General features: G+C 39.0%; 2 protein-coding genes and 1 long non-coding RNA gene across 11 annotated transcripts in view; 1 reads left to right on the forward strand and 2 right to left on the reverse strand.

The window, feature by feature from the left end:
* Positions 1-16,685: 16,685 nt before the first annotated feature.
* On the reverse strand, positions 16,686-65,850 carry Bbox1 (gamma-butyrobetaine hydroxylase 1). 9 transcript variants are annotated; one of them, NM_001429456.1, is given in 9 exon segments: positions 16,686-18,214; positions 21,068-21,234; positions 22,980-23,176; positions 30,070-30,175; positions 42,945-43,143; positions 55,589-55,703; positions 56,748-57,004; positions 65,446-65,475; positions 65,557-65,821. In NM_001429456.1, coding segments are annotated over 7 exon segments (1,164 nt in total). In that variant the 5' UTR covers positions 56,967-57,004; positions 65,446-65,475; positions 65,557-65,821; the 3' UTR covers positions 16,686-18,053.
* LOC120101622 (uncharacterized) lies at positions 45,166-53,809 on the forward strand. The gene is made up of 4 exons (XR_015683713.1): positions 45,166-45,370; positions 46,861-47,006; positions 47,727-47,814; positions 53,492-53,809. It is a non-coding gene; the product is annotated as an uncharacterized LOC120101622 (long non-coding RNA).
* Positions 65,851-144,074: 78,224 nt separating the features above from the next.
* The window catches only part of Fibin (fin bud initiation factor homolog), a 2,272-nt gene continuing 2,167 nt past the window's right edge, over positions 144,075-144,179 (reverse strand). Inside the window, 1 exon segment of the mRNA NM_001025042.2 lies at positions 144,075-144,179. This exon segment is cut by the window's right edge and continues 2,167 nt beyond it. The gene's annotated coding sequence lies outside the window, so the exon portion shown is untranslated.

Raw genomic sequence — 144,179 nt, forward strand, 5'->3', positions numbered from 1 at the left:
TAGAAGGCAGGAAATAATCAAACTCAGAGCTGAAATCAACCAAGTAGAAACAAAAAGGACCATAGAAAGAATCAACAGAACCAAAAGTTGGTTCTTTGAGAAAATCAACAAGATAGATAAACCCTTAGCCAGACTAACGAGAGGACACAGAGAGTGTGTCCAAATTAACAAAATCAGAAATGAAAAGGGAGACATAACTACAGATTCGGAGGAAATTCAAAAAATCATCAGATCTTACTATAAAAACCTATATTCAACAAAATTTGAAAATCTTCAGGAAATGGACAATTTCCTAGACAGATACCAGGTATCGAAGTTAAATCAGGAACAGATAAACCAGTTAAACAACCCCATAACTCCTAAGGAAATAGAAGCAGTCATTAAAGGTCTCCCAACCAAAAAGAGCCCAGGTCCAGACGGGTTTAGTGCAGAATTCTATCAAACCTTCATAGAAGACCTCATACCAATATTATCCAAACTATTCCACAAAATTGAAACAGATGGAGCACTACCGAATTCCTTCTATGAAGCCACCATTACTCTTATACCTAAACCACACAAAGACACAACAAAGAAAGAGAACTTCAGACCAATTTCCCTTATGAATATCGACGCAAAAATACTCAATAAAATTCTGGCATACCGAATTCAAGAGCACATCAAAACAATCATCCACCATGATCAAGTAGGCTTCATCCCAGGCATGCAGGGATGGTTTAATATACGGAAAACCATCAACGTGATCCATTATATAAACAAACTGAAAGAACAGAACCACATGATCATTTCATTAGATGCTGAGAAAGCATTTGACAAAATTCAACACCCCTTCATGATAAAAGTCCTGGAAAGAATAGGAATTCAAGGCCCATACCTAAACATAGTAAAAGCCATATACAGCAAACCAGTTGCTAACATTAAACTAAATGGAGAGAAACTTGAAGCAATCCCACTAAACTCAGGGACTAGACAAGGCTGCCCACTCTCTCCCTACTTATTCAATATAGTTCTTGAAGTTCTAGCCAGAGCAATCGGACAACAAAAGGAGATCAAAGGGATACAGATCGGAAAAGAAGAGGTCAAAATATCACTATTTGCAGATGACATGATAGTATATTTAAGTGATCCCAAAAGTTCCACCAGAGAACTACTAAAGCTGATAAACAACTTCAGCAAAGTGGCTGGGTATAAAATTAACTCAAATAAATCAGTTGCCTTCCTCTATACAAAAGAGAAACAAGCCGAGAAAGAAATTAGGGAAACGACACCCTTCATAATAGACCCAAATAATATAAAGTACCTCGGTGTGACTTTAACCAAGCAAGTAAAAGATCTGTACAATAAGAACTTCAAGACACTGAGGAAAGAAATTGAAGAAGACCTCAGAAGATGGAAAGATCTCCCATGCTCATGGATTGGCAGGATTAATATGGTAAAAATGGCCATTTTACCAAAAGCAATCTACAGATTCAATGCAATCCCCATCAAAATACCAATCCAATTCTTCAAAGAGTTAGACAGAACAATTTGCAAATTCATCTGGAATAACAAAAAACCCAGGATAGCTAAAGCTATCCTCAACAATAAAAGGACTTCAGGGGGAATCACTATCCCTGAACTCAAGCAGTATTACAGAGCAATAGTGATAAAAACTGCATGGTATTGGTACAGAGACAGACAGATAGACCAATGGAATAGAATTGAAGACCCAGAAATGAACCCACACACCTATGGTCACTTGATTTTTGACAAAGGAGCCAAAACCATCCAATGGAAAAAAGATAGCATTTTCAGCAAATGGTGCTGGTTCAACTGGAGGGCAACATGTAGAAGAATGCAGATCGATCCATCCTTATCACCCTGTACAAAGCTTAAGTCCAAGTGGATCAAGGACCTCCACATCAAACCAGACACGCTCAAACTAATAGAAGAACAACTAGGGAAGCATCTGGAACACATGGGCACTGGAAAAAATTTCCTGAACAAAACACCAATGGCTTATGCTCTAAGATCAAGAATCGACAAATGGGATCTCATAAAACTGCAAAGCTTCTGTAAGGCAAAGGACACTGTGGTTAGGACAAAACGGCAACCAACAGATTGGGAAAAGATCTTTACCAATCCTACAACAGATAGAGGCCTTATTTCCAAAATATACAAAGAACTCAAGAAGTTAGACCGCAGGGAAACAAATAACCCTATTAAAAAATGGGGTTCAGAGCTAAACAAAGAATTCACAGCTGAGGAATGCCGAATGGCTGAGAAACACCTAAAGAAATGTTCAACATCTTTACTCATAAGGGAAATGCAAATCAAAACAACCCTGAGATTTCACCTCACACCAGTGCGATTGGCTAAGATCAAAAACTCAGGTGACAGCAGATGCTGGCGAGGATGTGGAGAAAGAGGAACACTCCTCCATTGTTGGTGGGATTGCAGACTGGTAAAACCATTCTGGAAATCAGTCTGGAGGTTCCTCAGAAAATTGGACATTGAACTGCCTGATGATCCAGCTATACCTCTCTTGGGCATATACCCAAAAGATGCCTCAACATATAAAAGAGACACGTGCTCCACTATGTTCATCGCAGCCTTATTTATAATAGCCAGAAGCTGGAAAGAACCCAGATGCCCTTCAACAGAGGAATGGATACAGAAAATGTGGTACATCTCCACAATGGAATATTACTCAGCTATCAAAAACAACAAGTTTATGAAATTCGTAGGCAAATGGTTGGAACTGGAAAATATCATCCTGAGTGAGCTAACCCAATCACAGAAAGACATACATGGTATGCACTCATTGATAAGTGGCTATTAGCCCAAATGCTTGAATTACCCTAGATCCCTAGAACAAACGAAACTCAAGATGGATGATCAAAATGTGAATGCTTCACTCCTTCTTTAAATGAGGAAAAAGAATACCCTTGGCAGGGAAGGGAGAGGCAAAGATTAAAACAGAGACTGAAGGAACACCCATTCAGAGCCTGCCCCACATGTGGCCCATACATATACAGCCACCCAATTAGACAAGATGGATGAAGCAAAGAAGTGCAGACCGACAGGAGCCGGATGTAGATCGCTCCTGAGAGACACAGCCAGAATACAGCAAATATAGAGGCGAATGCCAGCAGCAAACCACTGAACTGAGAATAGGTCCCCTATTGAAGGAATCAGAGAAAGAACTGGAAGAGCTTGAAGGGGCTCGAGACCCCAAAAGTACAACAATGCCAAGCAACCAGAGCTTCCAGGGACTAAGCCACTACCTAAAGACTATACATGGACTGACCCTGGACTCTGACCTCATAGGTAGCAATGAATATCCTAGTAAGAGCACCAGTGGAAGGGGAAGCGCTGGGTCCTGCTAAGACTGAACCCACAGTGAACTAGTCTATGGGGGGAGGGCGGCAATGGGGGGAGGGTTGGGAGGGGAACACCCATAAGGAAGGGGAGGGGGGAGGGGGATGTTTGCCCGGAAACCGGGAAAGGGAATAACACTCGAAATGTATATAAGAAATACTCAAGTTAATAAAAAAAAAAAAAAAAAAAAAGAATCAACAGAACCAAAAGTTGGTTCTTTGAGAAAATCAACAAGATAGATAAACCCTTAGCCAGACTAACGAGAGGACACAGAGAGTGTGTCCAAATTAACAAAATCAGAAATGAAAAGGGAGACATAACTACAGATTCGGAGGAAATTCAAAAAATCATCAGATCTTACTATAAAAACCTATATTCAACAAAATTTGAAAATCTTCAGGAAATGGACAATTTCCTAGACAGATACCAGGTATCGAAGTTAAATCAGGAACAGATAAACCAGTTAAACAACCCCATAACTCCTAAGGAAATAGAAGCAGTCATTAAAGGTCTCCCAACCAAAAAGAGCCCAGGTCCAGACGGGTTTAGTGCAGAATTCTATCAAACCTTCATAGAAGACCTCATACCAATATTATCCAAACTATTCCACAAAATTGAAACAGATGGAGCACTACCGAATTCCTTCTATGAAGCCACAATTACTCTTATACCTAAACCACACAAAGACACAACAAAGAAAGAGAACTTCAGACCAATTTCCCTTATGAATATCGACGCAAAAATACTCAATAAAATTCTGGCAAACCGAATTCAAGAGCACATCAAAACAATCATCCACCATGATCAAGTAGGCTTCATCCCAGGCATGCAGGGATGGTTTAATATACGGAAAACCATCAACGTGATCCATTATATAAACAAACTGAAAGAACAGAACCACATGATCATTTCATTAGATGCTGAGAAAGCATTTGACAAAATTCAACACCCCTTCATGATAAAAGTCCTGGAAAGAATAGGAATTCAAGGCCCATACCTAAACATAGTAAAAGCCATATACAGCAAACCAGTTGCTAACATTAAACTAAATGGAGAGAAACTTGAAGCAATCCCACTAAAATCAGGGACTAGACAAGGCTGCCCACTCTCTCCCTACTTATTCAATATAGTTCTTGAAGTTCTAGCCAGAGCAATCGGACAACAAAAGGAGATCAAAGGGATACAGATCGGAAAAGAAGAGGTCAAAATATCACTATTTGCAGATGACATGATAGTATATTTAAGTGATCCCAAAAGTTCCACCAGAGAACTACTAAAGCTGATAAACAACTTCAGCAAAGTGGCTGGGTATAAAATTAACTCAAATAAATCAGTTGCCTTCCTCTATACAAAAGAGAAACAAGCCGAGAAAGAAATTAGGGAAACGACACCCTTCATAATAGACCCAAATAATATAAAGTACCTCGGTGTGACTTTAACCAAGCAAGTAAAAGATCTGTACAATAAGAACTTCAAGACACTGAGGAAAGAAATTGAAGAAGACCTCAGAAGATGGAAAGATCTCCCATGCTCATGGATTGGCAGGATTAATATGGTAAAAATGGCCATTTTACCAAAAGCAATCTACAGATTCAATGCAATCCCCATCAAAATACCAATCCAATTCTTCAAAGAGTTAGACAGAACAATTTGCAAATTCATCTGGAATAACAAAAAACCCAGGATAGCTAAAGCTATCCTCAACAATAAAAGGACTTCAGGGGGAATCACTATCCCTGAACTCAAGCAGTATTACAGAGCAATAGTGATAAAAACTGCATGGTATTGGTACAGAGACAGACAGATAGACCAATGGAATAGAATTGAAGACCCAGAAATGAACCCACACACCTATGGTCACTTGATTTTTGACAAAGGAGCCAAAACCATCCAATGGAAAAAAGATAGCATTTTCAGCAAATGGTGCTGGTTCAACTGGAGGGCAACATGTAGAAGAATGCAGATCGATCCATCCTTATCACCCTGTACAAAGCTTAAGTCCAAGTGGATCAAGGACCTCCACATCAAACCAGACACGCTCAAACTAATAGAAGAAAAACTAGGGAAGCATCTGGAACACATGGGCACTGGAAAAAATTTCCTGAACAAAACACCAATGGCTTATGCTCTAAGATCAAGAATCGACAAATGGGATCTCATAAAACTGCAAAGCTTCTGTAAGGCAAAGGACACTGTGGTTAGGACAAAACGGCAACCAACAGATTGGGAAAAGATCTTTACCAATCCTACAACAGATAGAGGCCTTATTTCCAAAATATACAAAGAACTCAAGAAGTTAGACCGCAGGGAAACAAATAACCCTATTAAAAAATGGGGTTCAGAGCTAAACAAAGAATTCACAGCTGAGGAATGCCGAATGGCTGAGAAACACCTAAAGAAATGTTCAACATCTTTACTCATAAGGGAAATGCAAATCAAAACAACCCTGAGATTTCACCTCACACCAGTGCGATTGGCTAAGATCAAAAACTCAGGTGACAGCAGATGCTGGCGAGGATGTGGAGAAAGAGGAACACTCCTCCATTGTTGGTGGGATTGCAGACTGGTAAAACCATTCTGGAAATCAGTCTGGAGGTTCCTCAGAAAATTGGACATTGAACTGCCTGATGATCCAGCTATACCTCTCTTGGGCATATACCCAAAAGATGCCTCAACATATAAAAGAGACACGTGCTCCACTATGTTCATCGCAGCCTTATTTATAATAGCCAGAAGCTGGAAAGAACCCAGATGCCCTTCAACAGAGGAATGGATACAGAAAATGTGGTACATCTCCACAATGGAATATTACTCAGCTATCAAAAACAACAAGTTTATGAAATTCGTAGGCAAATGGTTGGAACTGGAAAATATCATCCTGAGTGAGCTAACCCAATCACAGAAAGACATACATGGTATGCACTCATTGATAAGTGGCTATTAGCCCAAATGCTTGAATTACCCTAGATCCCTAGAACAAACGAAACTCAAGATGGATGATCAAAATGTGAATGCTTCACTCCTTCTTTAAATGAGGAAAAAGAATACCCTTGGCAGGGAAGGGAGAGGCAAAGATTAAAACAGAGACTGAAGGAACACCCATTCAGAGCCTGCCCCACATGTGGCCCATACATATACAGCCACCCAATTATACAAGATGGATGAAGCAAAGAAGTGCAGACTGACAGGAGCCGGATGTAGATCGCTCCTGAGAGACACAGCCAGAATACAGCAAATATAGAGGCGAATGCCAGCAGCAAACCACTGAACTGAGAATAGGTCCCCTATTGAAGGAATCAGAGAAAGAACTGGAAGAGCTTGAAGGGGCTCGAGACCCCAAAAGTACAACAATGCCAAGCAACCAGAGCTTCCAGGGACTAAGCCACTACCTAAAGACTATACATGGACTGACCCTGGACTCTGACCCCATAGGTAGCAATGAATACCCTAGTAAGAGCACCAGTGGAAGGGGAAGCCCTGGGTCCTGCTAAGACTGAACCCACAGTGAACTAGTCTATGGGGGGAGGGTGGCAATGGGGGGAGGGTTGGGAGGGGAACACCCATAAGGAAGGGGAGGGGGGAGGGGGATGTTTGCCCGGAAACCGGGAAAGGGAATAACACTCGAAATGTATATAAGAAATACTCAAGTTAATAAAAAAAAATAGGGTACAGACCTAAACAAAGAATTCTCAACTGAGGAATAGTGAATGGCTGAGAAGTACCTACAGAAATGTTCAACATCCTTAGTCATCAGGGAAATGCAAATCAAAACAACCCTGAGATTCTACCTCACACCAACCAGAATGGCTAAAATTAAAAACCCAGGTGACAGCAGATACTGGCAAGGATGTGGAGAAAGAGCAACGCTCCTCCATTGTTGGTGGGATTACAAGCTGGTACAACCACTCTGGAAATTAGTTTGGTGGTTCCTAAGAAAATTGGAAATAGTTCTACCTGAAGACTTAGCTATACCACTCCCAGACATACACCAAAAAGATGTTCTAACATATAACAAGGACACATGCTCCACTATGTTCATAGTGACCTTATTTATAATAGCCAGAAGCTGAAAAGGCCCCAGATGTTCTTAAACAGAGGAATGGATACAGAAAATGTGGTACATCTACACAATGGAGTACTACTTAGCTTTTAAAAACAATGACTACATGATATTCTTAGACAAATGGATGAAAGTAGAAAACACCATCCTGAGTGAGGTAACCCAGTCACAAAAGAACACACATGATATACACTCACTGATAAGTGGATATTAGCCCAAAAGCTTGGAATATTCAAGAAACAATTAACAGACCATATGAAGCTCAAGAAGGAAGACCAGAATGTGGATGCTTCCGTCTTTCTTAGACGGGGAAACAGGATACTCACGGGAGGAAATACAGGGACAAAGAGTGGAGAATGGATTGAAGGAAAGGTCATCCAGAGACTGCCCCACCTGGGGATCCATCCCATATGCAGCCACCAAACCCAGTCACTATTGCTGATGTCAAGAAGTGATTGCTGACAGGAGCCTGATATGGATGTTTCCTGAGAGGCTTTGTCAGAGCCTTACTGATACAAATGAGGATGCTTACAGCTAGCCATTGGACTCCAATGGAGGAGTTAGTGAAAGGAGTTGATGGGGTTTGCAACTCCATAGGAAAAACAATATCAACCATCCAGACCCCTCAGAACTCCTAGGGACTAAACCACCAACCAAAGTGTACTACATGTGTACATGAAGTCCTTGTTATATGTTGGACCCATGACTCCAGCTGCATATGTAGCTGAGGATGGCATTGTCTAACATCAATAGGAGGCGAAACCCTTGGTCCTGTGAAGGCTTATTTCCCCAGTGTAGGAGAAAGCCAGGGTGTTGAGGTGGCAGTTGGTGGGTGGGAGTGGGAGCATCTTCATAGAAGCAGGGGAAGGGATAGGGGGATGGGAAAGGAGGGGAAAGGAGATAAAATTTTAAATGTAAATACATAAAATATCCAATCCAAATAACAACAACAACAACAACAACAACAACAATAATAATAATAGAATAAAAAAGAAAATGGAAGGATCCCCCTACCATGTTCATGGATCAATAGCATTAATATTGTGTAAATGACCATCCTTCCAGAAGAACTTTATGTATTCAATACAATCTTAAAATTACCATACAGTTCTTAACAGAAATAGAAAGAAAATTCTAAAAGTCATATGGAACCAGAAATGACCTTGTATACCAAAAACAACTAACAAAATGGATAATACTGTCAAAATTACCATCCCAGATTACAAGGTATATCATGAAGCTATCATAATAAAGTCAGCATGATGCTGTTGTTACAAAGTCAGAAATGTGGACCAATGGAACAAAGTAGAAGAATGTATGTACTTGTAGTCATCTGATATTCAACAAAGATGCCAAAAACATTCACTGGAGTAAAGAAGCCATTTTCAACAAAAATGGAAAAACTTGATGTCTATACACAGAAGAATGAAAATATAACCATATCTATCACTGTGTACAAAAATTAACTCAAGGTGACACAAGGACATCAATTTGAAACCCCAAAAACTAAAACGTCTATAAGAAAGAATAGGGAGCAACCTGTAAGAAACTGTGGTATTAAAGGACTTTCAAAATAGAACTTCATTACCCAGGAATTAAGCCCAACAATTGAAAAATGGTACTTCATAAAACTAAAAAGCATCTCTGCAGTTAAGGAACAATCAATTGTGTAAAGAAGAAATGCTGGAATAATTAGAATAGAAAAATCTTTGAACCTATGATCACTACATGGAAGAAAAAAATAAATATCATGTAAGAATGAATGAATGACTTGCTGGTTAGTTTATGTCAATTTGACGTAAGCTAGAGCCATTTGAAAGAGAAAACCTAAATTGAGAAAATATTCCCATGAAATTAGCCCGTGGGCAAACAAACGTGTTGGAGGATATTTGACCACACTATGAAACCCAAAATTGTTATTTACTGGAAAAAAAAAACCTGTTTCTAGTTGTGGTGTGGCTCAGTCCTTAGTACACACCTTTAATACCTGTGTCTGGAGTATAGAGATGCTTTTTGTACACACCTTTAACTCCAAATAATTAAGGTAAAATTTGTAGAAGGAAGTACCCATTTTTGATAGTGATATCTAATTGAGAAGCAGACAAGGTTATAAATCAGAGATAGATTTGACAGAATAGGATATGTCCAACTTTCAAGAGAGAGGTAAGGGAAACTACTTGAGGGACAGTGCAGAGAGAGTTTTACAGAGACAGATTGAAAGAAAGAACAAGCTAGACACAAGTGAAAAAAGAATAAACCAGAGAATGAGAAGAAGCCAGAAGATTATATTGCAGGAGTTAGTTTGAGGCCAAGCAAAGCAATTCAGGCTAGGAGAGAAGCCAGATTGAGTCAGTCAGCTTGAAGAAGAGTTTGAGCCAGAACAACTGTGTTGACCCAGTCAGCTAGAGCTTGGAAAGAACTAGGATGGGTGAGCTGATTCAGCAGCAAGTCTCAGAGTTTAAAAACATTCTAGGCTGTTTACATTGGACTAAGGCTAGAGACTAGGTTAGCAGAGAGAGGCAGTAAGCCCCAGAGATGCAACAATTACTTAAGGTGAAGAAAAGATACGTTTACACAAACCTGTGGGCCATTTTTAAATTAGTTATTGATGTGTGAGTGTCCAGGCATTGTGGGTAGTAGTGCTCTTGAGAAGGTGGTCATGGGATGTATAAAACAGAGGCTGAGCAAGCCACGGTGGCAAGGCAGTAAGCAGCATTTCTCCATGGCCTATGCATCAGTTCCTGGCTCCAGGTTCCAACCTTGAATTTCTGCTCTGACTTCCTTGAGTGATAAAGTGTGATCTGAGAGTTTTAAGATGAATAAACCCCCTTTCATAAATTGCTTTTGGCTATGGTGTTTTATCACAGCAATAAACATAAGCAGAAAGATAGAAAGTCATGGTTAGAATCAAATAAAAAGGCAGGAGAAGAAATCTCTAAAATCATGGGATTAAATCACCAACCATGGCTATAGCTACATATATAGCAGAGGATGGCCTTATCTGGTATCAGTGGGAGGGGAGGCTCTTGGTCCTTTGGAGGCTTGTTGCTCCAGTGTAGGGGGATGCTAGAGGGGTGAGAGGAAGGAGTGGGTGGGTGGGGGAGTACCCCTTAGAGGCAAAGGAGAGGGAGGATGGGATGGGGGTTTGTGGAGAGGAGACCTGGAAGGGGGACAACATTTGAAATGTAAATAAATAAAACAGCCAATTAAAAAATCACTACATAACAGAAATCAAAAGGCTAGTGAGTGAAATGGTCATGACTGAGGAAAGGATCTCTGATGTAGAAGTAAGACAGTAGAAATCTTATAAGTGAAAATTAGATCGAGGAAAAAATACCAAACAGTACACAGGAATGTGGAACAGCCACTAGCCATGCTAGATTCCTCATATTTTGGTGCCACACAGCACCAAACAAACTGAAGCAATGGTTGATGCAATAATTACCAATTGCTCTCAAATTAATGTCAAAGATTAGGCCAAAGGTGCAGGATGCTCAGAGAATATGAAATAGGATAGATTGCAAAACTAGGATCAAACAGAAATCTAGACATAGTCTATTCAAGCTTCAGAAAAATGATGACAGTAAAAAATAGTGAGCAAATGTACCATCACTAAAAAGAAGTAAGGATAAGGTTTCCACTAGATTTCATAATCTGTGCAAGCAAATGAAGAGAGTAGTATTTTACTCTAGTAAAATATTTAAACATTGAAACAAAACCTCAAATTCCATAGTCTGAAAATTAAGAAACAAAATTCCCACCAAGCTGGAATTTCATATTAAATTTTTTTTCAAATGTGAGAGAGAAGTAGATTTTTTTCAGGCAGATAAAAACTGGAGGAATGGTATGTTAAAATATGTCACCTTTCATATGTGTACCGTGCAGTCTCCTTAGGAGATGGAGACATACAAGATTCTCATAGGTAACTGAGATCAGATCGCCTTTGAAAAGACTGTCAACTCTTTCTACAAAGATCTTCATAAGTTCTCAGGAAACAAAAGCAAACAAACCCAACCCAACCCAACCCAACCCAACCTAACCCAACCCAACCTAACCCAACCCAACCCAACCCAACCCCACCCAACCCAACCCAACCCAACCCAACCCAACCCAACCTAACCCAACCCAACCTAACCCAAACCAAACCAACCCAACCCAACCAAACCAACCCAACCAAACCAACCCAACCCAAAACAACCCAACCCAACCCAACCCAACCCAACACAAACCAACCCAACCCAAACCAACCCAACCCAACCCAACCCAACCCAACCCAAACCAAACCAACCCAACCCAAACCAAACTGTCTTAGTGTTCTATGGCTGTGAACAGACAGACACCATGATGAAGCCAAGTCTTAAAAAGGAAAATATTTAATTGGTTCTGGTTTACAGTTTTCAGAGGTTTAGTCTATTATCATCATGGTGGGAAGCAAGGCAGCATGCAGGCAGTCTTGGTGCTGGAGGATCCCAGAGTTCTGCAGCTTAATTGGAAGGCAGAAGCAAGGGACATCTGGTCCTTTACATGTGCAGGCAGAAGGGGGACTGCATTCCACGCTGGGTGGAGTCTGAGCACTAGGAGCCCTCAAAGCCTACGTACACAGTGACACACTTTTTTTTTTTTTTTATTAACTTGAGTATTTCTTATATACATTTCGAGTGTTATTCCCTTTCCCGGTTTCCGGGCAAACATCCCCCTCCTCCCTCCCCTTCTTTATGGGTGTTACCCTCCCCATCCTCCCCCCATTGCCGCCCTCCCCCCAACAATCTAGTTCACTGGGGGTTCAGTCTTAGCAGGACCCAGGGCTTCCCCTTCCACTGGTGCTCTTACTAGGATATTCATTGCTACCTATGAGGTCAGAGTCCAGGGTCAGTCCATGTATAGTCTTTAGGTAGTGGCTTAGTCCCTGGAAGCTCTGGTTGCTTGGCATTGTTGTACATATGGGGTCTCGAGCCCCTTCAAGCTCTTCCAGTTCTTTCTCAGTGACACACTTCTAACACTTTTCCAATAAGACCTCCAATAAGACTAATAGTGTTACTCCATGTGACCAAGCATCCAAACACATTCAAACCACCATACAGGCACACACGCACACACGCACACACGCACACACGCACACACGCACACACCACACACCACACACCACATGCACACCACACACACACACACCACACACCAACACCAACCCAAACAACTAATTTCATGTTTTTCTCCTTTATACAGCTTAAAAAATAAATCTTGTAATCCACTGGGTGTTGTGGTTCATGTTATTTGGTTTCAGACCCATGAGCAAGGGACTGAGATGCATATTTTACACACCAAAGCAGATATGGCCTCCAGATTCTTCCTGGATACCCTGCCCCTAACCGTTAACTTGCTAGTCCAGGAGCTGGGCTGCCCTACCTTAAAGGCTCTTTCCTTTAGAATCCAGACATTTTCTCCTGGGCTCTCCACCCCTCTATCTCTCTTCTCTCTCCATGCATTTTTTTTTTTTTGCTCTTCTCCCTTTCTTCTCTCTCCCCTCCCATGGCAACTTCCCTGGCCTCCTTTCTTGGGTCCAGTGAGCTCCCCTGAGATCACTTTCCCTGTAGTCCTGTGTTTAATACAATCTAATCTGTCTTGAATGAGCTCATTTCATCAGCAGCAGAGAAATAATTTATCACATCCCTTTAAGTCCAGCACATGGGAGGCAGATTCCAGATAATCTCTGTGAGTTCAAGGCCAACCTGGTTTACAAAGAAAGTGTCAGGACAGCTAGGACTAGGCAATGGAATGCCTGATACAAAGTAAACACAAGCAGGACCCCTTCCCCAAACCTTAAACCTTCCAAAGTTTTTTTTTTGGAAAATCTGCTTATTTTTGTAACGCATGTTTGAAAAAGCCAAAGTTTGTGCAACCAGCCGAGTCGAGGAGACATTATTTTCATTCTGTGTGGAGAACTGTATCTCAATGAGAGAGGACTTTTATTCATCTGCAATGCTCCTGGTAAATAAGGAAAAAAATCATTTACAGAGCAGGAGTTGTTTCTTACGCTAGCTAGTTTTTATACGCTCACCATGAATGAACTCATTATTTTTTTTATTCTGTACACAGAAGCTCAGCATATTCTGCTACTGATAATCACTGTGGCTAGTCTTGGCAGGGACTGTTCTCATTTTTCCTCAGAAGTAAGCCTTGTGCCTAAAACAGCCCAAGACCCAGACAGAAGCCCCAAATTAAAAAAGCTCTTCTAGGAGGTACTGCTGTGGACTTACTCTCCACACACCCACTTCCCAACATTTCTCCAACACCAATGGCCAGGAGCCAATGCACAATGTGTGTAATCTGAGCTGACGGGGAATTCCACTTGTACTAAAGTTGTAGTTATTTTTGCCTAATTCTAAATTAGTTTTAAAGGTTTGGGAAAAAGTGAGCAGATGGAACTGTCAGATATCATTAAGGGAGAAAAATATCTATTGCTTTAGACTGTCAACATAACAGAAGCATTTAACTAAACTTTTCAGTACAAATAAAGGCGAAGTCTTTTTGGGGAAGCACCTTTATTATCATTTATAATTGTTATGATGGGAGTTTTGACTGACAATCACCAAAGGCTAAGCTTTCAGAAATTTCCCTCTATATCTGGAATTTGTTTACTGTTTCTACAAACAATGAAACAGCACTCCAACTGATTTATTTCTTAAAAAGTTGTCTTAAACCACCTTTAGCTCACTTTTTCCTAGAGTATAAGTAGCAATATCATTAACATCAAATGAGATTATTTTAGAGCTTCTGAGGTAGACTTAAATGTATACTTTACATTTGTAACTTATTATGGTATGATTTTGCTCACAGGTAGTCCATGGACCACACGTTGGTATCATACCTTGGTCCAAAGGAACCATTCTCTCCTGCCTAAAACATCTCAGAAATGTTTCACACACATGCAGTGTCCACTCTTGCTTCATTCAGCCAAGATTTCTCTTGTTTTTCTGTGGTTCTCCAATAGCAAAGAGATGACCCAGAGAGTCTACCTTATTCTATATAATCAGGACTGGCAAACAGATCACTGTGCCAGTCCCATTAAACATATTTTCTTCAGCCTCTTGCCTACCACATGTTTTCCTTATAAACTAAGTCTTTCTTGGAAGCACTTGGCACAACTGTATTATTCAAAAGATTTCTGCATAATTAATTCTGTTCCCTCCTCCACCCCCGGCAAACATAGAGACATTTGAAACATCACAGTCACAGTGCATGGCGTACATGATACACAGCCCAAATTCACCAAGGAATCACCAAATAAACAAGCAGGGCACCATTTTTTAGATGCAGACCTTTTTCATGTAGGACTCATCCAAAATTTATAGTTGTGAAGTAGAAGAGAATGAATTTTCCTGACTTTCTATTCTTGAAGAATGTGATGTTTCCAAGTGTTCATTCTGTGGTGTGGCCAGAAAGACAATTGGTTGTAAATGTTCTCAGATAATTGAAATGAGTTTAGTGAGAAGACATTAGCAGTAAGGGCAAAAATGTACTCAGGGAATATTTATGTTTAGGATAAATGAAAGCCTGAGTTAAACTTTCCATTCTCAGGAAGCCACACTGAAAAAGATGTCACCACTGTCACAGATGCTTAATGAACCTAGTTATCACTCTGGTTTCCCCAAGAAAGTCAGTGTGCTGGTCCAGCTGCAGAAGATTTGTATGTTTGCACAGGTATAAATCACAAGGTTTGCCTTTCAGTAGGTTCACGTCAAGTTGTACATTTTACTGCAAGAGTTGCTATGGGATAGTGGTGCAGAGACTCACATTTGATGATGGGGCCACAGGTGCAGAAGAGTCAATAAACATGAATGTACCATTTTATTTTAGGACACCTAAGTCTTATTCCCTGTTTAACACATCTATAAAAATGGCAATTCTTGCCACCATAGCTGATTTGAAATATGTCATACATGGGAAGATCTCACACTCAGTCCACTGGTGGGGCAAAGGCAGATGAAGAAAAGAATGGATCAAAATATGCACATGATAAGAGACTATTTTCCCCATTTCTATTCTACCCCATGTACAAAATTGCTTTCATATTTCAGGTTGTGCATTTAACATGTTGGATGCACTAGAATGACATTGAAATTGCTTGGGATAGCTATCAGTTACTGATGTCTAAACAGTCGACCTTATTTCAGGTCACAATCCAAAGTATTGATGGTGGAGACTAATCCTCCTTCTTTCCAAGAATCAAAACTAGACCTGATATCCATTTTGAAGAATCCATACCCATAGTGGTAGGAATTTCCATAGCAATTAAATACCAAAGGAACAAAATCATAACCCAATCTACATTTTCTTAGGTAAGACAATATTATGTTATTTGCTTTCACTTATCAGTTACCATTGATTATGTAACTTTAAAAGAGCAGTGTAGTAGTCATGTCATAGTGAAGATAGGGTAGAAAAACTCACAAAGGACCACTGCAGATGAAGGGCCACTGGAACACTCACTTGGCAGAGGTTTGCAGATGGACAGAAAGAGCAAGAATGCCAGGCACCGCCTTCACATGCCATGTGGAGTGCCATCATGGTCACATGTAGTCTGCTCTGTGGAAGAAGGGGATTACTGCGCTTGGATCTAAATTGTTCCATAAACTACATGCATGCCTCCCTACTGTTTATAGTGTTCACCATTGTTTACTCCAAAGAAAGTACCAGGAGCTTTTTACAAGTAATCCACTTCTATAGACCTCCCCAGAGAAGGAGATGTTACTGATTCCCCTACACACAGAAATGTCCCATGATCAGAATGGCCATCAGCAACTCCACTTATGTTCCAGACAGCCATTGTGATGTCACTAGGCACATGCACTTCAGGTGGTGATTTTATAGCCACTTTGCACATGTCCACACATGGTAGGATTCTAACGCTATGCTGCATGCAAATATGAAGATCTTACACTAATTGACAGAAAGTAAAAGGATGAAATTGTAATAGCAAGTGTCCCTATGAAGATGAGCCTAGGGCTAGAAGGAGGCTCTGCTGAATTCTACCAAACCAGTGAAAGGGGCAAACACTAGTATCTCTTAGACTAGACAAATTAGAAGGGGAATACATGCTAACAAACTCTTGCTAAGCCAGTATTTTCCTAATACCAAAACAAGATACTATAAGAATAGACAAATAAGCCAAAAATAAAAAACTACAGACTAATTTTCCTGGTGAACATAGATGTGATGTATTAATAATTTTTTTGTAAACTGAATTCAAGAACTTTAAAAAAGATCATACATGAGGACAAATTGGTTTTATTGTGGGATACCACGATGCTACAACATATACAATTGATAAATGTTAACACAGCACACATATGAGTTATGGCAGAAATTACATGGTCATCTTAATATAGTTAGAAAAAGCCCATGTTTCCCCTCAGGATAAAATGTTGGAAGAATTAGGAGAAGAAAAATGTCTTTACATATTAAAGGCTAGATATGATGAACCTGGAAATGACATCATACTTAATGAAGAAAGACAGAGATTTCCCTCTAAAGTCAGAAATGAGGTGTGTGATCACTCTTGCCATTCTTAGCGTAGTGCTAAGAACCTTAAACATCAGGATAGAGATGAGACAAGACATTGAGGAAAGCAGGTAAGGATAACCATGTATTAAGATGATGTTACCACAGTGAAAGCCCCTCCTTTGCATGCTAACTGAAGTTAAGGATTTCTAGAAAAATAAAGTTTACACAGTTTCAAATGTCTACAACATGAAATATGAAGGTACTACCAGAATCTCAGCAAACTGGAATTCCAAAGCTTCTTTTCTCATTGGTATGGGAGGCTCAACAGACTACAACTTCACGTTGTGCTATGATACCTGAGTTCCATCACTAGGGGTGTGGCCATGCAGAAAGATGAGACCAGCTGGTAAGGCTGTCCAGAGGCAAGGAGACAATGTTGTCTGTTCATGTAGGTTGCCAGCATCATTTACAAATGCATGAGTTGAAGACAAGGAATGAGGAGGAGTGGTTCGTCCTTAGGTGAGAGCAATGCTGGCAGTCTATGGGAACATATTTTTTAGACAAGACAAATTTAGAAAGACTAGAGTTTTCTTTTAATTTGTCATACTTGGGTTTACTCTCATGATTTAAGGATGACAAACAATGTTGGGATTATCAACTGAATGAGGTCTCTAAGCATGTACAAAAATATCCTGCGATATAGAAAAAAACCCCCCAGATCTTCGAAAATATGAACACCTTTGAAGCGCGCTAATGATATGCAGTCATGAACAATGAGACCATGTAGGCAACTGAGGAGGAGCGTATTTTAAGATCTTCTACTTGAAACATAAGCTTTATTCATGCATAAAAAAGTTTTATTTGCCAGAAACGTTTGTTAGATAATACTCACTAATGCAAAGTCAGAGAACACATGCGGCAGAAGGGATGCTTTGAGACTGCTCCTTACCATGACGTTTAATAAGTGATATCGAATGAGATTACAAGGAAGAAGACTCTGATGAGAGAAGCTGCATGTTCAGTTTTAAAGAAATTATTATGTGAATGCTATTGATCATGATATTGGAATAGCCAGGCTATAGATAACAACATTCAGTCGTTGGACGTGCAGTACAGTTTAAGGCCAGGATATTCAGTTCCCATTCATGACTCTCTGTCTCAGAATACGAAGCCTTGACATCACTACATCCCAGTCAGCATAAGCGCCTTCCAGATGGCGGGATATCTCAGTTCCTGCTTCATAGCTGCGACGTCCATGAAGCAAGCGCCAGTTGTCAAAGGTAATCACATCACCTAGGTAGGAGAATATTTTAACATGAATAATTTGTATTTATATGATTTACAAACAAAAGTTATTATTTACAAAGTAGAAATTATGCCTTTGGTTGTAAATAACAAAATCTCCATGTTCAAATCTGCTGCCCAACATAATAATTATAATTAGTAAGAATGAACTATATTCACAAAGGAACCAAATAACAGGAAAATGCAGTATGCAAGATGTCACCATTACTCAGTTATTGTAAAAAAAAAGAATGCTTTCTTTTATAAACATAACCACACATTTAATTTTTTAACTAATTAATTTTGTTCATGAACAGTTCTATCATGACAGCACATTCTTCCCCCCCATCTTTATTAACTTGTGTATTTCTTATTTACATTTCAAATGTTATTCCCTTTCCCGGTTTCCAGGACAACATCCCCCTAACCCCTCCCCCTCCCCTTCTTCCCCCATTACTGCCCTCCCCCCAAGAATCCCATTCACTGGGGGGTCCAGTCTTGGCAGGACCCAGGGCTTCCCCTTCCACTGGTGCTCTTACTAGGATATTCATTGCTGCCTATGCAGTTGGAGCCCAGGGTCAGTCCATGTATAGTTTTTGGGTAGTGGCTTAGTCCCTGGAAGCTCTGGTTGGTTGGCATTGTTCATATGGGGTCTCAAGCCCCTTCAGCTCTTTCAGTACTTTCTCGGATTCCTTCTGGGTCCTGTTCTCAGTTCAATGGTTTGCTGCTGGCATTCGCCTATGTATTTGCCATATTCTGACTGTGTCTCTCAGGAGAGATCTATATCCAGTTCCATGACAGCACATTCTAATTACCCTCCTATCCCCACTCCACTTTATCCCATCCCTACCACTGCCTACCGCCATGACATCCAGTTCCTTTTCTAGATTCTTGACCTTTGATTTTTTTGTGACCTCTTTAGTTTTGGATTGAAACTCTCCATGGGATCTTGTCAGGGTCGTCTGTAGAACACAACCATAGGCAATGGCTCCCCACATACATCATACCATTTAAACTTTGTAGATTGGTGGACTTTTATGGACATTGTTCTATAAATGATTTTTCTCTGGGTAAGGCTTTTATGTGCTATTTTTTGCAAATTTTTCAATAATAGACATTCCGTCCCAGTTTAAGAGCTTTAAGTAACTGTGAGGATAGTGAAATATTTGGCTGATAGCCTATATTCCTCATATTTTATATACATTTTTTCAAAAGGAAATACTGAGAATTTAAGCTCCTCATATGTGAGAAAACTCAAATTGCAGCATATACCCAAAGCTACTCTGACACTAAATGGTGAAATTTGGATTCCAACTCCTGCTATTATTTTTGTATGTATTTTTCCCATGATGTTTTTATTTTATATGGTGTTAGTCCTAAAGTAAATCTGCTTTGACTGTATGCCAAAGGCTTTATGAAGTTATCTACTTCTATTTATGCACTTTATTATGTCATAGAAAATTTCTAAAAACAACTCAATTAGGTTTGGTATGTGTGTGTCTGTAGTCCAATTTTCTTAGGTGAATGAGAGAGGAAGTATTAATGAAGCCAAGCTCAGGCTCAGTTTTATGCCATAGTGAGGAGAGAAGGGGGAGAGTAGGAAGAGTTAAAGAGGTGCAGGGATTGAAGAGATGTCTTGGCAATTAAGAGTATTGCTGTCCCAGAGGATCCTTATTCAATATCCAGCACTCATACTGTGGCTCACAACTGTCTGTAACTCCACTCTCTGGAGATTGGATGTTCTTTTCTGGACTGTGAGGGCATTATATAATGATTAGTGAACAGAAATGCATCAGGCAAACAGACACATGAAAAGGTAGATAAAAATCTTAAAAATAAAACAATAAAAAAGTTCAAATTGACCAAACTAGTGGCAAAGAGCATATGCCTTTTATTGCAAATAACATGCAAATCTCTGTGTTCATATCTAGTTTTCAACATGGTGTCCATAATCAATAAAGATGTGCTGTAATCACTATGAAGGGAGATCTTATGTGTTCCCATTGTGAAAACTGATAGTTATGTAAAATAAGATACATTATTAATTAACTCAATTTCACCATAATATGTATAACATCTCAAAACATATACACAGTAAACATTCACAACTTTATTGTGAATTAAAAAACAAATAATAAGAGAAAATAGTCCAAGTTTGGTGATACTTTAATCAGTAGAGATTGTCCAGAAAAAATATCAGTATTTGCTTATTCATTGCAGTCCCTGGAATAGGCAGAGTCCTGCTTTATTTTATTATTAGCATCTTTGCTAGTTAAGTTTTATCAGTGAACATTACTCATGTATTTTGGAGTGTGACTTACAAAGATAATTTTGTTTAGCAAGAGAAACCTTAAAATAAACTTCAGTTGTACTCTATATTTTCACTATTTTGAGAACTGATGCTTTTATAGGAGTGTGAGCAATCTTCATGTTGTAATTTCTATACCATTTCTTAGAATCTAGGTTGTGCTCATGAAACTTTAATATAATATAATATTTGGGGTAAGGGAAGATAGCATTCTTTCTTAGATTTGAGACAGGGTGGCTTTAGTTAATAAAATAAGGAAAATCACACAGGTGACACAGAAGAGTTTTCAAAAAGCTATCAGAGCAGAAAATGTAAAAAAGTTTTAATATTAAGCATAGGCTTCATCTGGCCTCGCTTTGATTGAGTTTTAGATGGAAAGCTCTTAAATTCCACGTGCTAGGATTTCCATGGGAGTTTGGAAAAAGGACTATTTTTAAGTCTGGGGAATTAGCAGCCTAGAAGTGGAGTTGTCAAGAGCCTGCTATTGGGACAAATCGGATGCTCACTAGTAGTCTGCTGTAGAACCAATCTGGATGTCATTTTGCTCCACTGACCTGGATTCATCTTGAAGGTGTACTTGTATTCTTTGCTGTTCATCAGGTCAACAAACTCCTTCAGAGCAGCGTAGAAAGGCTGAACTCTTTCAATGGGGACATCGAAGACTGTATCTCTGGTTGCGTTGTTGAAGTTGATGCGAACCACTTGGCCTTTATCATCCAACCTATTTTATTTAAAAGGCAAAATTAACATCTAATAAGTGTCAATTTCCTTTGGAAGATATGTTTGAAATATAGCACACTTAAAAAGATACAAATTAAATATAATGGGTATATGTGGCTTAGATACATGTTCACAGTATGCATATTGTGTTTGCTTATATTAAGCTAAAAACCCAAATAGCATTTGCAAAAAGTAGTGTTTGAATTTAACTGTCAAGTTATAACTAAGATTCTTGATCTGCTAGGTGCAAAGGTCCATGCCTGTCAGATGGGTGAGGTGTGAGGATCTCAGGGGTGAAAACAACAGAGTTGTATAGAGATGTACATTCAAAGGGGAAAACTCCTCACCTCACAGTTTCCACAGAATAACTTAGGTTTTTTGGGGGCAGGGTTGGTTATTTTTATTGGTTATTTCATTTACTTATATTTCAAATGTTATCCCCCTTTAGAATTATGTTTATCTAAAATTTATTCCTGAAACTTATTTTTTCTTCACTTTTCCTATCCAACTTATCCAAAAACCCATCTATTTCTACACATAGATTGTATCTGTTCAGCGGTTTGCTGAATTCTCATTCAGGGAGGTTGACCCTGCAAGTTTTATCCTTAGCAAGTCTCTAGAGCTACACATCTCGTGTATCATCAACTCTGCTTTCATTTTAGAACATGCAATGTTCTTATTTATTTATTTATTTATTTATTTATTTTCATCTTTATTAACTTGGGTATTTCTTATTTACATTTTGATTGTTATTCCCTTTCCCAGTTACAATGTTCTTTTCAAACATAGATTATAATTTAGCTGAAAAAATTTAACATCCCCTTCTTCTAAATCTAAGCTCTATAAATGTAGGGTTCTTCCTTTTTTCTTTGGTGCATCCCAAATACTAAGCAGTACCTGGGTCCCCATAAACACGTGCTGACTGAAAAAATGAAGCCTATGTGTGGAAAGAGAAGTTAATTGAATATGTAAAGAAGAAAAGGAAAAAAAAGCAAATATTCTAATTAAGAATGAGGACCAACTCAGTCAAGAAACGTATGATATGTCTCATCATGTACTCTCAATAAGGTTTAAGAAAAGCAGTATCATAAAGTAGTGTTGTAGGACATAAATATGATTTCTGCTGACTTAGCACTTTATGAGAGATGTTTTATTTTTAGATCATGTGGCTAAAATGAGACAGATTCTGCTCCGGAGATGCACATGGGATCCAGCTGTGGTTAACTAGCAGCACTGTGAAATCTTCCAGTATGGTCATTGTAGTGATGTTCTAACGGACCGACCTAGACATGACTGGGCGGGGAGTCATCCAGCTGGGCCACAATTTTTACAAAACAAATGCTATCTTTGCTAGCCTGAAGGATGTTGAAAATTTTGGGACTTGTGAGAAGTATCTCTGAAAATGAGGCCAAGACAAAATGACAAAGGTAAGAAGGAAAAGCAACAGCTTCTGGCTGGCAGGACTTAACTCCTGCATCCATTTTCAAACATATTCATTCCCTTTCATCTGTAAAGGTGCTAAGACCTCTAATCACATTGATTATAACAAGGCAGAGTTCAGACTTTAAAAGTGGAGTATGCATGAATTCTTAGTTACCAGAAAAATCTAACACTGATTATGAACAAATTTTAACTTTTTTCAAAAAGCAAAACCTATTTTCTTTTCTCTTCTAGCAACTTATTAAGTCACAGCTTAACTGTTTAACCCAATTGTTCCAATGACAGGGGATTTATAAGACTGCTCACTCTATAATCTTGTGTTTAGACTGCACAGAGAAATCACAGTAATCCACTCCAATGTCTGTAAAATCCACAAAGGTGGAGGAGAGAATAGAAAAAGCCTGGGGGTTCTTCTCCTTGAGTTTTTGGCACACATTAAACCCATCTACGATTTCAGAGTCACCTCCTGTGACTGTTTGCTTGATACAGTGCAGAAGCTGAACCTGTAAGGAGAAATGAGAAGGAGTTAAAGATAATGTTGCCTAGTTTAAAAAAAATCAGTATGTCAAATATCCAAAAGACAGAAGTTAAAAATCAGCAAACTTAAAAATATCTATTCCCTTATGTCAGTACTGAGGGGAATTAGGGATTAAAGGCTGCTTACAATAACGTGATGCATTTCAAGCCTACTGCAGTTGAAGACGTGAAGACTAATGCTCAATGGTAGGGCACAGATTATAGCAGTTGTAGACAGGGAAGCCAACCGCAGAGGCAGGTTTAAACTGGGTAGTGGACTATGGATAAGACTTGGGTTACATGAAATAGGAGGATGTAAAGAGGTGACTGAGATGATAGGTCTGAGAAATGCATAGTTTACAGGATGATAAAACCTTGGCTACAGCAGATTGGTAGAGTGGGAGAGGTAGGCCAGGTTGGCAGGATAACTGACTTTTGTCATCAACAGTCTTAAATGTCAAATGAAGGATTCTTGGACTCACTGTTGTGCCGAAGGATTATTCACACTGGGGATAGTATGGTCCAAACTGAAGAAACTTGTATCGCTCTAGTGGTGCTGCACACAAACACACACACACACACACACACACACACACACACACACACACACACACACACACACACATACACACATTAATTTTAATGTGGGAACATGCCAAGCCATAGTTTCTTGAAACTTTAATGAGACAGTTCATACATGTAGATGTTGAGGCAATGAATGAGGGTGGGACTATGAGAGGAAATGGTAAATTAAGTGAGAAAAGTATTAATTGTTCCATGTATTAAGGGAATATGGTGAACATATTACAATTTGAGAGGCAAAACAAAAGTTAATTTTTATTTTTGTGAATAGGGTTTTTAATTGATTTTGTGATTCCTTGTGGTAAGTCAGTTTACATTGGTTGATTCTGTACTTATGTTTAGAGCCTGGTTTTCTGCTTGAAGGAACTAATGACATTCTCTTGGGAAAATTTTGCATTTACTCATTCCATTTTAGATCATTGTCTCACTGATTACTTATAGAATAAAAGAATAAAGTGTGATGAAATATCCATACTTGGATGGATATTAGTATTAGCGAGAAAAATATTCACTTAGATTGGTTTTCTCCACAAATGGTCTAGAACAGTGGCTATTAAGGCCTTTTGCATTGACAAACATGTCGGTTTTTTGTTGTGTAATGTAGTAGTCACCAGTTTCACGTGGTCATTGTACACTTAAGTATAGTTATTAAGTATAGTTATTTTTTGCACAAGTCTGCATGTGGTTGTGTGCATGTTTGCATGCATGTGGGTACATGTTATGTGTGAGTATATGTGAGCATGTGCACATGTGTAGCATCCTGAAGCTAGCATCGAGGTTTCTCTCCATTGCTCTCCACTCTATTTATTGAGGCAGCATTTTTTGATTGACCCTAGAACTAGCCAAAATGGTTAGTAGGTTGATTGGAGGATGTCCTGTATGTTTTATCAGTGCTGAAATTACAGGACAGATGCAATGTGGAGATTCAAACTCTGCTCTTCACATATGCCTTGTGGGTGTCTTATCCACTGGGCCACAGGTTTTATATCAATTCTTATAATTTTATGTATAAACTACTCTCAATTATTTTCTGTATGTTATTTTTTTATGATGCCACTTAGAATTTGTTAAACTTGTCTTTAGCTTGAAGATAGAGATATTGAAATACAAAGTTATAAAAGTATAAGACAAAAAATATGTGATAAAGATGATACTCGATCTTTGACTCGTTTGTTACAAATCCAAAACACAGAAAGTCCCCCTCATTTCAGGGGTCCATTTAGAGCAATCCAGTCTTAGGTGTTTATGTGCTCACATATGCAAAGGTCAATTCTTATTTCCCAGTGTTGGAAGATAACTCAAATTAGTAGTGACTGACTCTTTAAACGGAGCAACATTTATTTTTCATAAAAATTACCTAGAAGCATTCAGAATGTCAACAAAATAGTCACAAGTTATTTTTTGCATCTACAGAGTGATATTCAGCTAACGGAACAATTATCTTTGTAAAAGCTGCATCAAAGACAACTGAAGATGAAAGAAAAAAACCCAAACAAAACAAAACAAAAACCAAGCTACTGTCCCCATATATAACTAATTTGTGCTGTGCTCCAACAAGAACTTGCTTTAAATTCCATGCCAATTTACAGCCCCCAGACTATACCAGGCAAGGTTAGTGACTATTGAAAATGCCACCAGGACAGGGCTAGCTAAAGACACATTTAGTAGTGTATTAACTATACAAAAAAGACATTGTACAGTTTAAAAACAAATCATACAGACTTACATTTCATTCTTCTTTTTTTTAAGGAGTGAATTGTGTACAGAGACGCTAAATGCTTTATAAACCAGAAAAAAAAAACCCTGCTAGAATCAACTCATTCATCATCTTCTTTCTCTTTTTCTCCCCTTCCTCACCCTCTTTATCCTCCTTCTCTTTCTCTCCTTTCTTTTTCTTGTCCTTTTCAGCCTTGACCACCCCCTTTTTGACTGCATCAGGTTTTCCTTTAGCTCTGTAGGCAGCAATATCCTTCTTGTACTTCTCCTTCAGCGTGGCGGCCGTCTTCTCATAGGGCTGCTTGTCATCCACAGCAGTGTTGTTCCACATCTCTCCTAGTTTCTTTGCAACATCACCAATGGATAAGCCAGAGTGCTTGCCTTTAATTTTTGGGCGGTACTCAGAACAGAACAAGAAGGCTGAAGGAGGTCTCTTCGGTACATTGGGGTCTTTGAACTTCTTTTTGGTCTCCCCTCTGGGGGGGGGCATGTAGGTTTTCATTTCTCTTTTGTAACAAGCCTCGTCAGCCTTTGCCATATCTTCAAATCTTCCACCTCTCTGAGCACTTCTTGGAGAATTCTGAGAAGTTGACAGAAACATCCGCGTGCTTCTTGTGCTCCTCCCAGGCAGGTTTGCACAAAGAATGCATATGAGGACATTTTGCCTCTCAGCTTCTTAGGATCTCCTTTGTCCATTTTTAGTTGATTTTCCTTCGTGAGGCAGAGTTGCCCGGAACCTGTCCAGCTCTAGCTTGCCCTGGCGCTGTCTCTGTGGAGCTCAATGTACTGCTATGGCTCTGAGAATGGGAGCCGGACAGACAGCCACCTCACTATCTCTGTTCTGATGGAGCAACATTTTAACTTTGAGAAGAATGTTCCTAAACTGAACAAGTCATTTTAGAAACGTTATCTCAGCAGGTCAAGAAAGACCAGGCAACAAGGCGACCTACACAAAAGAGAAGTAGTCACTTCAGCTACAAGTTTACGAACTCCAAAAGATAGAACAAGAACACAAAGTTGTTCTCAAGAGAATAACAGTGGCTAAATTCTTTTGAATTTTGCCAAAATGAACCTACTGATTCAAATGCTAGTTTAAAAAAGTTGATATCTTTGCATATGAACATACCAAATAATATCTCCTTTTGTGTTGTTATGTTTTAATACAATCTTATAAAAGAAAATAGCTCATAGAGTCTGACAATATTTCACCACTGATCTAAAAGCTAAATATACTCCTGTCATATATAAAACCCAATTTTGTTTCACATAAATCATTCAGAATAAAAAAATTCCTTTCTAAATATTTCCTTATGGAAGCATGTGACTTCTGGCCCAGAGAAAGAAGTGAGTGAGGCCACATCTGTGTGTCATTTAAGATGTGTCTTCTCATCCTGATCAAGTTGAACCCTTACCAGGAAAGTAATTTTCCAGATCATTGCAAACATACTGAAAAGAACATTTACCTTTTCTATTTGTTAAAGAAAAGATCAAACTTTGGTATTAAAAGACTCTTCATGATTCAAAATGGAAGACTCACAATGACACAGCCTATCTGTGTTTATCTGCTAGAATGAAAACAAGTCAGGGATTCATTATTTAAAAACTACGAAAAGCCGTTGGCTTTGGATGCCTGCTTTGGCTTACTGCATACTTCATGGCTTTTCTAGAGCAGATTGCTCTTGTGTCTATCATGCACAAAGATGTCTTAAGTTTTGAGTGACAAAGAAGTTTAAAATTCAGTTACTACCTGGTCACCTGGAGGGGACTTCCTTAGCACACCTGTGTGACTGTATAGCATTAGTTGCCCTGAGTGACCCAGGGGATCTGGCATCATGAGGATTGTGGACCTTGGACTCTGTCACTCTGACAACTGGTTTCCCATTCGGAGTTTAAAGCAGGTTGAGCACCCTTAGAACTGCGCAGCCCTGTACCACACAACCTCTGTGCCACGGGTGCTGTGCACTCTGGACATCCCTCCTCTCCCTGCCCCTTGGAGTTTAAGTCAGTAAAATTTGTTTTCTATTCTCTGAGAAGATAAGTTTGTATGTTCTGAGAATAAATACATGAATATTAAAAATATTCAGTTACTGTCCTTGAAGAGTTTGTAAAATATGATAATATCTATAAATAACCTATCACTTCACGTATTGTGGACGTTAGTAACTCCAGTGTTGACTCATAATGGTGTGTTAAACATATAGGCAGAGATGTAAGTTCAAGTCCAGGTTCTTCATCCAGGAGTGGTTGTCCTCGAAAACCTTATGCTTCATGTTTCTGTCTAATGCAGCAAGGCATAATCAAGTTTGTCTACCCTAAATGATTTCTATAAGAAATCATGTAAAGAAGCCAAAAACTCTGAGAAAGCAAAAATACTGAGACGATGCAAATATTATACTTTAGGTATTTTTTGGAAGCCATTGGATCATTTTTTTTCCTTAGGATTTCAGTTTTTACTTAGAAACAAACTGAAACTCACAAAAAACCAAACATAATTTAAAAGTTCAAGTAGGACTTTCAGTTATCCAGATCCATTTTTCTAAGTTGTTCTACATTCCACATCTCCAAGCAACTGTTTGCAGACAGAATGCGCTGAGTGGTTTGGTGTCTCTGGACCACATTCAGAACAAACCTCATTGTTCCTTTCCTTCTCCAGCTCCTGTCCCAAAAGGTGATCAGAGGAGTCATTTCTCTGCTGTTGTTTGGTTCAGAGAAATCATGTGATGCTTTACAATCAATGTAATAATTTAAAACATATGAAGTCAAACACTAGCTTAGCTAACTAGTTCTGGCAAGAAAAATGGTAAGAACCCGGGCACAGGGAAAACACGTTCAGTTACGATGTTGGCCAAAAAGAATTCATTTTGATTTTGGCCCATTCATTCTTAATTAATTCAAGAATTGCCTAACTTTTTAATCTATCTCTGAAGATATGGATTTGTATGTGGTTGTTTAAGTTCAGTTCACTTTAGCTAAAAACCTAGTGTTACACTGTCTTCAGTTTTCTGACTATTTTTTGGTTTAAGAAAATAATGATTTTGTAAAAATGTGTTTGGTTTGGGAAGATGATTTGTAAAGATGTAGAGAGAAAGTCAAAATTCTCATGGATAAAACTGCTATGCACTATGCTTCCTCTTTGGCAAGCAATCTTGGTGCGCTAGGAGAGAGCACCCAAGAAGAGTGTGGCTATTCTCTTTCATATGCTGATATCCCCTTTATAATCCACTTTTCCAGCTCTTCATGAGAGCAATCCACTTTCTTATCTCCTCAGTCTGGGCTAGTCTCTTTAATTGCTTAGACAAATAAAACATCACTGAAGAGACCGTATGCTGATCACTGGCCTAGGTCCCAAGAACTCACACATGCTTTGGCTTGCTCACTGAAAATGTTGCCAGTTGTCATGTGAGAAAGACTAGGCTAGCCTGTTGGAAGAGAATAAACTAGGGGGAGCAGAGTCAAACCATCTCAGGGCCATCTGAAGTGAGCTGTTTCCTAACCAATCTAACAGCTGACAAGAGCCAGATGACTGAAAACAATAGTCGCTTAGCTGAGCACAGCTCCAATAATAAAAACACATGTGCGGAGTATCTAGCTGTTTATTATGATGTTAATATTCATCATTATTATTTATCACAGACAGGGTTTGAACAGTCTAATACATGCTGGTCAAGCACTCTTACCATTGAGCTGCATCCTCTGGTAGTATTTTGCTAAGCTTTTGATTTCACAGGAACTACTCATCAGTTCAACTTTGTGGGTTTGTGCATGTAAGGGTGAAGGTGTGCACATGTCCAGGTACACGCATGAAGGGTGTCAAGTGGTCTTCCTATACTGATTCTTCTTTTAAGCTGTTAAATTGATGAGGTCTGTGGTGTGTGTGTGTGTGTGTGTGTGTGTGTGTGTGTGTGTGTGTGTGTATGTGCGTGCATGCACATGCATATCTGTGTGTAAGCAGCAGATCAACATTTCCTCAGTTACTCTCCATGATATTTTAGGAACAGGGTCTATCATTGAACCTGGAACTCAACAATTGAGTGCACTACCTGGCTAGCATGCCTTGGAGAGCTTTTTTCTGCCCTCTCAGAGCTGGTTTTACAGACACACCCACACCCACACCCTTTTACCTGGGTGACAGGTTTCTGAACACAGCTCCTTATGTTTGTGCAGCAAAGACTTTTATCAAGTGAGCTCCAAAAAACCCAATTTGGAAAGTTAATTCATTTGCTGATACAAGGGATACCCATGTGACTGCACACCACACCTCCACATTACCTTCCTGTTTAACTCTTATGGGAGTGATACACGTGCAGAAAAATCCCAAGATATATCCCTATCTTTAAATTTGTCTTGGTGAAGCAAAATACCCAATAGTTATATCCAAGCAGATGAATAAAAATGTCCTTTTCCCTTTAAAAAGTGAGGATATTTAGAACTTAGGCCCAAGACATTTGTGATTTCAGATTGTGCTCGGAAAAGAAGATGGACATAAGACATATCCAGCAATGAGATATATTATCTAGACTAAGTCCAGGGGAACATTTTTTCTTGGCCTGGCTTGTGGAAAGTGTGTTGAAGCTCACCTTACCCCAGGTGGATGGTGGAGGGCTGGGTAATCTGTGTGGAAGCTGAGCTTCCCAGTTGTATAAGCCACATTGTTGGCATCAATCTTGTCCTGCACTTGCCAAGTGTGTCTGCAAAATACAAGAAACATGTGTTTTAAAAGGTTGACACTAAGCCAGAGGAAATGTGTTACAATGTATTTGCTATGAGAGAGGAAATGGAAACTTTCCATTTTATGAAATAATTAACATAATGACTAACAGCCAGAAAAAGTTCAACCTTTCTTTCTCTTAAGCGGCTCTTTCCGAACTGGCATTTCTGTATTTCTCCTGTCAAGTCACCGATGAATAGCACACAAGCTAGCCTCTCCCATATGATTGGTAGAGGGGTTCATATTGGGATTATTAATCCATTTGATTAACTACAAAAATTCATACATTATAAAATGAACAATTTTAAAATGTACAAGGTAGTGGCATTTAGTATATCTAAATGGTAGCAACATTTCTGAGTCTAGTTATTCTAAAAACATGAACTTATTCTTAGCTAATACCTGTAGTGGTTTGAATGAGAATGTTCCCCATAGGCACAGATATCAAAACACTTGGTCTCCAGTAGGTGATACTGTTTGGGGAGGTTTATGAGGCATGGCGTCATGAAAGGAAATGCATTACTGAGGTAGGTTGTGAGAACTTCAGGCCTCACTATACTTGCAAATTTTTCTCTTTATGATTGCAATTGAAGATGCAAGATTTCACCTTCCTGTTCCTGCCTGCATACCTGTTGATGCTGCCACAGTGAATTTTCATGCTTCTAGAACTGTATGCCCACCCAACATTTTCCTGGGTGCTGGGATCTGAACTCTTTTGTGCTTACACAGCAAGTGCTTTACATACAGAGCTGCTATCCTTGAACCATTTTAAAATTGCTAAATCTACAGGTTTTCTCTTCAAACTATTCTCTCAATTTAGTGTTTGAAGAAACACTGGATTTTAACCTAGAAAGCATGGCGGTTTGGACTTGGGATTCATACTGCCATTCAACGCATTTTGCTACCTTTTGTACCTCTAGGGAGCTAATGGATAAATGCAAAGGCTTAGTATCTAGGGCAAAAAGAATAGGTTGACCTAGGAACTGTATGTCAAGACACAATGTCCAGGTTTCTTTGGGGTACAGCTTTGTCTGCATAGATCATTGGAGGATACTCACTGTTAGTTCAGTGAGGCAGTAGGGAATGCCAATGAGATGGGATGCAGGGTCCTCATTTCAGAATATTTGAGTTTAAGAGATCCACGGTAAGGTGCGGGGTCAATAATTGAATTTTAGAAATTGACCCCACAAGTCTCCGTTCCATGACATAGCTTCTTTCTGAAGAACAGTCTCCACACTGAACTTACATCATCCACAACAAAGTACAAAAGGTTGTGCAGTCTCAGTTCAGGAGAAGAACAAGTGGCTTTAGAAAGCTATGAGTTATAGCATTGAAACTGAGGTCCAAAATCCTAATTTCAGGTTTCTAGAACAGCTTCCTTTTCATTGTTATTTTTATTTTCAAGTTTAATCTCATATGAAGCTAGTAACAGAGCACTATCAAGTTTGTTATGAAGAGAGCAACATAGGCCATAAGATAACAGAACACTGACATCCTCTTCCAGGTAGGTGTGGCCTCCCACAACCAAAAAGTGTCATATTTTCCTAATTTTTAGAAAAGCTTTATTTTAGCCAGGCATGGTGGCATACATCTTTAATCCCAGGACTTTAAGATCAAAATCTATGAGTTCAAGGCTAGCTTGTATCTTTGTGCACATGCATGTGGGTGCTCGTGTATGAGGCACAAAAAGGATGTGAGATTCTCTGGAGATGAAGTTACATGTATTAGTGAGCTATGGGAGGTAGGTGCTGGGAACTGAACGCTGATCCTTTGGAAGAGGAACAAGAGCTCTTAATCACTGAGTCATCTCCCCAGATCCACAATTTTTGATTTTGTATAATTTTACTATTTACAACCCCTTCTAATGAGTCTAGTCATCTATGAAATCGTTCCATGTGTGAATAACGTCTGTCAGAAATAGAAATCTAAATGCAGAATGTATACTTAGGAAAGAAAAAAAAATCCTTAAGTGAAGACCAAACTAGAAGCAATGAGAAACGAAATGCGTACAACCGATAATGTGTTTAAGTGGCTATGAGATAAAAAAAAGAGATGACTTTGAAATTAAGTAAAGAGGGCTAGAGAGGTAGCTCCTCAATGGGTAAGAGGACTTCCTCTTGCAGTCCAGTTCCCAACACCCACATCTGGTGGTTAACAGCTCCTGTTCCAGAAGATCCTTATTTTGTCCTCAAGGGCTTGTGCTGTACATAGAGCTAAGTAGGTGCTCACACATGTGTGCATGCACACACACTCAGTAAAAAATGAATAAATAACATTAAACACAGAGAGAATGTGTAAGGTAAGAGAAAGGAAGAGAGTCGGAAGGCAGTAAGGAAGACCGAACACATGCATAATGGGACTTCCATAAGATGGAGCCCTAGACAAGGGGACACAACAAATAGAAACATTTCCAGAAAAAAACTTGAAAATTTAAAGGAAAACTTGTACTGCTCATTGAAGAACTGACCTCAGAACAACCCATACCAAAAAATGGCATGTGAAATGACCAGACTTCAAAGAAAAAAAAACCCTTAGTGTCCAGGTAGAGAAATTACATTATTCATAAAGAAAATCAAATCTGATTACCAATAAAACTCTCCTGACTTGTTAAACGTGATGTGAACCAAGAATTCTTTATTGAGCTAGGCCAATTTTCAAGTAGAAGAGTCTTAAGCTGCTGTCAACATTCAAGAATCCAGAGAATATCGTTCCCATGGGTCTTTCCTGAGAAATTTACAAGAGGCTGAATTTCAGACAGGCAAAATAAATACAGGCTCAGGGACAGAAGACTTGGGCTAAGCAGTAAATTTATGTTTACTCAAACTAATGACAACACATAAGAAAGATAAAAACAAACAAACAAAGAAACAAAGAAATCCAGGAAATTGAGAATGTGAGTAGCCAAGGAAAGTACACAAGGGATGATGACACTAAACCAGGACAGCAAAGAAGCAAACATTGTGGTCCCAAAAGTTTGGTTTTGCTTAAGACATGTGGTTGGGGTTTGTGGTGGCTGCAGTGGTCTACTTTTTTGACATGGACCTTTGCATTTGCATGATAATAATTAATTTAGCTGTGCATTTATTTTATGTGACTTTATGTTATGTTATACCACGAGAACTCAGTAATGGGGAACAGATGGTGATTACTATGAGTTAGGGATGAACGGAAGGGGGAGACATTGCTTAAAAGTACAAAATTTCTGAGAGATGGCTCGGCAGTCAGGAGCACTGGCTGTTCCTGCAGAAGACCCAGGTTTAGTTCCCAGCATCCACATGGTACCTAGTAGATGTCTATTCTAATTCCGGAGGATCTTCTGGCCTCTAGGAATATATATAGTATACATATATACACATAGGTAAAACATTGTTCACATAAAAAATAAGCCAATAAATCTAAAAATTAAGCACAACTCTTTAGTACTTTCATTACATTTGTTCATGTATTGTACATATGAAATTTGCTGAGGCATAGGTTATCAAGTGTATCCAATTTGCATGCAAACAGACCTCTCCATATCTGAAAAATGGTAAATATGTAAATTAGTTTTTTCGTGTTAACTATTTCACAGTGTATTACATTGTATGTACTCATTATATACGTTTTCAAAATCATACTTGAATAAAGTTGTAAAAAATAAAATTTCATAGAATATTTAAAAATATTTAATGTTTAATGTGGATAGGTAGAAATAGAAAGTGCCTTATCACCTGCAAATTTTTTTTTTTGGTTCTTTTTTTCGGAGCTGGGGACCGAATCCAGGGCCTTGCGCTTCCTAGGCAAGCGCTCTACCACTGAGCTAAATCCCCAACCCCTCACCTGAAAATTTTTATTGCTCTGCAAACATGAGTGCCTTAGGGTTTTGCTGCTGTGAACAGATGCTATGGCCAAGGCAATTCTTACACAGACATCTGATATCATTTAATTGGGACCGACTTACAGGTTCACAGGCCCACTCTTTTATCATCAAGGTGCGAGAATGGCAGCAGCTAGGCAGGCATGATGCTGGAGGAGCTGAGAGATCTATATTTTCATCTGTAGGCCTCTAAGAGAAGACTGAGCTCCAGGCAGCCAGGACTAGGGACTTAAAGCCCAGGTTCACAGTGATATACCTACTCTAACAAGACTACTCCTAATAGTGCCACTTTCTGAGCCAAGCATATACAAACCTTCACATTCTACTCCCTGGCCTCCATAGGCTTGTTCAAACACATGAGTCTATGGGGGCCATACTTAGCCATGGCATAATAAAAAAGTGCATTTAGTTCAACTTCTAAAGTCCCCATAGTCCATAGCAGTTTTAACAACATTAAAAGTCCAAAGTTCAAAATCTCTTCTGAGATTTATCCAATCACTTAACTGTAATCCCCAAAGCAAGACAGGAAACCAGCTGGGCAAACTCCAAACTCTTCATCTCCATGTCTGATGTTAAAGCCGTCTAAGATCTCCACCTCCTTTTTCATCTTCGTTGACTGTAACAAAGTTCTTTTTCCTGGGCTGGTGCTACTCCTATTAGCAGCTTTCCTCAGCAGGTATCCCATGGCTCTGGCATCTTTAAGATCTTGGGGTCTCTTCGTTAACTTCAGCTTCACAGCTTCTCTCTTGTTCCAACATCAGGGATTCATACATGATCTTCTAGGCTCCTTCAAAGGGCTTGCTTCACTTCTCCAGCTCTGCCCTCTGTAGCACTCTAAGCTTAGGTTGATCCACTTCACTGCTGTGGCTGTTCTTGATGATACTGGCATCTCCAATACTCTGGTGTCTTCCACTGCAACTGTGCCTCACCAATAGCCTCTCATAGGTTCTCTTCTTGGTGCCAAGCCTCAACTTGTTTGCATAGCATTTTTAGTACTGGGTCATCAACTGTAACTCAGGCTGCACCTTCACCAATGGCCTTCCATGGCCTCTCACAGTGCCAAGCCTCAGATGCTCTTCATTGACCCCTTCATGCCTTCAAAGCCAGTATGACCTGGGTGACTCTTATCTATTACCAAGTACAACTGCAGCATGAGGTACAACCTTTGCTATCCCTAGAACACAGCTTTGTGCTCTCAGAAAATATTTCCCAGAAGATTTTACCTCAGTGATGCTGGTCTCTTCTTAATCACCACTAATCTCTTAGTTTAACCTAACCAGCATCAATTATTCCAGTAGTCTCTTCTAGAGTCTAACTCTAGAGCCACATGGCCAAAGCTGCCAAGTTCTTCTGCTTCCTGTGCCTGGAATATGTCCATCCCCCTGCAACTATCTTGCTAGCTTTCTATTTTCCAACACCCTTGCTGCCTAAGCTTGGATGTCCTGGAACTTGATCTATAGGTTGACCTTAAACTCAGAGATCTGCATGCCTCTTTTGGGATTAAAGTGTCTACTGTCTGGATTCAAGTTTTTCTTCATCTAGAACTTGATCTGTCCTATATTGGCCTTGAACTCAGAGATCTGCTTGGCTTTATCTACTGGAAGTAAAGGTGTGTATGTATCACCATGCCTGGATATAAACTTAGCTGGGTAGGATCTTGCCCCAAAGTCTCACTCCCTTAATCTGTTATCTCCTAGAACATAAGATTTAGCTCCATTCTACTTCCTGGTGCCCTTTAATATTTAAACTATGTATTTTGTTATTTTTCCGTTCTCAGCTTGATATGCTTGTTCAAAATGCAATTCATGAGACTTAACAAAAAAAATACAGTATATGCTGTGAAAATACAGTATGGGCTTTGTTGAGACATCTTTCTTTGTCAATGCAATTTAATATAAATCTCTTTACCTTAGCCTGAGGAAGATTCTTCAGACAAGGGCAAAAAGGAACCATATTCTTCACCAAAATAGCACAAAATAGACTCTAGGCCATCTACTGAATTTTTTTCTTCACTGAAGCCTCTTGGGAAGGTCTGTATAGTTCAAATCACTCTCAGCTACAAAATCTTCCATATTCCTACTAAGAAAGCCCATTCAGCTCCACTTAAAACATACTACCACTTTCCAAATGCCAAGTCCCCAAATCCACATTCTTCCAAACAAAAGCATAGTCAGGTCTATCACAGCAATACCCCATTCCTGATACCAACTTAGTTAGTTAGTTAGTTTTACTGCTGTGAACATATGCCATGACCAAGGCAACTCTTACAAGGACAACACTTAATTGGGCGTAGTTTACACATTCAGAGGTTCAGTTCATTGTCATCAAGGCAGGAACATGGCAGCATCTAGGCAGGCATGGTGTAAGAGGAGTTGAGAGTTTTACATCTTCATCTGCAGGCCTCTAAGAGAAGACTGACTTCCAGGCAGCTAGAACTTAAAGCCCATGGCCTCAATGACACACCTACTCCAACAAGGGCACACCTTCTAATTGTGCCACTCCCTGGGCCAAGCATAAACAAACCATCATAATGACTCATAAAAAATTACTCCAAAGGAATTATCAAAGGCCTTCATTATCAAAGATTAAGAATTCAAGTACAGGATAACAGAGTAGCTTTCGATAACTCCTCCAAGAATGTGATATGCATGAGTGTGTGTGAGTATATGTGAGTGTGTGTCTGTGCGTATGTAAGTGTGAGCAAGCAAGCTTCAGAGCACCTTTGTGTCTCTGCCTTCCCAATGCTAGGATTACAGTGCATGCCATCATCTTTGAGTTTTTATATGGCTTCTGGGATCTGAAGTGAGGTCTTCATGCTGTTTGGCCACAACTTTACCAAATCAGCTATCCATCAGTGTAGGTTGATGTCATTATACAGGTGAAGGCAGGTATAGGATAGAACGAGGCCTAACCTTGGTCAATAAGGAAGGATGGGTGGGAGAAAAGTTTTAGAGGAAGAAGAGACCAGAGGGAGAAGGGGAGCAACAGAGAGAACATGGAGGACGATGCTAATATTTCTCTCTGCACATTTAACAGGTTGTTATGAATATTCTTAAGGGATGGATGTGCACAAGATTTTGTGTGTCTAGATGAGCAAAATATATCTTATCTAGGTGGGCAATTATATCTTATCAATTGGATCAGAAGTTATTGTATTGTATGTTCTTTAATGTGGCGATTTAATGGAGTTCAAGAGAGTGTGTGGTGGCTGGACACACTGGGCCACCATGGGATTGGGATGTGTATATCTGGCATGGTGGCAACCTGCCTTGGGAACTAGATGGGTAGAGAGATTGTTGCCAGGCTCATAGAGTAGCCATAGGCAGTGTGATATGGGATGTAGCTTTGCAGGTAAGACACTTCGTTGACTGAGATGAAAATATCCACAGATGTCATGTGGCCCTACAGTGCCGACACAATTGCAGATTAAAAGAAACTTTTTAAAAAATATACTGTAACACCCCAGAAAGCAGACTTAACAGCCCAAAATTCCAGCATTGCAAACCATACAGGAAATAACCCAAACTAAATGGTTGCAAAAAAACCAGGGTGGGATATTGAGGCAAGTAACCCTGTTTGCCTCAGATTTGTACCTGCATTATGGGTATAATGACTATTGGATTTGTGAGGATTCACAATACTGATTGCAAAGAATTGAGTTTAATTCTTAAACCATAAATGATGCCTTATCAAAATTACTTCTTTTGTCTCAGTGACAACAGCTTGGTCCTGGCTGCATGGGAAGTCACAAAGGTAGCCATGGACACCAGAAAACTTGTGGAAAAGAAGTGACTAACTAAACAGGCTGCATCATTCATTTCTTCAAATGCTTTCTTGGTAGAATGAGGCACAATTACTTTTTCTTCCATTCATGAGATGACTTCATAAGCACATGGTTTTACTGGCAGCAGCATTAATTACTGTGAAACTTAATATCACAAAAAGAACCCCAGGGACTGGCTCTTGGCACATAACATGAACAGGGGTTACAATGGCTGTAGGAACAGAACACCATGTTACCATGCTTAAGAAACCTTAGTACCTACTAGAATACTCATTTTAAAGGCTTTCCTTCCCCTCAAACTCTATAGTCAGTGGTGCATTTAAAACAACTCATTATGAAGTTCCAGCGGTTCAGTCTTTTCAATGTAGGTTAAGATTACAACTAAATTCAGAACTCAGACAAGTTTTCTTTGTTTTTCTCTCAAGTCTGAATCACTTCTAGGTTGGTTTCCATTCCCCACAAACCATTTTTCTCCAAGACAGGCTATGTAGTCCAGTCCCCCAACCCCTCCCAAGCTGTTTCTTGGCGAGACATTTCAACAAAATGGGTTAGCTTGTTTTTTCTTTTCCCATTTTTACCCACATGTCAGCAATATTTTCTGGTCAAACCAGTAGGTGTTTCAAAGTCTGACTTCAAGGCAGTGTTAATGGTGGGAACAATTTCCAAAGGGCTGGATGCCAAGGACTGTGACTATTCAACTCATACATCCACAATCTCTAACACAACCTTGTGTGTGACATGTTGCTGGCCTGGTTTACAGACAGCTTTTGAAAGACCGTCAAAAGTCCAATGGATGATGGGAAGCTTCTTCAGTCTTAATCCCTAGATGCTATTTCAGTATTCTAGTTCTTAGCTCTCTGGCTAGTGTTCTTGACAGACAGCCCTCTAGAAACATCTATATTTTTTGTTTGATTTTATTCATCTGATGAGGTCTGCATGCAAGGCACTCATACAGATGTGAAACGGGGCAGTGTTTTATTCTCTTTCCAGCAAACTTTCATCCTAATATCTCAGAAGGCATGGTGGGGATTAAAACACTCCAGAATGGTGAGGCCAAGCCCTCAGCTAAGGAGAAACAGAGCCATGGGAAATTATACAACAGGCTTAGCTGGACTTCTCACTTACAAGTAGCTCAGAGCAAATCTATGATTAAACTGTCTGTTCTGGGGACTAATTTAATATGGATGTCCTAGAGTGTTCAGATCTCAGTCTATTTCTAAAGTTTTTAGAAAAAGTATGCCAAAGTATTTATATGTTTTAATTATGACAGGGTGTTATTTGGCAATAGATAGCATTGGATAAACATCAAGATCCTGTTTATTTTCTTTAACCACTTTTTTCTCTGTGCCTCATCTTCTTAATTTTATTCCTGAAGCTGATTTCAGAATGCTTTGGTTTTTCAGTTCACTCCTCATACAGTCTAGCCCTTATGTCATGTACCTGTGCAATACGTTTACCTCAACGAATAACACACTTTTAGAGAAACAACCCCCTCCTTCACCAAAAATATATAAAGCTGCATGTCTGGCCTTGGTCTAGAAAGAAAGTAGTCTAGGAAGATGACCTTGCAAGCCTTTGCCCCTTGTCTTTAATTGTTTAATGAAGAATTGCTATGAGTCCCTTATGAGGTTAATTTTGAAATCAAGACAGCTGTTAATAACACTGTGAAAGAAAATGTCAAGTCTTGAGTTGATGGAGGTATTTAGGCTTGGAAACTCACTTAGTGGGAACTTGTGTGCCAGGTAGTGAGTTGTTACTGATGGTCCTGATCAGGTCCTCATTTTGAACAGAAAGGTGCTCAATATGAATAGGGCAGTAATATCTACATGTTTCAAAGATTACAACAGGGTGACTAGTTAATTGCCCAAACTGGACCACTTTCCTCCTAGTTCTTCTCTCACTTTGTGACACACAAATGTATTTGCACAAATAATTCTGCCCTGGCAGAGCCAGCTGGTTTATGTAGTCACACAATTAGTAAGAAAGGAACATTTGAGGGTTTGATATTTTTCCTTATTTGAGATGATTCAGATTTCTCAGTATTGTCTTAATAAAATTAAGCAATCACAAGCTAGCAAATAAACAGTAGGGATAGCTTACAGCTGTGTTAGTTTTTTAAACATACAGAGCTAATTATAAATAAAGTCAGGCTATTCAACAAAAAAGTAGAAACCATTTTATGTTATAAGTTAGTAGGGGAGAGGAGAATTTACATTTCTTCTTTCCTCCTTGGTCACTGAGACTACAAAATTTGTTCGTGTGAGAAGTAACGAGATGTTATACTCTATCATAATTCCTAGACTTCAGAAGAAAGTACAGGTTCTAATGTCATAGAGCAGGGTTGACTGAGGGAGATTCCTTCCCAGCAGCTGAAGAGGTTTCCAGATGAAGGATCATGTACCAAGAATAGTTGTTGGAAGAGATAATCAAAAAGCTTAGTTGACTAAATTAGAAAGACAGCAATAGATAAACCAACTGACCAACTAACCCAACCCAAAGCCCCCTAAAGTAAACAAACAAATAAACAAAAAAAAACAAAAATAAAACTAGTCTTAAACAGGCTTAGCATGTAGTTGTCTTTTGTCCTGTGACCATGTGTCCTGTGAAAAAAAGGGGTTAGAAAGAAGGGAGTGAAGCAATTCTGAGCAAACAACAGAGAAAAGGACTATGTCTACCATCATCTCTTATATGCTGACTCCAGCATAGGTACTGAGCTAGACCTAAAACCATAACTTGATTACCCAACATTTTCAGCAGCCAGGACTTCTGAATGACTGTGGTAATGAAATACATATGTCTCAGTTTTACTAGTCCATGACAGGCATGAGAATGGATGGTGTATGTTTGAGCTGAATTAACATAGGCATAATGAAAAGATGCCATGTAACATAGCATGGTCAATTAAATAAATATTTATCATGTCACACACACAACATACACATTTTTTATTTAAAAAATGAAATTATCCATATTTGTGTGTCTCTGTGTGTGAGGATTTGTGTATATAAGTAGAGGTGGCTGTTGGATCTCCTGGAGCTGGAGTTACAGATGGTTGGGAGCTGCCCAACAACAAAGGCACTGAAAACTGAATTCTGGTCCTGTTCAAGAAGAGTATCTGTTCTTAAGTATTGATCCATCTTTCTGTCTCTTAATGTAGTTTTTTTAAAAGGCCATCTTGCTCGTTAGATACTGCACCATTTTGATCCTACTTTGCACTATGTTGAGGAAGAATTTGACCCCTTCAAACTTCTGTTGGCAGTGTGAACTGAAATGTTACCTCATTTGCAATGTGAAATGTTCCTGGAATGTTTGAAGTTTGACCTTTGGTTTCTGTGGAATTCTTATTTCTTTAGATTATTTAGAGAAAGCCAACTGATGTACTTATATCAACCAGCAAACTTCATTTTAGAATAAAATGCCTAGCATAGTCCCTTACACACATTAATTTTCAGAAAAAAACACTAATAAAATTCCTCAATAGTTTTCAAAGTCTCATATTATGCAAACTTCAATATCTTTTCCCCATATTTCAGAGAGGAGGATCAGAAATGACTAACTTCAAAGAAGATATTCAATTTATCCCATTCCCCTTTAACACCAACAGTAATACAAATGTCTGATATAGGAAAGCAAAACAGAACTGGCATGACAGCAAAACCCTCTGCTGGTTATGGACTGTAGAGAATTAAAAACTGTAGAAAATGTGGCAGAAACTCTGGTAATATGTGGGGACTGTTGTGGTAAGGTGGTAAGAAAGAGATATATTAACATGTGTGCACTGTGAGGGATCCTGCCAAGGCTCGAGCATCTGGGGAAGGTGTGTTGGGACAGCAACAACTTTCTGGCTCGGTACAAAGACCTTGGCTAAATGCAATCAGGAGGAGTAACAGGTCTGATTTGTTTTGACAAATTGTTTTACTATTTATTCAAAAATTTCACAGTATTAGATCAGTGACCAAGAGATTCAGCCCTATTATAGGACCTGTAGAAACAAACCAAATGTATGTCGAAGTGAACATCAGTATTAAGATTCTGACTCTCAATTAGATGATGTGTGGTTTGGGTTCTACTAGGAAGCTCCAAAACACGCTGAACTGTTCACTATTCTGAAAATGTGAAGTGCATTGGAATAACTCAAATGTTTGTTATTTGTAAATGGAAGCTAAACAATAAAACTTATAAGAAATTCATTTTGAGTGTAGTTCAGTCTCAAAAAGCACCTTTTTATGCATTTTCATCATGAAATAGTGTTAGAATATAAAAGCAATGCAGATTTATACTTTGCCTCCTTTATTATTATTTGTGTGAATTTGGATTATAGATTGATTCTTTGAGCTTTATATTGCCTACTCATGGACTGGAAGATAATCTCCATTTTAGAGGTTTTAAAAGAATTAAAATATATACTTGAGGTTCTTAATAATTTCAAATATTTTATTTCCATTTATTGGACTACTATTGTTGCAAAATTGACAGAAGCACCAATTCTTGCAGACCAAACTGTTATATACATTTTATGTAAAGCAAAACTGCTAACAGTGTAAGTAAATTCTTATGCTAATGGTCGGGTGTCTATGTCCCAACATGACGTAGTCTTTTGCTATGAATAAACTCACCGAAATGATTAAAGGAGATGATTTACTGTTCCTGATCATTTGTACATCTTACTCTACATTAGGGACAACATACTTTTATGTTATCACAGCCTTGCAAGCCTGAGGAACGAGAAGACTTCAGCAAATGATTCAAGGTGTAGCCTGTTTATGCTCAGTAGATTGTTGGCACGGTATGTTTAGGCTTAGTGTTGCTAGATGCGGTTTTTCAAGAAAAGATATGTCCACATAAATTTCAAGCCTCTGAGTTTTAAAGTGTTGACAACGAATTCTATTTTCTTTCAACACCTTATGGGCCAAACCAAACATATCTAAATATGTTTGCGTGTTCCTTGTGTGCTGCCTTAGGCTTGTGAAGGTCTCTTTCACTTGTAATGTTCTCTACAATATAAACTCAAAAGTAATTTCATTTATTTTGCAGTCAAAGCCTATCCCCAGTTGGAAATAGATCCAACTGTATTTGTCATGGCAGAAAGCAAACCATCTGAAAACTCACCCATAAAATGTGAGGTACAGAAAGCCAATTCTTTTCCCAAGTTTTATGATCTCGCCACGTTTGTCAGCTGCTCCAGTGAGTCTCACAATGCCTACTTTCTTGAGACTAGAAAGCCATTTGTATGCATGGTCATCATCATTTAACACATCTTCAAAGTTCAGAGTTGGCAGCTGGAGCTCTGAGCCCCAGTACTGACATTCTGTGGATTAAAAAAAAAAAAGTGAAGAGCTGAGGAATGCCGAATGGCTGAGAAACACCTAAAGAAATGTTCAACATCTTTAGTCATAAGGGAAATGCAAATCAAAACAACCCTGAGATTCCACCTCACACCAGTGAGAATGGCTAAGATCAAAAACTCAGGAGACAGCAGATGCTGGCGAGGATGCGGAGAAAGAGGAACACTCCTCCATTGTTGGTGGGATTGCAGACTGGTACAACCATTCTGGAAATCAGTCTGGAGGTTCCTCAGAAAATTGGACATTGAACTGCCTGAGGATCCAGCTATACCTCTCTTGGGCATATACCCAAAAGATGCCCCAACATATAAAAAAGACACGTGCTCCACTACGTTCATCGCAGCCTTATTTATAATAGCCAGAAGCTGGAAAGAACCCAGATGCCCTTCAACAGAGGAATGGATACAGAAAATGTGGTACATCTACACAATGGAATATTACTCAGCTATCAAAAACAATGACTTTATGAAATTCGTAGGCAAATAGTTGGAACTGGAAAATATCATCCTGAGTGAGGTAACCCAATCACAGAAAACACACATAGTATGCACTCATTGATAAGTGGCTATTAGCCCAAATGCTTGAATTACCCTAGATGCCTAGAACAAATGAAACTCAAGACGGATGATTAAAATGTGAATGCTTCACTCCTTCTTTAAAAGGGGAACAAGAATACCCTTGGGAGGGAATAGGGAGGCAAAGATTAAAACAGAGGCAGAAGGAACACCCATTCAGAGCCTGCCCCACATGTGGCCCATACATATACAGCCATCCAATGAGACAAGATGGATGAAGCAAAGAAATGCAGGCCGACAGGAGCCGGATGTAGATCGCTCCTGAGAGACACAGCCAGAATACAGCAAATACAGAGGCGAATGCCAGCAGGAAACCACTGAACTGAGAATAGGACCCCCGTTGAAGGAATCAGAGAAAGAACTGGAAGAGCTCGAAGGGGCTCGAGACCCCATATGTACAACAATGCCAAGCAACCAGAGCTTCCACGGACTAAGCCACTACCTAAAGACTAAACATGGACTGACCCTGGACTCTGACCTCATAGGTAGCAATGAATATCCTAGTAAGAGCACCAGTGGAAGGGGAAGCCCTGGGTCCTGCTAAGACTGAACCCCCAGTGAACTAGATTGTTGGGGGGAGGGCGGCAATGGGGGGAGGATGGGGAGGGGAACACCCATAAAGGAGGGGAGGGGGAGGGATTAGGGGGATGTTTGCCCGGAAACTGGGAAAGGGAATAACACTCGAAATGTAAATAAGAAATACTCAAGTTAATAAAAAAGAAAGTGAAGAAAAAAACTTGATTTTGTTGTTTTTAGATAAGACACTAACAGTAAAGGAAAACAGTTCATTGGGGCTGATCTTTGACTTACAGTCTTTACTAAATGTTGGTCATATCAGGAATGCTGGTCACCAAGTCATTCTTCCTTGACACTGTGCCTATTATGTGACTCTTGTTTACAATGTGCCTGGCCTACAGTGGTATTCAGCATATCCCATGTACTTAAAGAGTATTCATTAGCTGATGGCACAATGGCCCCCGATACCTGCATCCTTAAGACTTCTCAACCCAGGCACTGTCTAGAAGCAACCACATAATAAGCGAGTTACAGCAACTGGCTTTAAACAGTGGTAAAATTAGGTTTCTGCATTAGGACAATATTGTGACTATTCTGGCAAGAGAACAAGTACAGATTCTTTTCCCTCTTATTTCTTCTTCTTGGAAGCTGTCTCTGTGATCAAGCTGTTCGTTAGGGTCAGCATGATGAAACTGTGTTTCTGGGATACACAGAGCCTTGGGTGGCAGCGCCAAAGCAGATAAGGCTGGGATGTCTTTCTTTTGTTCTTTGTGATGATGAAGTGCTCATAAATATGTTTGCTTGAGAAACTAGACATAATTATGAATGTGCAAACCATAGTCTCCTAAGGGAACTGGAACTCAGAGGGCATGCTCGTTGAGCCAGTAATGCTCTTTCTTTACTGGGAAGGAAATGGCCTCAGCATAGCAATCCCTTCCGACAAGCAAAAGGATTAGAGGGAACTCAGTCTCACTATCATCCTGAGCAATGCTGTCTCTCCAACTAGGAAATGTGTGTGTTCTATGTGGGATCTATCCCTAAAGCCTTTAATTTAAGAATGAAGAATGCGTCAGTGGCACTTTTCCTCTTTGAGGTTAATGTGAGTAATTCTATTGTGATAGAAACCTTCTTAGGGGATGGTAGATTTGCATGAGTAGATACATGCAAATGCAGAGATCCACTTACTGCACTAGTAAGGGTTAGGGTTAGGGTTAGGGTTAGGGTTAGGGTTAGGGTTAGGGTTAGGGTTAGGGCTAGGGTTAGGGTTAGGGTTAGGGTTAGGGTTAGGGTAAGATTTTGAGACTTCTAGTTTCCAGCCCCATGGAATTCCCTACAGAGGTTCAATTATTTATACATGAGCATACATTATATTATATATTATAATTTTTAGAAAAATGTTTTGTATTTTGACAAAAGCTGCACAGGCAGATGCTTAGCATGATAATGTTCAGTAGAACGTTCCAAGGTTATGGAAATGTATGTGTGGTCCAGAACCAGAGCTACTAGTAAGGTATTGACTATTGTTTTCTGGGCAATGTGATAGGGACATAATTCTTTCATTTATTTGCTTTTAATTTTTAGCTAAAATTTGCATCCTTCTTTGCAAGTGGTTTTGTTTTAGATGTGGCAACCTGAGGATGAAAAGGAGGCAGAGTGGTCTGGCTTTGAATCATTATTCTGCCTTTTTTCAGCTTGGTCCTATGAGTCTGAGTTTCAGCTCACTTTCCTAAACAGAGATTCTTACATTCTCTTTGCACCTCATTTGCAATGTTGTCATGAGACTATAGAGAGAATCTATTACAACAAATGACACATGCTGATTTATAATTATAATTCAGCTGCTAACATTTGCTAATAATTTCTAGGAGTCATACAAAGAACATACATATACATATATAGCTTTATTGTTTTATTTCTTTTAATCTCCATAAGAAATATGTGGGCTAGATGCTTTTAGTAGTGCTGAATTCAAAGAAGAGAGTAGCCCAATGCATCCAGCTAACAATTTTCAGTGCTAGTTGGTCAAATCCATGTGACGAACTTCAATGGTTACTTGAATATATAACTTGATGCTTAGAAATACTATCATCATGAACATTTTGACATTATAATTATATTTACTATCAAAATGTGATGATTATTTTTCTGCAGTGTTGAGATTGAGTTGAGAGCTCTTGTAGGACAAGCAAATGCTTCATCTAACTTTTACATTTAAAAATTTAAAATAAGATCTTTCATTTTGAAGCACCTACAAATGCCTTGCTGAAATCAGAGACCAAAGGCCAAAGGCAATCATGAACTGGTAATGGAATATAAGCCACTAATGTGCTTTGCTGTTTAAAATGTGATTTGCAGGGGTTGGGGATTTAGCTCAGTGGTAGAGCGCTTGCCTAGGAAGCGCAAGGCCCTGGGTTCGGTCCCAGCTCCGAAAAAAAGAACCAAAAAAATAAAATGTGATTTGCAGAGGTGAGTAGCTTGTTGCCAAGTCCCATCTATGATCTTGAATATAGATTAATTTACTTATCAGAGAGGAGTAATTCTATGTTTCACTAAACGTGGCTTACAAAGCATTTTGTGATGTCTCCACAGAATAATTAAACATCAACATCCAGAGAGCGACTTCAAAATATGTTCTCGTTTTCTCCCAATTGCAAAGGAGAACTGTCAGGGGATGCAAAAGAAAATACATTTGACTAGAAGCAAACATTTGAACGGAGAATACATTAACAACAAATGTAAGCTTCACACTTGGTCTGCATACATAAACAGAACAGAAATGATGGAATACTTAAGGTATGGGCCACCCTTCCTCATTTAACTTATGGCCTTACTAATGAATACTTCCTTGAACATGCGCTTAGCACATCATAAAATTTATGATCGGGCTCCATGCCGGGCTTCAAGGAACTGTTTGTGTAAGTGTTCCTACTGAGGGCTAAACATCACATTCCTGGGCCCTGAGTTATGTTTCAGAAAGGAAAAGACACAAAGAAGGTCTTTAGTGAAAGATTCATGAGCACAGAGATCTGGTTTTCCGATGTTATTTCGAAAATTTAGGACCTCCTGTCCACCTGCACCATGCTGGGCTTTTGGCTCTGAAATGGTTTCTCTAATGTACATAGCATCAGTTAAATTTTTACTCTTAATATCTTCATGGTATGTTAATTATATTTCATCTTATAATAATATATAATAAAATAATATAACAATCATTTATATTTCAGGGCTTTTTTTCTTGTGAATAACTTTTTTTTTTTTTCGGAGCTGGGGACCGAACCCAGGGCCTTGCGCTTCCTAGGTAAGCGCTCTACCACTGAGCTAAATCCCCAGCCCGTGAATAACTTTTAAGGTCTCCACTAAAACACAATTCTGATCCATGAAAGAGGAGAGAAGTAAGGAAAGAAACAGGAATTGAATCTCTTTCCTTCACTGATGGATAGTGTACTCTCTTCTAGTCCTTGTCCAGTGAACTCTATATCTTTTGGGATTCTGCTCACTTGTCCTGTCAACATTCAGATGAGATGAGGATCTGAAGACAAGAAGGTAATGTGGTGGAAACCTTGGAAGCACTAAGAGGGAGGGAAGCCTCTGGAAGGACTGCTAGTGTATGGCCCACTGCTGTTGACACCAGTGTTCACCAGTGTGGGACCTTATGGAGACACTTCTGTATGCATCTGTAGTGTCTTGGCTATGGAGCAAACGTCATAGCACTCTTCATTGATTGATAACTTCTTTTCCTGGAATCCACTTCTGGGTCTTTCAGGATAGGAATATCCTTTCATACCAGAAAAGAGACTGGTAGTTTCATAGTAAGACAGTAGTGGTGTTTATGCATTGAATTGTAGCAATAGCCTCTGAAATGGCTTGCTTGGTAACATGCTGTGTCTGCTAAGCAAGGGCGAGGTGTTTTCTTCTTGGCTCAGGCTTGGTACATACCACAGCACTTATCTCTTCATGTTGAAATCCTACTCAACATCTATTTGTTAAAAAAGATTATACTCATGCATAAAAATTGCATACATGTAATCTTTATAAGAATGAGTAAAAACTACAATTGAGTCCCCTGCTTGGAAAATTGAGTAGATAGTTAAAGAAACAAATATAAATATATAATGTTAAAACTATTGTGTCAAGTGCTTATGAAGTTTGTGGTAATGGTAAACAGTTGCTGGGAGTGGAGAGTGAACGAGTTCAGACAACGCTTCAATCTGCCCCTCCCACTACATAGTAAGGGCTTCACAAACAACTTAGACCATGCTATTTGTCTTTACTTCCTTACTAATTATGCCTTTCCCCCCCCCTCTTCTGCCTAATAGGCATGCCAGGGAGATTACCAAGGAGATTTTACAGAACAAATTGTGCTCTGTACCTTTATTCATTCCTCACTTGACTTCACCTCAGGGTATATTTAAGTCTTTTATTTTAAAGATTTATTTATTTTTATTTTATGTATACAGATATTTTATCTCCATGTATGTAAGTGTATCATATAATGACAGTGCCTGGAGAGGTCAGATGAGGGCATCAGATCCCCTAGAGTTACAGATGGTTGTGAGCCATCACACAGGTTCTGAGAATCAAACCCTGGTCCTCTGGAAAAGCAGAAGCACAGAGCTGTCTCCCCAGCTCAACTCTAAAGTCTAGAGTGACTTGCATGCGAATATATAAATGTGGCTTCTAAACAAATCTAAGCTTGCTGGAAGAAGAGAAATGCATTTTTAAAAAATTTTACGACCCTGGACTATTGTATATCCACAGCTCTGTGACAAGAATGGCTATTTATGTGGAGAATGCAACACATAAACCATCCAAGTGGCATGTCTAGGATGCCTAAAGGTGAAGGAACACTTAGGACTCCAGGCACTCTTCTAAGCATTAGACATTGATCAGTTCATCAAACAACTCCATAATGTATGCACTATCATTTCTTTAGTTTATAGATAAGGACAGGGACACAAGAGCCTAGATAAAAGCCCAACATCACACAGATAACCTTTGTGTCCAAACTGGAGCAGCTAGGTAGCTCCTCAGGCTGCAGACATTGAGAAAAGAGAGTTGCATACTAAAGAGAAATCAGCTCAAAAGAATGTTAGAAAATGGGATTGTTATCCCAAGATTTAGAGTAGACGTAGAAAACAGGCAATTCCATCTCACTGTATGCTCTTTCTGTGGCTACCCTGGAAGTTATACAAAATAAGGTTACTGAACGCTTTCTTGATCTTAATTGCTTGGCATGCACATACGTACGGAGAAGCAAACTGAAGATAAATAACAAATTTCATAAACTTCATCCTTATGCAGAGGCACCATCTGTTTGCCACCTTTTTTTTAAAGATTCATTTTTAAGCATGCATGCGTGTGTTCTTGCATGCATGTATGTGTATGTGTGTGTGTATGTGCGTGTGCGTGTGCATGCGTGTGTGTGCATGCGTGTGTGTGTGATGTGTATATGACTTCCCACAGAGACAAGAAGTGAGTGTTGGGTGTCAGAATCCTTTAATCTGGAGTTACAGTTGAGAACTGCTCAATTTTGGAGCTGGGAACTGAACTTAGGTTCTCTGGAAGAGGAAGATGCACATTTAACTTCTATGTCCTCTCTCCAGTGCTGCTGCCTTTCTTTAACATCTCCAGTTGTATATTTATAATCACAATGAATACAGACGTCATGGAGATGTCATAGGTCCACCTGCTGTGCTATTTTTCTAATTTGACTACATTCCTTTCTCTTCATACAAATTCATGGCTTGTGAGACCCCATTTGTAGCATTTTCTGTTTTTCCTTGGGTGTTATGTTTTAGTGTGCAAAAGTCCCACGATGTCCTCAATGGAATGCAATTATAACTGGTTCAGTCCATGCCCCTGTAGTGAGCTCATTGCTGTATTTTTACTAATAATATCCTATCTCTTTGGCAGCCTTAACCAGATTGGCTCATCTTAGCTCTCCTGCTAACCAGAAAGATAGGAATTGAGTGTTCTCTGAGTATGCTCCCATTACTCAATACTTCATTTCTGAAATCGGTTCATTGCAAAATCCACAAGTTCCAAAGATGAGGATACAGGTTCCACCTGACAGGGATCTCGTGTTAAAGCAAATGACTTGAGATTTGAACAGTCAGTTTGGGTTCAATGCTTTTCATCTGCATAGACTTTATGAGGTAAGAAACTCTATGTTCATCCACTGTCTAGATGACATGGTATTAAAATAAACAACCAAGCTGTGGAACTAGAATGAGATAATACCAGTGGAGAGCAGCGGCTCCACTGCCTAACCGAATCTGCCCCTCTGCTGCAAGTACTGACTGTCGAGCTTAAGAGAGCAGAGTAATTGGTCTCTGTGACCATGCACTTATAGATAAAAATACACTCTTCTAGCACATTATCACAGTCTCTAGTCTCAAGTTTTCACACAGTCTCCTCTATTTTGGTCTCAGAAAATGATTTTACTCATTTCAGTGTAAAAAATTCAAAATATAAAGAAATCTCATCTACTCTCACCTTCATACTCACCAACTTGATTCTATTTGTGTGTTTATTACTCTTGGGACCTCTTTCATTACAATAACTCCTAAGGACTTAAATTCTTCTCCTGTTTTTCTCTCTATTGTATTTTCAACCCCAGTATATGGTGATTGTTATTCAATAGTCACCCATCAGAATAATGAATGAATAAATGCCAGTACATGGTAGACACTCAGTCAGCTAAGTCTATTTATCAGGATTTAATTCTCTAATGGAGTAGATAGTGACCAGTCAATGCAACATCTGTAATGGCAGATGTGTGCACACACATGTATCTCAGAGGGCACAGAAAGAGGAGGAAAGTGTTCATTAATGCAGATAGATACTCTTTGATCAACTCTTCGCTTTGTTGTTTTGTTACTCTTTGAGTTAGTTTTAAATTTCTATTGTCCTCATTTATTGCTGAGATAAATAGGTCAGTACTCAAAAGCAATTCTACTGATTTTTAGGGTAAATGTTCAAGTACACAGAGATAAAAGAGTAACCTGAGAGTGGGAGACAATGTACGGGAAGAAGGAAATATGGTGGCAGTCGAGTCTACATAGGATTGATAGGAGATCTGGTAAAATGTGGCCACAATGGCTTATTCTGATGATGGAGCAAATTTAATGGTGAAAATATTTCATCACAGACTCCCACATCTGGTCAAGAATGGTTTTAGCTTATATCACATGAATTAGGTAACTGTACTATGAGCATTTCTTGCTAATGAAAAAGAAAATCACACATATGTGCTTCTTGCTTTTTGACAAGAGTTTGTAAATATATTCTCTGCACTACTTTCCCACCATTATAAGAAAGTTAAGTAAACACACAGTTCTCCTTGAGAAAAACGGTTCTGTACAAATCTTTCTATATGAAAGTCAAGTAGATTTGAGAGACTCTGACAGGGACCTGTGATTTTTCACTTCTTGAGGCCTGTGCTTTGCAAACAAAGCAGGGATTATAGCTATGGGTAGAGAAGTTACAATCTGATGAAGAGTATGCAAAGAAAGGTTCTGCTATAGAAGGGGCACACTGAGTTGTGACTAAATGGCTTTTGGTGTGCAACATTCTCAGTTTTCACTGTTGAAAAAATGAAATAGACTGGCTCACTGGCGAGATTTTCTTTAAGTTCTCTCATTTTTAAAAGAAGTTCAGTTTTCAATAACAAAAGTCATTAAATTAAGAGAGTAATGTAAACTATTTTAGCAACAAAGAGATAGGAAAAGCAAGGATTCATTCATGTTGAAATTAATTATAAAAGAAATACTAGGTCCCTATATATGTTCGTAGTATGTAGTGTTTTCCCACTTTATCTCAGTCAATTGAAAATTTAAAATCCACAAAATAAAATTGAGTGTATAATTATGTAAAGTTTCACTTGTAAGTTAAGATATGATTACACAAACACTTCTTATTTTATTCAAGAAAAGTTAAACTTATGAATATTGTGTGTGCACATGGTATGTATGTCAGTGTGTTTACCACAGCACCCATGTAGAGGTCAGAGGTCAATTTGTGGACTCAGATCTTTCTTCCAACTTGATGTGGGTTCTGTGGGCTGCACTCAGGTCTTTAAGTAAGTTCTTTTACCCACTCATCTATCTTGCTGGCCCAAACTTAATTTTGATAAATGGTAACTTTTTTCAAGATTTGCTTATTTATTTATCTGGGAAAGCCACATCCCAGGCACTGATAGTCATGTTTTAAAATGACAGAGATTAGAGAATATGACCTACCCTCTATTATCCTACTAACAAATAATGTGTTTTTTAAAATGCAAATTCTATCCCAATCTTCTCTGCTCCATAAGCTCCCCTTGTCTTTCATACATTTTTTTTATAGAGCATCTTGTGGCCATCTTTTTTCCCTCCCTTCCCATATGCTCCACTCAATAGAGATTCAACACATCCATGACCAAGGTCATTCTACAGGATGAATTTGATCTTTCTACTTTTCTTTGTAGAGGAGGTAGGTTACAATAAACAAAATGTCCAAGGGTAGGTAGAAGGTGTTCATGGATTTGGAGGCACTTAGGATAATATATTAATTTAATCAAAACCAGTCAGAAAGCCCCCAAAATATACAATGCACAGGAAAAACTTATAGCAATAATCTTAACCTCTAAAGGTCTTGAACTTATTGCTTTGGTTTGTCAATAAAGAATAAGCTGAGGGTTGAAGGAAATGGTACACCAAAACTCTGTGTTGGAAAAAACCTCATCCTTGTCTGCAGTCGACCAAAGTATTTCTTACTTTGTCCTTTGAGTCTCCTCTGTTGTCTAGCTATTTTAACCTCCCAATATCTAGCTCACTGTACTTTCTGAAATTCATCCTTCTATTTTCCACTCCTGCGGTTTCCTGCATGTCCTTCTCTCTGTAGGGATTTCCTTCTTTCTTTCTCTTCCTGACGAACTATTCCTCAAAACTCAGTGTGGGTTTCAACCTCTCATTTCTTCATATTCTTTGCTCTACGTCATTGTCAATCTTCAGCACATGGTCTTAATGTACTTAATGTATTACACGTCCACCCCTTCTTTTTCACCTTGGTATTTCCTTACATAGTTGCCTGTACAAGAATAGATACCAAATGTCTGTGCAGCTGAGTGGACATGCGGTGAGGGGAAGGATATTCTCCACATCTCCCTTTCAGCTCCGAGGGATAGTCTGGTCCTGAGCACAGCTGATTGTCATTTATCTTTTCATTTTGTGTTTGGCAGCCTGTGCCAAGAGAAGGAAAGTGGTGTACATCTGGACTCCAGATTTTCTAAGCTCTATAGCCCTCATTTCAAAGGAGAAGCAGAGGAGGAAGATTCTACGGGGGCTGAAAAAGCAAAGAACTTTCACCAGTGGAACTTGCTCTGTTTACAGGCTTTGGAGTGCTAATATTTGAAAACTCACATTGGAGTAGAGTATCAAATTCTATAGGCAAAATAGCTATCAGGCCAATACTCTAAAAATTGCATAATAATTTCTTCTTTTTCCTGTCCACTGCACACCTTGGAAATATATTTAAAAATAAACCTTGTTTCAAAGCATTGCAATGTTTTCCTGTGTGTACCTTGCAGCCAGTTTTTATGTTATGTTCGTAGTCTGCGGTTGTGACCAGCTTTTTCCATTGCTCAGCGGAGGGTACTATCATTTCCACTCTGCTACTGCCTGATAGTACTGAGGAATTTAAGCTATAAAAAGAAAAGGCTTTACTTGTCAGCAAATATTAATGGAGGAGGTGTGGCCATTCCTCCTTTAGCATTTAAAACCTTAAGCTGTGATGATAAAAATGTTGACTTTTACTTCCTGAAATGACACAGAAAGAGCTTAAAGGCAATGAAAACAAAATCCAAATGGATTACAAAACTAGGACAGAGTTAAAATTAAAAAAAAAAAACCCTGAATACCAAAATAACTCTAAAATTAAAAAAAAAAACAAAATACTTCAATTTGACACAGACCATGGCTATGAAATTATGTTATTGTAACCCCCCCAAAAAGATTTCAGAAACATATATACTCATCTATTTTCAACCACCTAGCAGGGATAAAGGAAAATGGATTCTTGGTTCAGACACGGCAACAGAACAAGTCCTTATCAGCTGTCACAGTGGTGAGATCACACACTTAGAGGAATTGAATTCTTGACAAGACTGGCCTGTGTTTAAAGAGAAGGGGAAACTCTGGTACTTTGTGATTGATAACCGTAGGAAAAGAGAAAGCTGTCTGATAACCCGATTAGTAAGTACCATCTCCTTGTCTAGTGAACTGCTGTCAGACTAGTTTTAAAATCCCAGACAGTTATTACACATGAGGGAGTTTCAGGTTTGGAAGTAGTAAAGTACAGCCTCATTTAGTATATGACTCAGAGCTCCTGAGAGAGGTGGCAGGGATTAGCCAAGTAGCCACTTCCTGAAAGGGGTAGTGGTCTGATAGATGGCGTTGACAGTGGAAAGGGAGGTTCAAGAACTGTGCCTGGCTTGTGGGAGTCAAGGTTCTAACCAGCAGGCAAAATTCATGTGTGTTAGAGTTTGCCTTTGGTCACACAATCAATTGTAATCTGTAGACCATTGTAAATTAGAGACCTCCCCACACTCACACTTGCCTGTATTATTGTGTATTTCTTAGAAATTTATTTTTAATTGTTTCTTTATTTTGTCTATGATCTGAGAGATGTTATCATCCCCCTTTGCCACAGAATTTATCTTTTAGTTATCTGAAACATTTTTCTGTTTGCAGAATCTCTGGAGAGCCATATAAATGCTCGAGAAAGGGGCTTGTACTTGCCCTATGTTCCAGCTCCATTCTGGGGCCCTTGTTTTAGGGCTCCATTGCTCACATAATCTCATGGATACCGGCATACGAATTTGTGCTTTGCTCTGTTCTGATATCACCGACGAGAGTGAGCTTTCTCTGGTTTATGCCACTCCTTTGCAGAGTGCGTGGAGGGAACATCTTGGACTCTCAGCTTTGACTTCAGATGACACAGGCTCAAGCCTGCTGTACCTTTCCCTGCTAGTTAGTGCTTTAGAATGTCAGCAGCTGGTCTTCATTTTGGCCAAATTATCTGTCTTGTTAACAGGTTAAGCATTTCTTACAAATGACAATATCATTTTAACCAAGATAGGAGGGATTGAATTTGCTCCTGAGCACATCCTTGGAAAAGGAAAAAGATATAAATATTGATTGCATTGATCATCTTGTAATATATATGTTATCTCAATAAACCATGTCCCACAAATACAATCAATTCAAATAGTAGTATTCTTTTCAATAAATTCTTACCATAAGTTTTTAGTGTAGACCAAAAACCATCACAATGTTACCTGGTAAAAATAATTCTCCTTGGAGTCCTGCTCTGGCCTCCTGAGAAAAGCATCTTTTCTTCAGCCAATTAGCTTCAAATTCGCTGTAATGGCCATTGGGCCAAGTGATATAAACCTTACATAAGAGAGAAATAAGATGATATAAGATAGTTATTATCTATTTGTACATTGCACAGCTATACATTTCTGTGTTCTGCAATTACTTTTCTTTTGAATACTATTGAATTAGAACTATTAGAAGTAGAATTTTACTAACATGGCATCTCTACTTTACATACTCTAAATATTTAATCCTCAAACTTCGTCTGAGAAGGTCTGACTCTTAAGAGTGAGAACTGGAAGTAGAGAACAAAGCTGACAGAGGGCAGAAGAATGGGGAAAGATAGGCTTTTCTATTGCGCTTGTCCTTCTGCTGAGGATTTGGAAATAAGAAAGAGAGAGACAAGTGCAATGGTTGACATTGGAATTGAAGACTTTAGGATATGATTTCTTATGTACCTACTCAGTGGTTTAGACAAATAGTACTAATCAGTAAGATTTCTGAGTGAGTTCTGTAAGCCAGGCAGTAGGATAAACATTTCCACCCAGATTAACTTGTTGACCCCTGACATTTCTATGGACAAATTCTGTACTTTTACAGCTTGATAGAGCAGTAAATTGAGTGCCAGATGCACCGTTTTCATGGTATCAATTGCATGATTATGTTTCAAGGGTGCTTCCCCCCAAAAGCATAAAAAAGCAATGTTTTTGTATTTTATTAAAATGGTAGTAGTTTTAAAAGGCAGAAAAATTATACAATCTGAAGAGAAACCAGAGTATCTCAGCAGGCTACATTTATGTATTTATTTATGTGTACATGTAACAGTACTAAAGAAAAACAGACCACCAGTTTGAGAGGGAGTAAGGAGGATTGAAATTAAATTTCACTTAAAATAAAAAGTAGGTCTATTAAAAAGAAAAAGAAAAGGTAAATGTGTAGTAGTGATAACAAGAGCAGATTCTTCCTCTGAATATGCTTACCCTACCAAATGCTGTACAAACATGTCCATGGAGAGGGTTTGTTCTATACAACACCTTAAGAAGAGTTACTTACCTTACTATAGACTAAGCGCTTGATTTAACTCAACAGAGAAGGGAAAGACCATTTAGAGGTAACTACCTTTTTCTGGTCAAATGTCAAGTCATCCATTCTAATGTTCACATCGAGAGCTTCCAGGAGAAGTTTCCGAGCTTTTGCAGAATGTAGATAGCAGTCCGAACACTGACAGTTGTCTCTGAGCCATACTGCTGGGTAGAGGGACTCTGCCCCATCGTGCCAAAAGATCTGCATCAGGCGAGCCCCATCCACTGCTTCCGCCTTTAAGATGGCACAGTGCATGTTTCTGGTCTTTGGTGACAAATTCTACCAGCTACCTGCTATGACAAGTCAGTGTTAAAAGTAATAGCCAGGCAGATTGTACCTGAGCCTGACCTCTACAATAATGTCAGTGGACTCTGGCCTCTGCCTACCACTCGGCAGTGTGAGCCTACGCTTCGACCAACGCTGGGACCTTTGTTCTGCTTAGAGCATTTCACATGTTGTAAGCAGAAGCACGGCGACTAGCTGTAAGATAAAAATGCCGCATCGAGTCCAAATCAAGAGAACTCCTTGTTCTTTTAACAGAAAATTTAGATTACAAAATAAGAAACAATGGCACACACATTGATATAACCATGTTTGCAAAAACACTGTGAGAAAACCACTATGCAAATGGAAAATGTGACATTTGCCTCTCCATTTGGATATTTCAGTGCTGAAAACTGTGAGCCCAGGGCTTTACCTGAGAGACAGGTTGAGCTGCAGCCCCGTTCGCGGCTCTGCCGTTTTAATCAATGACAGAGGAACCCGGCTTTTGAAACAAGAACTGCTTCCATGATTCGCAATTACCACCAAGGAAATATTAATGCAATTAATTTGCTTAAAGGGTAATGTAACTTAGAATATGGTACTATTTCTGTTCCAGTTTTATTTTTTACTTGCACAATATAGTTTCTCACTGGAATGTATAAAAAAAACAAAGTCCTTTAAAAGCTTACTGGGTTTGTCCTCTGCCTTTGCTTGCTTGGAATGTCTTCCTTTAGCTGGAATGTTTACGGGGGGAGTTTTATGAATCTACTTCTTGATTGGAATGTATGGCTCCTTTTTATTACAAAATCCATCAACTTTGTAGCAGTGCAGTAATTACAGGAGAAGAAATCTCATGGAAGGAAGGTGTCATGGACTTACACTGGGCAACTTTATTGCATTAGTGATTGTATACCTGACCTTCAGGAATAAGACAGAGTTAAAGAGTTAACATTCCGAGTTTTTCTGGGATTCTCAATATCTATACAAAGAGTAGACCTTAGTAAAAAGATAAAATTTACATGAAAATAGAGGAATGCCCTAAGCATTTTCATAGGCTCATTAACACCTTAAGCTCTCTTAACAGAAGAGAGCAGAGAGGACAGTGCTACCTTGTGTTAAGAGAGGAAGACACAGCACAGTGACTGCTTACACAACCCCTTCACTGTACCAGAGACCTAGACAGCACCAGGGACGTACCGAGCCAAGCAAAGGTGCTTGGCAAACTGCAGTCACCTACACTAACCTACACCTAGGCATGCATACAAACACACAATTAAAAACAAAACAAAGCCATTGACTAAAGAGACAAATAGCACAATTAAGAGAAGTCTGTCAGGGATCACCGAATAGTTTCTACAAAAGGGCTGCTAGACAGTTAGGCTTGTAAGGCATATATAATTTCTCACTTGTATTCTTGATTTTAAAATCCCATCCAAAAGATTACAAGTATTCTTAGCTCCCGGTGTGCATAAAAGTGGTCTGTGGGACATTTCTTGGCAAGAGCAGTAGTGTGGCTGTCCTTTACAAATTAGTTCTCACTTTCTTCAGCACTGTGGTATCATGTGACGTTTTGATTCAGAAAGTAGCACACCGTTCCTTCCTTGGGTATTGAGTAAAAGTTAGCATTCATATATAATGGTATCTATTTTGTACATGTGGCATTACAGGATACAAAGATGGCATGCCACAAGGGAAACCGAGAGAATTACAATGTAAACAAAAATTTGCTGTCAAATGGTTTCAATTATGTTAGAAAAAATATTTAATTTGCTCTGGAAAGATCTGTGACTGATAATGCTTTACATGTCTTGATTCTACCTTATTTTGCTTCCTTACTAACAGACTATTGATATTTCAGTATAAATATTGGACATAGTTATAGTTTCAGCTTTCTCTATTGCTAAGATTACTGTGTGTTATGTAAGTCTGCCCAGTGAAATATTTTTCCTATCTCCACATAAGGAACATTTGTTAAAAGCAGATAGGAAAAAAAAAGCAGATAGGAAGATTTCAGGATACAATACCAGTATACAAATATTCATATTGTAGAGCACAATCTTATTTACAATATCACCAATGAAACGACTTGGGATTAATTTAACCTAAGAGATGAAGCCTAAACACTGAAACTATAAGACAACTGTGAAATCATTTGAGGACAAATATAAGAAATAATATGAAATCATGAGTCAGGAAAATCAATACTGTTAAAATGCCCATGATACTGAAATAATCTACAGATTCAGTGAAATTTATGTAATAGTGCCAATAACATGAGTCAAAGCAATAGAAAAGTTACTCCTAACATCTGTATAGCAACAGCAACAGTTTCTAAATAGCCAAAGCCACCAACCAGGAAAGAGAGACAAAATTAGAGTCATTATACTATATGGTCTCAAAATATATTGTAAAGCGATAATGACAAAAGTAACATAGTGTTGATTTGAAAAATTGAAAATGTAGGGAGACCAGACATAAACACATGTATCCAATATCAATATTTTTTTTGCAAAATTTCCAAGATACTCAATAAAAATGGCCTCTTCAATATTGCTGGGAGTACTGGCTATCCATATTTGGAAGATTAAATTTGGATTCTTCTCCTAGAATGGAAAGGCAGGTTATATTTGCAAACCACAACTCAGACAAGGGTCTCCAAACAAAAAGTATAAAGAAAGCAAACAATGCATCAAAGAGAAGTAAAAAGGTCTCCTAAAATGAAAGAGGCTCTTCATATACATTTACCAAAAGAAGATGCAAAATTAGCCATCATGTCTGGGAAAACAATGGGCAATTATTTTCAGAGAATACAAACCCAGACCACTATGAGGGAAATCTCCTTGTCCTTGTTACAATCAATATTACAGAATGGCTTTAAGCATTGGCAAAGATGAGGGTTATACATTGGAATACCTACTAAGCCAGATAGTGTAGAGTCTGGTTTTCAAAAAGTTAAGAATTGAACTGCTTATGATTCAGCTATTCTACTGCTGGTATATATCTAAAGGAAATGAAATCATTGTGCTGAAGAGATTTTTACACTTCCACCTTCTCTGGAGAATCAATCACAATAGGCAAAATATTGACTCAGTTGAAATGTTCACAGATGGATGGATGAACGCTTAAGGAAAAGGTGAGTTGCACACCCAGGAATATTATCTACCCATGTAAAGGAAGGACATGTTGACATTTGTGATAATGTGTATGAAATAGAATGGACACTGTGCTAAATGAGGTAAGTCATCCATACAGACACAAATTGTTTAATCTCACTTATTGTTGGACTCTAAATTTATTGAACACTTATTAGTTAAATGGAGAAAGGCAAGTACATGCAAAACTATCAGATGCTGGAAATTTCATAAGAAAATGCATTTGGAATGTTCCCAGTACACACACACTCACACACACACACACACACACACACACACACACACACACAAGGGTATGCACACACACACAAACATACACCATGGGTATGCACACACACAGACACGCACAGAGATAAGTATGGAAAGTATTAGACAATTCTTAATTTGATTGTGACAAGTCCTTGAAAATTCATAGGCACATTAAAATATTCCATTTACCGCTTTAAAATAGAATTCTATGAAGTATAAGTCAACAGAACTCAGAAAAATCAAATCAAACCAAAAAGACTAAGTTTTAGTTATGTTGACAGCAAGGTCACAGTAGCAGAAGAAAGCAGTGCCTAAGACACAGAATTGCTACTACAGCTCTGCAAATAGTTTGTTTAGTGAATCCTTTGTCACTAAGAGCTCTGAATGGCATATACAACAAGAACTCATTCCTTCTAATCAATCTGCTGCATTTCTGCAGTCAGCTGTAGAAAACATAGGCATGCCCAACATACATTTATACATACATACATACATACATACATACATACATACATACATACAGTCATATAGTCATACATACATACATACATACATACATACATACAGTTATATAGTCATATAGTCATACATTCATACGTAGGCATGAGGCTATGACTGGCCCTCAGCCGAGTACATTTGTAGATAGTGTCTCCATAGTTTGCTTTCTATTTCTGTGAAAAAATGACCAAAAGCAAGAAGAAGGGCAAAGGGTTTATTTTATCATATAGTCCATCATGAAGGGAAGTCAGGGCAAGGACTTAAGGCAGGAATCCAGAGGCCGGAACTGAAGCAGGAGCAATGGGAGCACACTGATTAGTGGTTTCTTCTCCATGACTTTCTCAGATTACTTTTTAAAAATATAACTCAGGACTTCCTGCCTAGGTAGCCTGGGCCCTCCCACATCAATGAGTAATCAAGAAAATGCTCCACTGACTTGCCCACAGGCATTTTTCTCCACTGAAGTTCTATTTAGCTTGTGATGCTAGCTTGTGTTAAGTTGGCAAACAAATAGCCAGCAGATTGAAATGTCATGTTACAATAGCAAAATGTTGACCACCCTCGCATGACAGTGGAAACTGCCTTAAGAATAAGACAATTTTCTTGTTTTGTTTTTTGATCTAGGTTTCATGTGTGCTGGCAGGTATTATAATCTCAGTTCATTTCTATTATATGTTTATCAAAATACTTATTTAAAATGATTTACTTTTATGTATGTGTATGCATAGATACCATGGAGGCCAGAAGGGGGCCTTAGATCCCCTGGAGCTGGAGCTCCAGGTATTTTGTGAGTTGTCTGATGTCCTGGGATATAACTTTTGTCCTGAAACAGATCAGTAAGCCCTCTTATGTGTCAAACCATGCCTCAAGCTTCTGTTAAAACTTTTCTGGTTGAAATGTTAGGTATTCCATTTGGCACTTGAAGCATTGTTACGTAATGGATACTTCCGTAGGACAGGATTTTCCATCATGATGAACACGGTTTCTGTACTTAAAAATGGCTTTGTGCCTTGCTGTCAACTTCTATGAAAACAGAAAACCTGCTGGAGAAGTTATTATACCTGTAGACATCTGGCCCAATGCACACTAATCTCATTCCAGCCTATTTTGAGATTTTCCTTTATCTCTTTCTAAATTCTTTTCCCTTTTCCTCTATATAGAGCATTTGGACTGAAGAGATTTCCCCCCGGAACCCACCTGGTTAAATAATACATAACCTGGAGGGAGAAGAGCCCCAGACATTAGTACATTAGTGAAGAATGGTAGCTACTTGGGGTAGCACTGGAAGAGCCACTAAGATGTAGGTTTTACTAAAATAACATAATTTGAATGTCTATGTAGGAACTTGTTGGGGCATTTCTACTCTTCATAGTCTCTTTCTTAGCTTCCCAGTGAATGTAAATAACAATTTAAACAGAAACAAGGGGAAATTAGCACTCTATTTTATTATTCTCTATTTTAACTTTGTTTCACTAACTCCAAGTTTTTACTGGGGTAAATAGAAAAAAAAATAGGAAGAAAAATGCCGTTAAGGATCATAAACATGTAAAAGAAAACGTCCTGAAAAGTTATACTCTTCTGACGCACTTTGGATTTGTTGAACTCTGTTTCTAACTCATCCACCTTACAATCGAACTTAATAAGGCATCATGGGAATGTACTTAGTGACACATTTTTATGCTTTCCTGAAGAAAAGGAAAACACACTCCACTTGGAAAATGAAAATATTTATTTTATGTTTATTATTATTTTGCTTTTTTAAAGGAGTTATTAGCTTATGAAATATTATTTTGGGTGTGGTGGGAAAGAGCAGTTCTGCCTGGCCTGTAAAACGGCCCTTGGGTCTTGGCAGCCTCTTATCTGATGGAGTTTTCTTTTTACTCCACAGTGTTACCTTGTGTGTTCTCTTCTTAATTATCTGCTGGTTTCCCTCTTCAGACATTACCTGGGAATTCTGTTTGGCACAACTAGATTGCTTTAGAAGCGATCCTACTTCAGGCTTCTGTGTGTGTTCTGTCATTTTTCTGTTTCTTAATTTTATATGTTGAAATTTATCACCAATAAGAAAAGAAAACAGTTGTGAAACCTACTTTGTGTACTGGTATTGAAAATAAAATAAAGGCAGAACTAGAACCCTTGGAGCCAGGGAGGGGCCATCTGCAGTGTTCTGCTCTCATGTCCTTGTTAGCTATAGAACCAGGCAGGAAAATGGAGGCTGGAAGGTCATCTCTTTGATTTATCCACACTCACTTTGTTAGTGGGAGAGATTGCCTCAGACATGTGGTCATAAGCCAGATATACACACACTAGGTGAAAAACGTTTACTCTGAGATAACTAACATAAATAATAGTCTTCAGAGAGGAGTGGCAAGATGATGCAGGACCTTCATAGCAACCATACCCAAAATTAGAACCGCGGGGTAGTAATGGGGACCAGTGAACCCACAGAACAGTTTAGCAGCATCAGTGAAGAGCATCATGGGTGCATCACATGTCAATGTCTCTTCATTTCCATCTGCTCATCCTCATGCTAGTATTGCATTGTGGAAAATTTATGCTATCATCTTCCAGAGAATAATTGCAGTTCATTAACATGATACTTTTACACCGTTCTCAAGGTCTGTGCTTAATTAATCTCACTGTTTGACATTTTATTTTCGGATAAAAGAGTACGAAGAAGCGAGTTTCTTTTTTTTTTTTCTTTCTTTTTTTTTTTTTTTTATTAACTTGAGTATTTCTTATATACATTTCGAGTGTTATTCCCTTTCCCGGTTTCCGGGCAAACATCCCCCTCCCCCCTCCCCTTCCTTATGGGTGTTCCCCTCCCAACCCTCCCCCCATTGCCGCCCTCCCCCCATAGACTAGTTCACTGTGGGTTCAGTCTTAGCAGGACCCAGGGCTTCCCCTTCCACTGGTGCTCTTACTAGGATATTCATTGCTACCTATGGGGTCAGAGTCCAGGGTCAGTCCATGTATAGTCTTTAGGTAGTGGCTTAGTCCCTGGAAGCTCTGGTTGCTTGGCATTGTTGTAGAAGCGAGTTTCTTAAACTTTATATTACTGAGTCTTAAAAAAATATTACCTACTTGTGATTCAAACTTTAAATCATATATTTTGTAATTGGAAAAATTGCCATTGACTGGGCTGTGCTCGTGGTTCCTAATTAATAACATTGGAATATATACTCTCTCTAGCTCATGATAGCTGTTACCTATAGACTGTAAGTTAAGGGCTTCAACATTGTTAAAATTCATTTTTAGTTTTATCGTGCTTGAAGAAGTGGTGGAGGCATATGATCATCCCTGAGGTATCCCACATAAATAATGAATTCCATGGAACCATTAAAAAAACCGCTTGGTGTTCTTGAAGAAGTTCACTATTCTACCTGCTGGATTTCATTCAAAAAATTCCTCCATACTTTGTAAAAAGGACATGTTAACTTTGGTAACAGTGGAGTTACCATATTTCAGTAAGAACTGAATTAGGAAGCCTCTTGTTTACTGATGTAATGTGTACAAAACAAAACAAAACAAAACCCTAAAATCTTTGACCACATCATACACTGATTATGAAAAAACTTAAATTTTTATTCGAATATTCAAATTGCATAAATAGCTTTCGAACTGTATCAAGGGAGCACAGTGAAGCTCTGCAGGCTGGCCTGACTTGACCAACATTTTAGAGACGCATGCTAATTTCAGCTCTTTCAGTTGAACAAAGGGCCAAGGAACAATATGCATCACCTTCCTTTCGGCTGCGTGGTGGACTATTCAAAGGACATTTCAACAAAACTCTCATTAGAACTTTCCTTCCATCATGGTCAATCAGCTTTGTAGACAGAGCTGTCTCTGTCCCCTTTACAGACATCCTGGATCACTTTGGGGATTGCAAAGTAATTTGACGACCAGACTAAGCCAAACATAATTGGAAAAGACTAACTGCCAAGAAGCAATCAGATCCACTACATTCCAGAAATCAAGCCTATTCCAGATGCCCGATGGTTCATCCTACTGCTGCCCAGGGCTGTGAATGATATGTGTCTGGAGTTTGATGTTCCTTCTTTCCCCTGTACACAGAGCTCAATCCAGGGGTCATTCGAATAAGAGAGCTAAGTTCAGTCATCCCTGTTACCATGTATTATCTGGGCACCAAATCACACAAACACTCCAAATAGAGGAAACCTCAGCTTTCTTTGGTCCTGGATATCCCTTGAAGCAGAAACCTTCTTGCTTCAGGCACATCTCAGGACTGATCTGCCTCTAGTTTCCAGTTTGTGCTTTACCTCGAAAGTCACTATACTCCTTGCAGCCCTGCTTTGGTCCTGCCCCTATACACAGTTGAGGTTGACAAACGAGGAAGGTTATAGCTTGATGTGAAGGTATAGCCATTTCTTTGTTTGGACATTTAACAACAATAACAGCAACACTAAAGCAAAGGCTCTCGTGGTCCCCAGAGGAAACAGTCACCAAGGAAAAGAACTCTAATACGTTTCTGGAAACCATAAAATCCCACAGCTCAAGCAAAGCTTTGCCCTATTTCTGAATCAGCAGAGAGGAGGAAGAGCATTTCTCACCTGTCTTGTCTCCTGTGCCAGAGCCAGCTGCTGCAACAGGAACAAGCAGACAAGAGCTTTTACTTCACTTCCACCTGCTCACACTGACAGCTCTTCTATTGCAAAACTCACCTTACGAAGAAGCCTTTGCACTCTGCAGGGAGGGGCTGTTGGCTCTCACCTGAGCACACGCTCAGTGGCATCTACTCAGCCATTGAGTATTCCAACAGAAATGTCTTTAGAGAGCTTTTGATTAGTTGCAGGGATCTTCTCAGAAGGTTGGAATTCGCTTCCCTTTGCTAGATAATTCTTTCTTTTCTCCGGTTTTGTTTGGAATAAACAGTAGCTGCCAGACAGCCTCAGTCTTTGCTGAAGACACTCGGTTGCCCAGTGATTTGACTCACAACACACAGCCCTTAGGGCAACAAAAGGGAAAGACCAAGGCAGGCCATATGCCAAGTATCCAGAGTTTGGCTGGCAAGCTTTTTTCTTGCGGGAGGGCCTAATACATGGAGGATTTGTTGGGCAGTTCCCAAGACCCAGTCTCTTACAGTGTAGCCATTATGTTAAAATAGCGTGTTTGGGAGGCAACTGAAATCTAGAAGGTGATCAGGAGTCTTCTGGCTTCCTTCCACCAACACCACCCTTCCCAAGAAGATACAGCACAGCCCAGCTTGCAACTTGTTGCTTCTTGTTTCAAGGACTCAGTGTTGGGAAACAAAAGTAAACAAAAGCCTTAGTCAAAGAGAGAGGTCATGCTACTCAGCTCCCAGGTGACCTCCAGAATGGCAATGTCACCCACATCCCGGAGGAATGCACTGTCAGCTGATATCATAGTAAAATATCAACTGTGTCCCTGCATCACCTCCACCATGGACTTTCTTCTTCTTCTTTTTTTTTATTTTTTTTGGACTTTCTTCTTAAAGTCTACAACTTCTATTGGGGGACAACCAGTGTCCAGGAAAATAACAGGAGGTTTGGCTTTCACACACAGGAAGAGGCAGATGTGGGCTGCAATACTATATGGTGTCAGCCTTGAAAACCACAGGAACAGAAGTTATAAGATGCCAGAAATAATCAACTAATTATACTTTAATAATTCATGACACAAATGAAACAGGCATAAGCAGCTTTTTCTCTAGCTCCTGTGTTGTAGTAACTATTATTGGAATAAATTAGGTTAATTCAGCTCCAGCTTAAAATAAAAAGGCTGTCAATGCAATACGAGGCCATGAATTTGAAAAAGAGGAAGAAGGGGTATACGGGCTTGTTTACAGGGAGGAAAGAAAAGAGAGAAATGATACTATTATGCTAATCTCAAAACATTTAAAAAATATGATAAAAATCCTTACCTAGGGAGCAGCGACCGAAGGAGAGGCCATCTAGGGACTGCTCCACATAGGGATCCATCCCATCTGCAGACATCAAACCCAGACACTATTGATGACGCCAAGAAGTACAAGCTGACAGGAGCCTGGTATAGTTGTCCCTGAGAGGATCTGCCAGAACCTTACTGATACAGATGGGGATGCTTGCAGCCAACCATAGGACTCAGCAGCGGGGGCCCAGTGGACAAGTTAGAGGAAGGACTGAAGGAGCTGAAGGGGTTTGCTATCCCATAGGAAGAACAACAGTCTTAACCAACCAGATCACACAGAGCTTCCAGGGACTAAACCACCAACCAAAGAGTACACATGGAGGGACCCACGGCTCCAGCTGCACATGTAATAGAAGATTGCTTTACCTGGCATCAATGCAAGGGGAGGCCCTTAGTCCTGTGGAGGCTTGATGACCCAGTGTAGGGATGTGCTAGGATGGTGAGGAGGGAGTGGGTGGGGGAGAACCCTCATAGAAACAGGGGGATGAAGAATGGGATAGGGAATGCATTTGTTTTAAAGAACACTGACCTTACTTGGCTATTTTTATGAACCCAGTGGTATACTTGGTGGTAAATTTTTCTTTTCTGTTTAATTAGTAAAAGGCATTATCGCCATCTGCCTTATTATAATGATGTTGAATTATTTTTATCTTTAACTCATGATATTTGATATTACCAAACTAAGTAGCAGTAATGATATTACACACTCACAAAATATAAAATATCACATGAGTTTATTATTTTTGATGAGACTGAAAGTGAAAGAAATTAAAAGGGAGATATAGCTGCACAATTTGAGATAGTGAACATCCTTATTTTATACTTAAATGCTTTGTATCTATCTCATTTTCTTCTTCTATAAACTATTACACGATCACAAAAATTTAAACATCTTTAATAGCAAGAAGTGGCATATCATTGTGGCTAAATTGTTATATCTTTAATTATCAGAAACATTTGAAGCAGTGTTTACTTGCCTATTGTCCATATATGTGTCCTCTTTTGATAGACTTCTATTCGAGCCTTTTCTCTCTACAATGAACTTGTTAGTGAGTTGAGGTTCATATACATTTGGATATTATTCCTTAATTAGGTGTATGTTTATCTAGTTTCTTTTGTTGTGATAAATACCATGTTCAAAAGCAAATTGGTTTATTTTTGTGTATGCTTACAGGAAAAGCTTATTATTGATGGAAGGGAAAGCAGGAAGTCCAGCAGAGGAATGTAGTCTGCTGCCTCATTCTGTGACTCATGCTCGACTGACTTTCCTATACAGCCCGGGCCCAGCTGCCTTGGGATGGCCCCACCCCACGGTGGGCTGGGCCTTTGCCTATCACTCATCAATCAGGACAATCTCTTAAACATATGCTGTTCTAATTTGCTTTCTATTGCTGTGGTAAAATACTAACCAAAACTGACCTGTGGAGGAAAAGGTTTATTTCTCCTTATACTGACAGGTAACAACTGTCAGTCACTGAAGGGATCCAAGGCAGAAACTCAAGCAGGGCAGGCACCTGTAGGCAGACACAGAGGCAGAGACCTCCTAAGAACACAGTTTACTGACTTGCTTTTATGGCTTGTTCAGCCTGTTTTCTAATACATCCCAGGGAGAACTGCCTAGAAGTGGCCCCTCACACAGTGGGTTGGAAACTCACTCCTGCGTCAATCATTAATCAAGAAAACTTACACTTGCCTAGAGACTGATCTTACGGGAGCATTTTCTCAAGTGAGATTCCTCTTTCCTGATGGCTAGCTTATATGTGAAGTTGATAGAAAAGTAACAAACAGGGACATGGAGAACAAGCCAGTTTTGTCAAAGCGTTCATTCAATTGAGACTCTTTCTTCTCAGCTGACTTTATGTTGTGTCATCTTGACAAAAAAACCTAACTAGGACCTGCTTACAAATTTTTCCTGTTTCACTTGTCATATCTTCATTTTTAGGAATTGCTTCCTTGGCTATGCAGAAAGTTTCTAGTTTGATACACTCCCAGGTGAATATTCTTGTCTGCGTTGACTGTTTTCCGTGTTCTATCAAAAAAAAAATCTTAGTATAAATAGCACTGTTTACAATGGCTAAGGTAGAGAATCAAAGAAAATGTCTGTCAACTGATGAATTAAGGAAATGTACCACACACACCACAGAATACTATGAAGTGAGCTTTGTTAGTGAATTTGTAGAACTTTTTTGTAAAATGATGTTAGGTAGGCATACAAAAATAATACATAATCTCGATGTCTGGGGCCCAAAATGGCCAAGGTCATAGAAGCATGGGTAAAGCATGATGGTTGCCAGGAGATGGAGGTTGCAGTAACAACTGTACAAGAGGTGGTTATATTTAGGTGGCATGAATACATTTAGGAGATCTGTCACATAGGTAATCCTAGTTAATAAAGTTATCTACGTGGAGATAGGTAAGATAGTAGATCTCAAATGTCCTCACGAGATAAAGTAAATATGGTAGGTAGTAGACAGCTTAGTTTAACGATTTCACTCTATCATCTATCTATCTATCTATCTATCTATCTATCTATCTATCTATCTATCTATCTATCATCTATCTATCTATCTATCATCTATCTATCTATCATCTATCTATCATTTATCTATCATCTATCTCTATATATTAAAATAAAAGAATATACAAAACAACAACAACAACAACACACACACACACTCACACACACACACACACACACACACACCACACACACAAAACATGATTTGTACTCTAACCAATACCTTAACTAAGATAAGTAAATTAGTAGTTCTCGGGATTATGAAGCTTACTTTTTGAGAACTTGGTCATTTTTCGCATTAACTCTTTTTAGTCTTTAGCTTGATTTCATATGTGCTTTTCACTTTTCCTTCTGATATAGTGTTGTGAATTTCAGAAGGATAAAATTAGCCCAGTGGTTCCTGATCAAATGGAAGAACACAAACATGTGAAAGCTGCCATAGGCATCACGGAAGCACAGCTGCCGCATTACCCACAGGCTTCTTACAGAAAAATACAGGGGGTTTCTCAGTAGCCATGGAGATATAAATGAAGAGTAAGGCCATCAGAATTTGCTGAATGATTCTGCTGGGACAGTAAAAGAGTTCTACCAAAAGGTGAGAAAGAGTAAGGTCTTCATAACCCGAAGACCTCCAGCCTCCAGGTAGTATCCACAGAACACAATAACAGCCCTAATGTATGGACCTAACCCCCACCCTCTAGAGTAAAAGGCCCATGCTCAAGATTTGAAATTCCACCAACCCCTTGGTTTGCCCCAAGCTCTGAACTTGAAGTCTCACTAATCCCCTCCTTGGAAATCCCTCCACCAAGGAAACCCTATATAAACACTGCCTTTTGCCTTGTTTTCTGCTGCTTCTTGCTGAAGCAGTGGCAGCCACCCTACAGGGTTTTTCTCTCCCAATAAGTCTTTTGTATGAGGTTTGATGTGTGGTATGACTTTGTGGTATTTCTTTGCTCCCAACTGACAGGATACTTTCCCCTTTAGAGTTGTAATACTTTGGGGAAACCTTCCTCAGCTGGAGTAGAGGTGTAGCATTTTGGAAAATCCTTCTCCCACTGGGCCTGAAGCAGAACTCTTAACTGGGGAACCCGTAGACCTGGAATACTTACCATAAATACCTTTGAGTCTTTCCAATAACTGTTAGTAGTTATTTTGAGAATTAAACTAATAAGCAAGTTCTGAAATTTTAGTCATTTAACTTTGAAGAATTTTGTGAGAAAAAATCCCAACAAGCTGCTAGTAAATGAAATTATTAATTTTATGGTTAACATAAGCAATTTGATGTTTAACATAGTGTTTTTTATATGTAAAAATGTTTGTCTATATCATTTGTCAGTAGACCAAGACTTCCATTAGGGCCTTGAAAATGCAAATTTGGCACTCTTCTTACATTAAGCACTAGTGACCAGTATCTTGGACCTTGTGCTTCAGTAGGCCTCCATCATACCATGAAAGAAAGACTGGTTTATCTATTGAACCAAAGGAACTAATCCAGAGACTACACCATCCCTTGATTTTAGGTAAACTATAGAATGCAGAACAAGATGCATTAGTTTTCTAAAGACTTGTGTATGCTTCTCTTGTCTGTGAGAATCCATCCTCTTCTTTCTGTTCATTGAAGTTCTGCATGTAAGTGATGGTCAAGGACCTGTCTATATTTCTGTGCTATACAGATAGATGAAGTTAGAGGAATATGCAAGAACATTCATATGTCCTCATTTGGACTCCCTAGTATATAATGAAAACTGGAATTTGGAGATATTGGAAAAATCTAGGATTTTGGACTACAATCTGGGGACTGGGTTCTAGAGAATAGCTCCTTCATGCTCTGAACAAAAAGGAACCTGGGAATAAATTTAAGCTTTGCCTTCTAGGATATAATGAAGATACTTTTCAAGTTTAAAGAGAGAACTTATTCAGTAGTCATGTTGTATAAGTAATGCCATGCTAGCAAACACTTAACTAGAGTCTCTTGGAAAACAAGCATAAAAGCAAACATTCACTCCACTGTAGTGTTTGCTGTTAATTGTGGTCAAAGGTCAAAATGAAGCTAGGCTGACCTATTTCAGTCTACTAACAATGTTATTAAATGGAAATTTGGGAAGATTGGTGTATAATTAGCTTTCTCAGGCATGTAAGAATAGACTCCAGAATTATGTTTATAATTGTAAGCTTTTGTCCATATGGTATAATGACCTTCATCAGTACTCCCATCCCGAGCCCCCAGTGGTCTGCCCTAGTGCACAGAAAGTACCAGCTCACAGAACACTCTTTTAAATACCTCTTGTATAAAAGGTCCATTAACTGTGTGACTCTAGGCACATCATCAATCTACAAATTAATCTGTACTTCACATCTTGCTTGACTAAAGGAAAGAAAGCATCTGAAGGCATCTAACACAATTCTTGGCACTTTATTTACGACCAATAAATGTTGCTGAAAGAATGAATCATAGGCATTCAATTTTAATTTCTTTTTTATTATCATCTTTGGGGAAAATTCAAGCTTTTCAGTTTAAGCTGTTCTTAGATGTCTGCAATTTTCTGCTTTTGTCTTTAAATCAGAGCCTTTGTGTAGAGAACTCCGGTGGTAGACGTCTCATTTTCATGAAGTTCTCAAGGGAACAGCTCACACTGCCTTACTCCTTTTAGAAAGATTGGTAACATTCCATTTGGCCACATGTCTGTTATCTGAGTTCAGGGAAGGAAAGTTTGTTTTTATGTTCTGACTTTGTTCTCAGCTGTATTTTGTATTTTGTATCCCAAGACAGTAACAGAAAAAGGGCTCTGAATTAAAACTTGAGATCTAGTTATTCTGCATGTGGTCCTCAGTGAGGAATGTTGTGAATATGAGTGTGTACAAAACAAGGAAGTGCAGAAGATTCAGTAGTGCTCTCAGCATCATGTCTAATTTCATAAAATGTCCTTGATGAGGAGCAATTTCTAGGTGTAATTTCTGCATCATATGAATGTATCCCATTGGTTCATGATTTATATAAGCATTGCTGTTTTCTTAGTCCTTTACAGTGGCAAGTATCTAGCTCTCAGAGAGGGTTTTTCCTCCTAAACTATTACCTTTTCATGTCTGCTTTTACAACGTTATATGAGTAGCTTCTTCATCTTTGATATTTTACCTGACACCTAGGGGAAGAATGGCTTTGAAACATGTCAAAGATCTTGTCTGTGAGTCTTACTTTGCTAGTAAAAACTGGTCATTTCTCCAAAACAGTTCTTTTGATGAGAAAATAAATGTATTGAAAACTCATTTGGATAGATGGCTGGGTGGAAAAACAGATTTGTAAATATGAACATCATTTTGAAGACAGAGTCAGGGGAAAATCATCAGTAAGTTCAAAAATATGATTTGTGACTTGGAAAAACTTAAGACACTTTCTGATTCAATGATCTGATCTTATAAATGATGAACATGGGATTCTTGCAAGCTAGCATAAAACCAGATGCCATCAGGGGACAATCTAGACATTTCTATTTTTAATACTAGTTAGAATAGATTGGATATTGTGATAACAGTAAAACTGAAACATCTTAGGGGCTTACTGCAATGAGGGCACTGTTCACATAAGCCTCATTTTCAACACAGGAAACCTGGAGAACCTGCATGATACCCAAGGTTGATGAACTCCTTAGTACTTGTGACAGAACTTGGAAAGCAAGCATTGACAATTATGCATGACATTTGCAGACTCATACTTGCAAGTGACCCATCCCAGTTCCATCCTTAGTTAATCATGCTTTTCTTGAAGGAGATTAAGATTCTTCCTCATGTTTTTAGAAAGAGGAAAGCTGGAATATGGTTAAATGGTCCAAATATTTGAAAACCCTTATGAACCATATAATCATGAACAGACTTCAAATGTGTCAAGTCATAGATAACAAGAGCAAGCATGGAACATAGTGAGATATAGTAAGATTTACTTTAAAAAATAAGATGTTTTGATCATTTAAATGCTATAGCTGCTCAAAGTGCAGTCACCAACTTACCATGGGATGCTCACCCCAATTAATACATTTGTAACACAACCCCTACATCTAAGGCTCAAAAACATCATGGAAGAGATCTCAGAAGGATTGTAAAAGGACAGCTTACTTCTTCTAGAAAGTAGAGGATATAAAGTAGGGGGTTAGCAGGGAGGAAAGATAGATTTGGGGAGAGTTGGGTGGTTGATTATAATCATTACACCTTGTAGGAAATTCCCATACAATCAATAAACTATTATATCATGTTTAAGGATGTATTAATGACTTTATTAGCTAATTTGATTATGGAAATATATTATGGAATCATGACTGAATTGTCAAAAAAATTTCCCCCATCCTAAAGACGACATTGTTACCTGGCCGAATTAGTAAACCATGTTATCATAGAATATTGATATATCTAAAGAAAGGCCCAGTTTGGATATGCAAAAACATTGACTTAACAAAAAAAAGGAGTTGGAAGAATAGAACATTTCTTCTCTACTAGTGCAAGAACCTGGCAGTACAAGTGGAAGGATTCTTCTTTATAGGACATTTCCAATGGCAGTTTCTTTTGACTAAACCATTATTTCTTTTTTATCTTTGTTAACTTGAGTATTTCTTATTTACATTTCGATTGTTATTCCCCTTCCCGGTTTCCGGGCCCACATCCCCCTAACCCCTCCCCCTCCCTTACTCTATGGGCTTCCCCTCCCCATCCTTCCCCCATTACCACCCTCCCCCCAACAATCTCGTTCACTGGGGGTTCAGTCTTGGCAGGTGACTAAACCATTATTGAGTCCAAATCCAACTTGGATTTTGATGGGGAAGTCAGGAAAAAGTGAGCTCATCAGCTTACTATGAATATTTTACATTTGCATATTAGTATTCTTAACAAAATTTAATAAACTTCTCTTAACTTCATATACATCAAATTAGATATTGTAAGGTGCTCCAGTAAATGTCATCAACTTCAGGAAACTGACATTTTCTGTTTTTCACATAGACAGTACTTGATCGTGGTAATTCATCCAGGAAATGTTACTGAACAAGTCCTTTCAAAATTCATCAGCTTGGGGAATTTCTATTGGTGGCCTTTGACCTCTATCACCTTGCCAAAGATCTTTTATTGCTTGTCTTCTCCATTGGTGTAGTCAACTTCAAAAATCAGAATGACAACTGCTAGATAAATTCCCTCCTGAATGAGTTCTTGAATATGAAGAGAGCTTAAAAAGTATACCCTGAAAACCTAAATAATCAAATCAATAAATGGGTAAGTGAGATGATTAGGTTTCAAAGAAGAAATACAAATGTATAATAGAGAAAAGAAAAATCTTCAATAAATGTCTAAAAAATGAAAATTAAAAGTACATTGTGATTCCATGTCATCTTGATTCCAATGGCTATCATCAAGAAAACAAATTCTTGTGGTCCAGACTGCACCGAGATCTGAATGGACCCGGTCAAACAGCTGCTTGCACCCAAATCCAGTGGGAGGGTGAGCTAGACCTTCAGAGGGGCAGATACATCTGGTAAACCAGAGGAAGACTACTCTCTGCCCACATTTCTGACTTTAGAGGAAAACACCTAGCATCTGGGCCCCCTGAGAACAGGAACCCAGAAGTAGGGGCAGACCCTTCTGGTTGCTGCCCTCACAGAGAGCTTAAACCCAGCCCCGAGGAGCGAAATCAGGCCCAAGACCAGAGGTAAGACCAAATTTTCTGCTCCAAGTAACCTGCCTGGTGAACTCAGGACACATGCCCACAGGAACAGCTGAAAGCAGTAGACAGGAACAACCACACGCCCGAAAGCACAACACTCTATTCCCATAACTGGCTGAAATAAAACAGGAAAACAGGTTTACAGCACTCCTGACACACAGGCCTATAGGACGGTCAAGACTGCCAGTAATAACAGAATAAGGTAACAGCAGAGACAACCTGATGGGGAGAGCCAAGTGCAGGAACCCAAACAACAGAAACCAAGACTACATGGCATCATTAGAGCCCAATTCTACCACCAAAGCAAACACTGAATCCAAACACACCAGAAAAGCAAGATCTAGATTTAAAATCACATTTGATCATGATAATGGAGGACATCAAGAAAGACATAAAGAACTCCTTTAGAGAAATGCAGGAAAACACAAGTAAACAAGTAGAAACCCTTAGAGAGGAAACACAAAAATCCCTGAAAGAATTACAGGAAGACACAATGAAATAGGTGAAGGAATTGAAAATGGAAATAGAAACAATAAATAAAGCACAAAGGGAGACAACCCTAGATATAGAAAACCAAAGAAAGAGACAAGGAGCCGTAGATATAAGCATCACCAACCGAATACAAGAGAAAGAAGAGAGAATCTCAGGAGCAGAAGATTCCATAGAAATCATCGACACAGCTGTCAAAGATAATGAAAAACAGAAAAAGCTACTGGCCCAAAACATACAGGAAATCCAGGACACAATGAGATCAAACTTAAGGATAATAGATATAGAAGAGAGTGAAGACTCCCAACTCAAAGGACCAGTAAATGTCTTCAACAAAATCATAGAAGAAAACTTCCCTAACCTAAAGAAACATGCCAATAACCATACAAGAAGCCTACAGAACTCTAAATAAACTGGACCAGAAAAGAAAATCCTCCCGTCACATAATAGTCAAAACACCAAATGAACAAAACAAAGAAAGAATATTAAAAGCAGTAAGGAAAAAAGTCAAGTAACATACAAAGGCAGATCTATCCAAATTACACCAGATTTCTCACCAGAGACTATGAAAGCCAAAAGATCCTGGACAGATGTCATACAGACCCTAAGAGAACACAAATGCCAGCCCAGGTTACTGTGTCCAGCAAAACTCTCAATTAACATAGATGGAGAAACCAAGATATTCCATGACAAAACCAACTTTACACAATATCTTTATCCAAATCCAGCCCTACAAAGAATAATAAATGCAAAGCCCAACACAAGGAGGCAAGCTACACCCTAGAAAAAGCAAGAAACTACACATTTTGCAACAAAACAAAGAGAAGACAAGCACACAAACATAATCTCACCTCCAAATATGAAGATAACAGGAAACAACAATCACTGTTCCTTTATATCTCTCAACATCAATGGACTCAATTCCCCAATAAAGAGACACAGATTAACAAACTAGATACATAATGAGGATCCAGCATTTTGCTGCCTACAGGAAACACACCTCAGAGACAAAGACAGACACTACCTCAGAGTGAAAGGCTGGAAAACAACTTCTAATATCAAATAAAATCGATTTTCAACCACAAGTCATCAAAAATATAAGGAAGGACACTTCATGTTCATCAAAGGAAAATCCACCAAGATGAACTCTCAATCCTAAATATCTATGCTCCAAATATAAGGGCACCTACATACATAAAAGAAACCTTACTAAAGCTCAAAGCACACATTGCACCTCACACAATATTAGGAGGAGATTTCAACACCCCACTCTCATCAATGGACAGATCATGAAAATGGACTAAGAGAAGTCATGAACCAAATGGACTTAACAGATATTTATAGAACATTCTTTCCTAAACCAAAAGGATATACCTTTTTCTCACCACGTGATGGTACTTTCTCCAAAATTGACCATATAATTGGTCAAAAAAACAGGCCTCAACAGACACAGAAAGATAGAAATAATCCCATGCGTCCTATCAGACCACCACAGGCTAAAGCTGGTCTTCAATAACAATAAGGAAATAACACCACATATATATGGAAGTTCAACAATGCTCTACTCAATGATAACCTGGTCAAGGAAGAAATAAAGAAAGAAATGAAAGACTTCTTAGATTTAATGAAAAAATCTTATGGGATACAATGAAAGTTGTGCCAAGAGGAAAACCCATAGGTCTGAGTGCCTGCAGAGAGAAACAGGAGAGAGCATATACCAGCAGCTTGATAGCACACCTAAAAGCTCTAGAACAAAAAGAAGCAAATACAGCGAGGAGGAGTAGAAGGCAGGAAATAATCAAACTCAGAGCTGAAATCAACCAAGTAGAAACAAAAAAGACTATACAAAGAATAAACAGAACTAAAAGCTGGTTCTTTGAGGAAAACAACAAGATAGATGAACCTTTAGCGAGATTAAACAGAGGACATAGAAAGTGTGTCCAAATAAACAAAATCAGAAATGAGAAGGTAGATGTAACAACAGAATCAGAGGAAATTCAAAAATCATCAGATTGTACTACAAAAGCCTATATTCAATAAAACTTGAAAATCTGGAGGAAATGGACAATTTCCTAGACAGATTCCAGGTACCAAAGTTAAATCAGGAACAGATAAACCATTTAAACAACCCCATAACTCCTAAAGAAATAGAAGCAGTCATTAAAATCTTCCAACCAAATATATCCCAGGTCCAGATGAGTTCAGTGCAGAATTCTATCAGACCTTCAAAAAGAACTCATACCAATACTATCCAAACTATTCCACAAAATTGAAACGGACAGAAAGCTACCAAATTCCTTCTACGAAGCCACAATTACTCTTGTACCTAAAGCACACAAAGACCCAACGAAGAAAGAGCACTTCAGACCAATTTCCCTTGTGAACAGAGACGCAAAAATACTCAATAAAATTCTTGCAAACCGAATCCAAGAACACATCAAAACAAGCATCCATCATGATGAAGTAGGCTTCATCCCAGGCATGAAGGGATGGTTTAATATACAGAAAACCATCAACATAATCCACTATGTAAAGAAAGAGAAAGATAAAACCACATGATCATTTCATTAGAAGCTGAGAAAGCATTTGACAACATACAGCACCCCTTTATGATAAAAGTCCTGGAAGTACCTAAACATAGTAAAAGCCACATAGAGCAAACCAGTTGCTAACATTAAACTAAATGGAGAGAAACTTGAAGCAATCTCACTAAAATCAGGGACTAGACAAGGCTGCCCACTCTCTCCCTAATTATTCAGTATAGTTCTTGAAGTTCTAGCCAGAGCAATCAGACAACAAAAGGAGATCAAGGGGATACAGATTGGAAAAGAAGAAGTAAAAATATCACTATTTGCAGATGATATGATAGTATATTTAAGCAATCCCAAAAGTTCCAACAGAGAACTACTAAACCTGATAAACACCTTCAGCAAAGTGGCTGTCTTTAAAATTAACTCAAATAAATCAGTAGCCTTCCTCTACACAAAAGAGAAACAAGCCAAGAAAGAAATTAGGGAAACGACACCCTTCATAATAATCCCAAATAATATGAAGTACCTTGGTGTGACTTTAACCAAGCAAGTAAAAGATTTGTATGATAAGAACTTCAAGCCTCTGAAGAAAGAAATTGAAGAAGACCTCAGAAGATGGAAAGATCTCCCATGCTCATGGATTGGCAGGATTAATATAGTAAAAATGGCCATTTTACCAAAAGTGATCTACAGATTCAATGCAATCCCCATCAAAATATCAATCCAATTCTTCAGAGAGTTAGACAGAACAATTTGCAAATTCATCTGGAAAAACAAAAAACCCAGGATAGCTAAAACTATCCTCAACAATAAAAAGACTTCTGGGGGAATCACTATCCCTGAACTCAAGCAGTATTACACAGCAGTAGTGGTAAAATTGCATGGTATTGGTACAGAGACAGACAGATAGACCAGTGGAATAGAATTGAAGACCCAGAAATGAACCCACACACCTAAAGTCACTTGATGTTTGACAAAGGAGCCAAAACCATCCAATAGAAAAAAGATAACATAGTTTCCAAATGGTGCTGGTTCAACTGGCGGTCAGCATGTAGAAGAATGCGGATTGATCCATGCTTATCACCCTGTACAAAGCTTAAGTCCAAGTGGATCAAGGACCTCCACATCAAACCAGATACACTCAAAGTAATAGAAGAAAAAGTGGGGAAGCACCTCAAACACATGGCACTGGAGAAAATTTCCTGAACAAAACACCAATGGCTTATGCTCTGAGACCAAGAATCGACAAATGGGATCTCATAAAACTGCAAAGCTTCTGTAAGGCAAAGGACACTGTGGTTAGGACAAAATGGCAACCAACAGATTGGGAAAAGATATTTACCAATCCTACAACAGATAGAGGGCTTATATCCAAAATATACAAACACTCAAGAAGTTAGACCACAGGGAGACAAATAACCCTATTTAAAAATGGGGTTCATAGCTAAACAAATAATTCATAGCTGAGGAATGCCGAATGGCTGAGAAACACCTAAAGAAATGTTCAACATCTTTAGTCATAAGGGAAATGCAAATCAAAACAACCCTGAGATTTCACCTCACACCAGTGAGAATGGCTAAGATCAAAAACTCAGGTGACAGCAAATGCTGGCGAGGATGTGGAGAAAGAGGAACACTCCTCCATTGTTGGTGGGACTGCAGACTGGTACAACTATTCTGGAAATCAGTCTGGAGGTTCCTCAGAAAGTTGGACATTGCACTACCTGAGGACCCAGCTACACCTCTCTTGTGCATATACCCAAAAGAAGCTCTAAGTATTAACAAAGACACGTGCTCCACTATATACATTGCAGCCTTATTTATAATAGACAGAACCTGGAAAGAACCCAGATGCCCTTCAACAGAGGAATGGATACAGAAAATGTGCTACATCTGCACAGTGGAATATTACTCAGCTATCAAAAACAATGACTTTATGAAATTCATAGGCAAATGGATGGAACTGGAAAATATCACCCTGAGTGAGTTAACCAAATCACAGATAAACTCACATGGTATGCAGTCCTTGATAAGTGGCTATTAGCCCAAATGCTTGAGCTACTCTAGATGCACAGAACACATGAAACTCAAGAAGGATGACCAAAATGTGGATGCTTCACTCCTTCTTTAAAAGGGGAACAAGAATACTATAGGGAGGAAAAGTTTAGAACAGAGGCTGAAGAAACGCCCATTCAGAGTCTGCCCCACATGTGGCCCATACATATACACCCACCAAACTAGATAAGATGGATATAGCAAAGAAGTTCATGCTGACAGGAACCAGATGTAGACCTCTCCTGAGAGACACAGCTAGAATATGGCAAACACATAGGTGAATGCCTGCAGCAAACCACTGAGCTGAGAACAGGACCACTGTTGAAGGAATCAGAGAAAAGACTGAGAGAGCTGAAGGGGCTCGAGACCCCATATGAACAACAATGCCAATCAACCTGGACTTCCAGGGACTAAGCCATTACCCAAGGTCTATACATGGAATGACCCTGGGTCCAACTGCATAGGTAGCAATAAATAGCCTAGTAAGAGCACCAGTGGAAGGGGAAGCCCTTGGTCCTGCCAAGGCTGGACCCCCAGTGAATGGGATTGGTGGGGGAGGTCAGTAATGGTTGGAGAATGGGGAGGGGAACACCCATAAAGAATGGGATGGGGAGGGTTTAGGTGGATGTTTGCATGGAATCTGCGAAAGGGTATAACATTTGAAATGTAAATAAGAAATACCCTTTTTAATAAAGATGGAAAAAATTAAAAAAGTAAAACGAAAAGAAAACAATATCTATTGAGTGTGCAGAGAAAGAAGAATCTTTGTATACTGCTGTTAGGATTGTAAACCATTTGGCTGTGATGGAAATAAATGTGGATATTGAAGCAAAAACACAAAACCAACCAACAAACAAACACCCACCAATCCAAAGTAGACCCTGTACTCTATGATACAGCTTTATCACTTTTGGGAAACTACCTGAAGGAGTCTACCAGGATTCTACATCAACATGTTCCAGAGACACTTGTGTACTCACATACATTGCAGTAGTATGTATATGTAAGAGTCAAGCTGTTGGAATTATTCTAGACAACCATGATCAATAAATATATAAAAGTAATCAGTGATGTCCACACCCATAAGCGTGTGCACACCCACACACACACAGGTGCACACATACCTTACCCCATATAGTTTATTCATTTATAATAAAGAAGAAAATTCTGTCATCTACAGAGAAATGAATGGGACTGGAAATTGCGTACTAAGAAATGAGCCAGGGCTAGAGAGATGGCTCAGTGGTCAAGAGCACTGGTTGATCTTCCAGAGGTTCTAAGTTCAATTCCCAGCAACCATATGTAATGGGCTGACAACCATCTGTAATGGGATCCAATTCCCTCTTTTGGTGTGTCTGAATACAGCTATAGCATACTCATATAAATAAATAAATCTTAAAAAAAGAGAAAAAGAAATGAGCCATAGACTTGTGTACTTGAGTACCGGAATTCCCTCTCCAGGGCTGGCATTAAAGCCTGGCACCATTTCCTCAGGCTTGAATTCTCTCTCATATGTGGAATCTAGATTATGTATGTATGAAACTATATACATATAAAAGTAGAAAATTGTGTAAAGAAGGGAAGGTTTGTAAAGGAAGGAGGAGAGAATAAAAGAGGATAATCTGAAGAAAAAGACAAACGTATGGAACCTAGATTTAAATTTGAGATGAGAGGAGAAAGAAGATTATTTGGTGAAAGGAGGTGAGTGCACCAACGGAGGATGGTGATGGTGAATATGAACAAATCATAATGACAAGTGTATGAAAAATACCATCAAGAACTCTTTGTTTTATATGCTCACTAAACACAAGAAAAACAGATAAGGAAAGGATTGGTCTCTTTTTTTTTTCTTTTTTCTTTCTTTTTTTTTTTATTAACTTGAGTATTTCTTATATACATTTTGAGTGTTATTCCCTTTCCCGGTTTCCGGGCAAACATCCCCCTCCCCCCTCCCCTTCCTTATGGGTGTTCCCCTCCCAACCCTCCCCCCATTGCTGCCCTCCCCCCAACAGTCTAGTTCACTGGGGGTTCAGTCTTAGCAGGACCCAGGGCTTCCCTTTCCACTGGTGCTCTTACTAGGATATTCATTGCTACCTATGGGGTCAGAGTCCAGGGTCAGTCCATGTATAGTCTTTAGGTAGTGGCTTAGTCCCTGGAAGCTCTGGTTGCTTGGCATTGTTGTACATATGGGGTCTCGAGCCCCTTCAAGCTCTTCCAGTTCTTTCTCTGATTGGATTGGTCTCTTCTTAAGATGGCTTCAAATGCAATTATCTTCCAGGGAAACAGAGCTTTCTTTTACCTGTTTTTGAACATTTCTTTGGGACAATCAGCAGTTTGATTTTTCATGTTTAATTTTCAAAAAACCCAGAGGTAAATGCTATTATTTAAATTGAAGAAAGAAATTTAGAGCTGTTCGGTGACTTGTTTAAATTTTCAAAACTGGTAATAAATGGGGCTGAAATTTAAATGAAGTTTTGTCTTCTAAACCTCAGCCCCTTTCACCATTATGTGATAATGGAGAGAACAGCTATACCTACTGTATCCATGTACGCATATGTTATGGACATGTACAGGAGTACATTACATACCCTCGAGACACTTCTTATGAAGGTTCTGTGTCGCTGAGGGTCACAGACAATACAGAGTAGATCTCTGGTAGAGTGCTTGCCCTAGAAAGAGTAAGAGTTAATGTTCCATCACTAACAATGAAAATATTTTCAATTAGTTGAAGTAATACAAATAATAAGGACCAGCATGGAGAAAGCTGGTTTTTTAAATCAATTTAAATGATGAAAATGTTGAGTTACATAAGTAAGGAAAAGGACTGTGTCTTTGGAAGCTTGGAAACATCCCGTACAGAGAGAAGAGCAGGATTAGAGAGAGGGTAAGAACATTCCCTGGTGGAGCCAAACAAAAATAAGAGGCCAGCCTGGCATATGTGAAGGACAGACAGGCCACGGTGACATCTGGATGAAAACAGACAGATTAAAGTAGCCAAAAATCAAATCATTTAAGATCCAGTAGAAGATGAAAAGGAAATACCAACATCTATCCATAAATTCAAGAAATATATGGGAGACAGGAGGATTAAATAGTTTTGAAAGACAGAAGTTCTTCTTCCTAACTCTCCTTTCCATGAGTTGTCTCTGCCCAAATTATTCCACCCTTTATACTCTCCAAGACCTGGTGCTATACGGATTTAATTTTAAGTATGAAAACAATTGCATTCTTTTTAGCCCCTGCTGGCCACAAGCTTAGCTGTTTTCTATAAAATCCCATGCAGTTGTTGCAGACCTGATTTCTCAGCAGTAGATGACATCAGCAGACCCAATACAGGTATGTCTCCAGAAGTCAGTGGACAGAATTTTGACCAACAGGGAGATGTATAATTAACATGTCGTGGCCCAGGAAACTCAGCATATGAAGAACAAGGGAGAAAAAATGTGAGTTAGAGGACATGATGCTTCCAGTAATTTTTTTTAGCTAAACAGTTTTATTGGATATTATCTCCTTTCCCCTCCTCGCATCCCCACTTCCCCTTACCCTGCTTCTGTGAAGATGCTCCCCTTCCCATCCACCCCCTCCCCCTTAACAACCTGGCATTTCCCTTCCCTGGGGAAATGATCTTTCACAGGATCAAGGACTTCTTCTCCTATTAATGCCAGACAATATCATCTTCTGTTACATATGCGACCGGAGGCATGGGTCCCTCCATGTGTACTCTTTGGTCAGTGTTTTAGTCCCTGGGAGTTCTGGCAGAATTGTTTGGTTGATATTGTTTTTCTTCCTATGATGTTGCAAACCCCTTCAGCTCCTTCAGTACTATCTTTAGCTCCTCATTGGTTTCCCCATGCTCAGTCCGATGGTTGGCTGCAAGCATCCTCATCTGTATCAGTAGGGCTCTGGCAGATCCTCTCAGGAGACATCCATATCAGACTCCTTTCAGCAAGCACTTCTGGGCAATGGTGACTGGGTTTGGTGACTACATATGGGATGGATCTACAGGAGGACAGTCTCTAGATGACCTTTTCTTCAGTCCCTACGCTACTCTTTCCCCCTGTATTTCCTACTGTGAGTATTTTGCTCTCCCTTCTAAGACAGACTAAAGCATCCACAGTCTTTTGGTCTTCCTTCTTTTTAAGCTTCATATGGTCTGTGAATTGTTTCTTAGGTATTCTGAGCTTACAGGCTAGTATCCATTTATCAGTGAGTGTATATCATGTGTGTTCTTTTGTGACTGGGTTATCTCACTCAGCATGATATTTTCTAGTTCCATCTATTTGCCTAAGAATTTCATGTAGTTATTGTTTTTAATTGCTAAGTAGTACTCCATTGTGTAAATTGGAGTTTCTTAGTATGTTCTGGAATATTGGCCTGGCATCTATAGGATCATCTCAAGAGTTATTTGTTTCTTGTGAATCTTTAGGCAAAAGTCCAAAAGTTCAAGGTTCAAAGGTCTAATGGATTAACAAAAAGCAAAGACTTATATTTAGGATTTGATGATAAGATATAGAAGTTGAATTTAGACTATGGCCAGGAGAAACTATACAGTGAAGTCTCACTAACATGGCCCATTGCATGCAGTGTATTTGTTGAAAAGTGGCTTTTGTTCATTAGAAGTTACCTCCTAAACCTCACATTCTTTCCTTTCCCAGATAGATTTACAATTCTTTTTTATTTGTTCTTAGTTTTAAAGGGCTTCTCCTTTTTCTCTCATGATCATGTAAGTGATTTTTTTCTTGTAAGTGCCCAGAGCTCTTGGCATAAAGAGTATAACTCACTCCTCACCCCATAACATTAACAGTGGGAACACATACTGGCACAGTTTATATAACGAATTAAAAAAAAGCTGATCGATGAGCTCATTATTTGCCTAGCCACATCTAAACTCCTCAAGATTATTCTTTATTTTTTCCAAATGACAATCATTCTATATATAAAATGAGAAGCCACGCAGAGATGGTTCATCCTGGTCTGTACTTGACTTGTAAAAGGGAAGTTTAATGTTGAGATTCCTTAGACAGAAACTGGAGTTAAGAAAGGATCCTAGTGGGAAAATTGTTTGTTCTCTTAAAACATTACGTAAGAGGGTTTAGGCTGGCCTATTAATGTCTCTGAAAAATTGATAAGCGTAGACATCTGAGGCTGAGAACCACATGAAATACTAATGGAAACCTGGAATGCATTTGTTTTAAAGAACACTGACTTTACTTGGCTACTTTTATGAATCCAGTGATCTACTTGGTGGTAAAATTTTCTCCTTTTCTCTTTAATTAGTAAAAGGCATTATCACCATCTGTCTCATTACAATGATGTTGAATTATTATTATTTTTAACTCATAATATTTGATATTACTGAACTAAGTAGCAGTGATGGTACTACACACACTCAATATGAAATATCACATTAATTTATTAATTTTGATAAAGCCGAAAGTGAAATAAATTAAGAGGAGATATAGCTGCATAATTTGAGATACTGAACATCTTTACTTTATACTTAAATGCTTTGTATTTATTTCATTTTCTTCCACTATAAACTATTACATGATCACAAAAATTTAAATAACACAGAAGCATTAGAAGTAAACAAAGTTCTCCTCATGTCTTTCAACTAGTTTTTCTGAGAAAATCATGGTAGCAGTTTAGGAGATTTATTCTCAGAATAGACCTTTAATGTTTATTTATATAGGGCTACACAAGGGTATTCTCCCATACAAACACATACATTTATACATGAAGCATGTACGTTTGTGTATAATTAGAACATTATATGTATTCCTGCATTTATAATTCTAGCTGTATTTCAATGGTGAATTAGTCCTCTCTACTTAAAATTTTAATTGATGCACAATAACTGTACATATTTATGTGTGATAAATATGTATAACATGGAATTATCAGATCATGGTAATGTTTCTCAGGCAACATTTGTAATTGCTTTGTGCAAAGGGCCTTTGAACCTGTCTTTATTGGTTTTTCTTTCTTTCCTTTTTTATTTTATTGAAATTATTTTTTTCATACAATATATTCTGATCTCACCTCCCCTACCTCCTCTGAGATTGTCATGACTTCATTTCCCACTAGGAAACACACCCTTTCTCTCTCTCCCAAGACAAATAGGCATCTAAAGAATCATAATGAAATAAGAAAGATAAAAATGAACAAACAAATTTGAACAGGAAAAACCAAAGAAATGTAAGAGTCAAAGTAAAAGCACATAAACCTATATAGATGCAGACATACATGCTTATACACAAACGGTACCATGAAAACTATAGTCACCTTAGAATGCTGTCGAGTATTAGAGTTTATTTCTCCTATCTGACTACAGTTTGTTACATTACTAGTTTTTAACTGTAGATATGAGATGAATGAAATTACCTTTTACATATCCTTGGTAAAAATTAAATTTGTTAGAGAAATAGCTCTATAAGTATAAAGTAAGGGATGTAAATGTTATGGTTTATAGTTATAAGGTCTTTCTTGGGAATCAAGCCTGTGTTTTAGTCATGGTTTCACAAGAAAGTCAATAGGATGTAGAAACAATGCAGGAGGAATTTGTCATGGAACTGGTTCTATAATCATGGTGCCTGAGTAGTCCCACTATAGGACATTTGTAACTGCATAGCCAGAGAAACCTTGTAGTACAGTTCAGTACTTAGTCGAAGATCACACATCTGGGTCATTGGTGTGGTTTTAAAGTGAGGTCACTGTGTCTGAGTGCAGGGGATAGTGGATGCCCAGCTCAAGAACTGAGACATGACCTGCATCCTCTCCTATTGAGCTCCCATAGCATCAGAGGATGCTAATAAACACTGGCAAGGGTGAAGTTTTATTAGGTATACTGGTTCAAAAGTTGATCTTTTTTAATAGCACACTTACAGAAACCCTCGGAAATGCTTTATCTCCTTTCTGAAAAATCCTTAGTAGACAAAAGCCATTAACTATCCAAGTAGTATATATCTAAATTTTAATGTGCAATGTCATTGGTCCAGAAATTCTTCTTTTAAGCTAATAGAAGTAACTTCTATGCATATGAAAAAATATGTTCATCGTAGCACTGTTAGAAAAAGGAAATGTTGATCTAATTCTTATGAATAAGACAGAATGAGTAAATTAATTTACATTTGTCTGTGCATTTGATACATGTGATGTAGTGGTTGGAGTCCAGATGTTCTATGTTGGGCATGATTGAAGTTTGTGCATTGGGTTTAACTTACATCCATAACATAACTTCCATCTTCCTTGTGCCAGAGAGTGTTGGAAGAATCATGTTTCCTTCACTGTGAAAAGCAGGACAGCAAGAGAGCTCACCAACCCAACAAGTACTATTAAACTCCTGATTACACCCAAGCCATATGGCCAGGGCAAGCACGAATAGGCAAGAAGTTTATCTTCTTTATGGAGAAATTCAGGGTTGACTGGAAGGGATAACTATTTGTCAATAATGTATTAGCCATCAGTATCTCACCAACTTCCATTCTAGTTTAATGTTTCAAAGCTGTATCCTGAATTTGTGGCTCACATCCCATTCTCTTGTATCTAACTTCAGACAGATTGTACAAACACATGATCTTTCATCTCTCTCCTTTTTTCCTTGTTTTTTTTTCTATTACAAAAGTAAATACATTAGGCCAATCATCTCTACCTGAGCTGGTCACGGCATTTTTCTACATGTCTTTTGACAACCTCTTTATGAAGACTAGGACTGACTGCCCATGTCACCCTATGACTAACATGTTAGCGTGTGCTATTTCTGTTGTGGGATACAATAGAACTCTGTAAGATTTTCTTATTGTCAGATCTCTGATATGAAGTTCTTCCTAGCCTAATGCTCTTGAATCCTTTCAGCTTATCCATCTTACAAATTCTTGATGCTGTTATGTATGTCTGTATACTCAAAGCCTCTTGGGTGTATCCTGACAAGGTCTTTCCTGTTCCTACCTTTTTGCAGTTTCATGTTTCCTGGCACAACCTAACATCTTTTCCCAGCTTCACCATTGATGCTCCTTCCTCCAGTCTCTTTCTTCCTGCTTCTGGCTTGATTTGGAGCTAAAAGCATCTTTCTCCTTCTCACAAGAAGCAGGGGTGAAGGCAAAGTCTCAGAAGTCTTCCAGACCACTAAGCACCACTCCTGGGCTATTTTGGTTCTCTAAATTCCTCTTTACACAGATCAAATATTAGTAGGAGAAGAAAAAAAGCTTATTGAGATAGGATTAGAAAATCTAGCTCTACTTGGAAATAAGCTTCAGTCACTTCTGGCCCACAACTTGGCTGCCTTTTAAACACAGCAACAACAAAAACAAATCACATCAGCATTAGATAACAAGAGTGAACTTGAAGAAGATAAGAAAGGTTTCAGATTACATCAGTATTATGTGATATGTAGTTAACTGGAGTTTCCAGCCAAGACCAGTCATACTACTAATAAACTTGATTTGTCTGAAGGGCATAATGTTAGTGGCTTGCCTTGGCTAAAAATGGACACCCTTAAAGTTTTTTTAAGCAGGTGGGAACCTAGGAATAAGTCTATGTCTACAGTGACTAAACCAAGAAAATTTTAATCCTTTATATTATAACTTTACCTGTCTTTTCACTTGTGCTGTGGTGAACCAAAATTGGGTTAAATATTGGGACCCAAGACTTGCTAGTAGAGATTTTCTAGCCAAAAATCAGGATATTTTTATTTCTATTGACATTGTGAATAATAGTATTAACTCTAAGATAGACTTCTAATGTTCATAATAATAATAGAGAGGAAAAGTGTTGATGAAAGAGGAATTTGTGTTTTGTTACTTCCTAAGTACATGCCCATAGACCATTTAAATTCTTCAAATTTCTATATTTTCATCTGAGAATTCAGAATCCCAATGACTACCTTATATTCTCATTGAAAATAAATATACAACTGATTTTCTATCTTTAAGCAGATACACAGCAGGTGTTCAATACCCATTTGTCTTAGATACTATTGGTTTTTTTGTTTTCTTTGTTTTTTTCTGGCTAAGAAGAGACACCATGACCAAGATTACTCTTATAAAGGAAAGCATTTAACTAGAGGCTTACTTAGAGTTCAGTTTCAGAGGGTTTGTTCATTATGATCATGGTTGAGAGGTGTAGCAGGTGTGGTGGTGGAGAACTAGCTGAGTACTACATTCTAAATTGCAAGCAGAAAAGGAGAGAGAGAGAGAGAGAGAGAGAGAGAGAGAGAGAGAGAGAGAGAGAGAAGATCTGGTATAGGCTTTGAAAACGTCAAAGCCTACTCCAACAAGGTCACACCTATATAAGTCTATGGGGCCCATTTTATTATAAATATGCTTGGCTAGGAATATTTACTGCAGTTCTTGATGTAGACTTTGTGCAGAACATCCTTTTTGAATAACCTTTGCCTTTTATAGGTCATAGTTTTAGAGAATCTGGGAAGGGAATTCATATTTTGGATTATAACTGTCTAATCAAAATAGAGATTAAATAAAACAAAGTGTTCTATTTTGGGAGGTAAGGCCCAGCAAATATTTTGGACAACACCTAAAATATGCCGATATTTAATATAATTGCTTCCATAATATGTTGTTTTCTTTCCCTCGCCCTAATGACCACACACACTACACTATCACATCCCTCTTTTCCTCATCCTAATGTGTACTGGTTATTACACCATTACATCCCTCTTTCCTATGATTACCAGTTGAAGAATAGTTGCTTCTGTGTGGATGGTGGGGTTATTGATGGGCATCCATGCAGGTCAGCATAATCAGGAGAAAATTCACATTGATTTGCTTGGGGTTTTATCATCTGACAGTGAAATACTCCAATGGGGTCCTGGGTTAGAACTCTTGTCTCCAGTTGGTGGTGTGATGTTCTTCTGACAGATTTTGGTATACTTTTGAGAGACTGCTTGATTGATGGAAATTCTTGTAGGGGACAGCTAGCAGAAGATCCCTTGAAGGAAGAATGAAACATAGTTTGCCCTGATTTAGGTAGCCCATGCTGGGCAAAGACATCTTGGAATCTAGCATTAGATCATATATTTTTGCCATATTTAAGCATAGCAAAATTTTGGGAAAAAAGTTGCAGATAACAATTAACTCAACCCTATGAGTTCAACAAAGCTTAAGACATGTTTATATTCAAGCTCTTTACACAGTACATATGGTTTTATCCCTAAGACTGGTTCGTGTTGACTTAGAAACAATGCTCATGATAAGGGTCTTGGAAGAATGATGGTGGTAAACATAACTCCTGACCCTAAGGTAACACAGATGTCACTCAGGCTGTTGTAAAATACAGATGACATCTCTCACAAGGATGAGTTTTATGGCCTAGATATAATGTTCAAGGGTTTATGGGGAAGGAGTCTGGGACACGTAAAACATAAATTCTTTAAGATGTCGATAAGACCTGGCTCATAAGACAGCAAAGTATCACTGGTTGTAAATGACATCCACTCCCAGCATTCCAGGAGGAGGGCAGGCTATATATCTTTACTTTGAAGAATGCCTATGAGTTTAACCTTCCTAGTTTCTCCAGTGTTCCTCCATGTGCACAAGAAATTTTCACCCATTACGGTTGGCGAACAAAGAGGCTATGCATTTGAAGGAGAGAAGGGAGGGCTTAGAGGAAGAAAATGGAAGGGAGAAATGTAATTTGAATGCAATCTCAAAAATAAACAAACAAAAATTGTAACCTTGCTTTTTTATTCAGTTCTCTCATGAGTAGGTGTTACAGCACAATGAAGCCAGGTGAAAATTTCACACTGCTTAGCCTTTTTGACAATTTTTAATGCTCTTATAACAAAAATTACTATCTCATAAAGTACTATAGTTTTAAAATATATTTATAGACATATATTTTATATATGTTATAAAATCAAGTTCTTTTCTCCTGAAAGAAGACAAAGTATCATGTTATATTAACTCACTATACAGTTAAAAATATCGATATATACCGTAAGGTCAGAATAGAGTTACCTGTATTTTCTACTAGAACCTTTTGTTCTCACATCAGCTCTCCAGTTCATGTAAAATTAATTTAGTTTTAAAACATTTGGGAATCTAATTTTACTTTTTCCCATGTAGATTATTAATTCCAAGACTTTTTTTAGTATATCAAAGGATTTCTGGAATGTAAGTTTGTTATTTAACCTGGAGAAAGGTTTCTGTGTGGTACGGCACACACTGCATCACTTGTTTGAGATACTTGTTGCACTCAGCACCACTACAGTCTTGTATTTGTATTCTCAACAATTCATATGTTGAAACTTGGTCATCCAAGGAAGGTATTTGGGGTAGTTAGTGACCTTATAAAAAATGAAGATAAACAACCCTTTTGCATTTTACTATGTCCTCACATAGGACAGGAATGTGCTGTCTATAAATCAGAAAATAGTCCCCGACACTGCCCTGTACTGAGGTGATTCAGTGCGTGCCTGTGCATATTTGTGACATTTGTGCAGTGAAGAAATTGTCTAACAGCTCATTTCTCAGGATGGGATCCCCATTGGAACCATACGTGATTCAGGATTAAGTGTTCTCCAAAGGTGAAGCCGGGCAAACTTTGTCAGTGAAAAAAAAAAAAAACTACTGAAATGACCTTTCTTCATGTTAGAGGTCTGCTCAGGAGACGTTTGTGATCTCACCAATTAAATCCACACTTACAGTGGTTAGCAGTAACTCCTGGTTTCAATAGTGTGTCTCCCCACATGTATGGTTACTGTTTGACAAAGCCTATAGCTCTGTTTTGTTAACCCTGTAAGACATAAATACCAGCTATTTTTTTAAAATCTGTGTCCATCCTACTTATTTAAGGATCATCTTAGTCAATAGATTACTAAAGAGGAAGAGTTGCCCAGATGCACAAATTGTAGTGTCTCATTTTGCTTAGCAGACTTCAATAACTGCCAAATAGAATTGACTTAACTTAGAATTAAAGGAGTAGAACCCAGAAACAAAGGAAGAAAACAGATTTCCTCTTCTTCCACAAAAGACAAAAATCCCAACTTTCAGCATTGTCTGTAGTTGTTATTTAATAAGAATTCTTCTGCTTCCTGGTTGCTGCCGCCTCGGAGAGCTCTTGGGTAGCACCCCGAGAGCAAACTTGAGCCTTGGGACCACAGGGAAGATCAACTTTTCTGCTGCAAGAGACCTGCCTGGTGATCTCGGGACACACAGAGGCAGAATTCCTCTAGGACCGGGCACCTCCTGTGTTTACCGGGAGTCCCACACCCGTGGACCCCGGCCCGCAGCAGCTCTCTGCTCCCAGACACCGTGGGAGAGAGACCCCACTGCCTGGTCAGGTGGGCACTCCTGAGGCTGCAAAGCGGAAGAGACCACCAACAATGCCCACCCCTGCCCACATCCCTGGCCCAAGAGGAAACTGTATAAGGCCTCTGGGTTCCCGTGGGGGAGGGCCCAGGAGCGGCAGGACCTCTGCATCTGAGACACTGCCGGAACCTGAAGGAAACAGACCGGATAAACAGTTCTCTGCACCCAAATACCGTGGGAGGGAGAGCTAAACCCTCAGAGAGGCAGACACGCCTGGGAAACCAGAAGAGACTGCACTCTGCACACACATCTCGGACGCCAGAGGAAAACACCAAAAGCCATCTGGAACCCTGGTGCACTGAAGCTCCCAGAAACGGCAGCGCAGATCTTCCTGGTTGCTGCCACCGCAAAGAGCTCGAGGGCAGCACCGCGCGAGGGACCATGGGTAAGACAAACTTTTCTGCTGCAAGTGACCTGTCTGGTGAACTCAAGACACAGGCCCACAGGAACAGCTGAAGAACTGTAGAGAGGAAAAACTACACGCCCGAAAGCAGAACACTCTGTCGCCATAACAGGCTGAAAGAAAACAGGAAAACAGGTCTACAGCACTCCTGACACACAGGCTTATAGGGCAGTCTAGCCACTGTCAGAAATAGCAGAACAAAGTAACACTAGAGATAATCTGATGGCGAGAGGCAAGCGCAGGAACCCAAGCAACAGAAACCAAGACTACATGGCACCATCGGAGCCCAATTCTCCCACCAAAAGAAACATGGAATATCCAAACACACCAGAAAAGCAAGATCTAGTTTCAAAATCATATTTGATCATGATGCTGGAGGACTTCAAGAAAGACGTGAAGAACTCCCTTAGAGAACAAGTAGAAGCCTACAGAGAGGAATCACAAAAATGCCTGAAAGAATTCCAGGAAAAATAATTAAACAAGTAGAAGCCCATAGAGAGGAGTCACAAAAATCCCTGAAAGAATTCCAGGAAAACACAATCAAACAGTTGAAGGAATTAAAAATGGAAACAGAAGCAATCAAGAAAGAACACATGGAAACAACCCTGGATATAGAAAACCAAAAGAAGAGACAAGGAGCTGTAGATACAAACTTCACCAACAGAATACAGGAGATGGAAGAGAGAATCTCAGGAGCAGAAGATTCCATAGAAATCATTGACTCAACTGTCAAAGATAATGTAAAGCGGAAAAAGCTACAGGTCCAAAACATACAGGAAATCCAGGACTCAATGAGAAGATCAAACCTAAGGATAATAGGTATAGATGAGTGAAGACTCCCAGCTCAAAGGACCAGTAAATATCTTCAACAAAATCATAGAAGAAAACTTCCCTAACCTAAAAAAAGAGATACCCATAGGCATACAAGAAGCCTACAGAACTCCAAATAGATTGGACCAGAAAAGAAACACCTCCCGTCACATAATAGTCAAAACACCAAACGCACAAAATAAAGAAAGAATATTAAAAGCAGTAAGGGAAAAAGGTCAAGTAACATATAAAGGCAGACCTATCAGAATCACACCAGACTTCTCGCCAGAAAATATGAAGGCAAGAAGATCCTGGACAGATGTCATACAGACCCTAAGAGAACACAAATGCCAGCCCAGGTTACTGTATCCTGCAAAACTCTCAATTAACATAGATGGAGAAACCAAGATATTCCATGACAAAAACAAATTTACACAATATCTTTCTACAAATCCAGCACTACAAAGGATAATAAATGGTAAAGCCCAACATAAGGAGGCAAGCTATACCCTAGAAGAAGCAAGAAACTAATCGTCTTGGCAACAAAACAAAGAGAAGAAAAGCACACAAACATAACCTCACATCCAAATATGAATACGACAGGAAACAATAATCACTATTCCTTAATATCTCTCAACATCAATGGCCTCAACTCCCCAATAAAGAGACATAGATTAACAAACTGGATATGCAACGAGGACCCTGCATTCTGCTGCCTACAGGAAACACACCTCAGAGACAAAGACAGACACTACCTCAGAGTGAAAGGCTGGAAAACAACTTTCCAAGCAAATGGTCGGAAGAAGCAAGCTGGAGTTGCCATTCTAATATCAGATAAAATCAATTTTCAACTGAAAGTCATCAAAAAAGATAAGGAAGGACACTTCATATTCATCAAAGGAAAAATCCACCAAGATGAACTCTCAATCCTAAATATCTATGCCCCAAATACAAGGGCACCTACATACGTAAAAGAAACCTTATTAAAGCTCAAAACACACATTGCACCTCATACAATAATAGTAGGAGATTTCAACACCCCACTCTCATCAATGGACAGATCATGGAAACAGAAATTAAACAGAGACATAGACAGACTAAGAGAAGTCATGAGCCAAATGGACTTAACGGATATTTATAGAACATTCTATCCTAAAGCAAAAGGATATACCTTCTTCTCAGCTCCTCATGGTACTTTCTCCAAAATTGACCATATAATTGGTCAAAAAAAGGGCCTCAACAGGTACAGAAAGATAGAAATAATCCCATGCGTGCTATCAGACCACCACAGCCTAAAACTGGTCTTCAATAACAATAAGGGAAGAATGCCCACATATACGTGGAAATTGAACAATGCTCTACTCAATGATAACCTGGTCAAGGAAGAAATAAAGAAAGAAATTAAAGACTTTTTAGAATTTAATGAAAATGAAGGTACAACATACCCAAACTTATGGGACACAATGAAAGCTGTGCTAAGAGGAAAACTCATAGCGCTGAGTGCCTGCAGAAAGAAACAGGAAAGAGCATATGTCAGCAGCCTGACAGCACACCTAAAAGCTCTAGAACAAAAAGAAGCAAATACACCCAGGAGGAGTAGAAGGCAGGAAATAATCAAACTCAGAGCTGAAATTAACCAAGTAGAAACAAAAAGGACCATAGAAAGAATCAACAGAACCAAAAGTTGGTTCTTTGAGAAAATCAACAAGATAGATAAACCCTTAGCCAGACTAACGAGAGGACACAGAGAGTGTGTCCAAATTAACAAAATCAGAAATGAAAAGGGAGACATAACTACAGATTCAGAGGAAATTCAAAAAATCATCAGATCTTACTATAAAAGCCTATATTCAACAAAACTTGAAAATCTGCAGGAAATGGACAATTTCCTAGACAGATACCAGGTACCGAAGTTAAATCAGGAACAGATAAACCAGTTAAACAACCCCATAACTCCTAAGGAAATAGAAGCAGTCATTAAAGGTCTCCCAACCAAAAAGAGACCAGGTCCAGACGGGTTTAGTGCAGAATTCTATCAGACCTTCATAGAAGACCTCATACCAATACTATCCAAATTATTCCACAAAATTGAAACAGATGGAGCACTACCGAATTCCTTCTATGAAGCCACAATTACTCTTATACCTAAACCACACAAAGACCCAACAAAGAAAGAGAACTTCAGACCAATTTCCCTTATGAATATCGACGCAAAAATACTCAATAAAATTCTGGCAAACCGAATCCAAGAGCACATCAAAACAATCATCCACCATGATCAAGTAGGCTTCATCCCAGGCATGCAGGGATGGTTTAATATACGGAAAACCATTAACGTGATCCATTATATAAACAAACTGAAGGAACAAAACCACATGATCATTTCATTAGATGCTGAGAAAGCATTTGACAAAATTCAACACCCCTTCATGATAAAATTCCTGGAAGAATAGGAATTCAAGGCCCATACCTAAACATTGTAAAAGCCATATACAGCAAACCAGTTGCTAACATTAAACTAAATGGAGAGAAACTTGAAGCAATCCCACTAAAATCAGGGACTAGACAAGGCTGCCCATTCTCTCCCTACTTATTCAATATAGTTCTTGAAGTTCTAGCCAGAGCAATCAGACAACAAAAGGAGATCAAGGGGATACAGATCGGAAAAGAAGAAGTCAAAATATCACTTTGGCAGATGATATGATAGTATATTTAAGCGATCCCAAAAGTTCCACCAGAGAACTACTAAAGCTGATAAACAACTTCAGCAAAGTGGCTGGGTATAAAATTAACTCAAATAAATCAGTAGCCTTCCTCTACACAAAAGAGAAACAAGCCGAGAAAGAAATTAGGGAAACGACACCCTTCCTAATAGACCCAAATAATATAAAGTACCTCGGTGTGACTTTAACCAAGCAAGTAAAAGATCTGTACAATAAGAACTTCAAGACACTGAAGAAAGAAATTGAAGAAGACCTTAGAAGATGGAAAGATCTCCCATGCTCATGGATTGGCAGGATCAATATAGTAAAAATGGCCATTTTACCAAATCGATCTACAGATTCAATGCAATCCCCATCAAAATACCAATCCAATTCTTCAAAGAGTTAGACAGAACAATTTGCAAATTCATCTGGAATAACAAAAAACCCAGGATAGCTAAAGCTATCCTCAACAATAAAAGGACTTCAGGGGGAATCACTATCCCTGAACTCAAGCAGTATTACAGAGCAATAGTGATAAAAACTGCATGGTATTGGTACAGAGACAGACAGATAGACCAATGGAATAGAATTGAAGACCCAGAAATGAACCCACACACCTAGGGTCACTTGATTTTTGACAAAGGAGCCAAAACCATCCAATGGAAAAAAGGTAGCATTTTCAGCAAATGGTGCTGGTTCAACTGGAGGTCAACATGTAGAAGAATGCAGATCGATCCATGCTTATCACCCTGTACAAAGCTTAAGTCCAAGTGGATCAAGGACCTCCACATCAAACCAGATACACTCAAACTAATAGAAGAAAAACTAGGGAAGCATCTGGAACACATGGGCACTGGTAAAAATTTCCTGAACAAAACACCAATGGCTTATGCTCTAAGATCAAGAGTCGACAAATGGGATCTCATAAAACTGCAAAGCTTCTGTAAGGCAAAGGACACTGTGGTTAGGACAAAACGGCAACCAACAGATTGGGAAAAGATCTTTACCAATCCTATAACAGATAGACGCCTTATATCCAAAATATACAAAGAACTCAAGAAGTTAGACCGCAGGGAGACAAATAACCCTATTAAAAAATGGAGTTCAGAGCTAAACAAGCAATTCACAGCTGAGGAATGCCGAATGGCTGAGAAACACCTTAAGAAATGTTCAACGTCTTTAGTCATAAGGGAAATGCAAATCAAAACAACCCTGAGATTTCACCTCACACCAGTGAGAATGGCTAAGATCAAAAACTCAGGTGACAGCAGATGCTGGCGAGGATGCGGAGAAAGAGGAACACTCCTCCATTGTTGGTGGGATTGCAGACTGGTAAAACCATTCTGGAAATCAGTCTGGAGGTTCCTCAGAAAATTGGACATTAAACTGCCTGAGGATCCAGCTATACCTCTTTTGGGCATATACCCAAAAGATGCCCCAACATATAAGAAAGATACGTGCTCCACTGTGTTCATCGCAGCCTTATTTATAATAGCCAGAAGCTGGAAAGAACCCAGATGCCCTTCAACAGAGGAATGGATACAGAAAATGTGGTACATCTACACAATGGAATATTACTCAGCTATCAAAAACAACGGCTTTATGAAATTCGTAGGCAAATGGTTGGAACTGCAAAATATCATTCTGAGTGAGCTAACCCAATCACAGAAAGACATACATGGTATGCACTCATTGATAAGTGGCTATTAGCCCAAATGCTTGAATTACCCTAGATTCCTAGAACAATGAAACTCAAGACGGATGATCAAAATGTGAATGTTTCACGCCTTCTTTAAAAGGGGAACAAGAATACCCTTGGCAGGGAAGAGAGAGGCAAAGATTAAAACAGAGACTGACGTAACACCCATTCAGAGCCCGCCCCAAATGTGGCCCATACATATACAGCCACCCAATTAGACAAGATGGATGAAGCAAAGAAGTGCAGACCGACAGGAGCCGGATGTAGATCGCTCCTGAGAGACACAGCCAGAATACAGCAAATACAGAGGCGAATTCCAGCAGCAAACCACTGAACTGAGAATAGAACCCCCGTTGAAGGAATCAGAGAAAGAACTGGAAAAGCTTGAAGGGGCTCGAGACCCCATAAGTACAACAATGCCAAGCAACCAGAGCTTCCAGGGACTAAGCCACTACCTAAAGACTATACATGGACTGACCCTGGACTCTGTCCACATAGGTAGCAACGAATATCTTAGTAAGAGCACCAGTGGAAGGGGAAGCCCTGGGTCCTGCTAAGACTGAACCCCCAGTGAACTAGATTGTTGGGGGGAGGGCGGCAATGGGGGGAGGGTTGGGAGGGGAATACCCATAAGGAAGTGGAGGGGGGAGGGCGGAGGGGGATTTTTGCCCGGAAACCGGGAAAGGGAATAACACTCGAAATGTATATAAGAAATACTCAAGTTAATAAAAAAAAAAGTACAATGCAAAAAAAAAAAAAAGAATTCTTCCATTCTACCATGGAAACCAGTATGGCTGCTGATTGGCTGGCTCTGGTTATCTCAGTGGCTTGACCCAACACTGCAGTCAATCCCAGCCCCTCTTTGATGACTTACCATCTACAAACGCAAGCAATTGATTTTGAGTATTTCACTTGAAGAAACCAACCAAGATGTCTAGTAATACAGTATGACACATTATTTTTCTGGGATATATTTAAAGGAGTTGCTGATTCTTATTTGTGAAGAATTGAGGATTTTATTTTGAGTCCACAACTTTTGAATGAGGCGAAGATGTAGATTTCTGTGAGGGGGGAGAAGAGTTATGGTTAATTTAGGTAAATTAAGTTCATCTCACCTGTAAATACTTAATGTCTCATGGTATAGTTATACAGACTTTACAAAGCACCATTATATATAAAGTACTAGTTGAGGAGAGATGATGAAGTTAAATTTTGCTGCATACAATCTACTTAGGAAAATCTTGTCAATGTTCATTAAAAACTCCCTTGACTGTGTTAAGAAATTTGCTTTAATGGTGGGACTTCAAGGGATTCTGGATCCAAAGTTAGTAGTGACACATTACTGTTTGTCCTTATGATGATCTAAGTGGGACTGTCTTGCATAGGCTTGCATACTTGAATACAAGGTCTCAAGTTTGTGGTAGTATTTGAGAGGTTATGGGAAAGTACGGCTTTGTTGAATAAAGTGCATCACTGCAAGCACTAACTGAGAATTTTTTTAAATAGATGTTCTTGTTAAAAAAAATCCTAGGGATGGTTCAATATACATAAGTCCATAAATGTGATCACTATATAAACAAACCTTTTCAAAGAAGAAAACCACATGATTATCTCATTAGATGGTGAGAAAGCATTGACAAAAATTCAACATCCCTTCATGATAAAAGACTTGGAAAGATCAGGAATTCAAGGCCCATAACTAAACATAGTAAAAGCCATATACAGCAAACCATGAGACTAAATTGAGAGAAACTTGAAGCAATTCCACTAAAATCAGGATCTAAACAAGGCTGCCCACTCTCTCTCTACTTATTTAATATAGTACTCAAAGTTCTAGCCAGAGCAATTATACAATACAAGGAGGTCACAGGTATACAAATTAGAAAGGAAGAGTCAAAATATCACTATTTGTAGATGATATGATAGAATACTTCAGTGACCCCAAAACTTCCACCAGATAAGTTCTATGCCTGATAAACAATTTCAGCAAGGTTGCTAGCTATAAAATTAACTCAATTCAGTAACCTTCCTCCACTCAAAGGATAAACAGGTTGAGAAAGAAATTAAGGGAACAACACCCCTGACAATAATCCTAAATAATATAAAATATTTCAGTGTGACTCTAACCAGGCAAGTGAAAAAGTTGTTTGACAAGAACTTTAAGTCTCTGAAGAAATAATCGAAGACCACAGAAGATGGAAAGAACTCCTGTGCTCATGGATTGACAGGATTAATATTGTAAAAATAGCCATCTTGCTGAAAGCAATCTACAGAATCAATGCAATCCCCATTAAAATTCCAACTTGATTCTTCATAGAGTTAGAACAATTCTCAAATTCATTTGGAAGAATAAAACCCAGGATAGCAAAAACTATTCTCAACAATAAAAGAACTTTTGGGGAAATCACCATCCCTGACCTTAAGCAGTATTACAGAGCAATAGTGATAAAAACTGTATGGTATTGGTACAGAGGCAGGCTAGTAATCAATGGAATAGAATTGAAGACCCAGAAATGATCCCACACACCTATGGTCACTTGATTTTTGACAAAGGAGCTAAAACCATCCAGTGGAGGCAGGCAAGTAATCAATAGAATAGAATCGAAGACCCAGAAATGAACCCACATACCTATGGTCACTTGATTTTTGACAAAGGAGCTAAAACCATCCAGTGGAAAAAAGATAACAACTTCAACACATGGTACTGGTTTAACTGGAGGTCAGCATGTAGAAGAATGCAAATCGATCCATTCTTATTGCCCTGTACAAAGCTCAAGTCCTAGTGCATCAAGAACCTCCACATAAAACCAGATATACTGAAACTAATAGAAGGGAAAGTATGGAAATCCCTTGAACACATGTGCATAGGGGTAAATTTCTTCAACAGAACACCAATTACTCTAAGATCAAGAATCCACAAATGGAACATTATAAAATTTCATAGCTTCTGTAAGGCAAAGGACACTGTTAATAGGACAAAATGTGACCAACAGATTGGGAAAAGATCTTTACCAATCCAACACTCAATAGAGGGCTAATATCTAATATATACAAAGAACTCAAGAAGTTAGACAAAGAAAGTTAGACAAAGTTAAGCAAAGAATTCTCAACTGAAGATATTGAATCACTGTGTAGCACCTAAACTATGTTCAACATCCTTAGTTATCAGGAAAATGCAAATCCAAAAACAAAAACAAAAACAAACAAACAAACAAACAAAAAAACCTGCGATTCCACTTCACACCAGTCAGAATGGCTAAGATCAAATACTCAGGTGACAGCAGATGTTGGCAAGGATGTGGAGAAAGAGGAACACTCCTTCCTTGTTGGTAGGATTGCAAGCTGGTACAATCACTCTGGAAATCAGTCTGGAGGTTCCTCAGAAAATTGGACATAGTACTACCTGAGGACCCAGCTATACCATTCCTGGTCATATACCCAAAAGATGCCCCAATATATAACAAGGACACATGCTCCACTATATTCATAGCAGTCTTATTTATAATAGCCAGAAGCTGGAAAGAACCCAGATGTCCTTTAACAGAGGAACAGATACAGAAAATGTGGTACATCTACACAGTAGAGTACTACTTAGCTATTAAAAACAATGACTTCATGAAATTCTTAGGCAAATGGAAGGAACTATAAAATATCCTCAGTGTGGTAACCTAATCACAAAAGAACAGACACGTTATTTACTCACTGGTTAGTGGATATTAGCCTAAAAGCTCAGAATACCCAAGATACAATTAACAGACCACATGAAGCTCAAGAAGAAAGACCAAATTGTGGATGCTTTAGTCCTTCTTAGAAGGGGGAACAAAATACTCACAGGAGGAAATATGGAGACAAAGTGTGGAGCAGAGACTGAAGGAAAGGCCATCCAGAGACTGCCCCATCTGGGGATCCATTCCATATGCAGCCACCAAACCTAGTCACTATTGCTGATGCCAAGAGGTGCATGGTGACAAGAGCCTGATGGAACTGTCTCCTGACAGTCTCTGTCAGAGCCTGAAAATATAGAGGTAGATGCTTGGCAACCAACCATTGGACTTATAATGGGATCCCCAGTGGAGGAGTTAGAAAAAGGACTAAGATACCTGAGGGGGTTTGCAACTCCATAGGAAAAACAACAATATCAACCAACCAGATACAGCAGAGCTTCCAGATACTAAACCACCAACCAAAAAATACACATGGAGGGACCCATGGCTCCAGCCGCATATGGTAGCAGAGGCTGTGTCTTGTTGGGCATCACTGATAGGAGAGGCCATTGGTCCTGGGAAGGCTCGATGCTCCTTTGTAGGGGAATGCCAGGGTAGGGAGGCTGGAGGGAGTAGGTAGAGTTGGAATGGGGGGTTTCTGTAGGGGAAACCTGGAAAGGGGATTGCATTTGAAATGTAAATAAATAAAATATTTAATAAAAGAAAAGAAACACGCAAAATCCCCTTGCAAATACAGGGGATTTTGCAAAAACAAAATTCAGTATAATTATCCAGACTCAAAACCTACACAGCATCTATACACTTGGAATTGACTCTGAGATGTAATATCTTTACAGCAGTTCATGCTCTGTTTTGAGTGTACCTGCAATTAAGATCTCTCAGCTTCCTGCTGTATCCATTCACAGCTGTGCTTACTTGTCCTTATGGAATTCTTGCCTGGCCAGGTAAGCCAAATAAACTATAAATCATTTCTGGTAATATTGTGACACAGCAGCAGAAAAGTAACACATCTGTTCTTTATTATCTTCTTGCCTGGACTTGGAATCACCTAGAACACATATCTGGGATGTCTGGGATGGAGAATCCAGAGAGGTTTAACTCAGGGAGAAACACCCACCTTGAATTTGGGAGACAACATCAATGGGCTGGGACTCTGATCTAAATAAGAAAGTGTAAAGTGAGTAGCTGCATAACCTGGCATCTCCTTCCAGCATTCCCCAGATATGCTTCCTTACAGCAATGGCCTAATTGTCTCAAATCATTAACCAAATAAATCTTCCTTCCCTAATATAGCTTTGGGTTTTTTTTCACAGAAATTATGGCAGTTATTAACCCAGGATGTCAAGGTTGGAATGAGAGGAAACAAAGTTATTTACCTATCTACCATCTGACATGTAATATACACTACATATATTATAAATAAATTAAATTATAATAAATTTTAATTGAATAATTTAGAAGGTCAATAATTTAACTATAAATGTTCATTTCAGTTAAAGAGATTAGAAAGAGACAAAATTTCAAGAAAGACAATATTCTCCATGTCAGTAAGATGGGATAGAACCAGATTGAGGATACTATCCTACTGAAAGAAAAAAATGCATAATTTAAAAGGGATGTTAGTTAGCACAAGAAGTCAGATACAAACCAGGAATGGGAGTGCCAGGCAGAAGTTTTGTCCTTATCCCACAGAGGATGGCGTGAGTCTTAATGAGTATTTTAGTCCCCAGAATTAAATAGCATAGATACACATTTTTACCTGTCATGAGTCTGAAAATCAAAGTGCCCTCTGGTTTCTGCATCACTTTTACTTAGAAGAAAATGAACAACCCAGAGAAATAGCTTAATGGCTTCTTCTCCTCTTCCTCCTCCTCCCCCTCCTCCTCTTCCTCCTCCTCCTCCCCTCCTCCTCCTCTTCTTCCTTCTCTTCTTCCTCCCCTTTCTTTTTCTTCTTCCTTATCCTCTTCCTCTTCCTTATTTTTCCTCTTCTTCATTCTTCTCCTTCTTTGTAAACATAAGGCACCTTTAGTAACATGAATCCTCATCTCAAATAAATTTTTTTCTAAAAAATTGTTAAACTGTTATTGTCCAGTTACTGGGGTTGCTATGCTGAGAGTCAGTACCTGGACTTCCTTGGGGCTACCAAGGTAAATAGCAAAGAGAAACCTCTTGATAGTTACTGAGCTGATTTTGTAGCAACAAATTCTGCTTTGGCTGCTTTGTTTAGAGTATATTTAAGAAGTAACTTTTGAGAGAAGTCTCTGAGAACAGATTTGTAGACAAAACTGGATGGTTGGGGCTTACAACATGGGAGTATCTTAATATTCTTTTTTTTCTTAATATTCTTTATAGTTGTGTTTCATTTTATCCTGTGTTTTGAGCATTTCCATTTATTTTTACTCTCTCATGTGAATATTTTCTGAAGGGAGAAAGAATTTCAGAATCTGTTTAATGACAGGGACACTGGCATTTGGGGATCTTGTGATTTACAGGAGGAAAGTGTGTGGGCAGTGCCCTTCTGATAGCAGTCTAGGGTTTTATGGTTGGTTGGCACTTTGATAGTTTGTTTAGCATTGTGCTGCTTTTCATGAGGTTGCAAAAGATGACACATTGTCTTGGAAATTCAGAGCAGTCAGTGTTAGAAAGCTGTGCTCTTATTTGGTAACAAAGCATGAAGAAGGATCAACATGGGCATTCAATATCTCCATGTGGGCACAAGAACTGCAAGAGAATAAGCAGACACAGTTATAACCTTTGAAATCCAGGACATATTGGGTGTTAATTTTCTGTTTGCTACAATGCCAAAGGGCTGGGAAACTTCAATCTGTTACACACATACTGTGCAAAGAACAGAGCCTTGGATTTTTATATGCATTGGCTTAGATTAACAATTGGCTCAAATTAACAATGCTACAAGGTAGCTTTGCACATCAGGGTGTTTCTAGAGTATTTTTGGTTCATTTAAAATTTACTTTATAGGTATTTCCTTTTCTAGACAAACCATAAACTCTATAACGATGAGAATAGGTATTGCCCCCTTGTCTGTAGTTCCACAGTGCAGAAAAGAGAATGCTTCTTAAATGTTTCTTACATTAATAGAAAGAACTTGTTCTTTCTTAAAATTAATTTATTCTTTGACAATCACACACACACAAACACATCATACACACATACAAACATTACAAATACACACAAAATACACATCCACTTCCATAGACCACATACAGCATGCAAACATACACACACACACACACACACACACACACACACACACACACAGACATTGAAACTGATATTGTCTTTACTAGCTGCTGTTCCTACTTTCATTTTTCCTCTTCCTGATACTTGTTTTCTCATCTTCATGCTTTTGCTAGAAGGGAGCATCTCAGTTGTTTGCTCAGTGACTCTCATGACTTCATGATAATGTGTCTAGCTGCTAGTCTCTTTGTGTCAGTCTTTTCTATTTTTTTATTTCCCATTAAGAAAACATTTGCTTGAGCTGGAAAATAATACCCACCCCAACCAGTTTCTTTCTCAGTGACTTATTCCTTTACAAACTATAATGGAGTTTGTGCTTAGGAAATACAAACTACTATGTATATATATATGTATATATATATATATAATTATATATACTTATATATAATATGTAATATTGTATATTAATATTGTATTATATATAATTACTTTTTCAGATTGAGATGAAAAAAGTTTCCTTTTGGGCTAGGGCTCTGGCAGAAGCATAGAATAGATCATATTTTTCCTTTTCTTAAGATTTTTTGACTCATGATCTAAGTTTGGGAGATTCTGCATTCAGTTAATTATGTCAGTAAACAATTAATAGATCATCCATATATTGTTGAAGTAAATTGTGTTTTTCAGCCACAGAAAATTTAAAATGATATCATTTGTAAGAAAGAGTCAGTGGAATAGTAATTAGATGGAACATTTTCTTTGTATTTATTTAAGACTGAACATAGACAGCCATTATCCACAGAAACATTTTTCTCCTTCAGCTCTCATTGAGAACTTACTCATGATGAACTGTTACAGCAGCATCTATTTTTGACTTGTTACCTCTGCTCTACACAGCTCTTTTTATTCATGTAAGACGTTACTCTAGGCAAGGTATGTCAACAGGAAAGTGTAATAGTAAGATCCCTGTTGTCAAAAACGTTCTATAAGCAGCATAGACAAAGACAACTAAATAAGTAATGTCGGACTATGAATGCTATAAAGAAGATAGAACAGGATTCTATAAGAGAAATGAGAATTTGGGGAGATCTGTTAGTTACAAAGGACCACTGTATTTTGTGGCTTAAAACAGTTATAATTTAAATTTCCTCCAGTTCCTTGTGTTGGTTTAGTACAGCTGGCTGATGTACCTACTTCACATTGTGAAGACTAAGGTCACTCTCATGCCAATGTTGGGGTAGATTTTTTGGCTCTGGTATGTGCTACATGGCTTCTGTCTTTCCAGAGTCTATCTGTGTGTGAGCCTTTCCATTCCATGGTCCAAACCAACCAACATGCCTCACACCTTACTGGCTAGCATCCATGGAGTAAAAATGGAAACTTCCTGGCTTTTAAATTGGGGCTCAAAATTGATCAAGTGTCACTTTCCCGACATTATATTGATTGAACAGGCCACAGAATAATATGTATTCCAGGAAAGAAAGTACATGACATCTCTTTATGGATACAACAGTCACTGCTTGTCTTTAATTCATCACAGATTATATGATAGTTGCTTAATGAGCTTTTTCACAGTACATTTAGCTCCATGAAGGCATGGATATTTATTGCTTCTCAATATTTTTATGTAATTATATACTGGAAACAGAAACAATAAAACGATAGGATGTTCCAGGATGGTGAGAGCACACACGCAGTCTCTTAGAATCACCTATAAATAAAATAGAGAAAACCAACTATCAGAAGGGAAGGGCAATAAAAGGACTTCTGGGGGAATCACTATCCCTGAACTCAAGCAGTATTACAGAGCAATAGTGATAAAAACTGCATGGTATTGGTACAGAGACAGACAGATAGACCAATGGAATAGAATTGAAGACCCAGAAATGAACCCACACACCTAGGGTCACTTGATTTTTGACAAAGGAGCCAAAACCATCCAATGGAAAAAAGGTAGCATTTTCAGCAAATGGTGCTGGATCAACTGGAGGTCAACATGTAGAAGAATGCAGATCGATCCATGCTTATCACCCTGTAAAAAGCTTAAGCCCAAGTGGATCAAGGACCTCCACATCAAACCAAATACACTCAAAGTAATAGAAGAAAAAGTGGGGAAGCATCTCGAACACATGGGCACTGGAGAAAATTTCCTGAACAAAACACCAATGGCTTATGCTCTAAGATCAAGAATCGACAAATGGGATCTCATAAAACTGCAAAGCTTCTGTAAGGCAAAGGACACTGTGCTTAGGACAAAATGGCAACCAACAGATTGGGAAAAGATCTTTACCAATCCTACAACAGATAGAGGCCTTATATCCAAAATATACAAAGAACTCAAGAAGTTAGACCGCAGGGAGACAAATAACCCTATTAAAAAATGGGATTCAACTCTGTTGCCATAACAGGCTGAAAGAAAACAGGAAAACAGATCTACAGCACCCCTGACACACAGGCTTATAGGGCAGTCTAGCCACTGTCAGAAATAGCAGAACAAAGTAACACTAGAGATAATCTGATGGCGAGAGGCAAGCACAGGAACCCAAGCAACAGAAACCAAGACTACATGGCACCATCGGAGCCCAATTCTCCCACCAAAAGAAACATGGAATATCCAAACACACCAGAAAAGCAAGATCTAGTTTCAAAATCATATTTGATCATGATGCTGGAGGACTTCAAGAAAGACATGAAGAACTCCCTTAGAGAACAAGTAGAAGCCTACAGAGAGGAATCACAAAAATGCCTGAAAGAATTCCAGGAAAACATAATTAAACAAGTAGAAGCCCATAGAGAGGAGTCACAAAAATCCCTGAAAGAATTCCAGGAAATCATAAATAAACAAGTAGAAGCCCATAGAGAGGAGTCACAAAAATCCCTGAAAGAATTCCAGGAAAACACAATCAAACAGTTGAAGGAATTAAAAATGGAAACAGAAGCAATCAAGAAAGAACACATGGAAACAACCCTGGATATAGAAAACCAAAAGAAGAGACAAGGAGCTGTAGATACAAACTTCACCAACAGAATACAGGAGATGGAAGAGAGAATCTCAGGAGCAGAAGATTCCATAGAAATCATTGACTCAACTGTCAAAGATAATGTAAAGTGGAAAAAGCTACAGGTCCAAAACATACAGGAAATCCAGGACTCAATGAGAAGATCAAACCTAAGGATAATAGGTATAGATGAGTAAAGACTCCCAGCTCAAAGGACCAGTAAATATCTTCAACAAAATCATAGAAGAAAACTTCCCTAACCTAAAAAAAGAGATACCCATAGGCATACAAGAAGCCTACAGAACTCCAAATAGATTGGACCAGAAAAGAAACACCTCCCGTCACATAATAGTCAAAACACCAAACGCACAAAATAAAGAAAGAATATTAAAAGCAGTAAGGGAAAAAGGTCAAGTAACATATAAAGGCAGACCTATCAGAATCACACCAGACTTTTCGCCAGAAACTATGAAGGCAAGAAGATCCTGGACAGATGTCATACAGACCCTAAGAGAACACAAATGCCAGCCCAGGTTACTTACTGTATCCTGCAAAACTCTCAATTAACATAGATGGAGAAACCAAGATATTCCATGACAAAAACAAATTTACACAATATCTTTCTACAAATCCAGCACTACAAAGGATAATAAATGGTAAAGCCCAACATAAGGAGGCAAGCTATACCCTAGAAGAAGCAAGAAACTAATCGTCTTGGCAACAAAACAAAGAGAAGAAAAGCACACAAACATAACCTCACATCCAAATATGAATACGACAGGAAGCAATAATCACTATTCCTTAATATCTCTCAACATCAATGGCCTCAACTCCCCAATAAAGAGACATAGATTAACAAACTGGATATGCAACGAGGACCCTGCATTCTGCTGCCTACAGGAAACACACCTCAGAGACAAAGACAGACACTACCTCAGAGTGAAAGGCTGGAAAACAACTTTCCAAGCAAATGGTAGGAAGAAGCAAGCTGGAGTTGCCATTCTAATATCAGATAAAATCAATTTTCAACTAAAAGTCATCAAAAAAGATAAGGAAGGACACTTCATATTCATCAAAGGAAAAATCCACCAAGATGAACTCTCAATCCTAAATATCTATGCCCCAAATACAAGGGCACCTACATACGTAAAAGAAACCTTATTAAAGCTCAAAACACATATTGCACCTCATACAATAATAGTAGGAGATTTCAACACCCCACTCTCATCAATGGACAGATCATGGAAACAGAAATTAAACAGAGACATAGACAGACTAAGAGAAGTCATGAGCCAAATGGACTTAACAGATATTTATAGAACATTCTATCCTAAAGCAAAAGGATATACCTTCTTCTCAGCTCCTCATGGTACTTTCTCCAAAATTGACCATATAATTGGTCAAAAACGGGCCTCAACAGGTACAGAAAGATAGAAATAATCCCATGCATGCTATCAGACCACCACGGCCTAAAACTGGTCTTCAATAACAATAAGGGAAGAATGCCCACATATACGTGGAAATTGAACAATGCTCTACTCAATGATAACCTGGTCAAGGAAGGAATAAAGAAAGAAATTAAAGACTTTTTAGAATTTAATGAAAATGAAGGTACAACATACCCAAACTTATGGGACACAATGAAAGCTGTGCTAAGAGGAAAACTCATAGCGCTGAGTGCCTGCAGAAAGAAACAGGAAAGATCATATGTCAGCAGCTTTACAGCACACCTAAAAGCTCTAGAACAAAAAGAAGCAAATACACCCAGGAGGAGTAGAAGGCAGGAAATAATCAAACTCAGAGCTGGAATTAACCAAGTAGAAACAAAAAGGACCATAGAAAGAATCAACCGAACCAAAAGTTGGTTCTTTGAGAAAATCAACAAGATAGATAAACCCTTAGCCAGACTAACGAGAGGACACAGAGAGTGTGTCCAAATTAACAAAATCAGAAATGAAAAGGGAGACATACCTACAGTTTCAGAGGAAATTCAAAAAATCATCAGATCTTACTATAAAAGCCTATATTTAACAAAACTTGAAAATCTGCAGGAAATGGATAATTTCCTAGACAGATACCAGGTACCGAAGTTAAATCAGGAACAGATAAACCAGTTAAACAACCCCATAACTCCTAAGGAAATAGAAGCAGTCATTAAAGGTCTCCCCACCAAAAAGAGCCCAGGTCCAGATGGGTTTCGTGCAGAATTCTATCAGACCTTCATAGAAGACTTCATACCAATATTATCCAAACTATTCCACAAAATTGAAACAGATGGAGCACAACCGAATTCCTTCTATGAAGCCACAATTACTCTTATACCTAAACCACACAAAGACCCAACAAAGAAAGAGAACTTCAGACCAATTTCCCTTATGAATATCGACGCAAAAATACTCAATAAAATTCTGGCAAACCGAATCCAAGAGCACATCAAAACAATCATCCACCATGATCAATTAGGCTTCATCCCAGGCATGCAGGGATGGTTTAATATACGGAAAACCATCAACGTGATCCATTATATAAACAAACTGAAAGAACAGAACCACATGATTATTTCATTAGATGCTGAGAAAGCATTTGACAAAATTCAACACCCCTTCATGATAAAAGTCCTGGAAAGAATAGGAATTCAAGGCCCATACCTAAACATAGTAAAAGCCATATACAGCAAACCAGTTGCTAACATTAAACTAAATGGAGAGAAACTTGAAGCAATCCCACTAAAATCAGGGACTAGACAAGGCTGCCCACTCTCTCACTACTTATTCAATATAGTTCTTGAAGTTCTAGCCAGAGCAATCAGACAACAAAAGGAGATCAAGGGGATACAGATCGGAAAAGAAGAAGTCAAAATATCCCTATTTGCGGATGATATGATAGTATATTTAAGCGATCCCAAAAGTTCCACCAGAGAACTACTAAAGCTGATAAACAACTTCAGCAAAGTGGCTGGGTATAAAATTAACTCAAATAAATCAGTAGCCTTCCTCTACACAAAAGAGAAACAAGCCGAGAAAGAAATTAGGGAAACGACACCCTTCATAATAGACCCAAATAATATAAAGTACCTCGGTGTGACTTTAACCAAGCAAGTAAAAGATCTGTACAGTAAGAACTTCAAGACACTGAAGAAAGAAATTGAAGAAGACCTTAGAAGATGGAAAGATCTCCCATGCTCATGGATTGGCAGGATCAATATAGTAAAAATGGCCATTTTACCAAAAGCGATCCACAGATTCAATGCAATCCCCATCAAAATACCAATCCAATTCTTCAAAGAGTTAGACAGAACAATTTGCAAATTCATCTGGAATAACAAAAAGCCCAGGATAGCTAAAACTATCCTCAACAATAAAAGGACTTCAGGGGGAATCACTATCCCTGAACTCAAGCAGTATTACAGAGCAATAGTGATAAAAAGTGCATGGTATTGGTACAGAGACAGACAGATAGAACAATGGAATAGAATTGAAGACCCAGAAATGAACCCACACACCTAGGGTCACTTGATTTTTGACAAAGGAGCCAAAACCATCCAATGGAAAAAGATAGCATTTTCAGCAAATGGTGCTGGTCCAACTGGAGGTCAATATGTAGAAGAATGCAGATCGATCCATGCTTATCACCCTGTACAAAGCTTAAGTCCAAGTGGATCAAGGACCTCCACATCAAACCAGACACACTCAAACTAATAGAAGAAAAACTAGGGAAGCATCTGGAACACATGGGCACTGGAAAAAATTTCCTGTACAAAACACCAATGGCTTATGCTCTAAGATCAAGAATCGACAAATGGGATCTCATAAAACTGCAAAGCTTCTGTAAGGCAAAGGACACTGTGGTTAGGACAAAACGGCAACCAACAGATTGGGAAAAGATCTTTACCAATCCTACAACAGATAGAGGCCTTATATCTAAAATATACAAAGAACCCAAGAAGTTAGACCGCAGGGAGACAAATAACCCTATTAAAAAATGGGGTTCAGAGCTAAACAAAGAATTCACAGCTGAGGAATGCCGAATGGCTGAGAAACACCTAAAGAAATGTTCAACATCTTTAGTCATAAGGGAAATGCAAATCAAAACAACCCTGAGATTTCACCTCACACCAGTGAGAATGGCTAAGATCAAAAACTCAGGTGACAGCAGATGCTGGCGAGGATGTGGAGAGAGGAACACTCCTCCATTGTTGGTGGATTGCAGACTGGTACAACCATTCTGGAAATCAGTCTGGAGGTTCCTCAGAAAATTGGACATTGAACTGCCTGAGGATCCATATACCCAAAAGATGCCCCAACATATAAAAAAGATACGTACTCCACTATGTTCATAGCAGCCTTATTTATAATAGCCAGAAGCTGGAAAGAACCCAGATGCCCTTCAACAGAGGAATGGATACAGAAAATGTGGTACATCTACACAATGGAATATTACTCAGCTATCAAAAACAACGGCTTTATGAAATTCGTAGGCAAATGGTTGGAACTGGAAAATATCATTCTGAGTGAGCTAACCCAATCACAGAAAGACATACATGGTATGCACTCATTGATAGGTGGCTATTAGCCCAAATGCTTGAATTACCCTAGATGCCTAGAACAAATGAAACTCAAGACTGATGATCAAAATGTGAATGTTTCACGCCTTCTTTAAAAGGGGAACAAGAATACCCTTGGCAGGGAAGAGAGAGGCAAAGATTAAAACAGAGACTGAAGTAACACCCATTGAGAGCCTGCCCCACATGTGGCCCATACATATACAGCCACCCAATTAGACAAGATGGATGAAGCAAAGAAGTGCAGACCGACAGGAGCCGGATGTAGATTGCTCCTGAGAGACACAGCCAGAATACAGCAAATACAGAGGCGAATGCCAGCAGCAAACCACTGTACTGAGAATAGAACCCCCGTTGAAGGAATCCGAGACAGAACTGGAAGAGCTTGAAGGGGCTCGAGACCCCATATGTACAACAATGCCAAGCAACCAGAGCTTCCAGGGACTAAGCCACTACCTAAAGATTATACATGGACTGACCCTGGACTCTGACCACATAGGTAGCAATGAATATCTTAGTAAGAGCACCAGTGGAAGGGGAAGCCCTGGGTCCTGCTAATACTGAACCCCCAGTGAAGTAGACTGTTGGAGAGAGGGCGGCAATGGGGGGAGGGCTGGGAGGGGAAAACCGATAAGGAAGGGGAGGGGGGAGGGGGATTTTTGTCTGGAAACCGGGAAAGGGAATAACACTCGAAATGTATATAAGAAATACTCAAGTTAATAAAAAAATGGAGTTCAGAGCTAAACAAAGAATTCACAGCTGAGGAATGCCAAATGGCTGAGAAACACCTAAAGAAATGTTCAACATCTTTAGTCATAAGGGAAATGCAAATCAAAACAACCCTGAGATTTCACCTCACACCAGTGAGAATGGCTAAGATCAAAAACTCAGATGACAGCAGATGCTGGCAAGGATGCGGAGAAAGAGGAACACTCCTCCATTGTTGGTAGCATTGCAGACTGGTACAACCATTCTGGAAATCAGTCTGGAGGTTCCTCAGAAAATTGGACATTGAACTGCCTGAGGATCCAGCTATACCTCTCTTGGGCATATACCCAAAAGATGCCCCAACATATAAAAAAGACACGTGCTCCACTATGTTCATCGCAGCCTTATTCATAATAGACAGAAGCTGGAAAGAACCCAGATGCCCTTCAACAGAGGAATGGATACAGAAAATGTGGTACATCTACACAATGGAATATTACTCAGCTATCAAAAACAATGACTTTATGAAATTCATAGGCAAATGGATGGAACTAGAAAATATCATCCTGAGTGAGGTAACCCAATCACAGAGAAACACACATGGTATGCACTCATTGATAAGTGGCTATTAGCCCAAATGCTTGAATTGCCCTAGATGCACAGAACACATGAAACTCAAGAGGGATGACCAAAATGCGAATGCTTCATTCCTTCTTTAAAAGGGGAACAAGAATACCCTTTTCAGGAAATGGGGAGGAAAAGTTTAAAACAGAGGCAGAAGAACACCCATTCAGAGGCTGACCCCCCTGTGGCCCATACATATACAGCCATCCAATTAGACAAGATGGATGAAGCAAAGAAGTGCAGGCCGACAAGAACCGGATGTGGATCTCTCCTGAGAGACACAGCCAGAATGCAACAAATACATAGGCGAATGCCAGCAGCAAACCACTGAACTGAGAATAGGACCTCCGTTGAAGGAATCAGAGAAAGGACTGGAAGAGCTTGAAGGGGCTCGAGATCCCATATGAACAGCAATGCCAACCAACTAGAGCTTCCAGGGACTAAGCCACTACCCAAAGACTACATGGACTGATCCTGGGCTCCAACCTCATAGTTAGCAATGAATAGCCTAGTAAGGGCACCAGTGGAAAGGGAAGCCCTTGGTCCTGCCAAGACTGAACCCCCAGTGAACGTAATGGTTGGGGGGAGGGTGGTAATGGGGGGAGGATGGAGAGGGGTTAGGGGGATGTTGGCCCGGAAACTGGGAAAGGGAATAACAATCGAAATGTAAATAAGAAATACTCAGGTTAATAAAGATTAAAAAAAAAAAGAAAGGAAGGGCAAAGGTTGAAATTTTTAATCTAATAGTAAAGCAAAATAAGACATTAAAAAAAAAAGAACATGGAAAATGATATCTGTTTCAGAGACATTGTCAGGTCTGGAATTATAAACCTGTCCCAGTTAGAGGGAGGGATGGAAGCCATTCTTAAGATAGATAACTTAAAAATTCAGACTATTACTTCAGAAACAGATACTTTATACAGAAAAATAGTGATGAAAGTAGTCCAAAGTCATGGTGGCAACAACAGAGGAAAGGGAAACCGGGATTGGTAATGAGATGATGACTCTTTCTGAGTTGGTAGCTCGGTGGCCCAGACTCTTCAGAAACCATACTCTTGGAATGCAGAGTAAGTATCATGTGGTTGTACACTGAACATGGTCAGCAGAGTGTCTCTAGAAGAAGCTTTAAACAGAACTGTGCAATATTCAGTGAGGTGAAGGGAGACACTGTCATCAGAAGAATATAGAGACAGGTTTCATGTAACATACTCAACATCTGGAAGGACACTCAGGGACCAATATTTATAAGTAGAATCCTGAAGGCTTACCAGCTCTTTAAGCTGTTACCAGCATTCGTGACCTGTTCTCTACAAAGGACCATCTAGGGATGTTACAAGTGTCTGGGAACCAAAGGAGAAACACTAAATGTGGAGACTGAAACCATCAAGCAGGCATGGTTATCCTCAGTTTCTCTACCTTCATTCAGTGCCCCTTTCAGGTTTATTTCTCTTTCATTACCCAAATGTCAATTTTGTAAGATAGCTCTTCCCTATTACATTCTTGTCACATCTTTTGTTTTTATAAGTTCTTCTTATATTATTTTGACAGCCTTTCTTGCAATGTCTGTTGTTTATCACCTGAGACCACTCTGAGGCTATCTAAATGAATTTCTTTAGTTCTCTCTTTTTATTCTGTCTTTAGCTAAAATTATCTCATCTCAACTCCTATCTCTATTGTTTCTTCTTTCATTTCCCTTTCCTTACTTTATTTTTCCTATCAAAGAAATGCTAACCATTAGTTTTACTGTTTTCCCTTGTATTTTCATATTCCAAATAGCTAATAATGTTACTACACAGCACAAGTCAGTCATCCCTTACTTCATAAAATGACTGTATTTAAAGGATGGTTAAACTATCTTTGTATGATCTTAGCAGACCTACCCTTTGTTCAGGCATTAGTCTACTTTCAGGAATTACTGATGATTGAGCCTGGTGTTCTTTGCACTAGCTTACCAGAGAACAATGACTCCTCAACCTAGTATAATTCACTTCTTTTTAGACTATAAACATCAAAAAATCAGATGATTACAAAGTCAGTGACATAACCCAAGATGCTTAAGTACCAGAGCAAAACCAAGGAAACGTATCTTCATGAAAAATTACCAACCCACAGTAATGACCTCTAATGACAGGGGATATAGATAAAATCCTGCCCAAAATTTCAAGCGAAACTTTAAATCCAAAAGGATGCAAATAAACTTGAATGACTTCTAAGAGAACACAAACAGTTGAATAAGGTAAACCAACTGAAAATGGCTCTTAATAAAGATAGAAATCCTGAAAGAAATTAAGCTAAAATACTCAATAATTCAAATTACAGCTTTTATGGAAATCCTCAGTAACTGAATGTATCAAGGGGAAGGCAGACTATCAGAGAATGAGTATTAAGCAGAGGAATTGGAACATTCAGACACTGACAAAGGAAAGTTAAGAATAGAACAGTTAAGATCAACATAGCCCTGAAGAGATTAAATCTATAAATCTTGGATATATAATTTCAATAACATTATAGCAGAAAAATTTCCATATTTGTAGAAAGAGATCACCCAGATACAGGAGGCATTTAGAAGACCAAGCATAATAGAATAATCTCTGTTGTTGATGTTATTGTCAAACACTAAGTATTCTGAGCAGGCAAGAAATACCAAATCATACATAAATATAATGCTAGAAGAATAATAGCAGGTTTCTCAAGAGAACATTAAAAGCCAGAAGGAAAGGGTTGGCAATATATAGATTTATTTCAAGTCTCAAATACAGCAACTGACAGCCTGAACACAACAAACTACATGTCACACCTAAAAGAAAGAAAGAAAAAACTTTCAAGATAAACCCGAGGGTAACAGACTGATTACTACTAAGGCTCAGAAGGTAGTTGATGGGCTGAAGGGAAAGACGAACACAAGCATGAGATTACAAAAATTAAACCATTGGAATAGGAGCCAGCAAATGAGGAATAAGACAGAAATACCAGACATTAAAAAAATCAGCGGAAGTCCCACACCCGCGGATCCCGGCCCGCAGCAGCTCTCTGCTCCCAGACCCAGTGAGAGAGAAACCCAACCGCCTGGTCAGGTGGGCACTCCTGAGGCTGCAGAGCGGAAGAGACCACCAACACTGCTCACCCCTGCCCACATCCCTGGCCCAAGAGGAAACTGTATAAGGCCTCTGGGCTCCCGTGGGGGAGGGCCCAGGAGCGGCAGGACCCCACCGGACCCTGAAGGAAACAGACCTGATAAACAGTTCTCTGCACCCAAATCCCGTGGGAGGGAGAGCTAAACCTTCAGAGAGGCAGACAGGCCTGGGAAACCAGAAGAGACTGCTCCCTGCACACACATCTCGGACGCCAGAGGAAAAAGCCAAAGATCATCTGGAACCCTGGTGCACTGAAGCTCCCGGAAGGGGCGGCACAGGTCTTCCTGGTTGCTGCCGCTGCAGAGAGCCCCTGGGCAGCACCCCACGAGCGAACTTGAGCCTCGGGACCACAGGTAAGACCAAATTTTCTGCTGCAAGAAAGCTGCCTGGTGAGCTTGGGACACACGGAAGCAGAATTTCTCTAGAACCGGGCACGTTCTGTGTTTCCCGGAAGTCCCACACCCGCGGATCCCGGCCCGCAGCAGCTCTCTGCTCCCAGACCCGGTGAGAGAGAGACCCAACCGCCTGGTCAGGTGGGCACTCCTGAGGCTGCAGAGCGGAAGAGACCACCAACACTGCTCACCCCTGCCCACATCCCTGGCCCAAGAGGAAACTGTATAAGGCCTCTGGGCTCCCGTGGGGGAGGGCCCAGGAGCGGCAGGACCCCTGCCACAGACACCGCCGGACCCTGAAGGAAACAGACCTGAAAAACAGTTCTCTGCACCCAAATCCCGTGGGAGGGAGAGCTAAACCTTCAGAGAGGCAGACAGGCCTGGGAAACCAGAAGAGACTGCTCCCTGCACACACATCTCGGACGCCAGAGGAAAAAGCCAAAGATCATCTGGAACCCTGGTGCACTGAAGCTCCCGGAAGGGGCGGCACAGGTCTTCCTGGTTGCTGCCGCTGCAGAGAGCCCCTGGGCAGCACCCCACGAGCGAACTTGAGCCTCGGGACCACAGGTAAGACCAAATTTTCTGCTGCAAGAAAGCTGCCTGGTGAGCTTGGGACACACGGAAGCAGAATTTCTCTAGAACCGGGCACGTTCTGTGTTTCCCGGAAGTCCCACACCCGCGGATCCCGGCCCGCAGCAGCTCTCTGCTCCCAGACCCGGTGAGAGAGAGACCCAACCGCCTGGTCAGGTGGGCACTCCTGAGGCTGCAGAGCGGAAGAGACCACCAACACTGCTCACCCCTGCCCACATCCCTGGCCCAAGAGGAAACTGTATAAGGCCTCTGGGCTCCCGTGGGGGAGGGCCCAGGAGCGGCAGGACCCCTGCCACAGACACCACCGGACCCTGAAGGAAACAGACCAGATAAACAGTTCTCTGCACCCAAATCCCGTGGGAGGGAGAGCTAAACCTTCAGAGAGGCAGACAGGCCTGGGAAACCAGAAGAGACTGCTCCCTGCACACACATCTCGGACGCCAGAGGAAAAAGCCAAAGACCATCTGGAACCCTGGTGCACTGAAGCTCCCGGAAGGGGCGGCACAGGTCTTCCTGGTTGCTGCCGCTGCAGAGAGCCCCTGGACAGCACCCCACGAGCAAACCTGAGCCTCGGGACCACAGGTAAGACCAAATTTTCTGCTGTAAGAAAGCTGCCTGGTGAACTCAAGACACAGGCCCACAGGAACAGCTGAAGACCTGTAGAGAGGAAAAACTACACGCCCGAAAGCAGAACACTCTGTCCCCATAACTGACTGAAAGAGAGGAAAACAGGTCTACAGCACTCCTGACACACAGGCTTATAGGACAGTCTAGCCACTGTCAGAAATAGCACAACAAAGTAACACTAGAGATAATCTGATGGCGAGAGGCAAGCGCAGGAACCCAAGCAACAGAAACCAAGAGTACATGCCATCATCGGAGCCCAATTCTCCCACCAAAACAAACATGGAATATCCAAACACACCAGAAAAGCAAGATCTAGTTTCAAAATCATATTTGATCATGATGCTGGAGGACTTCAGGAAAGACCTGAACACACTTAGGGAAGCACAGGAAAACATTAATAAACAAGTAAAAGCCTACAGAGAGGAATCGCAAAAATCCCTGAAAGAATTCCAGGAAAACACAATCAAACAGTTGAAGGAATTAAAAATGGAAATAGAAGCAATGAAGAAAGAACACATGGAAACAACCCTGGATATAGAAAACCAAAAGAAGAGACAAGGAGCTGTAGATACAAGCTTCACCAACAGAATACAAGAGATGGAAGAGAGAATCTCAGGAGCAGAAGATTCCATAGAAATCATTGACTCAACTGTCAAAGATAATGTAAAGTGGAAAAAGCTACTGGTCCAAAACATACAGGAAATCCAGGACTCAATGAGAAGATCAAACCTAAGGATAATAGGTATAGAAGAGAGTGAAGACTCCCAACTCAAAGGACCAGTAAATATCTTCAACAAAATCATAGAAGAAAACTTCCCTAACCTAAAAAAAGAGATACCCATAGACATACAGGAAGCCTACAGAACTCCAAATAGATTGGACCAGAAAAGAAACACCTCCCGTCACATAATTGTCAAAACACCAAACGCACAAAATAAAGAAAGAATATTAAAAGCAGTAAGGGAAAAAGGTCAAGTAACATATAAAGGGAGACCTATCAGAATCACACCAGACTTCTCGCCAGAAACTATGAAGGCCAGAAGATCCTGGACTGATGTTATACAGACCCTAAGAGAACACAAATGCCAGCCCAGATTACTGTATCCAGCAAAACTCTCAATTAACATTGATGGAGAAACCAAGATATTCCATGACAAAACCAAATTTACACAATATCTTTCTACAAATCCAGCACTACAAAGGATAATAAATGGTAAAGCCCAACATAAGGAGGCAAGCTATACCCTAGAAGAAGCAAGAAACTAATCGTCTTGGCAACAAAACAAAGAGAATGAAAGCACACAAACATAACCTCACATCAAATATGAATATAACGGGAAGCAATAATCACTATTCCTTAATATCTCTCAATATCAATGGCCTCAACTCCCCAATAAAAAGACATAGATTAACAAACTGGATGCGCAACGAGGACCCTGCATTCTGCTGCCTACAGGAAACACACCTCAGAGACAAAGACAGACACTACCTCAGAGTGAAAGGCTGGAAAACAACTTTCCAAGCAAATGGTCAGAAGAAGCAAGCTGGAGTAGCCATTCTAATATCAAATAAAATCAATTTCCAACTAAAAGTCATCAAAAAAGATAAGGAAGGACACTTCATATTCATCAAAGGAAAAATCAACCAAGATGAACTCTCAATCCTAAATATCTATGCCCCAAATACAAGGGCACCTACATATGTAAAAGAAACCTTACTAAAGCTCAAAACACACATTGCACCTCACACAATAATAGTGGGAGATTTCAACACCCCACTCTCATCAATGGACAGATCATGGAAACAGAAATTAAACAGTGATGTAGACAGACTAAGAGAAGTCATGAGCCAAATGGACTTAACGGATATTTATAGAACATTCTATCCTAAAGCAAAAGGATATACCTTCTTCTCAGCTCCTCATGGTACTTTCTCCAAAATTGACCATATAATTGGTCAAAAAACGGGCCTCAACAGGTACAGAAAGATAGTAATAATCCCATGCGTGCTATCGGACCACCACGGCCTAAAACTGGTCTTCAATAACAATAAGGGAAGAATGCCCACATATACGTGGAAATTGAACAATGCTCTACTCAATGATAACCTGGTCAAGGAAGAAATAAAGAAAGAAATTAAAAACTTTTTAGAATTTAATGAAAATGAAGATACAACATACTCAAACTTATGGGACACAATGAAAGCTGTGCTAAGAGGAAAACTCATAGCGCTGAGTGCCTGCAGAAAGAAACAGGAAAGAGCATATGTCAGCAGCTTGACAGCACACCTAAAAGCTCTAGAACAAAAAGAAGCAAATACACCCAGGAGGAGTAGAAGGCAGGAAATAATCAAACTCAGAGCTGAAATCAACCAAGTAGAAACAAAAAGGACCATAGAAAGAATCAACAGAACCAAAAGTTGGTTCTTTGAGAAAATCAACAAGATAGATAAACCCTTAGCCAGACTAACGAGAGGACACAGAGAGTGTGTCCAAATTAACAAAATCAGAAATGAAAAGGGAGACATAACTACAGATTCGGAGGAAATTCAAAAAATCATCAGATCTTACTATAAAAACCTATATTCAACAAAATTTGAAAATCTTCAGGAAATGGACAATTTCCTAGACAGATACCAGGTATCGAAGTTAAATCAGGAACAGATAAACCAGTTAAACAACCCCATAACTCCTAAGGAAATAGAAGCAGTCATTAAAGGTCTCCCAACCAAAAAGAGCCCAGGTCCAGACGGGTTTAGTGCAGAATTCTATCAAACCTTCATAGAAGACCTCATACCAATATTATCCAAACTATTCCACAAAATTGAAACAGATGGAGCCCTACCGAATTCCTTCTATGAAGCCACAATTACTCTTATACCTAAACCACACAAAGACACAACAAAGAAAGAGAACTTCAGACCAATTTCCCTTATGAATATCGACGCAAAAATACTCAATAAAATTCTGGCAAACCGAATTCAAGAGCACATCAAAACAATCATCCACCATGATCAAGTAGGCTTCATCCCAGGCATGCAGGGATGGTTTAATATACGGAAAACCATCAACGTGATCCATTATATAAACAAACTGAAAGAACAGAACCACATGATCATTTCATTAGATGCTGAGAAAGCATTTGACAAAATTCAACACCCCTTCATGATAAAAGTCCTGGAAAGAATAGGAATTCAAGGCCCATACCTAAACATAGTAAAAGCCATATACAGCAAACCAGTTGCTAACATTAAACTAAATGGAGAGAAACTTGAAGCAATCCCACTAAAATCAGGGACTAGACAAGGCTGCCCACTCTCTCCCTACTTATTCAATATAGTTCTTGAAGTTCTAGCCAGAGCAATCAGACAACAAAAGGAGATCAAAGGGATACAGATCGGAAAAGAAGAGGTCAAAATATCACTATTTGCAGATGACATGATAGTATATTTAAGTGATCCCAAAAGTTCCACCAGAGAACTACTAAAGCTGATAAACAACTTCAGCAAAGTGGCTGGGTATAAAATTAACTCAAATAAATCAGTTGCCTTCCTCTATACAAAAGAGAAACAAGCCGAGAAAGAAATTAGGGAAACGACACCCTTCATAATAGACCCAAATAATATAAAGTACCTCGGTGTGACTTTAACCAAGCAAGTAAAAGATCTGTACAATAAGATCTTCAAGACACTGAGGAAAGAAATTGAAGAAGACCTCAGAAGATGGAAAGATCTCCCATGCTCATGGATTGGCAGGATTAATATGGTAAAAATGGCCATCTTACCAAAAGCAATCTACAGATTCAATGCAATCCCCATCAAAATACCAATCCAATTCTTCAAAGAGTTAGACAGAACAATTTGCAAATTCATCTGGAATAACAAAAAACCCATGATAGCTAAAGCTATCCTCAACAATAAAAGGACTTCAGGGGGAATCACTATCCCTGAACTCAAGCAGTATTACAGAGCAATAGTGATAAAAACTGCATGGTATTGCTACAGAGACAGACAGATAGACCAATGGAATAGAATTGAAGACCCAGAAATGAACCCACACACCTATGGTCACTTGATTTTTGACAAAGGAGCCAAAACCATCCAATGGAAAAAAGATAGTATTTTCAGCAAATGGTGCTTGTTCAACTGGAGGACAACATGTAGAAGAATGCAGATCGATCCATGCTTATCACCCTGTACAAAGCTTAAGTCCAAGTGGATCAAGGACCTCCACATCAAACCAGACACACTCAAACTAATAGAAGAAAAACTAGGGAAGCATCTGGAACACATGGGCACTGGAAAAAATTTCCTGAACAAAACACCAATGGCTTATGCTCTAAGATCAAGAATCGACAAATGGGATCTCATAAAACTGCAAAGCTTCTGTAAGGCAAAGGACACTGTGGTTAGGACAAAACGGCAACCAACAGATTGGGAAAAGATCTTTACCAATCCTACAACAGATAGAGGCCTTATTTCCAAAATATACAAAGAACTCAAGAAGTTAGACCGCAGGGAAACAAATAACCCTATTAAAAATGGGGTTCAGAGCTAAACAAAGAATTCACAGCTGAGGAATGCCGAATGGCTGAGAAACACCTAAAGAAATGTTCAACATCTTTAGTCATAAGGGAAATGCAAATCAAAACAACCCTGAGATTTCACCTCACACCAGTGCGATTGGCTAAGATCAAAAACTCAGGTGACAGCAGATGCTGGCGAGGATGTGGAGAAAGAGGAACACTCCTCCATTGTTGGTGGGATTGCAGACTGGTAAAACCATTCTGGAAATCAGTCTGGAGGTTCCTCAGAAAATTGGACATTGAACTGCCTGATGATCCAGCTATACCTCTCTTGGGCATATACCCAAAAGATGCCTCAACATATAAAAGAGACACGTGCTCCACTATGTTCATCGCAGCCTTATTTATAATAGCCAGAAGCTGGAAAGAACCCAGATGCCCTTCAACAGAGGAATGGATACAGAAAATGTGGTACATCTACACAATGGAATATTACTCAGCTATCAAAAACAACGAGTTTATGAAATTCGTAGGCAAATGGTTGGAACTGGAAAATATCATCCTGAGTGAGCTAACCCAATCACAGAAAGACATACATGGTATGCACTCATTGATAAGTGGCTATTAGCCCAAATGCTTGAATTACCCTAGATCCCTAGAACAAACGAAACTCAAGACGGATGATCAAAATGTGAATTCTTCACTCCTTCTTTAAATGAGGAAAAAGAATACCCTTGGCAGGGAAGGGAGAGGCAAAGATTAAAACAGAGACTGAAGGAACACCCATTCAGAGCCTGCCCCACATGTGGCCCATACATATACAGCCACCCAATTAGACAAGATGGATGAAGCAAAGAAGTGCAGACCGACAGGAGCCGGATGTAGATCGCTCCTGAGAGACACAGCCAGAATACAGCAAATATAGAGGCGAATGCCAGCAGCAAACCACTGAACTGAGAATAGGTCCCCTATTGAAGGAATCAGAGAAAGAACTGGAAGAGCTTGAAGGGGCTCGAGACCCCAAAAGTACAACAATGCCAAGCAACCAGAGCTTCCAGGGACTAAGCCACTACCTAAAGACTATACATGGACTGACCCTGGACTCTGACCCCATAGGTAGCAATGAATATCCTAGTAAGAGCACCAGTGGAAGGGGAAGCCCTGGGTCCTGCTAAGACTGAACCCACAGTGAACTAGTCTATGGGGGGAGGGCGGCAATGGGGGGAGGGTTGGGAGGGGAACACCCATAAGGAAGGGGAGGGGGGAGGGGGATGTTTGCCCGGAAACCGGGAAAGGGAATAACACTCGAAATGTATATAAGAAATACTCAAGTTAATAAAAAAAAAAAATCAGCAACACAACAGGAATTCACTGTCCTCTTTTAATAGTAACTCTAAATATTAATGATCTAAATTATTAATAAAAAGACATAGACTATCAGATTTGGTTAAAAAGCAGAGTACCATCAATTTGGTTGCCTCTAAGAAACATATGAGGCAACTTTAGGGTAAGAGGATGGACAAACATAGCAAGTAAATGGCATTAGGAAATGAGTAGGAGTTTCTGTCCTTGTATCTGTGAAAATAATTTTGAAACCAAAGTAGGCAGAAAGGACAAAGAAAATCACTTCATACTTTTTAAAGAAACAATATGTCAAAGGGTCATTACAATTTTAAACTTAGAAACACAGGTGTATCTAATGTCATAAACAAATGTTACTAAATATAAGTCATAGTTTACCTCAGCAGGATGTTAGTGTGTGACTTCAACATTTTACCCTCATCAATGGATAGTTCATTTCAACAAAATATAGAGAAACATCTGAATTAAGTGACATCATAGGTCAAGTGAACAGACAGCTTATATAATGGGAAAAAATGGTTTTTAAGTATACATCTGAGAGAGAACTGACATATAAACATAAAAAAGCCTTAGAACCATACAAAAATTAATCAACCTACTTAATAAGAGAGCTAGTGAAATGAAAATACAGTGATGAAACAAAATGGCTGATAAGCAAGTTAAACGAATGTTCAGCTTTACTAGACATCAGGGAACTGTCAACTAAAATAAGTGAAGTTTTCATCTTGACCCAGTCAGATTGACAGTAACTAAGAAAACAAAATTCTGATGGCAGCTTTACCATGTGACTCAGCTGTAGCACTCCTATGTACCCAAAGGACTCCAAGTCAGCACATCAGAGAGAAACACTCACTACTACAAGGCTACTCAAGTAGCTAAGTATGGAACATAGGTATCCAACAACAAAAAGAGAGCCAAGTGAAATGTGGTTTATCTGCACACAAGGTTTTTCAGCCATAAAGAATAGTGTGGTTCTGTGGTTTGCAGAAAATCAATGCAACTGTAGGCAGTCATATTTACAGAATTTATACAGTCGTAGGAAGATAAACATCATACATTTTATATGATTCTATGATTCTTTATATATAAATCCCATATAAATATATGACATAATAGTATAAACAGAATTACCTAGGGAAACAAAATGGACTAATGACAGGGAGGGGTAAGAGAAAGGATGGCAGGGGTTTAGGAAGGCTTGCTCAATATACAATATATATTTGTATGAAAATGTTTTTTATGTGACATGCTACTGTGTATAGAGAATATATAAAATGTTTTCTTTTAAAGACTGGCCATGCAGTAAAGATCAATAAGGAGTAAAAAAAGCAAAATACTTGGTTCACATGGGCCACCTCATAGTCACACTTCTGAAAGTAGTGTTAATACACTATAGAGATCCTTCTCGTGGAGCTATGATTAGGAACTCAAGGTTCCATTTCACATAATCCAAATAGACTTTACTAACATTGCCTTGTATTATATCACTGTTGGCTGTATCCCCTTGGCAGGTGAGACAAGAAAGGCTTAGAAACATATGGAGGATTTAAAAAGTTGGAGACCAAGACTTTCACTGCCTGGTTATTCCTTTACAACATAGTTCTAGGGACATTGGCAGCTTTGATAAAAAAAGGTGATTTGCTTGAATCATTATAATGAGACATAGCAGAAGTATATGCTTATATTGATAATCTATATTTAGAACTCATTTTTATTGAGCAACAATCTTTTGTCTTGAACATATGTACCCACAATTTCTTTATTTAGAACCAGTTAAGCTTCCTATGTCATCAGCTGGGTTTACAGTGGTGACTAGTCAGCGCACAGCAATAATTATATTTGTACATGTCAAAACCACTAAGAGAAAAATGAAAGTACCAGTCAACCAGATGTTTTGTCTGCATCATGAGCAACTCTCACTTAGTCTAAACTGACTCCTCTTTAATTGTCTCTGAAGTGTTCAGAAAACCCTAATCAATGGGAAGACTGTTTGTGTGTGTGTGTGTGTGTGTGTGTGTGTGTGTGTGTGTGTGTGTTTTGATGCCAAAGAGGGGAAATTTACCCTTTGTAAATTTGTAAAAGATCTCAGTTTTAATCTTGATGTTGGTGCACTGTATCTGCTTTACTATATTAGATATGTGACTTTTCTTGAAGATGCCTGGCCCTTCATATGTTTCAGCAAACTAATAACACTTGGTAAAAACAATCTTTCCAAGATTTTATTTTCTTCAGACATGCTATGATATGTTCATTATCTTTTTGAATGAAGTTTTCGTGATTCTCAATATAACTGCCCTTATTTTTTTATATATTTGAGACCAGGTTTAATATTCTTTGTTGTTGCTGATTTTCCTATGCACTAAAGAATGGTTAGCAATATCCCTGGGGACTTACCATTTACTTTCACATTATACTCTATCCTTTTTTAAATTTTTTATTAATGGAATTTTCTTATTTATTTGCATTTCAAATGTTAGGACCTTTCCCAGTTTCCTGTCCATAATTCCACTATACCTTCCCCTCAATCCCTTCTTTAATGAGGGTGTTCCCTCTCTCATCCACCTACCTCTTCGTGCCTCTCTGCCCTGACATTACCCTACACTAGGGGTTCCAGCCATGGGAACCAATGACTTTTCCTCCCATTAGTGCCCAAGGCCATCCTCTGCTACATTTACAGCTGGAGCCATGGGTCTGTCCATGTGTACTCTTTAGATGGTGGTTCAATCCCTGGGAGTTCGGGTTGGTTGGTATTGTTGTTCTTATGGGGTTGCAAACCCTTTCAGCTCCTTCAATTCTTCCTCTAACTCATCCAATGGAGACCGCGATCTCAGTTCAATGGTTGGCTGTGAGCATCTGCCTCTGTATTTGTCATGCTCTGGCAGAGCCTCTCAGGGGAGAACTATATCAGGAGCCTGTCAGCATGCACGTCTTGGCATCATATATATTGTCTAGGTTTGGTGACTGTATGTATATGGGCTGGATCCCCAGGTGAGGCAGTTTCAGAATGGCCTTTCCTTCAGTCTCTGCTCCAAACTTTGTCCCCATATCCCCTCCTATGAATAATTTTGTTCCTCCTTCTAAGAAGGACTGAAGCATCTTTGGCTGTCCTTCTTGAGCTTCAGATGGTCTGTGGATTGTATCTTGGGTAATCTGAGCTTCTGGGCTAATATTCACTAATCAATGAGTGCATACCATGTGTGTTTTTTTTCCTTATTTTTGTAATTGGGTTACCTCATATTGTTTATTTCCATCAATTTGCCTATGAATTTCATGAAGTCATTGTTTTTTAATAGCTGAGTAGTACTCCATTGTGTAGATATACCACATTTTCTGTATCCATTCCTCTGTTGAGGGACATCTGGGTTCTTGCCAGATCCTAGCTATTATAAGTAAGTCTGCTATGAGCATAGTGGAGCATGTGCCCTTGTTTTATGTTGGAGAATCTTTTAGGTATATGCTCAGGAGTGATATAACTGGGTCCTCAGATAGTACAATGTCCAATTTTCTGAGGAACCTCTAGATTGATTTCCAGAGTGTTTGTACAAGCTTGTAATCCCACCAACAATTTGGGAGGGGTGTTCGCCTTTGTCCACATCCTTGCCAGCATCTGTTGTTTCCTCAGTTTTTTATCTTAGCCATTCTGACTGGTGTGAGGTGAAATCTCAGGATTGTTTTGATTTCCATTTCCCTGATGACTAAGGATGTTGAACATTTCTTTAGGAGCTTCTCAGTCATTCAATAATCCTCAGTTGAGAATTCTTTGTTTAGCTTTATACCCCATTGTTTAATAGGGTTATTTGGTTCTCTGGAGTCTACCTTCTTGAGTTCTTTGTATATATTGGATATTAGTCCTGTATCAGATGTAGGATTGGTAAAGATGGTTTTCCCAATCTGTTGGTTGTGTTTTGTCCTAATCAAAGTGCCCTTTGCCTTACAGAAGCTTTGGAATTTTATGAAGTCCCATTTGTTGATTCTTGATTTAACAGCATAAGCCATTGTTGTTCTGTTCAGTACCCATGTGTTCAAGACTCTTCCCCATTTTTTGTTCTAATAGTTTGAGTATATCTGGTTTTATGTGGAAGTCCTTGATCCACTTGGACTTGAACTTTGTACAGGACAATAAAATTAGATTGATTTGCATTCTTCTACATGCTGACTTCCAGTTGAACCAGCATCATTTGTTGAAAATTCTATCTTTTTTTCCATTGGATAGTTTTAGCTCCTTTGTCAAAGATCAAGTGACTATAGTTGTGTGGGTTCATTTTTGGGTCTTCAATTCTATTCCACTGATCTACCTGCCTGTCTCTGTACCAATAACATACAGTTTTTATCACTATTGGTCTGTAATACAGCCTGAGGTATTACAGCCTCAGGAGTGGCAATTGCCCCAAAAGTTCTTTTGTTGTTGAAAATAGTTTTTGCTATCCAGGATATTTTGTTATTCCAAATGAACTTGAAAACTGCTCTTTCTAACTCTATGAACAATCAAGTTGAAATTTTTGATGGGGGTTGCATTGAGTCTGTAGATTGCTTGTGGCAAGATGACCATTTTTACTATATTAATCCTGCCAATCCATGAGCATGGGAGGTCTTTCCATGTTCTGAGATCTTCTTCAATTTCTTTCTTCAGAGACTTGAAGTTCTTATCATACAGATCTTTTACTTGTTTGGTTAGAGTCACACCAAGGTATTTTATATTATTTGGGGCTATTGTCAAGAGTGTCATTCCCTAATTTCTTTCTCAGCCTGTTTATCCTTTGAGTAGAGGAAGGCTACAGATTTGTTTGAGTTAATTTTATACACAGTCACTTTGCTGAAGTTGTTTATCAGGTTTAGTAGTTCTCTTCTGGAACTTTTGGGGAGGTCACTTAAATATACTATCATATCATCTTCAAATAGTGATCTTTTGACTTTTTTCCTTCCGATTTGTATCCTTTGGACTTCCTTTTGTTGTATGATTGCTCTGGCTAGGATTTCAAGTACTATATTGAGTACCCGGAGAGTGGGCAGCCTTGTCTATTCCCTGATTTTAGTGGGATTGCTTCAAGTTATCTCCATTTAGTTTGATGGTGGCTACTGGTTTGCTGCATATGGCTTTTAGTATGTTTAGGTATGGGCCTTGAATTTCTGTTTTTTCCAGGATTTTTATCATGAAGTGGTGTTGAATTTTGTCAAATGATTTTTCAGTATCTAATGAGATGATCATGTGTTTTTTTCCTTTGAGTTTGTGTATATAGTGGATTTTGTTAATGGATTTCCATATATTTAATCATCCCTGTATCCCTGGGATGAAGCTTACTTGATCATGATGGATGTTTGTTTTGATGTGTTCTTGGATTTGCCTTGCGAGTATTTATTGAGCATTTTTGTGTTGATATTCATGAGGGAAATTGGTGTGAGGTTCTCTTTTTTTTAAAATTTTTTCCCCATCTTTATTAAATTGGGTATTTCTTATTTACGTTTCAAATGTTATTCCCTTTCTTGGTTTCCAGGTCAACATTCCCCTAGTCCCTCCCCCTTTCCTTTAATATGGGTGTTCCCCTCCCCATTCTCCCTCCATTACAGCCCTCCCCCCAAGAATCCCATTCACTGGGGGTCCAGCCTTTGCAAGACCAAGAACTTCCCCTTCCACTGGTGCTCTTACTAGGCTATTCATTGCTACCTATGAGGTTGGAGCCCTGGGTCAGTCCATATATAGTCTTTGGGTAGTGGCTTAGTTCTTGGAAGCTCTGGTTGGTTGGCATTGTTGTTCATATGTGGTCTTGAGCCCCTTCAAGCTCTTCCAGTCCTTTTTCTCATTCCTTCAACGGGGGTCCTGTTCTCATTTCAGTGGTTTGCTGCTGGTATTCGCCTGTGTATTTGCCTTATTCTGGCTATGTCTTTCAGGAAAGATCTACATCCGGTTCTTGTCACTTCTTTGCTTTATCCATCTTATCTAGTTTGGTGGCTATCTATGTATGGGCCACATGTGGGGCAGGCTCTGAATGGGCGTTCCTTTAGCCTCTGTTCTAAACTTTGCCTCCCTATGCCCTCCCAAGGGTATTCTTGTTCCCCTTTTAAAGAAGGAGTGAAGCATTCGCATTTTGGTCATCCTTCTTGAGTTTCCTGTGTTCTGTGCATCTAGGGTAATTCGAGCATTTGGGTTAATATCCACTTATCAATGAGTGCACACCATGTGTGTTTTTCTATGATTGGGTTACCTCACTCAGGATGATATTTTCCAGTTCCATCCATTTGCCTATGAATTTCATAAAGTCATTGTGATAGCTGAGTAGTTGTGTAGGTGTGATGTTCTCTCTTTTTTTTTTTTCTTTGCGTCTTTGTGTACTTTCAATATAAGCTTAAGTGTGGCTTCATAGAAGGAATTTGGTAGTGCTCCTTCTATTTCTATTTTGTGGAATAGTTTACATAGTACTGTATGAGGTCTTCCATGAAGGTCTGATCTACTTCTGCACTAAACCCATCTGGTCCTGCACTTTTTTTGGTTGGAAGACTTTTAATAAGTGCTTCTATTTCTTTAGAACTTATGGGACCGTTTTGATGGTTTATCTGATTTAACTTTGGTACCTGGTTTCTGTCTAGGAAATTGTCCGTTTCCTCCTGATTTCCCAGTTTTGTTGAATATAGGCTTTCTGATGGTTTTTTGAATTTTCTTAAATTCTGCTGTGTTGTCTCCCTTTTCATTTATGATTTTGTTAATTTAGAAACTGTCTCTGTGCCCTTTGGTTAGTCTGGCTAATAGTTTGTCTATCTTGTTGATTTTCTCTAATATCCAGCTCCTGCTTTTCTTGATTCTTTGGATAGTTCTTTTTCAAAAATATATATTTAGTTGATTTCAACCTGGAGTTTGGTTATTTCCTGCCTTCACTTCTCTTGGGTGTATTTGCTTCTTTTTGTTCTAGAGCTCTTAGGTGTGCTGTCAAGCTGCTAATGTATGCTTTCTCCGCTTTCCTTCTGCAGACACTCAGAGCTATGAGTTTAACTCTGCTTTCATTCTGTACCATAAGTTTGGGTATGTTGTGCCTTCATTTTCATTAAATTCTAAATAGTCTTTAATTTATTTCTTCCTTGACCAAGTTATTATTGAGTAGATCATTGTTCAACTTCATGTATATGTGGGCTTTATTTCCTTATTGTTGTTATTGAAGATCAGCCTTATTCTGTGGTGGTCTAATAGGATGCATGGGATTATTTCAATCCTCTTGTATCTGTTGAGGCCTGTTTTGTGACCAATTATATGGTCAGTTTTGGAGAAGGTACCATGAGGTGCTGAGAAGAAGGTATATTCTTTTGTTTTAGGATGAAATATTCTATAAATAATAGTTAAATCCATTTGGTTCATAGCTTCTGTTAGTTTCTCTATGTCTCTGTTTAGTTTCTATCTCCATGATCTTTCCATTAATGAGAGTGTAGTGTTGAAAGCTCCCATTATTATTGTGTGAGATGCAATATGTACTTTGAGCTTTAGTAAGATTTCTTTTATGAATGTAGGTTCCCTTGAATTTGGGCATAGATATTCAGGATTGGGAGTTCATCTTAATAGATTTTTCTTTTGATGAATATTAAGTGTCCTTCCTTATGTTTTTGATAACTTTTGGTTAAAAGTCTATTTTATTTGATATTAGAATGGCTTCTCCAGCTTGTTTCCTCGGACCATTTGCTTGAAAAATTATTTTCCAGTTTTTTATTCTGCAGTAGTGTCTATCTTTGTCATTTCAGTGTGTTTCCTGTATGCAGTAAATGCTGGGTTCTTTTTATATATCCAGTCTTTTTATTGGGGACTTGAGTCCATTGATATTGAGTGATTTTGGAGACCAATAATTGTTTTTTCCTGTTTTTTTTTGTTGTTGTTATTAGAGGTGGAATTATGTTTGATTAGCTATCTTCTTTTGGGTTAGTTGAAATTAAATTACTGTCTTGCTTTTTTCTAGGGTGTAGTTTCCCTTCCTTGTGTTGGAGTTTTCCATCTATTATTACTTGTATGGCTGAATTTGTTGAAAGATATTGTGTAAATTTCGTTTTGTCATGGAATATCTTCGTTTTCCCATTTATGTTAATTGAGAATTTTGCTGGATATAGTAGCCTGGGCTGGCATTTGTGTTCTCTTAGGGTCTATATGACATCTGCCCAGCATCTTCTGCCTTTCATAGTTTCTGGTGAGAAGTCTGGTGTAATTCTGATAGGTCTGCCTTTATATGTTACATAACCCTTTTCTTTTACTACTTTTAATATTTTTTCTTTGTTTTATGCACAGGGTATTTTGCCTATTATGTGACAGGAGGAATTTCTCTTCTGGTCCAATCTATTTGTAGTCCTGTAGGCTTCTTTTATGTTTATGTGTATCTCTTTCTGTAGGTTAGGGAAGTTTTCTTCTATAGTTTTGTCGTAGATATTTACTGGCCCTTTAAGTTGGGAGTCTTTGCTCTCTTCTGTACCTATTATCCTTAGGATTGATCTTCTCCTTGTGTCTTGGAATTCCTGGATGTTTTGGTTTAGGAGCCTTTTGAGTTTTGCATTTACTTTGACTGCTGTGTCAATGTTTTCTATGGTATCATCTGCACCTGAGATTCTCTCTCTCTCTTGCATCTATGACTCCTGATCTCTTTCCTAGGTTTTCTATCTCCAGGGTTGTCTCCCTTTGTGATTTCTTTATTGTTTCTATTTCCATTATAAGATCTTCGATGATTTTGTTCAATTCCTTCACCTGTTTGGTTGTGTTTCCTCTTTAAGGACTTCTACCTGTTTACCTATGTTGTCCTGTATTTCTTAAGGGAGTGATTTATGTCCTTCTTAAAGTCATCTAACATCATCATGAGCTGTAATTTTAAATCAAAATCTTATTTTCTGGCTTGTTGGGGTATCCAGGGCTTGCTGTGGCCAGGAAGCTGGGTTCTGATTATGCACAGTTGCCTTGGTTTCTGTTTTTTATGTTCTTGCCCTTGCCTCTCACCATTGCCACTTGCTTATCTCTGGTGTTAGCTGGTTTTGTTGTCTCTGATAGTGGCTTGACCCTCCTGTGAGTCTGCATATCAGCACTCTTAGAGACTGGCTTTCTTCCAGCAGGAACTGGGTACAAAGAGCTGTGTCATAGGGTCAGCTCTGGGTGCATGCTATGTTCATTTTTTTTTTTGCATTATGTGTTTCTTCCTCTTGAATAAGCATTTTCCTCTTTAGGACATGGGTAAATAATGTAGTTTCTCCCTTCTCTCAAGTGCCTAGGAGGGAGAGAAGAAGAGAATTAAAGACCACACAAGGAAGAAGGAGGGGAAAAAACTGTTGACTTTAGATGTTTATCATTTATTGGTGATATATTAATTGGGCAGATACTGTTATGCATTGTATCAAACATAGAGCAGCCATTTTTTACTATATGTAGCAGGAGTACCACAAGCTAGATTTTATCATTTGGGCTTCAAGATCATATGAGCTGATCATTGTTCTTTCTAGATTACAGAGTGGGAAACAGGCCTTGGGAGCCTCAGTCATATGCTGGAATACAAGAAATCAAGAGAGAAATCATGGTTCAAGGCAACACAGACTGAGGCCTCAGCCCTGTTTTCCACTATGTTTAAAGTTGTACTGATTTAGCTGTCAACCTTGAGGCAGTTTGTTTGCTCTCATCTTTCTGTTATTGGAAGATGGATCACTTGGACAAAAAGCCACTGGAATTTCCCCCAATCTCTGTGCATTTCTACTCCAGAGCTCTTACTTGCCTTTAATGAGTTTCTCAGACCCTCTTCACCAGGCATAGCTTCCAGAGCTGAGCTCAGCTCAAACATGAAGCTTTTGGGAATGAATTAGGAAAGTCTATTCAGCTGTTTTTGTAGAAGGAAAAAATGGTACATAATATCTTTTCTCTGTTTCCCAAAATAAAGTAGCATTAGAGCTTTCAAATTTGTATGTGGCAGACCTTTATGAAAATGTCCCTAGTAAGCTTCAATGAACATACACTTAAAAATCTTCTGTTGTTTTTTTCTTTCCAAGTAGACCACTGGGTTTGCATCCCAGAGATCATTAGGTGGCTGGTAAACTATTTGCAAAGCAAAGCTCATCAATTGTGACAGCACTGGGTTCTTATTCTAGCCTTTTCTCATTCGGTATGTCTTATCCATCTGGCACACAGCGTCTTTCCTTTGTTTTCTACTCAGTCTACAAAATTCACTTATTATTGAGTTTAGACAATTTGCCTAGCTAGGAGTTAGTTCGTCCACATACATATTTAAATGGGTTCTAAATAGGACATTAGGAATGGTATGTATATTTTTACATTTATTTAAGCATAGACCTTGCAAAGTGGGTGTTATCATGGCTGGTTTATGTAAAGGAACCCAAAATATGGTTATAGTGGACATCAATGGAAGCACAGAACAGATGCTGAGCCCAGGAGTTACTCTACCTGCAAGTCTCTCACACTCTGTGAAGCCTTTCAGCCAGAGCTTGGTGGGCCAAGTTATTGTTTACATAATGTAAAAAAATCAAAGGAACTGAATTTGTCACACTCAGGGAAGGAGATACCAAGTATTTGATCAAGTTCTTACAGGAAAGGAATAGATGAGGGCTGAGGGTCCCTGAGTGGTAAAAGACATGCGACAATTAAACGAGCAAAGAAATTAAGAAAGACACACACAAGCACACACACACACACACACTAACGTTTTGGCTTTGAAAATTCAATGCTATTAAAATGGCTGCACTGCTCAAAGTTATTCACAGGTTCCATAAAGTAACTTTATCACCTTTATTTATCAATGTTATTCTTTGCAATATTAGAAAAAAAGACATCTTAAAATCAGTATGAAACCAGGAAATAGGCAGAGAATTTTGAGCAAATGAATACTGAGGAAATTAACACAGAAACAGAAGTATTGTACTGACTAATAGAATAGAATACAGAATAGAGAGAGAAACTCATCCATCTGTAGCTAAGTGGCTTTTAACAAAGACATCATCAAGAGCATCCCTAGGGAAAGAAGACTCTTTCAGTAAGTGATTCTGTGAATATTGAATACTTATGTCCAAATAATGCAGTCTGACCCTGATCTCTCCCAAGTTATATAAAAAAACTGAAGAGAGAGAGGGGGAGAAAGAGAGGGAGAGTGAGAACCCTCTCAGCATGGATTAAAGGCTTCTCATATATGACACCAAACTAGGACGTTACTAAAAGGATACAAGAATTGATGAGTAAATTTATTTTTATTTGTTTGCTTTTGCTTTCTTTTTGGCAAGACCTCCAAAGTTTGGGAAACAAAAATGAAAATAAATGATGTTTCATTAAATAGAGGACAAAGAAACAAGAGAATGAAGGCCAGATCATGAGAGAAAATATTTACAAACTGCACATCTGAAAATGGACTAATATGCAAAATACATAAGGAACAATAGCAAAAACTTCAAGTGGAGAGAAACAAAGAACCTGGTGAGTAGCCAGGAGGTCTAAACATGATTTTATAAGAAAGTAGTCAAATGACAAAAGCAAACACACAGTCCCCTAGTCATAGATGATCTAGGATATGGGACATGTTAATCAGAGCTGCCACAGGATTGCACCTCATCTCAGGAGTGACTAGTAACAAAGAGGCTAACAAGATGCAGAAAAGAACTGGGGCACATCATTCATGGTGATTTAAACGTTTGCATTCACTTGCATAATAGAATGTCAGTTCTTTAGAAACAGACTAGAAGTCCCCCGTTATCTGGCACTTTCACCACTGGCATAAACCCAAAGAAAATGAATTCCAAATTTTGGAAAGTCATCCAACATTTAGTGCTTTTTGAAGCATCATTCACAGTAGATAAGAAATGAGGAACATTCTAAGTGTTCATCATTGACAAATGGATAAAGAGAAGGCAGGCCACAGATACCCACACAGTATTCAGCCATCAAAGAATGTCTTGTTATTTGCCTCAACATGGAAGAAACAGAAGATCAATACGTCAATAAAGTCAAGCAAGCTGAGAACAGAATGACTAGTGACACATGGTTCACGCCCACAAAAGGTCAGTTGACTTTGTAGAAGTAGAGGAGCATGGCAGTTACGAGTGGAGAGGGAGTGATGGGCAAAGCTGAAGAGTGACTGTTAAGTGAGAGTTTCATAGGAGTGAGAAGTTCTGTGTGCAGAGAGAAGAGGATAGAAGACAATATGAGGGTGCACACCTGGAAAAGCTCGAACAAAGTATTCTATATGTGTTTATTTGGCAAAAAGAAAATACATTCAAGGATATAGACTTGTTTAATGCGATTTAAATGTTAAGTAATATACATGTACGTTAAAACATCATGCTGAATCTCATAGTATATTTAATTTTTATATTTGTATGTACCAATGAAAATGCACTTTAAGTAAAAGTGTAAAATATACCCCTAGGAGTTGAACTTCCCTTTTAAAATTGTTTTTTAATTTATTTTATGGATCTGAGTACACTGTCTCCATCTTGAGACACATCAGAAGAGGGCATCAGATCCCATTACAGACGGTTGTGAGGCATCATGTGGTTGCTGGGAATTGAACTCAGGAACTCTAGGAAGAGCAGTCAGTTCTCTCAACCACTGAACCATCTCTCCGGCCTCTGAAGTTGAACTTCCTAACGAGTGAATGAGTCTATCAACCTAGAGAAAATTGTCTTCTCACTCAAAGAGCTTCTATGCTGTGGTCATGCGGCAGGCTGTGTGTGCTACCCAGAGAGGGTCAGGGCACTGAGGCCAGGGTGTGCTTGCTGTCTGGCTCTGTGCTGTATCTTTCTTCTTCCTACTTCGAATTATTTCTATGATTTAAGATGAGTATCTTCATTCTATGCCCCAGCTTTTCCATTTGCTGTTATTTCTGACTTCCTAGTAAGGAATATAAATGTTACAACCTTTTCTTTCTTTTTCCTTTCCTTCCCTCCCCTGCCTTTCTCCTATCTCCACACTTACAGTTTTATCTCTAGTTTGGCCTCTCGTGGGTTATCTCAATGCTCATGTTCCATTCCACCCACAGGTTGACTGATTCAATACTGAAAACTTTTACTTATTATATTCTAACTTTAACTGAATGTTTGTTTCCTTTAGCTTCCAGGACCACTGAAGACAAACTCCTCAATTCTAATTTGAAGATGTACTGGTTTTTGGGTGAAGATGTTTCTGTTAGGTGATAGGATAAGCCACGTTAGCAGAGACCACTGACCAGTGATTAGACAGCATGGCTGCAGATCACAGAGTACAAAATGATCAGCTAGGCTTCGGGAACCTTCTACATGGGTAGCAGGGCTATGTGTAAGTCACTCTTGGAAACTGCTGTTATGCAGACTGTTGGTGTTTCATGTGGGTGGCATGTTTAGAGCAGCACTCTTGGCAAATACTAAATAACATAAAGTGATTATTTTATCCTTACTTTATTGTCATGTAAATGTAGCACAATGACTGTATAGTGCCAGGTGCTCTGTGAATGTTTGTTGAATGAACATGGAAATGAATAAATCGCTTCTTTCAGAAATGATCTTTTCATAACAGTTTAAAGGCAAAAGTGGCATTGCATGTTTTTGTAACGGTAAGCTTTTTACAGAGGAAATGAAAAAACCCTCTAAGGGCTGCCTGCCTGCTAATGTTGTATCACTACTGTGGGCTGTCTGTTCAGATCTTGTACTGTGATTTTTCTGTGGTGAAACTCTTGGAAATTAGAGGGTTTGTGGAAAATGTGATTATGGAGTAAGCATTTATAATAGTATAGCCTTTGCCAATTTCTAAGCCTGAATGAATTTTTGTTTTAGCCAAACAGTTAAAAATTGTGCTATTTTGAAAGTGTTTCAAGTGACCCAAATGCCTTTAATTTAGAGAAGAAATATCTTTTCCATCCCTTGCATTTGTAGTTAAATAAATGCACATATTAGCTTTCACTGGTCCAAATTGTGTACTCTTATGTTGAGCACAGTATAGGCTCAGACATTTTCTGGGCTTATGTTAGGGAAACCATTTATGTCTCCCCAGTCATGGTTTAACAAAACCCTGGCCTCTTTCCGTGAAGCCCAGATAGAGGATGTACAAATAGAAACAGCTAGTTTACAGAACCGCTGGACAGCCTCCTAATGCAAGAAGTCTGCAGAACTTCATGCCAATGCCTCCAACTCTCACCAGAAACTGTTGCCATCAGAGTGAAAGAGGGATTCACTGGTCTACATCTTCTCAGTGAAGACCATTGTCATCAGAGCTGAAATAAGGCAGGATTGGTCCACTTAAGGTCTGGCAGAGTCAGGTCAAGTCTTCAGGACACAAAGTCTTCTAGGCTGAGAAGTGCAGCAAATCCCACCATGATAGTCTAAAGTTGCAGAAAGGTTGCTACCATAATGCTGTTCATATTGAGTGTATATGGAGACTGTCACCTCAGTTGAGATCAGGTTTGAGGGGCTAAAAACTGGACTTTTCCATGGTAGTCAGGTTATTATGATTCTTATTCTTATTACTTTGTTGTTGTTATTGTCACGCCTGGGGATTTCCTTCTCTTAACTCTCTATTTTTTTGGAGGTGGGGGAGGAATTGAAGAATTTCTTCTATGTGTGTCACTGTGCTCAAGCATAGAGGAAAATGCATCAGGAAGTGAAGGGCAAGCAAAATTCCAAGTGCCCTTTTCTACTGTACATCCATTCTCTGTAGACAAATGGTAGGAATGTGTGTGGTATAAGCACACGTATGGAAACTTCTCTCATGTATTTGGGCAGAAAGATGTCTTTGACTTTTGAGAATCTTCCTTAAAGTGAGGAGTTAAAGACTGTTTCATAGAATGCAATGCATAAATGTTAAAAATGAAGTCAATATGTTTCCATTTTAACTGAAGAACATGCAAAGTGACTGTTCTTAAAACAAGTTTCTCTTAATGATCTATACATTGCAACATCATATGTGAATAATGCCATGTTTGCTTGGTATTATTACAAATGCTTTTTATAGACAGAGTTATCAAGTCCTCACATGAACCTAGAAAGTGTCCACTCAGACAGAGGTGGAAGAGTAAGAGGCTCCAAAACATTTCTTAATTTGCTTAGACTTCCCAGCTGGCATGTGTCAGACGTAGAGTGTGAACTGTGCCACTATTTCCCATGATTCTAAGGGCGAATGAATCTGCAATGCATGGTTAGGAGAAACTATGGAGAAGACCCTGGAAGTGGGAAGGACAGAATGAACTTGGGTGGGATCAGAGTGACACCTGGTGTTTAGGAAAATACAATTCAGAGGGAATACAAGTTGTAGCTTCTGCTCTTATTGGTGGAAATTGTCATAGGCTCTTATGGAAAATGTCAATGGTTGATTCTGGTCAAGGACAAAACTTATACTTTAGAAAGTTGCTTGGTCTTGGGATGAGAGTTGGGCTAAAAATCAAAGCAAGAAATAACAGACAGACACACATTTCTTTAACTGCTTGCAGGATAAGATTTTCACAAGTGGAAAATGCAAGCCTTGCCGCCAGCCCTGGGGTAAGGAGACTTCACCTCGTTAATCATAGCAGCCAGCTTCCTCTCCATAAACAGTAGACTGTTGACATACAAAATAGCTTTCATTTTTCAAAGAAATGTTTCAAAAAGGCTGATGGTGAGATACATAAGCCATCTAAGCAAACGTGAACTGAAAACAGCGACCCAGGCCTCTGCTGATTCCCAAGCAATGCAACCTTTTAATGTCATGTTGGGATCCTAGGCACCACTGAGAGAAGCTCATAGACTGTCCTTGCCAGTTGCACATGTATAGAAGTTTGCTATGGTGGGTCCTTGAAGAAGGTAAAATTTAATGCAAAGTAAGGTGCTTTTAAGTAGAGAGTCACAGAGAGACTCCAGCAAAGGCAAATGTACATCTCAGATACTATAAAGTCAAACAGACCAAAAAACCCCAGACAAACAACAAAGAAATCATCGTCAACAATAACAATACAAACAAAAACATTAGAAAAAAACCCTGGTAACATTGGGTTTGAGTTTTTCTCATTCACTTATTTGTTTGTTCATTTACTTATTTAATGTGTGTATATGACGAGTGCATCTGTGTATGTGTGGTTGTGCATGTACACATGCATGCACAGATGCGTATGCCAAGGAAGGTCAGAGACTTATGTCCCATATGTCCCATGTCTTCCTCAGTTGCTCTCTGCCTTACCTTTCGAGACAAGGTCTCGTCATTGAACCAGGAGAATCCTATTTCTGCTGACTGGCTAGTCAAGGAGCCCTAAGGAACCATATATCTCATCTCTTCCTGCTCTAGTTCTGTGGTTTCAGACAGGGTTTCTTTACTCTTGAGCTTTTAAATGGGGTCTGGGGGTCTGAACTTATGCAGTAAGCACTTTACCCACTCAACAATCCCAGGTCAGGTTTGAATTTAGTTTTTCAGTTAAGGAAACTGGGTAGGCACTATTTTCAATTCATAGGGACTTATTATATATCCTAGAATAGAAGGTAAGCTAATAAGTTCTTCTGCCCAATTTCCTGCCTGTGGAGAGAGAAGGAATAATCTGAAGACTAATAAGGAAATGCAACAGTCATATTGCCTATTTTTAAAATTTTGGCTACGTTCTTAGCGGCTCTAAATTCTGGGGAGATCCACATTACCCCCTTGTACATCAGTTTTCCCTTTTGAGAAGTTGATAAAATACACTCTTTGTCTGAACATAACTTTGAGAAGATTATTTTAAATACACATGGGAAACACTTTGGGTAGTGTCTGTTCAATAACTATTATTTTTATCTTTATTTTGCAAAACAATTGATGAATTTCAGAACATTTAATGGATTCCTTGAAAGTTGTAAAGTTAGCACAATCTAAGATAAAAATCCAGAATCTTGAATGGAGTCCATTGTGGATGTATTTTAGTTTTTAAAAATTTAGACAATATTTACTTGTTTATGTGTACGAGGAGGCATGAGTGACCATGAGAGGCCAGCATGTGGGATTGACTTTCTCTCCGGTCACCTTGTTGGTTCTGTGGATTGAACTCAGGCCATCCATCTTTTGTAGAAAACACATTCTGACTTACATCCTGGTTCATTCTTCAATCCCTGTATTCTTACATTGTAAATCTTTATGGGCTATTTTCCTCCTGTGCCTATGTAATTTCTATCCTGGTCAACTTACAATGTTGCACACTGGAAATGTTCGATAAGGGAGATATCCTTGAACAGACTCACTTTAGACACAGTATTACCCAAAGATTAGTCCAATGTCAAAACTACAAGAATAATTTTTGGAGTTTTGTTCTCTGTTTTGGTGAATTATTCTTACACATTTTTTTAAATACTATATAGAACAAAGACTTCTAATACCTATAATTGTTTTCTATATATATTAAACGATTTGTAAAGCATACTTCTATCTGCCTAGTTTTGTAATTGCAGAAGCCAAATTCTTGTTTTCTTTCATTGTCAGATTCCAGATGCATAAACACCTACAAAATGCTTCAAAATAGTATACAAAACTGTTCAAATAGTCAGATTGGGAGAGTGAGACTTGTGATATTGGACAATACATCTAACAACGAATTACATATTATCAACGAATGGATTTAAATTTGATATAGAGTAGAGCCTAGCATCTTTTGGCATCATGTGGCATCAGCTCTTTAAACTGTTAAGGACAGTGTGTGGAGTCGATGGTTAGAGGATCATGTACTTGGTCACATATCCAATTACATAATCATCAATGAAAAGCAGTAACATACTATTTGATTATATGAAAACATGGTTTTAATTTGAGGAAGTACCTAGGATTTCTGGACCTCAGTTCTAAAATTTTTGACAATTACAGGAATAGGGACAACATCAGGTGTTGTTTGAAATGCATTATATCTTCTCATACAGTACATAATTTTCTGCTATGGCTTAGATTTGAACTAGCCATCAAAGTCTCACTGGTTAAAGGCTTCATCTGTAATGTAGGAGTCATGAGAGGTACACTGGGGACATAACTGAACATTATGGAGTCTGTCCTTAGATTAAACTTTTGATAGGCTTATCTTGAGGACTCAAAACTTGGAACATGATGAAAACTTTGATGAGGTTTAGTTAAAGGGAAGGGGCCTTAGCAACATGACCATAAGGGTTTGATCTTATACACAGTCCCCAAACCCCTTTTCTTGCTATTTCTTTTGGGTTTGTGGGCATCATGAGGAGAGAAGCCTTGCCTAACCATCTCTACTCTGTCTTTGTGCTGTGTCTCACCAAATGCCCAGAAGCAACAGAGCCAGAGGATCATGGGATGATACTTCTAAAAGCACCATCTAAAAGAAACCCTGTCAGTTCTCAATGACTTTTCTTGGGTTATTTTATCACAGTAACGTAACACAACTAACCTAACTGTTTAACTGTATACAATCCCTTACATTATTTGTTGTTACAAAGAAAATAAATAAATTACTTCTTAGTGATGGTCCTTACTAACAATATTGACATGTTAGCTAATTTTTTTTACTGTGTCTAATAATAGCTACAACGACCTGATTGCTTTCTGTTTTAAATAACACTTCAAAAAATGTTTGATTCATAGATGAAGTCCAGAGGTTCTGTAATTTCCAAGAATTACCCACAGCCTAATTCAGTAACTGGCATGGAATAAGTGGTTGACAAACTCTGGCAACAAACAAAACAAACAAACAGAAAATCCTAGGTTGCATGGATGTGTTTGTAAGTGAATTTTTCAGCAAAGAGTGTGTATGTGTGTGATTTATTCCTGCTTCTCAAACATTTCATTATCTAAGAAATAAAGCCCAATGCTTTCAGCGAATATTTATCATTGTATGAGTAACCAAGTTAAGGTCTAATGACAAAGTAGGGAGGGAAGGTCTTGGTGAGCCTGGATCCGTGCCATAAGCTTAGACAGCGCCAAGTGATGTCACCTTCTGGACTGTCGGTTGAGGTCTCTCAGGACCATCTCTTCCTTACCTGGAAATTCCCATTCATTTTCTGAGATCATCTCCCCAAGACTCAGGGGATCACAGGATGTTTATCTAGCCACTAATGGGATGTTTTGGTTTTGTTGGAATAAACAATATTAGCCCTAAAAAGGGGCTTGCCTGTCGTCTATTTCAGTCTTCAGATCTTAGCAGATACTTCGTCGTGCCTCCTCCTGCTTCCGTGGGGACATCGCTAGAGTGGAACAGTGCTCTTCTGTGCCTGTTGAAATCCTTAACGTAATCTGGTGGGCAGCCATTACCAATTGATTGAGATTGACATGCAGAAGAAAAAAATTCCAGCCTCAAAACATTTCAATATCCTAGGAAACTGGCAAAAATAAGATTCCACTTGCTTTGTCTGTCTGCATGCTGTAGCTGAGTGCCTTGCGGGGCAATAATGTCATTTTCAGGCTGGAAACCAGGTGCCTTTACATATATTCAAGTACCAAATATTACTTTTGTTCTGATTAATTTTTCCTCATTCTTTGCAGAAGAAAGAAGTCCTTTAAAGTAATCATTTACCTTTCCCCTGAGACAAATGGTATACGTCAGATAAGCCCTTTCTTTGCATAGAAAACTAGACCCTCTGATGAACGGAACATGAACTCTTACATACTTTGTGTGTGGATGCATGTGAAAAGAAAGTATATGTAAGGTAGTGATGAGTATTGGCCCAGGGAAGACTTCAAGTTAAATGAGTTTTCAAATTTTAATTCATTTATTTTAAGAGCACAGAAATAGCTTTCAAATGGTTAGGCATCACGCTAACACAGGATGTATGTAACACTCACTGCCTTTCT

Source organism: Rattus norvegicus, chromosome 3 (assembly GCF_021556685.1).
Source record: "Rattus norvegicus strain SHRSP/BbbUtx chromosome 3, alternate assembly SHRSP_T2T, whole genome shotgun sequence".
In the NCBI taxonomy this organism is placed as follows: domain Eukaryota; kingdom Metazoa; phylum Chordata; class Mammalia; order Rodentia; family Muridae; genus Rattus; species Rattus norvegicus.